The sequence below is a fragment of the Amphiura filiformis genome, chromosome 15, assembly GCF_039555335.1.
Source record: "Amphiura filiformis chromosome 15, Afil_fr2py, whole genome shotgun sequence".
NCBI classification, from domain to species: domain Eukaryota; kingdom Metazoa; phylum Echinodermata; class Ophiuroidea; order Amphilepidida; family Amphiuridae; genus Amphiura; species Amphiura filiformis.
Window position 1 is genome coordinate 43589411 of NC_092642.1, and position 140350 is coordinate 43729760.

General features: G+C 36.8%; 1 protein-coding gene across 1 annotated transcript; it reads right to left on the reverse strand.

Annotated features, from left to right (window-relative positions):
- Nucleotides 1–7570: 7570 nt before the first annotated feature.
- LOC140171691 (sacsin-like) lies at nt 7571–76544 on the reverse strand. Its single transcript, XM_072194985.1, has 12 exons — nt 76348–76544; nt 67078–67229; nt 57255–57597; nt 56254–56634; nt 37338–37490; nt 35684–35944; nt 34435–34740; nt 32876–32960; nt 29176–29300; nt 27708–27796; nt 24048–24306; nt 7571–21501 (listed from the first exon to the last, which is right to left on the reverse strand). The coding sequence occupies exons 1-12, from the start codon at nt 76361–76363 to the stop codon at nt 8513–8515; spliced, it is 15159 nt and encodes a 5052-aa protein (XP_072051086.1). The 5' UTR covers nt 76364–76544; the 3' UTR covers nt 7571–8512.
- Between the last annotated feature and the right edge of the window lie 63806 nt (nt 76545–140350).

The window sequence follows — 140350 nt, forward strand, 5'->3', positions numbered from 1 at the left end:
ATGTGTGGAAATTGTTGTGTTGACAATTTAGTGAAAATGCTAATAAGTTGGTTGGGTTTATTTTCTAGATTGTTATACTGAAAAAGTGCCCAAGATTGGTTAAATTGGTCAGTTTTGGTCATAATTTCTCAAAAAAAACACCTAATTTGTCAAAAAATTGTGATTTTGCTGAGTAAATTTTATTTATCCAGGTAAAGGCTGCCTTTAGTGTAAATGCTGGGATTTTTTTCTAAATTGTATTATGAAAAGGCATCCAAAATTGTGTATAATTTCTCAAATAAGTACACAATAATTTAAACAAAGTTGGGTGCTTTTCTGACCGACCACATTGTATTTATGCTAATGATGGACAGAGGTGGTTTGGTCACTAAAGGACAAGGCAGCTAGTATTTTTGTGGAGGGGTGCCAGATGCTGAACGGGAGGAATACCATTTGAGGTGGTTCTTCAACATTTTATTTTAAATGTGACCATTAATCATAGACCGTGTTGAAAAAAACTTTGTTATTTATGTATGCACATTTGTGACCGTACACCACGAATGAGCCGTAAATGTCCTCAATTGTATTCTGAGTTACAGTGTAAAATGGCCATGAAGGTCGTATTCATAGGTACCTCAATTTGGTGCTACGTGTACCTCATTTGATGAGATACACGTAGCACCAAATTGAAATACCTATGAATATGACCTTCATGCCCATTTTACACTGTAACCATAGAATACAATTGAGGACATTTACGGCTCATTCGTGGTGTACGGTCACATTTATAATTATCTATTTAAAGCCTAGCACATTGTGTAATTTTTTTTCCAAGTAATTGTATTAAAATTGATCAAAATCAATAGTAAAAAAAATAAATAAAAAAATCTGACCTTATTTTCATTGTTAATGTGTAAAATGTTTAGATGTGAATTCCATTCTGCTTCACCCTGACACAATTTGCAATAGCTGCCATATAGATATTTGACAATTTCTGTATTCTATACTGCGCACAAATAGTACGGTATTTGAACCCTTAAACAATCGCCATTTCTTAAAGACACAAACTAAATTGCAAAATGAAAGTAGCTGATAGACAAAGAATTTTGTTCTGCATACTTTAATACCTTATTTGGCACAGTGCGACTTTATTTCACATACACATTTGACATGTTTGAATGACAAAAGTAGTTTCAAATGTGACAAATTTGGGCATTTCCTCCTTCCAGGTAATTTCCGCTGCCTTTGTTATGGCTTCTACAGCCTGACAGACGAACGCTCACTGCAATGTGTTCAATATCTGCATGCTTTGAGGGAAAAGTCAATGTAAATTTTTGTCAATTTTGAAATGACCTTTTTTTATTTAAAAGAAAAATCGCTATTAGTTGGTGGAAGTAAAGTTGTATAGTACTGAATGAGGTATCAAAATATGCAGAAAAAATTCTCCATCTATTCTATCGACTACCGTATTCATTCCAATAAGCGCCCATGCCCCAATAAGCGCCCACCCAGGGTTTTTCAATTTGCTTGAAGGCGGGTACTATCAATGTTGAAGTGACGGATAGACGTCGATACAGTGAAATAGCTGGAGGACTAGATTTCTACATCAGAAAAGCTACTAGAACATTCTCAGGACCCATTTATAACATACATAAATTTGTCTCTAATAAACGCGCCTAACAAAAAAATTAGGTAAACCAGGTAAAAAATAAGCGCCCACCCAAAATGACTTTGTTAAGCGCCCTGGGCGCTTATTAGAATGAATACGGTACTTTATTTTGAAATATCAGTTTTAGCGGGGCTAGTTTTTAAAGAAATGGCTTTTGTTTTTTAAAAGTGTTCAGATATTTTTTGTGTGCAGTATATATTATACACATCCTACACCTGACAGCTATTTGCCTTCTAGCACTAATCACTCAATGTTTTGCTATACAGTATAGAAAGGTGTTACTATATACGTGCCATCAAAAGGTATGCTATTTATACTAAATGTGTGGGCATGGAAGTTCAAATAAAGGCAAGGTACAAGGTAAAGGTTACATTGTGTTAATAGCTTCGAATTTCAAATTGTATCAGGTGGACTTTAAACTTCCAACTTTTGTCAAAAAATAATAGATTAGATAACAATAAATGTTGCATGAGAAAAAAAAATAGCACCAACATTTACATTGTTCTTTGATGTTGAGGCAATTTCAGATTTAGTTCAAATCAATGATCCGAGTCAAGGAAAACCAGTACTTAAAGACCCATTCAGTGATCCCAGCGCAAGTGTAAAAAATTAAAATTGTTTATAAATTGCTTAAAGTGAAGGATAAGTCATTCAAATTGTCATTTGGTATTTTTGAAATGACAAATTTGGCAAAAAACAAAGAAAACAGCGGTACTGACGAAGTTGAAGCCCCATTCAAATACATGCAGCTAATTTAGATACTGTCAGTATCTAAATTACAGATTCGTGTAAAATGTCTTATTTTGTCTTAAATACACGGCTTTCGGCTGAACCACTCGCAGACTATGTTAGCACATCTATGACAATGACAAAGGTACCAAAATCTGAAATTTGAAGATTTTTACGATCGTCCGGATGAGCAAATCACTGAATGGGCCTTTAATTCAGGTTGAAAGCATCACATCATTTACATGTGAAAGTGAATGGAAGTGTGTGTGGGTAGGCCTGTGATAATTAAGTATAATTTTTTCATACAAAGAACTCTTGATGAAAGACAAAAGACATGTTAATTTTTAATTTTGCTACTTTTATTTTTCCAACATTGTGTAAATCAATCAAATACCAAATATCAGACTAGCAGATAATTTCTGACTGTCAACAAATAACAAATTAACAATGATAACCATTAAGGTATTTTACTTTTTTTTTGCTTAAAGCCATAATGTAAGATCTTATAATATGAAATTGGTGGGTTTTTTTCAAACCTGATTTTTTTGCATATTTGTAATGTTAATACACATCCCAACTTGCACCTAAATGGAATCGGCCAAATTTATTGTCTTTGTAGGTCAACAGAGCAAAGTTCGACATATTATCATAATTTAAAAATTATGATAATATATCCTCCCATAGAACTGTGTGTTAAATGGCCAAATAACAGTGGGGTTTCTTTCACTTTACCTTATTTCAACCTAAAAACCTCTTCCAGTCAGTTATTACTAATATTATTTCAACATTTTGAATAAACAATAACAAAATCAAAATTGATGGAAATCGTACATTAAGGCTTTAAAAAGCAATGACAATGGCTAATTCCCTTTGATTTTTGTATATTATACTAGCTATATTATGCATGGGAACTGTAATTTGACCTAATTAAGATTTATGAAAACAAAATATCACCAGGGTGATAATTTTCTTTATTTTTATACAACCAAGTACAACTTCACAACTTGATGTGATGACATCTTAATACCTTTATAAAAAAAACACAATTGTAACTAAATAGTTTCATTCTCTCGGTCGGGGCTGTTCCATCTATTGCACTTACCCACTTTTCATGTCTGTCAAAGGGGACACCCTCACAAAATCCTATTGGTTTGTACAGGGGCTTTCAGTTCAAGTCAATTTCCTCAGCACAGAAAATACCAATTTTTCTTATCTTTGATAATTATTTTAAACTTGATTTCGCTGATAAGAAATCAAACCTTTGGAATTGTTTCATCAAGAGGTATTTATTTTATGGCATGTTTTGTGATTTCCCTCATTGAGTGCAATGATAAATAAGTGTCCCCTTTGTATCTGAGGGGGTGAGATAGAACAGCCAAATATCGGCAAAAGCAACCAATGGGAAGAGGCGATCTATCGCAAGTGACTGTCATGCCGACCGACAGAATCTACATTATATACGGCTCTATCATTTTAAATCATATATGCACAAACTATCACAACTATAGTCATTCTCCTTAGGCCTTTTGTTGAGCAATTCTAGTGCATATAAATTTATATATATTTTTTTTTGAGAAATTCTAAAAACAAATCAATATTTTTCAACATGTTTTTTTTCTCATACCATACTTTTTGTTTACTATCACTACAAAATCAATAAATCCTATATATATCAATCTATAATTTCCTACAATTATCATATCTAACATACTCTGCACTGATTTGACAAAAAATATTTCAGATACTATGTTACCATTATAAATTACAAACTATTAAAAAACACATTTTGTATTTTGGCTTTGTAAGCTAAAAAAAAAACATGTTTTTTTTTGCCTTGCATTTAAAAAACACTTCAAAAGTAACAACATAATCCCCGGGATATAATCTACATGGATTACTAACACTACAGTATCATTTTAAATCATTCCAATACACATAACTATTAGTATTACTACGAGTACAAATCATTCTTTCTTACAATAAAATCACTTGAGTTGATAAATAGAAAGTAAATGTTATTATCAGGCAGCGCTAAAACTAAATTGGGGCTCAAAATTTAAATTACGGGGTTTTTTTTTTTCAAAAGTAATCCCAAAAATTTATATCAAGTATTTTTTTACGACTGTTATCAGGAGACTTAAAGCGGGTTAGAGCGGAGCATGATCCAGTTGTATTTACACTCAAATTATTGAGACATATAAAACAGACACACAAGGTATGGTATGGGTTCTATATAAAGAAGATCCCAAGGGTTGATATAAAGGTGTGTCATTTTGGCCTCTCTCATCTTCTCTAGCCTCATGTACAGTGGCGTAGCCAGGTTTTCGGAACCGGGGGCACAATTGTAAATGTACCGATGGAAATATTTTTTGCTGACGGAAGTTGTGAATTGTTGACCCCAATTTTGTTTGACCAGTGCGGTCCTCGAAAATCAAAAAAGTGGGGGGGGGGGGGTAAGTGAAAATTTTTCCAAAAACGTTTTTACGTTTATATATCAATATGCTAACGTAAAACAGCCAAAAACGAAGAGTCGTATCCAAGATTTGATGTATTTGAGCAACATGTTCTGTGTTCTTCATCATGTACACACAAAATTGTCTATTGTTGACCCCCAATTTTTTAAACAAAGGTCTGTCGTCTACCGACGGCCTAAGATGAACCAACAGCAATGATGAGCGGCGGGGCACCGGCCCCCCTGCCCCCCACTGGCTACGCCACTGCTCATGTACATGTTTCTTGGAATGTGGAAAATGCCCAACATTTTCGCTTTGATATATTATTAACCTTAAATTTCGAACAACAAGACCTATGGAAATATAAATGGTATTATCAGCTTCCTTGACGTGTTCCTATAGGATCAATGTATTAATATTAAGTAGTACACTGCAGTTTTTTACTTTAATGATTAAAACTACATGTTGAAACATTTGGCTTCTGCCATTCCACTCGCCTTAACAAAGATACCACTCAGTTTCATTAAAGAAACCTGAAACGGGTGAGAAAAACCTGAAAAAGCATGTAAACACAGGCCAAAAAGCCTCAAAATGGGCTGGAAATAAAAATGCGGGAGTTTGGACTCACAAAAAACCTGAAAAGTGGCACCTCTGTATTAAGAAATAACTGCCATATGTTCACTCATAAAACATACTAGAATTGTTTACTTATGAAGTTTCAGAAATTCCCCATTATTGATATCACTCTAATCATGTTATTACATAAATTTCATATACAGTTTCACTCATGCAACACACACATATTTTTAGATTTCCAAAAATCCCCACATGTGGTGTTATCATTCTAATTAATAAAGGTTCATTCATGCAACCCACAAATGACATATTCTTAGTCTTAGGTTTCAAAAATTTGCCATATCTGTTGATATCATTCTAATTACATCTGAATGCACTAATTTGATGTGACATTCAAATGACAGTTATTTTTCTTTTCATTTTGAAAAATTCCCATGTTAAAATATTATTTACAATAAGACTGCACTTTGTCTCATGCAACATACAGGTGGCTGTTAATTTGAGTTGGCAAAATTCCCCCACAATGTTTAGATATCTCCATAGCTACCATAAAGCATTGAGCATACATAATATAATCAATAATTACCTACACAATCAATTATATACACTGCTATACCATTTCAATGAAATTATTTTATTTAGCGGGGAATTCCCCATGTTCCATGTATTGCATGAATTTACAATTTGCCTTTTCCAGACAAACACCTGTTGACAGTAATCCATGAGATAATTCCCCCATGCTTATTATGGAATTTTGTATATACAGTCATTTAGTGTGCAACTTCATCACTTTTAAATTTGACATTTAAATATATTAACTTAATTTTTACTTCTACAAAATCCTTCTCAAACTCAGTACTGCAAACTACATTGCCTGGCTTATATTTAGCCATTTCCAATAGTAATACAACAACATACATTATTGAAACTTCTCAAATGCATCAGAGAAATACAATAATAAAAGAAATTATAATATTGGTTTTAATTACCGGTTGAATGCAACAGTTTGACATTAAAAGAAGTTTACAAAATTTGTATGTGGCAAAATGCTTCACAAATGCATTACTCCAAACTATTGTAAACCAATTTAACCTGTACGAGTGGATGTTCATACGTAGTGGCAGATAAAATGAATTACACTACACTATTTTTCGCTCACTTGGAACGTTTTCACTGATTTGACATCATCATATGACGTCATCAGTGACAGTGAGGAATATCCCAATTTCATCACAGCATCACAATCTGCTGAAGACACTAGTCGAAATAGTGAAAACGTTCCAGGTGAGCGAAAAATAGTGAAGTGTCAAAGTTAAATCATTAGTCAAATTAACCTGGCTCATAGCTATTTACAAATAGTAATACATGTACATCATTGAAACTTCTCATAGGTATATAGGCCTATGCATCAGAGAATACGTATTAATAACAAATCACTTATGACCTTCTTGCATTCAATTATTATATTTTACAACTTTTTGCATATCCATATCACATGATTAACTTTTTACACATGCCATCCTTGCACAATCAATGAATGAATACTAACATTTTTTTCTTCTTTTTATCTAGTTTATACTTGAAAACTAACATAAAATACTCATAATTTAATAATCCACTTAGTATCTCTAAACTAAACTATTACCACATAATTTTTACAGTAGCAATTTTGTATTGTAGCATATTTACAAAGCTTACCCAGTAACAAGGGGAACTCACCGGGTTGCATTACCTAGTTGAAAGAACTACATGTATATTGATGAAGACAAAACAGTTAAATTCATTCCATATGGAATGAATTGAACTCATTTGTCTACATCAACAGTTCTTTCAGCTTATACTTTTTTCATACTATACATGTACATACTTTTTAGCATGGCTTGAGCATTTTTTCAGCCTGGTCCCTTCAGAACCCAAGTGTGTCTCCTCATGGAACAACCATTTTAACAACAAATGTTCAAGCCAGTCAAAATTAGATGTGTTTAATACAGAATAAGCTGATTATAAGATATTAGGCCAAAAAAAAAAGGTTTGTCTCAAAGCTTGCGCGCGCGTTTGTAAAATCCCACGATTTGACAAAAAACAAATCGGAAATTTTTTAATTTAAAAAAAAAAAAATGTTTATAGTTTTTCCAGAAAAATCGGCGAAAATCAGACTTTTTTTCTCAAAATACCATTAAAAAAAGTCGGGAATAAATTTTTTTTTTAAATCGCATTTCGCATTTGTTTTTAAATTTCTCGTGAGCTTTGAGACAAACGTTTTTTTTTTTTGGCCTTATTATTATAATATCAACATTAGTGCCATCCATTACACTGACTTACATTGTAAAAGATTATACTTGAGCATGTTCTTCATAACACCATAAGCAAGGATTTTTTTCTAGTTACATAGACAAAATCCTGCTTAACCCCAACCACTCTGAATGCTACAAAACCCTATAGGATGGGGTCCTCCCCTTCAGTGGGTGGTACAACACATAGGGCACCTGAACTACCCCCCCCCCCTCCCAAAGGGTGTTAGGTTTAATTATGATGTTGTTATCCATGATAGCGAAACAGGGCCCCATTTGTAATTTTATAATTCACGGTTATTAGCTCTTAGTCATACCTTGCAAATGAGTACTGGAATGATATCATTTTCTTTGTAGATTTGCATTTATAATAAAACTACACAAATGCAAGTGTCATATATAGCAACTAACCATCTAAAGATTTCTCATTATATAATATATACATAGTACAAAACATTTCCAGGGCACCAACATTCAAAAAAGAAAGACCACCTTTGAAAATTATTTCATTAAATTTCCTTTAAGAACTGTGCACAATTGGGAATTGTGACTGGATTGGTCTAAATGTATTAGATACATCCAAGAAAGCTACAATATTTGAAGGCACCAACTTTCACCTTTTAAAGAAAGACCACTGAGGAAAATTGATTCATAAAATTATGAACCTTTTGCACAATCAAGAATTGTGACCAGATTGGGCTTTCACTCTTTTGGCATTAGCTTTCACCTTTTAAAGGTCAAGAAGGAAAATTGTTCCACTGAATTCCTTTAACATTGAGTTTCTAGTTTGCAAATGCCATTTTGTGATCAGGAAATTAATAAACATGAATCCCTATAATGTCACAGACTATAGTCATTATTTTCTTTGCTTCTCTAAGAGCAGCCTTGACTGAGAAAGCAGTATATAGTTCTTGGCTTGTTTTTGAAGTACGACTATCTGGGTAGCGTGACCTGTTGAAGTGGCACTGCATGCGGATAATACGAGACACAGACTCATCTAGCTCATTACCTTTGTCTTGTGCAATAGTTGGATGTCCAACCACGTCCCGAACCAATAGACGCAAGTCGTTGGTTCTCAGATTAGGTTCTCCATTCTGACTGTATCTTGCAGCAATGAGAGCTTTTTCTACAACTTGTTGAATCATAAATGCTGCCCAAGCCAGATTTGTGACTTGTTGGTTGTCAATTGTTTGGAGATCTTCTTCAGCTTGCTGGTACCAGAGACGTCCGTTCCTTGGATCAGGTCTTTCTCGGCTGTATGTAGGTGGTACAAAGGAGTCTTGGCTACTTTCAGATCTGTTCCTTCTGTAGTATTGTTCTTGATATCTTCTTGCCTCTTCTCCTTCTCTATTGATATCTTCATCCCAGCGGCGATATTGCTGTGCATATGACATGGTCACGCCAGTACATTGTATTTCAGCTGTTAAAAACTGGAAAGCTGCATTTGCTAGGTCTTGCTGCTCCATGTTCTTATCCGGATGCCACTGCCTATATAACCGCCGCACCATTTCTCGTCTTTCCCTTTCAGGTAGTGTTGCAGCTACCTGTATAAAGTTCCTTATAGAATTCTGTGCCTCCTGTACATTCTTTTGGAGACCTCCATCTGCTTCAGGGGGGAAAGCTCTGCCAGGAACATCTGCAGATGCTACTAGAGCAGATTGAGCAGGTAGTTGTGGACGACGAAATTTGTACAGGAGAGCTACACTGACTATGATTGGTATGTTGGTGCCAATATCTATCTTGTACCTTCGTCGCAAGTCCTGTGCCTCATTTCCATCAGGAGACTCCAATGGCAGTCTCTCTAGTATTTCAACAAAAATCAGTTCATCACCACCATCATCAAGTTGACTTTCTTGTGCTGCAACTGCTAGTGTTTCTGCTAATGGATCAAGACTGACATCTTCTTCCAAAGCTCGTCTGTACGCTGCCGGCTCTCCAGGTCGGAATAGATTGTTCATATTGTCCACTAGCAAGTGCCGGATGTCCATAGGAACAATAAGCCCAGGGCGTGCCATATCAGGTTGAATAGCACCGCATGTAGCATCATCATATTCAGGGATTCCATAGACATCTGTGAGCATTTGGTTCATTCCATCCACATTAGCACAATCCAATACTCCTGATAATTGCAGGATGTGCTCAAGTACTTGCTCACAACATTTGTTCATCATTTCTGCTATTCTTTGCAATACATGTGAAAGTGAATGGATATGATCCCCGTGTTCTAGATACAGACAAAACCTATTATGCTCTTCCTGTTCCATGAGAAACGCTGGCTGCAAAGTCTTCCTTACCATGATCTTCTTTCCAGTTGCATCAAAAAATCCCATCTGCAAGTTGGAAAAGCATTTGAAGCTTAAGTTTTGCTGAAGTCTGGCAATCTTCTGCCTCAGTCCATCATTTAGTACCACACCATTATTCTGATGCTGCACTAGTCGCTGCATAATTCGCTGCATTTCTACTGAAGTAATCAATTTCTTCACATGCTGTAAATATTGACAGTCATCTTCTGCTTCACACTCTTGGTTGGTATCAAATGGTTTCTCGCACATCTCATTCTTCAAGTTTTGTGGTCTAAGTTCTTCTGGAAGCAGCTCAATTAGTTTAGATTCATTCTCTACTGCGAATCCACACTGCTTTAATGGAACAATGAACTTGATGTCAGTTGAAGTCAACTCCAAAGTTGCTATGTCATCCGTGTTGGCATAGTACAAGTCAGTTGAAAGCATCAAGAAATTGTTTGGTGTAGGCAGGTATAACTCTGTTACTGAATGTTGAACTGGAGCAGGTGTATGTTGCAACACTTCAAACAAAAGAAGCACTGCAGCATGTGCCGTCTTTCTTTCTGGAGGAGACATTGCATTTGCAATACATTCTTGATGTACATCTCGAAGGATGTGTGCTATTTGATCAAAGGTGGCTTTATCAGTTGCTCCAAGAAGTGTGAACAAAAGGTCATATGGCCCAAATATTCGCGGTGTTTCATACATGTAAGGTTCCAGGTTTTGTTTCACATGATCATCTATCTTCTTGACCATCTGGCTCGCCTTTATAAGTACATGACCTTGATCAACCAGGCAGATAGGTGTATTTATCAGCCGCCGTTTGATCTCCCCACTGCTATCCTCAAGGTGGTTACTTAAGAATGTGTACACTTTCTCCATGACTGCTTGGAATTTTTCTCTTATCTTTGAAGGTACAATGTCTTCCTCACTGATACAATTTCTTTCTGCCATTTTGTCACAAATGTTTTGGGTATGAGACAAAACTTTGTCTAGGGTTGCTGACATAACAATGCCCAAGCATTCACGTGGTTTGATGATCAGCTTCTTCAGATGTTTGTCCTGAATTTCAAATTTAAATCTTGGAATAGCCCAATGTGGTAAAAGCTTGGCTACAGACCACACTAGATCCCTGTGAGCTATTGATACTGATCCATGATATGCAATGAATTTTGTAGTGTCACCAGGAGGTTCATAGATCTGTTGGAGTTTCTCATCAACAGGTACAGACGGGATGAACTTGATATGAGCAATACTAGCTAAGAAATCCTCATGTTTGAGAACATCATTTGCCCCATCCTCTAAGTTGAGTTCTTTACAGAGTACCCTTGATTTGGAGGCAAGGATGGAAACCTCTTTATCTGTCAAATGTCCCACGGATGTTGCTTGCTCTATTTCACGTGCAAATCCTGCAAACAGAGCTTGTGTTACCTTGGTGTGCAATCCTACTTGACAGAGGAAATTTTGCCATTTGAGATCCTTACTAAATTCTGGTGGTAGGAGCCTGTGCTGTAGTGTTTTACTATCTCTCATGGCATGAAATACATGGTTGCTTGAATCAAAGAAGTGATTAGCGCAGTGAAAATGTCCTTGGTCATTTTGGATGAAAGCAGTTGTTCTGACGGCATCCAGAAGTCTATGCTTCAAACTATCATCAGTAACATGCAGCAAAATCCTGTCTCTGATATGTAGAATATACTTCAGCTTCCTAGCTTTGTTCAGGATATGAAAGTTTGGGAGAACATACTGGATATATATTTCTGCTGTACTGATGTGAGTTATTTTCAATGTTTCATACAGCAGATACAGTTCCTTATGCTCTTTCAGGAAGAGACACATGGAAGCTGTCATCCATAAAATCTGTTGGCAATCTGGCAGATTACGTATAGGTATGTGACAATGGTTGTGGTTACTGATACTGACCAGTTTCTTATCTGTGGTAGCAAATATTGGAAGTCCCTTCAGCATCTGGATTTCTTCTTTTGTGAATTTGGTGCATCCTTGAAAATACTTCAAGAGAATTGCTGCATCATCCTCTGAAAGCTTCCACTGTGTCAGTTTAGCCTGTTCCATGTAGTGAAAGACTCTAAGAACCTGTGTTTGGTTTGTTGGTACAACTAGAACTGATTCAAGTAAGTCTGTCATCCTTGGTTGATAAACCATGTGCATTCCGTATGTAGTACTTTGATTCATCATTATTTTCTCCACGTTTACCTCGGGGCATTTGGCTTTCCTTAGAACTTCCACGATTTTTTTTCGATTTTCAGTGTCGCTAAATTTATCAAGAAACAGGATGGTTTTAGCTAGGCATGGTGGGACTAGAGTACCCTGACATGTGGGAATGATTGGCCAATCTCTCAAAACTTCCAGGCATTCTTTAGGTCCATCTTCCCCTTCAATTGACAGGATAAATTGCCATAGACATCTGACCCATTGTTCCTCTGGATGACCATCAGTCCCTGGTGTCCACTGAATGTGCCGATTGATACCTTTCCAAGCTTTTGGAAGATGAGTACCAATGTGTGTTGAGAGTTCATACATATTGAAATTTTTCAAAAGACCACTTTTGAAAACTTGGTCTCTGAACTCCTCCTCACAGGCATTGCAATCTTGTGAAATACCACATTTGTCACCTTGCTCTCTTCCCTTTTCCCTTTGTTTGGCCTCTTGCAAGTCAATCCAATGTTGCAAGTCAAAAACAAGATCCTTGTGTATGAACAAGCTTGGCAGATTAGGAAGGACATCTAAGTGTTTGGTCAAGTAGGCTCCAGTGGTTGAAGTGAAGACGTCAAGGCTACAGTCATTTGTCAAGCATAGTGGAATGCCTTTCAGTGCACTTACACTTTCTGTATCCTGAAGGCAATACTTCAGCACAGTGTGGCAATTGTTTGGATTTTGAAAAGCAGAATCCTCTACCTTGCAAGGTACAGGGAATTTTGATGTACCGGCAAGTCCACCAATATGTTGCAGAACAGGTTGTGAGGACACAAAAGCAGCCTTTACATCTGCATTCTGAAATGCATAGCATACTCGTGTTGAGGATGACAACAATTTGAATCCTGTTGCAAGAAGAAATGCTCTTAAGGTAGTACAATCTTCCTGATGACTTCTGTGGAGTACCCCATAAGTGGTAGATGATACAGCCAAGTTGTCAAAGAAAGCTCCACTAGAGGATGAAGTTGGATGATACCACTCAACACTCCTGTTGTTTCCATCTGCTCGTTTCACAGGAAGGACTTCCATGTTGTTTCGTGCAATGTATTTCAGAGTTTCTTTTTCCAGAAGAGGCCATTCCTTCTCATCAGAACTTGTATTCATTGGAAACAGCCTATCATAGTCACGCTGATATGAGTCATGCTTGTCTTGGAAATCATCTACTTCAGGATCTAGTAGTATCTTCCCAGCTCTTTCTATGAGGTATGCATAAGCAGGTGCAATCACATGCATAACCAAGAGCCGATTCCACTTGTGTATCAAGCCTCCAGCATTTGCATCACTGTATTCCTCCCCTTTCACCAAGTGTCGTCTAGAAGCATCTAAAAGAAAACACCCATTCACATGGATTGGTAACCCTGTGTAAATCTGAAGTGGTAGGAAACAGAAGGCTTTGTATCTTTTGTTTGTTGGGTCGCTTGATATGTGACTTTGCCTGGCAGAATGTTGACTGGGTTGCTGTACTTGCATCAATGCTGCTGCTCCTCCTCGTGGTAGATGTGTCTTTGTTCTCATGCGGTTATCCACCTCAAAGTTGGCATAGTTATGAAGCCCAATTGTCTGTGACACTAGCCAATTCTCTTTCTTTTCACGATTATCTTTGATTTCCATCCTATAGACTTTATGCAATGGAGGGATCTCTGTAACAAGTCTGTTTTTGTGAGTCTGCAAATGCTCTGATAACTCTTTCCGCATTGCCTCTTCTTCTCTATCAATGGATACCTCAATGGTATATCCTGGACAAAATTTTCCTGTGATTCTATCTATCTTTGAGAAAGAAATCTTCTTGATATGATTCAAGAAAAGAAGTGACTCCCCTGCAACTGCCTCAAAGGCTTTCAGTAGCTCCTCTGCTTTGCTGTTAGTGTATGACTTTGTTGATATTGCAGACTCTCCTGCCATTTTGCTTGATCTGAGTGGAAATCTAAACATGGTTGCTCCTTGTAGTTGGAACTTATCACCTAGATAGCCTGACATCATATCTGGAAACTTTGCATTGCAACCATCTGCACCGTCTACTGTGTACAACATGCCTGGGTGTTCTCTTGTTGCTCCAGGAACATACTTAATATGTGGATCAAAGATACAGAGATGTTCATTGTTAGTTACAAATGTTGGGCAATCTGTCAGATGATATGTTGCATTGAAACCAATACCAAAGCGTCCAGTAGTAGTGGCATCTGTTAACTTTCCTCCAACCCCAACTTTTTGAATACCTTCCAGATCTTCAGGTGAGAATACACTATTGTTATACACACATAGTGCAGGTAGTGTATGGATGTCTGTCCAAGAGTTTCCAACAAGTCTGGTTGAACAGTGCTGTCGTGGGTCATACACAAAATGAAGTTCTGTAGCTCCAGCATCATCAGCATTTTGTAGCAGTTCTTTGAATACATCTGGAATGTGATCATATTGTTGGAGAATACCTTTCAAGCGACTTGTCAGTTCTTCTGATTGTCCAAATGGGCTTTGAAATCCACTTTGTGTTGAACAGTTTTCTAGTTTAAGTTGCCTACACGTCTTGATTCCAAGCTTCTCCACTTGGTCCCTTATGATATCTTTGTGCGTGTAAGTAAGCTCTTCATCTTCTTTTTCCCAAGGAATGTCATTGTATGTGACCTCTGATGTTTGTTTCAGCATACCATTCCTATCAGGAATCCAGATTTCACTTTGATAATCATCAATGCTAGGTTCTTCTACCAAAGCTGATAGGACATCTTTCACAACAGATATGTCATTGGCTGAAAGTTGTCTGTCTTCATGTTCTTCCTTTAGTGATCTAAGAACCTTGATGAAGTCTCTGATGCCAAACGATTCACGTAACCCACATGCTTGAAAGAGGTCACTGAAGGGGTATAGCTCACGGGGAAGTGTGAACAGGTATTTTCCACTTTGGCGTTGATGTCTCAATGCTATTTGGTCACACTTCAGGAATCTGTTGTCCACAAGAACAAAGGGTAAGTCCTTCAGTTCATCAACATACTCTTCAGCATTGTAGCAAGATGTCTTAGTTGCACATAAGATCGCGTTGAGAAAGCTGTATATGCTCTTACAGATTTTTGTTGTTTCTTGTCCCACCTTTTCCAGAGGCATATCAATTACAAAGCGCAGTTGTTTGGTCACATCTTCTACATGTACATCCTTCTGTTGAATGCCCAGAAATATCAGTATTCTGTCTGTGAGTGCATCTTTCCCCAGACAATCCTCATCCAGCACTGGTTGTATAGAGCCTATGATGTGAACATGTTTAGCTTCAAAGAGCTTTGATGCTGGTAAGTGGGCAGATTCACATGGATACCAGTCTAGTGGATAATCTGCTGGTTTGCCGAGTACTGGAAGAAATGGAGCATTACACAATCGTGCCTTCAAGTCACCAGATGGTAGGTCTTTCTTCTCAAGTTTGCTATCCATACATTGTAACAATACTATGGTCCTCTTAACCACTTCTTCTTTTGCCAGGTACAAGCAATTTTCTTGAAGTTTTTCTGCTACATCACAGATGTCTTTCCATGATAGGTCATCTGTGGCCATACCTAGCTGTTCCAAAGAAAGAAGACGTTCTTCTCGTTGATACTCATCACCAAAGGGAAATCTTTCATCATCTTGATCAAACAAGCAGCCAATAGGTTTTCCAGGGTGAACCAATTCTCCAGGCTTGACAAGATCATCTCCACTTGAAGATACTGGAATGCAATCACATCCCTTGAGGTCCTCATCATATTGAGTTTGTTTTTCTGTTCCAACGCGAAGATCAAGAAGATGTAATATGATTTTGCAGCAATGCTTTGGCTGAATGGTGATGTCCTGACTGTTGTTCATGGCGGGAAAGAAAACGTCTGTCAGAAATCTTGACAAATCATATGTATTCTTCTGAATGATATTGTTGGCATCAACTTTACACATGCTCTTCTTGACACTTTCTTCAATTTGTACCCATTTCTTTTTAGGAGCATATTTTCCATTGAGTATGGTTATGACAGCATCATGAACATCCTGCTTGATCAAAGAATCCTCCACAAAAAAGCAATCATGTATTCCAACCCATTTGTTGCCATTGAAGATAACCTTTGGAGGTTGCTGAGCATCAACAAGTTGCTTGTAAAATGCTTCCACAACAGGATGGAAATCACTCTCTACCACATCCCACTGTGGCCAAAGTGTCTGAAACTGCCGTGCATCAAGGAAGTCTTCATCTTGAAGTTTTTGCAAGTCCTGCAGCAGATTAACTAGTGCTTTTGTCAGCACCTCTTCCATGAGATAGACATTCCACCTGGTCTCAAATTCCCCATCTTTCTTTACACCAGCAGCAGATGAAGCCTTACTCCAAAGATGACGGCGATTTGGTTGCAGAAGGAAGTTCCCATTGATGTGAAATGGTAGCCCTGTTGAGACAGTAAGAGGAAGATAAGTGAAAGCACTACCCAGAGTCTGGCTGTAGTGGTTGCTAATCAAAGAGATAGGCATGCGGCTACCTATTCCAGTGCCAGTTTCCAGCTGTACTGCCACCCCACCACATGGCAAGATCCCAGCTTTTCTACCTTCAGGTGAAGTTGCCATTTTTAGGGCATTGCCAGTTGTCATACATGAGCTTACCACAAAGAATGTGTCCTTTTTACCTGTCCGTTTCGCTGTTTGAAATTTTTCTCTTACCTTCAGCACATATGTTGACTCTGGAACAGAAAGAGTGTCATTCTTCAGTCTTTCTGCTGTTTTTCGAAGTATTTGTCTCTGTACAACCGAGTCCTCTTCATTTTCAATGTAGCGTCCAGGCAGGGTCTTCTCACAAGTCACACATATGTCAAGAAGTGTTTCATACTCATCCGTTGGAGTCCTATCTGCCTTCAATGTTTGCACCTGAACATGTGTCACATTCTGTGTAAACAATAGCAGTGATGATGCTGATTCTTTGAGTGATTTTACCATCTTGTCCATCTGATCTTTCGAATCGTAGACGGCCTCAGAAAGATACTCATGAGAGGTGCTTTTTGCTTCTTTTTGTGTTCTCAAGGGAAGACGAAACAGTGTGTTGTCATATCCCTGTGTTGATGGTGATAGATCACAACCAAAAATGCCCTGAAATGGCTTGAACTGATTCGGGTACGTCCTGAGTGTAGCGAGATGTCTTTCCTTTGTGATGTTGAGTTTAACGCCTGGCCTACCAGGTACCACACGATCGCCAAGGTGATTGGTTCGAGGATCAAAAATCATGAAGAATGGACCACTTACAAAGCTTGGTACATCTGTAATGTGATAAACTGATGTGAATCCAAGCCCAAATCGCCCTATTTTCTCCAAGTGCTCTTTCTTGCTTGCAGCTGCTATACTGCATATGTTGGCAACATCTTTGTCTGTGAATACAGCATTGTTGTATACCCATAACGCTGGTCCATGGCACATTTCCATTCCTTCATTCAGTAGTTTGCTTTTACAATCCTTGTTTTCCCTCCAATCAATCAAGAATCTGACTTCAGTAGCACCAGCATCATCTGCATTCTGTATGAGCTCTTTGAAGATGTCCAGTCCTTCTTTGTACATCTCCAGGTTACGTTTGATGGCATTGACAGTACTCTGGTGAGGACCTTCTACCTCATACCCCAAATCAACCGCTTCTAAAGGTGCAACAAGATGACTTATTGGATGCAACCCTAGTCGTTTTGCAGTGGCATTAGGAACCATCTCATGTACAATAAATTTGCCACAATCATCTTGGTTGTATTCTTGTAGGAGACGTTCTTCATCTGCCACATCAACATACATACACTCTGAAGAATTGACCATCTTCAATCTGATCCCTTCCTTTCTTTGTAGCTCCCTACATGGAACGAGTACATCAGTAATGGGCGCATCAGGAGTGGCAAAGGCTGCAATACTACTCAAGATATCACAGACCAACCGTAGGTCATTCCCCTTCTCAATCTCATCAATCCCCTCATCAACCTCATCAATATTCATGCTATTGCACAGATATTTCTCCTGAATACACCTTAGTACTTCACACAAAGCATCTTTGTCAAACTGCTCCAGAACACCCAGCATCCTGTACAGTCTTTTGAATTGGTGTAGAGTTGGTGGGATCACATACAGGTAAGGAACTAGATTAACACTCATGTTACCTTTGTTAAAAGCAACCTTGTCTGTAGTTGTAAATCCAGTGCCATGCCACACAAGTGATGTAGTGGCTGTGAAGATCTTCCTATTTTCAAGATGTTTCTCTGGTGCTTGATTTAGGAAGCCATAGATGTCTTCAACAATTCTTGTCATTTCCTGGTGATTTGCATCGACCACATGTTGCAAATGTTTTGCCACATCTTTCACAGTGTTGTATTTGTCTGCATTCAGGACATCACTCCAACTGAAGTACCTTGCAAATGTTCCTGTAACTTGTTCTACTTTGACAAGAGGTTTCACAGAACCAAGCAAATTGGAATGCTTAAGTAGGGCAACATCTTCTGGACGATGAAGTATGTTAGAAGACCCTTTCCATGCAAGAGATGTTGGATATAAATTAGGTCTGACTGCTTCACATGGAACCCAACAACGGTCTTGTAGGAATTTACCAAGCTCTTTCTTAATGTTGTTGCGAGATACTTTAACATCGAGCAACTGTGAGTTTTCTGTAATATGGGTTAGCAAAGCTGTTGCCACTTCTGTATCACAAGATTCTGGTAACAAGACTGCAATCTCAAGGATCTCTTGAGCTGTTACTGAAGATTCTTCTCTCAATCCAACTCTCTTTAAAAGGGTGAGCAATGTATCTTCTGCATAGTCACTGACTGGGAATACATTTCGGCCTTTGAAAAGGCTCTTCATGTGCTTATTATCAGGGGGAAATAGTTCTGCAGGACTCTTCAAACCTGAACTTGTGGGTACAAAGCTGATGGTCCGAATGAATTCATTATATTCCCGATATTGAAGCAGCCAGCCCATGATGTCTTGACTTTCTTCAGAGCTGTAGAAGTTTTGGTTGATGTCTTTCAGGATTTCTTTGGTTAAGTCTACTTTGGAAATCCTGTCTGCACCAAGGCTGATTGCAAGGATATCACAGTCGTCATCCTTCTCAACCAAATACTGTCTTCTCAAACGCTTTGCAGGGATATCATAGAATCTAGCTGGCACCATAGTTTTGCACTGGGAAACAGCTACATATGTAGCACAAGTGCTATGAAAAATGGGCAGTTGAGAAAGATTCTTCTTGAAATTGCCTGGAAGTACACCTTGTGAGAATAGGTGACGAATATCATCTCTGAGACTGTTAGAACAATTGTCAAGATTGGTGATGGCAAGTTGACTCCACCAAGCTTCAAGAACTGTAGCAACTCCATTTGCATCAGGTGGTAAGATTACTTTGTCAATATATGGATGTTGTGTGATGAAATTTGGCAGGTTGCCTCGGATCACAACTATACCTAGACTCTCAAGATATTTTCCCACTGACTCTGAGATTGCGAGGTCTTGGCCAGAAGAAGACATCACTTTGCTGTATATCAGAGTGTGTTTCTTCAGTTTTGCCAAACGCATGTTTCTATCACATTTCTCCAATGGAACAAGTGGAAAGTTAAGGAGCTTAGTTATCATGTTGGGTGCTTGACTAAGTTGACTTGCTATCCACTTCCAGAAAGTTTCCAGCCAAATAACATCAGGTTGCTGTTGAGCACCTGCAGTACCTCCAGGAATCCAATTGATGATAGCATCTTGCCCTTGCATCCAATCTCTTGGTAGTGCCTCTGCAAGCACTTTGGGGACTTCATCATGAGTAAGACGTTTCAGTTGGGTGTTATTCTGGGCATCCTTCAGGATTTCAGGCAGATTATCTGCTGCAAATCTATGTGCCATGTTGGGAAAGATATTTCTTGGAATCTGTGCTGTTGAGATGTAGACAGTTGGTGCATTAGCATTGGAGAAGTTAGTAAAGCTTCCATCCGACAGTGGCAGCAGTTGGATATTTTCCAGATCTTGCAATTTTCCATCCTTCAGTATGTACTGCAAAATGTGTATCTTCTCCGCACGATTCATCCATTGAAGTGAATCTCCTCTAATTGCCTTTCTGACTACCTCTGGTGTGATACTCTGTGTTCGAATTTCACCCCATTTCAGAGCTTCCATGATGTGATCCGGGATCTTTCCAGCTGGTACATGAAATCCCTTTCGTTCCATAACTCTCTGCACCAATTCATCTTGGTTTCCTTCAATGTACACATCAGATGGCATTAGCCATGATTGGGTACCATTACCAGATGAGAAGAGGACACCCTTTTTCTCCATACTCTGTAAAAACGTTTTCACTCCAACTTTCCAATTGTCTTTTAAAGCCGACACCCTGGGCCATGCTTTGTAAACTACTTCTGCTGATGTCCCATCTCTGATTGCAGTCTCGATCAGTTGAACATATGCTTCAGGGAAAACTTCATTCACCAGGAGTTGGTTCCATTCTGCTGCAGGTACTACTTTTCCAACTTCAGGCCACTCAATTCTTTGACGATCATTTGTAAGGCCAAAGTACCCATGCACATGAATAGGTAAGCCTGACAGGGTATCCTGGTTGACTGGCAATGGTAGGAAGCAAAATAGACGACACATAGTCTGCTCTCTACTGTCATCAGTATCATAAGATACTCCTATCCAAGGTGAAAGATTCAACTCCCTATCATGCATCAACTCTTGAAGTTCTGGAGACACTCCATCTACCTTTAATGTGTTTACACTCAAGTACCTGCTAGTGTCCACTCTTTTTTCATCTGTCATTGTGATGTTCATATTGGATGACATGCTGACAGTACTTTTCAGATTGAAAGCTGCTTCTAGAAATGCCTCTCGTTTTGACTGAAGTGAAGGATGATCACCCTCAGTCCCTAGAGATTCTGATGCTGCAATACGAAACAGCAATGTTTCATCCTCTTCTGCACTGTTCTTTTGATAAAATGAGATTCTCTCTACACTTTTGAGGAACAAAGGGGAAATCTGTGCATCTGCTTTGAATGACTCAAACAACATGTGGACTTTTCTGTCATCCCACTGTGTATTACAAAGTTGGGATTTGGTGTTTTCATTTCTCAGTGGAAAACGAAAAATGGTGCCTTCAAAGTTCTCTTTTTCAAGGTTTTTTCTGGAACAATTGAACAAAGGATTAATGTAAGGCCTCATTTGGTCAGTGAATTTGTCATAAGTGTTGAGGTTAAGTAGAAAGCTTAAACCTGCTCTTCCTTCATATGTTCTATGCTTTGAAGGGTCAGTATGTACATCATCTATGAAGTGCTTTGCGTGTGGATCTAGAAATCCAATCTGGTCTCCGCTTAAGACACTGGGGACATCTGGAAAGAAAAACAAAAGGAAACATACATAATCAGAAATATCTTGGGAAGATTGTTTAAGTTTGACCTTGCAGGTGCCTGTATGTGGTGTCCGGCTGGAAATGGAATGGATCATTTAACTTCATAGGATAAAATAAAAGTGAAGCGCATTTAAAGTATTATTCAGATTTCCTTATACAAATTAAGCGTACATGCTAGCCGTCCAGCGCGTATTATTTTGCAGAAGGTCCAATGCACACGCTGGACGTCGCGCACATATACACAATGGTTTTAAAGCTGTCAAAGGAACCTTGGAAAAGAGTATAATAGTTAATGAACTATGTATCGTCCAACTAAACCTTAAACACAAAGGCAAAGATATTTCAGGCACCTTCTCGCGATTCTGTACACAAATTCAGAGTGTTGTATTAAACAAGTCAACCTTGGGTCGAATCACCAGTCATGTCAACGGAAACAGCACATTAGGTCTGAAGGGTCTTTGAGTCAAAAAAAGGATTAGGTTAATGGGTCGCATTACATAATTGTTGATAGACAACACTTTCGACACATGGGCGGACACACATGATGGCATAAGGTCTGTTCCTTTGGATGACCAAATAAAAAAAACTATAAAAAAAACCCAAAAAAGTGGCTGTAACTATCCAATCAAAAACAGAGCATTTTCCTTCAACAGAATGAGGCAGACTTGTAGTACCCGTACTCGTACCCGTACCCGTACTCGAGTCCCAATTTCCGTACCCGTACCCATGGCTCCGGACCCGTACCCGTACTCATGCCCTATTTTGGCTTCGGACCCGTACCCGTACCCGTACTCATGGACTGGGACCTGTACCCGTACCCGTACTCATGGACTGGGACCCGTACCCGTACCCCCGGGACCCGTACCCGTACCCATGGCCTGGGACCCGTACCCGTACCCGTACTCATGGCCCGGGACCCGTACCCGTGCCCGTGGACACGGGTACCATGGGTACGGGTACCATACCATACAGTGCCTGCCTACATGCATGTAAGAAAGTGAGAGTAGATCTACTCTCACTTCTCACAAGCCTGTTATATATAACTCCACTAATGCACTGAGTCCTCTGATCATAGACATAATCACAATAATAGGTTACATGGATGGGGTTGGGTGGGGAGTAACACATGCATTGATCCAGATAGCAAGTACCCTAATTTAAAATTGTAGCCTGGCCCAGGGCCCTGAAAGAGGTAAATCTAGTCCTGGCTACACAAAATACACATGTATGCTACACACAGGGTAGATACTAGATACCTACATTGTCATGATTGTGACAGCCTCCAGCCTATGCACACTCATGCCACTCATACATGTAGCATTCACACTCTGACTGATACAGAAACAAAATAGCAAACTGGAACTAAAACATTTCAAGAAATTGTTGTTTGTGGTGAATTTCAAGTTATCATGTTTTGATATCATTATTATAGCATTATTTTATTCATCATTTTAATATTCCCCATCCAAATACACTCCCCTAGCACAAGTGCACACATAAAACTACATTTTCCCACCACATGTACTTGGGCAGTGTGTGCATTTGAGTCAAATGATACAGAGTTCCTTTGCCATACCATGTTTACAGATATTTATGATTTATTGGAACTTATAGGCAAACTATTAATAATTATCCAGATGTGCATAATTAATGATAATAATTATATTAAGCCAATGGATAATCTGGTGGATGTGTGCTGGGATGTGTGGATGTGCATGAAAGGCTTCACTAAATTTGACATCCAGTTGATGTTTTGAGGTGAATGCTATATCACTGCTAAATGTATGTTGAAATTAGTATTGTACAGTCTGTGTGTCAATACACAGACATAGTTTACATGATTTTTGCATCCCAAAATATTTAAGCTAGATTCACTAAGACCATCACCAATCTCTTTTTGTACTTCCACAAAACCAGTTCTACAATTTTCTGTAAATGGAAGTACTTCTTAGCAAATAGAAATGTCTCAGCAACTCATGGCACACACAACAAATTAAAATGTTGTATAAATATGGTTATGACGAAATTAATTTCTCTAATTCTGTTGGTGCGAAATGTAGTTTAATTCATTTGTTTTGTTGTGGTATAAATGACATCAAAGTGTGTATTTACAGCAAGGTATAATAGCCAATAAATTAATGTCAATAATCAATAACAATAGCTTTGTTTATACCCATGTACCCATAATGGGACTCATACAAGTATTCTAGTCCCAATATCTGCACCCGTACCCATGGCCCGTACCCGTACCCATACTGGGACCCGTACCCGTACCCGTACTCGAGTCCCAATTTCCGTACCCGTACTCATGGCTCCGGACCCGTACCCTATTTTGGGTTCGGACCCGTACCCGTACCCGTACTCATGGCTTCGGACCCGTACCCGTACCCATGGCCTGGGACCCGTACCCGTACCCATGGTCTGGGACCCGTACCCGTACTCATGGCTCGGACCCGTACCCGTACCCATGACGGGTCCCAATACTACAAGTCTGGAATGAGGCAATATTCAAAAATCTCAACTCACCTGTAAGATGGTATACAGATATGAAGCCCATGCCAAATTGTCCAATTTTTGTGCGATCATCACGTTTGCCACTCCTCTGTGGGTTTTGGATGTTGTTCCAATCCTGTTCTTGAAATATAGCATCATTGTAGACGAATATGCTAGGACCATTGAAATCACGTAGCGACTCTGACCACATCTTTTCAGTGGGATATTGTGTTTTGTCATAAAGAAAGATGACCTCTTTGGCCCCAGCGTCATCGGCATTTTGTAGTTGCTCCTGTAGGAACAAGTTTAAAAACAAGAGCACCAATGTGTATTAGCCTCGCCTGAATTGAGTATTCACAGAAATGCTTCATTTGCTCTGCAAAGAGATCCTCACATTTTCTCATGCCACTGATATTCCAGCAACTAAAGAATTTAATTTTATACCGGTATTAAAGAAATCCTCCAGGAACCTGTGGCTAAAAGATGTTTTTAGCACGTTCTCCTCACAGTGGCGGCGCCAGGAAATTTTTTCGGGGGGGGGGGCATTAGGGGGGAATAGTGAATTTCAGGGGGCAAAATCAACAAATTTTAGCATAAAATTACCGCAAAAAGTGGAAATTTTTGTAATTTTGGCTTTTTTGGGGGGGGGGGGCTGGAGGGGCAAGAGTTTTGACTGGGGGGCATTTGCCCCCCATGCCCCCCGTGGCGCCGCCTCACGGTTATTTCCACCAAATTTCAGTCAAATTAGAGTAATTTACAATTTGACCTAGAGATGACCTTTGGTGTGTTTTTGTAACATGTTCTCCCACACCTTCAAATTTATTTCCAGCAAGTATTTGCCAAATCAGAACCATTTCCAGAAATTTCACAATTCTTTTTATATGACCCTGGATGACATTTATATTTTCCTTAACACTCCACTTTGCCCTTCCTGTAAGGTTGTGTTCTCACTACAGACATGGGGTCTCGTAACTCGGTCCACATTGATTTCGCGTTCTCACTAGCACCAAAATGCTGATGTAGGATCTACACCACTTACCCGGATGTTATAATATCAAGCGCTTCAATGCATGACCATGACGTCACAAATTCTGTTCCAATGCATGTTTTGAGCCGAACTCACAGCACAAATCAAACTTTACTATAGACTATCAATTTGGAAAGATCATGTTTTATTTCCAGGCCCCTGATATATTCCTTCATTCTATGGATATGTTATTTTGTGATACATGTATATGCATGTATTTGGAAAGATCTGAAATAAACAGCTTTAAAAACTGTTATTTTAAATATAGGCCTATACGTGTAAAATGAGAGAAATACATCGGGTTGTTATTTCTGATTTTGGTCAAGCACGCCGATTCACACGCAACGCAACACAACCTCTCAGTCTAGCAAAATGTATACCTCAAAAACGAATATTACACCTGAATATCCTTTTGTATTATACTGTAAAGCCCAATGTCGTTTTGTTTAATTCTGAAACTGGATAAAATCTGTATCTTGCCGCGATGCCGTTGTTTTCACACTGCACGAGAAGCATGCTGCATGCTCATCAAACTACGGCAAGCATCTAGAATGAACGAACGTCCGTGTATATATCCACTTTCCCCTCAACTTTTACGCATAAATAATTACATGAAATAAAGCATGTATAAATTTGTTCTATAACCAGCAGACTTTTTAAGTTGAAAATGCATGTTTAAATTTTATCATGGAAAATTATATAATGTAGACATGTATATTGTATAGGCCTATAGTACAACGACAGCCATCAAGGTTGTGCATACAACATTTCCGGTATAAGTGGATCGAGTCCACTTGTAAACGCGTTCTCACTATGCTGTTTGATACCACGTCCTAGGTACGAGACTACCTCAATGAGGTGGTCTCGATGCTACATCCTGGATGTAGGATCGAAACCACGTACTTATTTTTGCGTTCTCACTATGCCCGGGCACTATGCTTGGAAGTGGACTCGAAGTAGGATCGAGTCACGTCCTGGTATCAAACAGGCATAGTAGGAATGTGCCCTAAGTATTTTGCCCAACCTTGGTAATGATTTATTAATTCCAGGAGTAAAATTTGAGTCTTAGTATTTATGCATATTGATCTCATTTGACCCCCAAGATGACCCTTGACCTCATGATCCTTCAGATCACTATAGGCCTGGGTGCTTAATCTCGCCGATTAACTATGCGGCGTGCCGGAACCCAAGCCGCAGACCTCACGCCGATCGCCTATGCTGAGAAATAAAATACTGTTAAGATATGCACTAACAAAATGTGTGTCTGCCCGATGAAAAGCCATGTTCAGTCACCCGTTCATCAGCTTGATCGATCGGCCCAACTACTACATTTCTCGCAACCGGCTTATAACACTTGACAACAATACCCTTACAAATTAGTGTCCTTGAGTGTGTTGATTCTTTGCCGGATTATATCGACTGATCCACTAATTGCTCACGGTGAGTAAACTCAAGTAAGTACTACAATAAACATTAATATAAAGGTTTTGAGTAATGAATGGCAAACTGCAGAGCAAGAAGATGGCAAGATGTTATAACTTGTTGCCCATAACTGCTCATGAATTCGCAACCAGGGATATGGCCACACTATATTAATTCATCGGCGTGCTGCGGCTTGAATCTGCAAGCAGCAGGAGTGCCATCAAAATGCTCCGAGCCGACGCAGAGGTAATCCGCGAGATTAAGCACCGGAGCCTAAGTCCTCAACCAATTGATTATTGCTACCAAGCTTGAGTTCAGTAGTCTTGATACTTTTGAAATAGCATCTATTTTATGAAATTTTATCAAATTAGGTTGATCATTCTTGTAATTATTTCGTTTAAGCCAGTCCTAACCCTAATACTAACTCTAATTTCATGGTAATTTCAAATTAGCACATATTCATATATACACATACAGACAGAAATAGTGATTTACCCTTGACCTCAAGATCCTTCAGGTCACATAAGTGCACCCACGGATCATTGCTACCAAGTTTGAGTTCAGTAGTATTGATACTTTTGGAATGGCATCTATTTTATGAAACTTTAGGGCATATTCCTGGGCACATATTAATACATACTTATACAGACAGAAATAGTGATTATTGCATCATAGTCTCATTTGAAAAATGTTCAGGCAAGACAAAAAGTACCAAATTATCACTTGCTTTGGGAGTATATGTTAATCAAGGAAAACTATCGTAATCCTGGTGTCCCAATTCCATGCAGTTTTACACATAAGAGTAACATAGGTTTTGAAATGCACATCAGTGTACTTTGATCTTGCATGGGAATTGAAAATGTGTCCATCACTCAATTGGAAAGATTTTAACACTTGGTGTCAGAGTGATCTGAGCAATGGGCAGAAACGATTCAGCTGCATTTAAATTTTTGGCTTTCTCATAATATTGCCAGTGGTGGTTTTCATGCCAAGATGATCGTCTTAATTAAGACTTTAAATACGAGCTGATCCATTTCAGCATGTTGAATTTTGGGCAAGAGTGGGTTGCATATTGAAGTCCATTTTATGATGCATTTGTATTAAAAGTCCACTGTTTGGTGGTTGCACAAAAACATTTTCTCACTAGAATTACCCCCTTCCCTTAATTCCCTCCACCCCCAAAAAAATCCTGGTTAGTTAACCTTCCAACTTGACCAGGAGTCATGTGACTGCAGAATACATACCTGTAGCACCTGAGGCCCCTCATGGTAAACACCAAGAATATTTTTCAAGAAGTCGAGAAGCGGTGGCACATTTTGTCTGAATTCTTTGACTGTAAAATAAGGAAAAGGTGAAAAATTAAAAGTTTTTCCCTTGAGAACTCGACAAAGTCCATTTTTCAAAAGAAAATATGAAGTGTTTGATTGTGACTTAACATATCATTATCCATGTGTGGGGTACTGGGGGTATTGTCAACATTTAGTACTGGAAATGATGTCAGAGTAACATAGAGGGTGCTATTCTGATTAAAGCAACACCCACCTCATTAATATTCAGATATGCTAATTAGCAACACCCCTCATTAATACTAGTATTCATGAATATACACGAGCTAGCTTGTGAATATACATGAGATTTTGATAAAAGTGGTCAATAAAATACCACATGAACGTTTGTACAGGATCTGGGCAAACTTTCCTGAAATCGGGTTACCTATAACAGGCATCTCTGAATCCAAATCTTTAGTGATGTTAACCTACCAGTGAGTGAAGCATATCAAAACCTTTCTATGTGAAAAGTAACATGTTTTTTACCCAAAATAATATTCACTACACAATGAAAAGCAATAGTGACCTTGATGAACGCGAGCTGTGTGGAGTCATGCTGAAATATGAGATCGTATAGTCTCACGCAAAGTCTACGCTTGGTCGTATTTCACGTAATCTGAATTATGCTGTGCCATATAGGCTGTGACTAAGACTGGCAGACCCAGCGAGTTATCGAAGGGACTAGAATTGACTTCTGATTAGGGGTACCCATAGTTTTTTGTATCTTGGTGAGACTAAATTCAGGTCTATCATAACCATTTTTAGATGACCATTAGGGAAAATGTCTATACAGTCGATTAACCCGAAAACATTTTTTTAATAACGTGGGCGCTATTTCAGTAGAGTGACTGTTGGAACAGGGCAGGTTTGACAGGAAAACCCAGAAAAACTTGATCTCACGCAGGGAAAGAAACAAAATGAGTGAAAAGATGGAATAAATAAAAAATTCAGGCGGGTTTATGGAAGCACCTACAGCTTCAAAAAAATAATTTTAGGGTTAAAGAATATCTCAAGGTAATATAAACGTGGGTATAGAATTCTGAGTTCACTAGTTCGAAATTGACGGCGATTTAAAGAAAAAATTTGGTCATTTTAGCCAGTTTTCTGTTGCGCTTTTGAATGGCCAAGTCTGCCGTGAATTCACTGATTCTGAAATATTACTAAAGGTTTTGATATGGGCTCCTCTCTACAATATGCTTTTAAAAAAGATAGAACCCAAGATCTTTTTAAAAGCACATAAGCGTCGCAATTTTGTCAACACAAATTGTAGTATACACTGGCAAAAATAATTGGTGCTTTTTGAATACCTATAGGCTGGGCATTGATAATGTTCTTGCAATAATTTATGCCAGAATAACAATTTCAAGAAATTAATCTAACCTACCAAAACGGAGACCAGTATGTTTGTCTGTGGCATGTTGCTCTTCTGTTTTCATGGCAGCACTTTGCTTTTGCCTTCCCTGTTCATGAATAGCACTGTTTGGTACATGGTCGTCATTTAGGTCCATTCTGTGCCGACAAAAATAAAACACAAAACTTTTCTTTAGAAAGTTTTTCTTTCTTTTTCACACAGATGATCCATTTAGGCCTCATGTCACATGGGAGGGAAAATGGTAAATCACACATATTTAGCAGCATTTCTCCTTTATCACAATTTTGCAGAATTCTGCAGCCTGTTTTAACAGATTTTGTCATTATTTTAGGAAATCTGGCTGTTTTTGTGTGATCTCCCATTTTCTCCCATGACATTGGGCCTCCATTTTAAGTTCATCACATTTTGCTATGCTATCATAGGACCAGTAAGAAGCGGTCAGCAGTTTAGTGTTAAAATCTGGAAAATCATAATAGTTCCAATTTATGCAAAGGTGGATATGGACATAGACTTTGTTTATTTTATAAAGGTCGCGCCTATATGCGCTGCACAGTAGAAAGATTGAATTGAGCTTTTTCGCCAGCCCATAGGGCTGGTACCTAATTCTGAGATGGGGTTTGTGTATACTAAAGATTAGCTAAGATTATAGCCTTCTTCTATTGGTATGAATTATTTTTTTTTGCTTCTCGTGGTGGAAATGTTTTTGATGTCTGCTAATTCGATTTGCAAGGAAAAGAAAGTATGTTTTGCCGTTTCAACGAACAAAACGATTGAGTATTGCCAAAGTTATGTTTGAATTAATTATGACTTATAAAAGTTATCATAGGTTAGGCCTACACATATAAACATAAACTTGTTCAGCAATCAGCATATCAAAAAAATGACATGGTCAAAGCGGGGGAATGATCACGAGGTCATATCAGTGGACTATTATTAAGCATAGCATGATGTTTGGTTGCCTGTGAGTGCATAATTGATATGTTGATAACAGATCTAATAATGTTGTAGAATCAAAATCTTCATTATATGGACCACATTGAAGTCAAAGTAATTATCTATCCTATCCTGTATCGTTTTATGGATAAAATTGACTCAAAATGTTATTGATGATATTATTGCTATCTTTAACATCAGTTTTGTCTTTTCAACGGGAAAAATCCGATTGAAAATAAAGTTTTTAGGGCTAGCTATAATATTGAACAATATATCCCATATTTTGACATGCACTTATAGAAAATAAATAAATTATTGTCTTACTTTATAAATTATAAATACTGTAAAATGACACATAACTAAAGTGAGGCCAATTTCTATCTTTTTTATTTGATTCATAAAATTACATTCAACAAAATGATTGAAGACTGAGAAAACACACAATGCAGACTATTACAGAATGGAGTAGGTAAGATGCCATGTCCATAGCTTTGCAGGAGTTTCGGACTAACAATCAACACATTCAAAAAATACAGTTTAAAAGTGAAGATTGTAGTGAATGATCAGTCCTTTATCATGTGCTTGCCACTATCTACTTTATAGTAAACTATACATTGCAAAATAATATAAAATTATTTTAAAATAAAATGTGCATGTAAGTTGAGTTAACATATCGAATTAACTAACAACTGCAGTGTATTTCTTGATTTTAATAATAAGCATGGGTAAAAAGCAGTAAAGACAAAAATACAGAACAATTTGGAGTAATGAATTAAAGAGATGACAGGAGTTATAGGAGTTAATGTTTTTTGCTGTTTCAGTGTGCATGTTCACCATTGATGGTTTGGTGAACTGTCATGTAACATGGATGTAAGCGTGATCCTAAACAAGAAGAGTCTTTCAAAAAGACACAGTTCACGAATCAGGTGTATAGAAATTTGTTCTTCCATTTTCATATCTAACCTGCTCTGCACTGATCTTACAATAAATTTGTGATTTGAGGCATAATGACTCCTACATCCTCTGGCTATATAACTCTCCATCCAGCAAGAAACTCATTATCACTATCATAGGCTTATTGAAATTCAATTAATATACCATGCAGATAATAACCTTGGCCCAATAATTATTTGGGATCCAATTAAGATAAGCAAACATTACTGGGTAGATAACAGGAATTAAGTTTTGTCAGTTGGAAGGAATTGAGTAAATCGCCTGTATCAAAATAGCAGTGTATTTTTCATATGCAGTAATATGCTCAGCCTTATCACAAAATAAACAATAGCATTGACCTTACCCACCAATCAGTAAAGCCTATTATAATCATGTGATGGCTCAATCCAATAGTAAACATGCTAAGAAAAAAGGCGAAAAAATAGTCCTGGCTGCCATTGTCTCAATACAAGATAAGATGTGCTAAAAAGTCCTTGTCATGTGGGGCCGGATTAGATATAAAACCTGGGTATGAGGCAGGAATTATTTCCTAGCCTCATAATCACAAGGTTGATGGGCTACAATAGTTATTCAAGACACAGTGTATGTAAGGGATAAACTGTGCATATGAGATATGGGTTCAAGTGGGGGAAATGTTCACTGCCGTGAACAAAAATGCCTTTCACGGTGACCCAAACTATTTACAAGACCTCTTCTGCATTGAGGCTGGCCTTCCCTTTTAAAGGGATTTTTTATATATTCTAGTGACCCCCAGTTGGAACTATTAATGGGCACAGTGGTTTGTCGAGGTCATTTGGTGAAATAGAAAAAGTGGACCGATAGTTATACATGCTTGTTAAAGGGTGTCTCTGGCAAACAAAACATTATGCCTTATATGTTAGAAAATTGATTATCAAGCATGAATCACATTGTTTTAAAAACAAACTCATATTGACCATAAAAACGAATTAATACAGCCGTCTGTCAACACGCGATATTCAAAATTCTCGGGCGCCGAATTTGTCGAGTGCAATGACATAATACAATGAAGGCTAGACCCGGCTGACAACAATTGCGCACAAATAGCCACGACGTCATTGCAGATTGCACTTGACAATTTTGGAGCGAAAATTTTGAATATCCCGTGTTGAGAGCTGGGTGTTTTTATTCGTTTTTATGGTCAGTATGAGTTTGTTTTAAATAAAACCATGTGATTTGTACTTATAAATTATTTTACTAACATATAAGGCATAATGTTGTGATTACTGGTGACATCCTTTAATCAACTATCAAAACAGACCCTAAATGGTGCCAACTGATGGTAACATGTTTGCTACCATAAATGTAAATATTTATATCCTAAATCATGTAATCACTTCCCTGTATAGAGTAATATCACATTTTCAATTATTGATTACCAAAAAAGACCCTAAACAAAATGGTAAAATGCACCCATATTGGCAAAAATGTTGATGTCACAGTATGCTCAAAATCTGACCCTTTTTATTGATGTTATTAAAGCCATATTGCAACATTTCTATAAAAAAAGATTTGTTTTTCTTTTCCATAAAATGTTAGCTTTTACTGTCAGATATGTCCCCTTTTAATTTACATTACAAACGTGTAAAAACCAGAATTAAAAAAAAAATATTTAGGGCATCCTCCTCAGCAAATGTTACAACATGGCTCTAACTCGTGATTCGCAGCACTTATATTTGAGTTCCACCTGATGCAAACTGTCAAGATTTAAGGGTGGGATTTTTAAAAATGCAGCAGTCTTATAATTAAAAGCAAACAGGCAGAGACTTAGTGTGTCAGTTAAAAGAGGCCTATATGGCCTACTTACTTGGTTGGTTGTTCTACTTTACACCCTTGTTCAATCTTTGTAGCGGAAGATGAGTCAGTTTCTGAACTGAGCTTCTCTTGAATATCTACATGAATGACAACAAATATTTTACTAGCTAGCTTAAAAGCTTCTTCAGTGATCCCAGCAAAAGTGTAAAAAATAAGAATTGTGAAGGATAAGTCATTAAAATTTGTATTTTTGTATTCTTTAATTTGGGAGGAATATTAATGGTGAATAAAAAAGGATTAAAGGCAATTTACATTATCATAAAAACCGAATTACGGGATTAGTTTGTGAAAAATTAATGAACACATGTAAAACCGCACAGCCATTGACAGCTACATTACATCAATCCCCGGGCCATCAATGTTTACTGTAGCAAGCCCCAATTGTCCATGGCATGGCACTCACCATGATTGAACATGTTTAATATTAAAGGTTATTGTCCATCATGTACACATACCAATAGAAGGACAAAGATATAGATGAATCCAACAAGCCAAGTGATGGGCAGAATTTAGTCAGCCATTACTGGGTCCCCGGCGCACCAAACAGGTGTTGTGACTGCCAGGCCCGTACGCAGGATTTCATTTGGGGGGGTGCTGATTTTGAAAAAGTGGACCTTTTTTTCCAAATTTTGTGAAAAGTGGACTTTCTTCCTAAAATTTGGAGCTTTTTTTGTCCAAAAAGCGTAAAACCCTGATTTTTGGATCGCTACGCTCGCAAATTCTGATATTTTCGGACTTTTTGTATATTTTTCCAGATTTGGGGGGGGGGGGGTGCGTCGCACCCCCCGCACCCCCCCCTGCGTACGGGCCTGGTGACTGCCCAATTGGGTGGATTAAAGCTGCTTAAAAATCAATGTTATATTGTATTGTGTTGTAAACTTTCATCATTCTTTTGTCTACGTGTAACACGGGTGATGGAATGCAGTTTAAAATTCCCGACAAGGACGCATCATTTTATATTTCTGGTGGAATAGACTCAGCGGGGACCCAGCTATGGCTGCCACTGAGGTGTAGGAATGCGTGAAATTGGATTCGTCTATAGACCTATTCGCTGTCGAAATGACGTAATAATCGGATTAACTACCATAGCAATGAATGAATAGCCTACAATTTTTAACTATATCCCCTGCACTACAACGTTCATGCGGTACCTATGCATTGAACCATATCATTCTGATCACTTGCACCTGTAAGATAAGTATCTTTGAAAAGAGCAGAATTGTATTCAATCTATGATTGCAGACATATACAGGTGATGAGTGCAGCCTGCTTGTAGTGCAAGGCGATATAGTCAAAATTGTATTCATCCATTGCTATGGTAGTTACTCCGATTTATTACGTCACTTCAACAGCGAATAGGCCATTAAATGCTTGCCTGTGCACATTATGATTAGGGTTGTAGCTAGAGAATTTTTAGTGCCGGGTAGTATTTGAATAAATTTTTGTGGTGGGCTCTAAATCTGAGTGCCGGGCTCTGCTGCCCACCACCGCCCACCATAGCTACATCCCTGATTATGATGATTCTGCATTTACACAAGGATATAAATTTACCTTCTTCCTTCACAGGCCTCATGACTTCCTGGTAAGCCTCACCCTCTATCTGTACACCCAGAATTTTGTTGTTTATGAGCCAGTCAGCTTTCTTCGTGACAGCATCCCGTAATCTGTTCACGGCTCCCTCAGGTATCTGTAATATAAGAATCACACTTCCGCTCCCCTGTCCAAGGAGGTTTATCTGATGTGGTTTCATGCCAAGATTCTTAGCCACTCTGACGATAAAAGCTTTCACCTCTTTGTTTTTGGTATGCTTGACATGACCTTCTATTCGAAATTCTACCCTCTTTGTCGTTCCAACAGCTGAAAAAACAAACAAAATTCATCAGGAGTTGCAGATTGGATCCTCGAATCAACCCAAACCCCACCAATATGCCCAACAGGACAGTTTTCCTGACACCAATTTGAGTGAAAAATGAGAGCATTTCAAAAGTGGCAAAAATTACATTAAGACTAATTTAGGCTTTTCTCTCGAAAAAATGCTAATTCACAGCGAATAAGTGTTGATCTGTCATGAGCTGTAGCATCTATTCACCCCACATGAACTGTGGGTAAGTTTTTAGCTTAAGTGTGTTTTGAAATATAGCTTTTACTTGTATATGGCAGCACTATGCTAAATTAGCGGGTCATAAAGTTTGTTTGGTTTAAATAAGGCGGAAAAAAATAAGACTCATAACACTGTGTATTGATATAGACTGACATGCATGCAGTTGGGGGCAATGCTTACGCTAATTGTGAGTAGCGTAATGCGTGACTAGCGCATGCACGCTTATGTGAATTTACGCGAGCGTGAGTTGGGACTTTATTGACTCACGCAGTATAATAATTTCCGCCTTATATAAGCCGAACAAACTTTAGCACATGGCAGCGATTAATTTTTGTGATGTATTCATTTGAATTTTAACTTTCAAGTTTTGTTGAAAACAAGCCCCAATTACATACCATTTGTACCATTATACATTAGAAAATGTATAGGGCTACAGAGGACCAATAAGACAAACTCAGAATGAATTTTGGGAATCTTATTACCGGTATTTCAACATTTGGCACATTTCAATACTCGCTACATTAAATTTGGTTGACAAAGGGGAGGGGGGGGCTGATGCACCCTTAAGGCAACCTTGGCTAAACTTGATGGCATATTTGGGTTTTTGCTACATATTACCATTGTCGCTCTCCCTCCCCCATATGTAACAGCCACAAAATAACACCATTCAAGTGAAAATTACATAAACTAATTACTTACGTTGTTTATTTTTTGTAATGAACAGTGTTATCGGTTGGTCCTCCCTATTATTGGCATATTCACTGACATCCTCCTGCACATCTTTTGCATATCTCTTCACCTCTTCCAATGACACACCCTTTTCAACATAATGTAGCACCATTTGTAAGAAGAACAAATTATCTGGATGCAACAAGTTCATACTCTCCAACAGCTTTACAAAACCTTCTCCTGATTGCACTTGTTTGATTTTATCCTCTTTGATCCCAAACCCTTCCACATCTAAAATGAGAAACAATGGAAGCAGGATTCAGACTTCAAGCAAGCAAATCACCATCATGGTGTTTGTGTGGTCAAGATCACTACGGGCAGGGGAAACTCTGAACAGATGGATTCAGATTAGGTTCATATGCACAAAGCAAGGTACACCAGGTCTAAACTATGGAGATTAGTCCTACGGAGAAATAATTTTTTTCTACATTATGTAGATGCTGTCAAGATAATTAGCGTAATATTATATGACTACAGTTTAACTTTTGGACTTTGCTAACAGTAAAGGAAGAAAAGAAGAGAGTAAAAGGGTCCCTCCCTAAGTCTAATCTCCATAGTTATACCAGGTCTAATATTAGACCTGGTCTAACTTGCTTTGTGCAAACAAATCTCAGTCCAGACTTAGCACTTTGGTCTGGGGTGGACATTTTATAAATGAATTTAGAAGAGCAGCAACGACACCGCTTGCATTAGATTCCAGATGTTAAATCTACATCATATGCAAAATTTTGGTGGTAAAGAATTGAGGTGCGGGCGCTATAACCTCCATTTTGGTAACAAAAATGCAATTAAAAAAAATATTAATTCTTCAATGAGTCTTTACACTGGTCATGAACTCATGAACATATCTTACACCAAGGATCACCCGAAATGGGCCATATTTTTGAAATGCACCCACAGCATGGGAAAATTATATTTTTGGTGTCTCATTTGTTGGTCTTTGTGTGTTGCCAGCTGCAGGGTCCTTTGCAGGGGCCCACTAGGCACAGTGTCATCGCCCCGATATCTTCATGGCAGAAATCGCCATGGTAGATTGAATCCACCGCCACACATGGCCATTATACATATCGACCTGTTTAATAGTTTTGAGTCGCATAATAGACCGAAGGACATCTGACTAAGGCTACTGACAATAGCCCCGATTAGCTCGGTGACCGACTTCGCTGTGTGTCAGTCAAGCATGGTATGCCATAAGTCATATTCTTTTAGACAACCTTCACGATTGGCCTATACACTACGCTATATAATTCGGCACATATAAATCAGAATTATTGCGGAATTATTGTCAGTTTTTGACTCAAGACGCAAGCTACTGTCTCAAAGCGCCAAGCTAACGACTATCATATCTGTTCAAAATATATATTCATGTGCAAGGAACCACATCTGGTTTCTTTATACGAAATCATTTACGGGAGATATTCATCATTTTCTACACCGGTATCCAAAGATTTTCTTCTCATATCAAACTCGTGCATAGCAAATTCATGTGTATCGATCCCGGGTATTTATTTTAGTATCTCTGCTGACAAAGTAATTATTAGCCAGGCGATGTCGGTGTGCTAGGGGCCCCACACACAACACACTTCCAAATCGGGCCTGCAGATATTGCAACCAAGAAACGTACCTTGTTCTGTAATTCTTTTAAAGGCTTTTAAAGTGTCTGTCGACATTTGGTCCAGCTTTAATTTGATGGCATTGTATGGCATGTTGGGAATATTGGCCAGTTTCAATTTGCCACTTCTCCTCTTTGTTTTCCCTTTTGGTGTTCTTGAGTCATCTGGAGACAGAAAAAATACAAATACACAAACCTTGAAAACAGCTGCAATTTCATTTTGATTTGGTTATATGCATTTGGTGAGGATGATGACCAAAGGTGATAACATTATTGTGTTGCATGTACACACAACACAAAAAGAAAGTCCTCACTTTATATAACCTGTCATAAATCGCTTCCCCCCCCCCTCTCGGGCTGCCAAAAATCGCTTGCCCCCCCCCCCTTCTCGGCCCGGCAAAAAATCTTTGCTGCCCCCCCCTTACACATGCCAAAATTTTGGGATCCCAATTTTCAAACCTTAAATGGTCTAGATAAATGTTGCGAGCGCAGCGAGCAGGAAAATGTGCATATTAAAGTGTTTCCGTACTGTTTTCCTAAGCCTTTATTATAGCGTTTTATTTAAAAGGCGCACTCAATGAATGTGTGCCAAATATCGCTTGCCCCCCCCCTCTTGGCTGACCAAAAATTGCTTTCCCCCCCCCCTTTCGGCTCGCCAAAAATTCCTTGCCCCCCCCCCCCCCAATTTTACCCTCCCCCAGGGCTCATAATTATTACAGCCCCTTATGTTTGGATGATTTGATTGACAAAATCATGTGCAGCATCTTGTTAGCTCTTATTTGATACCACATTTGCTACCAAAAGCTCAAATTGACAAAGATTGATACCAGTATATGAAATTTGGGGCATTTGCCCGGTGTCGTCACTTAACATTCAAAGGCGTAACACATGATCGTTCCCTAAGTCAAAAATACCCCCCTATTTTGCGCGGTTTCAAGAACATTTTCGTCATTTTTTACCCCTATTGTACATGAAAACGGGTACAAATTAGCCTTAAAAAATACCCCTATTTTTTGCATTTCAAGTACACTTTTACAAAAGTACCCCTTTTTTAACATTTCAAGAACACACACAAAAACACTTGTTCTGATTCATTGTCTTTTCTGAGGAGAACTCTGTTGTCCTTTTAATATATAAATGAGGAAAATAACAGAAATATATATACAAATACATCCAATAGGATGCATCATGTGATTTCAACATTATCATGATTCACAAAAATATACCCTATTTTTTAATTTCGAGTACACCGTGGTCAAAAACAACCCTATTTTTTTAAACATCGCGAACATTAAATGTTCATGAACATAGTTTAAAAAATAACCCCTTTTTTCGCTAAATTGGGAACGATCATGCGTACACATAGTCAATGTTAAGCGACGACACCGGGGGCATTTGTAAAAGTTGCAAAGGAGCATGCAGAGCTGTAGAGGTGAATCGTAGAGCATGACCATGACATACCCTGAAATGACTGACATGTATCTCATCTTGCCCGCATATTAAAAGGGCCAGGTGGTGGCCGCATTACATTCTCTAAATTCAGTAAATTTTCATCGTCAACCGTGTAATTGAATGGGATTATTTTGAAATTTTAAATCGCTTGAAATATCACAAACAAATAGGCCTATGTTGATAAATAATATAAATACAAGCTAAAACCGTTGGGGTTCGATAATGAACCCCACAAAACTAACCGAGTACATTGGAAAATGCCATACGGCGCGGTGTTTTCACAAGTTGCCGGCTCGATCATGTCATCCGCCGCCTGAAAAGGGCATTTCGTGATCCAGAGCCTCATCCCCCCACTTTTCTCAAAAGAAGTTGAGATTTTTATATCACTGGAAACCTTTGGCTACATGTTTATGTACAAACTATTTCTTCCAGATTAATTCGTTTAGCAAAGATATCGTTAAATTTGAATTTCGTTGTGGTATACCAGAACAAAATTACAACGCATTGTCTATGGAGCAGTGTAATACACATAATATCATGCATAACTCATGAGCATAAAATCGGAATCAACTGAAATTTTGGGAATAGGTTTTTTTGTGGGTATCTAATGAAAAATGACATAAATAGAGGATGCTAGGATCACGAAATACTCCTTTAATAAGTAACCCAGCAAACACAAAAATGTGTTTAAAATGTTATAAACATGTTATAAACATGTTAACACGTTTTGGTGTTGGTCAAAACGTTTTAATAACATTTAAATGTCGGGTTACACAGAACAAAAGGTCATGGAAACATTTTAAAAACATTTTATATGAAAAGAAACCACTACAACATTTTAAAAATGTTGTAAAAATGTTATTGCAAAACAATTTTTTGCCAACATTATTGCAAAACATTTTGTTAACAATTACTAACATTATGTTAGAATGTTTTGCATCAAGTTTTCAAAAATGTTTTCTGAATATTATTAAAACATTTTATACCCTTTATATAGGCGGTTCCCGAACCACAAGTTTTTTCTGCTTTCGCGACAGCCTGCTTCAGCGATTGGTAAGTAAACAAATAGGGATAGTGGTCCCAAATAGGCCATCCGAAGATATGGGCAGTGAACACCATGCATAGTAAATGACCTGATTACCCTGATATAACCTTTGACCTCCGGTTGATTTTTTCATGTTCTCCTCATATCAAGGATGATTTGCACCAAGTTTAAGCCCAATTGGATTTATATTTGACCCCATTTGACCTTTGCCATTGTATAACACCAGGTTGACTTTTTTCATAGTCCCCTCATAGCAAGGATGATGTACACCAAGTTTAAGCTCAATCAAACACATTTGAACATTTCACCTCATTTGATCTTTGACCTCAGGGGACCTGAGGTTGACTTTTTCATATTCCCCTCATATCAAGGATACTTTGCACCAAGTTTAAGCCCATTCGGACCCATTTTAACATTTGCCCTTTGACCTTGACTGACCTAAGATTAACTTTCTCACATTCTCCTCATGATATCAAGGACTCTTTGCACCAAGTTTCAGCCCAATCGGGCCCATTTTAACATTTAACCTTTGACCTTGGGTGACCTGAGGTTGACTTTTTCATGTTCCGCTCACATCAAGAATACTTTGCACCAAATTTCAGCCCTATCGTGCCCATTTTATCATTTGGGTGACCAGAGGTTGATCTTTTCAGGTTCCCCTCATATCAAGGATTTTTGCACCAAATTTAAGCAAACTCGGGGCCCATTTTCACATTTGACCTTTGGTGACCTGAGGTTGACTTTTTCATGTTTCCATCATGATCATATCTAGGATACTTTGCACAAAGTTTCAGCCCAATTGGGCCCATTTTAACATTAGACCTCGGGCTACCCGAGGTTGACTTTTTCACATTCCCTTCATATCAAGAATTCTTTGCACCAAGTTGAAGCCCAATCATGCCCATTTTAACATTTGACCTTGACCTCGGGTGACCTGAGGTTGACTTTTTCATGTTCCCGTCATATCAAGAATACTTTGCACCACGTTTCAGCCCAATTATGCCCATTTTAACATTTGACCTTTGACCTTGGGTGACCAGAGTTTGACCTTTTCATATCAAGAATTATTTGCACAAAGTTCAAGCCCAATCAGGCCTATTTCAATATTTGACCTTTGACCTTAGGTGACCTGAGGTTAACTTTTTCATGTTCCCCATAACAAGAATACTTCACACCAGGTTCCAACCCAATTGGGCCCATTTTACTTTTTCATATTTCCCTTATATTAAGGATACTTTGCACCAAGTTTCAGCCTAATTGTGCCCATTTTAACATTTGACCATGGGTGACCTGAGGTCAGCTTTTTTTGTTCCCCTCATATCAAGGATGATTTGCACCAAGTTTAAGCCCAATTGGGCAAATTTAAACATGTTACCTCATTTAACTTTTGAGCTTGGGTGACCTCAGGTTGACTTTTTCAAGTTCCCCTCATATCAAGTATGCTTTGCACCAAGCTTAAACCCAGTCGGGCAAAGTTTAACATTTGACCCCTTTGACCTCAGATTGATTTTTTCATGATTCACTCATATGAAGGGCTATTTGTACCAGTTTTAATCCCAAAGGGATATATTTCAAAATTTGACCTCTCCTCATGATTACAGTCATCTGCCTTACCCCCATGCATCCCTGCTGGACTGGCCATGCTGGCCTCCCACACTTTCCCCCAAGATTTTCTGTTAGCCAAGATGTTATTGATTCCAAAAATCAACTTTGGTATAACTGCATATAACATTGTTGCCATGATCTCTCTCTTTATTTTTTTTAAAAGCGAAATTACAATTGTATAAATTTTATTGTTACAGTCTGTATATTCAGGTGCAAGCCTGACAATATGTTTATGAGAGATCGAATATAACAGGATATATTCATGGTTTTCTATCCAGGTGGAGATGTAGGCATTCTGTAAATATCAACAGAATATAACACCACCATATGCTGCACACACTAGATAGCACAACAACAACTTATGGGCCTTTCTCAATGTGGATCTCAATTAATGGACTAGATAATTTTCCTAAATGTTTATCAATCAATCAATACAAAGGAACAATATATCACAAGTATACAAGTATCAGGTTAAAGTCCCATTCATCAATAGGATTTTTACTATATTAGCTGAATTTATACTACATGGCGATAGTGATTGGTTTGCCAATGGGCTATTCCAGATAAAACATGCACCCCCCCTATAGAGGGCAACGGAAATCCAGATTTTTTGGTGGTCTTTGGGGCTCGGAATTCCAGCCTATTCTACTTATGCTGTTCCAAATTCCAGCCTATTTTGCCTATGCTTGGCATAAAATTTCCAGATTTTTCCACCGTTTTGTTAGTCTGAAGGCATAGAGGGTTTTGGAATTCCAGGTTTATTGTGTTTATCCTTGGTTGGATTTCCAGACTTTTTTGCCTCTGGTCAACAAAATTTCCAGATTTTTCCACCATTTTGTTAGTCTGAAGGCATAGAGGGTTTTGGAATTCCAGGTTTATTGTGTTTATCCTTGGTTGGATTTCCAGACTTTTTTGCCTCTGGTCAACAAAATAATCCACATTTTTGTCCATTGAGGTGCTGGAATTCCAGATCGTTTTATTAATAATTTGTCGAGATTTCCAGCCTTTTGTGCAATCAGGAATTCCATTCTCTTCCAGTTCAATGCAATTTGTCATTATGTATACGCATATGTATGTTGGGGGTGGTTTCTCCCATCCCCCACAAGTTGGTGGTGGGTACTAGTAATAATCATCATGATTGACAGCCCAAGTGATGACCATGACAACCAACTTTCTTGTTGAGTAAGCCCTAATTATTAATAGGAAAGAAAAAGAGCAAGGTACATCAACTTGACGGGAAACAAGTCGCAGGGTGGCGAATCAGACCCCTCCACCTCCTCAGTTGACAGATATGTTGTGACAAAATTTACAATTTGCATCTCCCTTTTGGTCTATTTTAGACCAAAATTAACCCTACTTTGGCCCATTTAGTATTAAAATGCCAAATTGCCGCGCTATGCGCGCAACTCGATAAAGCCATTCAGTGGCGTAGCCAGGGGCAGGGGGGACAGCTGCCCCCCCCTTTGAAAAGTCTTACCCCCCACCTGTGGGATGGGGTGGCCGCCCGACATTTAAGACTTTTTGTGTTTCTGACCAAATTGACATTATATTTTGCCATATTAACCTAAAAGTGCCAATTTTTACAAGGCTTGGCGTGAATTTATTCCATTTTTGTACCATATTTCACCAGTTTAGCTTCAATATGCCAAAAGTTTTCGCAGCGCTTCACGCGCATTTGTAACTGATTAACTGATTTTGTCGCCAAAAGGTGCCCCCTTAAAATTTGTCTTGCCCCCCCCCACTGAAAAAGTACTGGCTACGCCACTGAAGCCATTCGAGTGACAATCATGTTGCCTTGCCCACAGGACCATCTAAAGATAAATCCGGCCATATACCAGGTCATGATATGATAATTCACATTTCAGGCTATTCCAGTTGAAAGACATACACCCTGTATGGAATACATTACTTTAGTCTCTCACACAGGGGGTGTAGATTTCAAATGAAGTCACCCCCCCCCCCCCCGCCCAAAAAACGGTTGCCCTGAAAATAAGCTGTTTCTTTACTCAATGAAAGTTTAAACAGCTTAAAGCAAGTGCACTACCTTAATGAAAACAAGTTCACAGAAAGCAAGCGCGCTTGGCGAGGGTTTTATTTTCGCTGATTTCGCAAATGGAGTTCCATCCACGAAATTAACACCTCGCGAATATATATAATAATGTATTGCAAGTATAGGACAAGACATAGCATCGCAAAAATAACAATTGCAAAAATGTCTCTGTAATTCCAAATCGCGAAAATAACTGTACGCGAAATTTACCACTTATAAACAGTAATTACCAGGAGCAGAGAAACTTTCTGGTTGGAGTGATGAGGTTCAACAAAAGTCAATACTATTACGTAATTGTTTGTTCATGGTACATTGCACACACAGATAGTGCACACACACACGGATTGGTCATAAACCTCGCTTCCATCCATGCAGTACAAAATGTAGCCCTGTGTTATCTGTTTACAAATTTACTCTGTGCTTTTAGAATATTTTAGGATAGCAGATTTGGGTGCTACCGTAGCTGAGTGAAAATATTATTCTGTGTATTAAAGACAAATCAACCCATCGTTGCTTGGGGTTTTAATAACAGGTTTAATTTCAGGGATTGATTGATTTTCAATGATGGATACAAATTTTAAGTTTAGCATCAGTTTTTGTTATTAAATATTTAGTTAAATTTGATAAAATGTTGCAAAATTAATAAATTAAAAAAATAACTAATAGTATCAAAGGCTACGAAAAAACCCTTCTCTATGGGCCCAACCGACCCGGAATTTGTGTTTTTGAGAATTAAAAAAACACGTTTATTTTGCTTAAATCATAGAAAATATGTTTGTGAAAAATTCACCAGTGATATTTTAGTGTAGCCTCTCTCTGGAAAAAAAACCACCCAACCCTACTTGAAGTTGAAAGGTCCGCCCGTATAATAGGGTAGGTTTTTAGTCTTTTTTGTCGCCAAAATACTTTTAGATTAATAAATAACATGACACCAAAAACAGAAATTTTGACAATAATAGTTTTTTTCTGATCATGTAAATTTTGACCAAAGTATCAGCATATGATATAGCGAGATTACACATAAATATAAAATTTGAAAGAGGGACTCTAAATATACATTTAAAAATCCAAAAGCATAAATCAAGAAGTGCATATTATTATTATTATTATTACAAATAATTTATATTTAAATGATGTTCCTCGCCTAAAAAATCCGGACATTGAGTTTTTTTTACATGTTTTGCATTTGGAAAATGTTCCATTACAAACCAAATGTCAGACGAATTCATCTCTATGGATTGTCTGACTCTGAGTTGATAACATACTAGCTAATTCTTTGAATGGAACAAACTGCAATCAAAATACATGTGAAGATGAGCTCATCTTCTCTGATGTTAATGTAAAATAGGCTTGTTCGGATTTTTTAGGTGGGCAATGTATATGAAATAAATAAATATCACATCATTCATCTGTTTCCCAATTTCAAAACAAGTTATATTTTAGAAGGAAAACAAAACATACATAGGCCTACAAGAAAAAACAAATCACATTTTGACCACAAATCACCTTTTTTTTTAAAACCCTTTCCATACCAAACATCACATTCTTGACCAAAATCAAATTATTGACCAAAAATCACATTTTAGACCAAAAACTAAGTTCTTGACCCAAATCACGTTTTTAAAATAAAAAATCACATTTTAAGCCAAAATAGCACAATGTAAACCAAAAATCACAGCAAAAGGGGAAATGATTTTGTAAAATTTTGCACAATACCGGAGTTAACGTGTTACTCAATCAAATTGAGTAAAATTGATCATGCTAGAAGGGTTGTGCCCTAGCTTTTTACCATCCAAAAGAGATTTTACTCAAGATTGAGTATTTTTAAGAGTGTACAATTGTGTTAATTTATTTTAATCGGTTTTTTTATAATAAATGATGAATGATGAGTGATTTTTACTTTCAAGTGATGCAAATAAGACTAGGCCTACTCAACTGGTTAAAAATTCTATATATTTGTCATGTCACTATAAATGATAATTGATATAGGTCCCAAATTATTTTAGTTAATTAACACTAAGATTGCATATGTACACAGGCTTACTATGCACAATGCACATAATCAATTCACTGAATTTAGTCACAATAATTTGCTGGTTTGAGAAATTGGTTATTTTTGCTGACAAGGTTGCTTAATTCTACACCCTTGGTATTTGAATTATGATAAATTATGGGATATTTTATATGCTGGTACTTGTGAAAAATATTATGGAGACTGGAACATATACACAAAATAATATTTATAGAACTAAATATAAATTATTGATCAAGTTTCAGCTTGTATGGATTTTGGTGATTTTGACCTTAAAATTTCAGAATTCTGACCCATGACTATTTGACGCATATTAAACCCATAAACATTTAAACTCTTGGGTGTGAAAAAAAAATCACCTGGACTGTTGATCTTGTGCCATGTCGGATTGTCGGCCATGATTTTTGCCAAATTCTAAAAGCATGATTTCAGTGCCTCTGTTTGAAAAAAAAATTGATAATTGACTTATAAAGTGCCATTTCATAAGAAACCCCTTTTATTTGACACTTTCACAATGCATGTATAAAAAGGTAACTATGTACTTGTGTTAATTTTGCTCCTAAATTGGTAATTTTGGACTTTGTTATTTTATTCAGTTCCAATGACCGTCAGAATGGGACACTTTGAAAATTCATAATTCGAAAAGTTTTTGTCCGATTTTCATACTTCTGTTGATGAGTTCTATCCAGAAAATAATATGAAATTTTGATGGTCGTCCTATAGTAATACCTGTGGGTTGCATTGTAGTAATGTAGGCCTATGCTACAAGTCACTCACATCTTCTATTTCAGATATTTCAAAACATGTACTAGCAGTGGCGTAGGGGTTGGTACAATTTGTGACCCTACTATTTAATATTTTTAAATTAAAATTACCTACTGAATTCGTTGCGAAAATTTCACAAATTGTACCGACCCTGATTAATTAGCATATTAGGCCAAGTAAAAAATAAAACATGTTTCACGTCCGGGTTTTCGAAAAAAAGGAGGAAGAGGGGGCTTTTTATTTTCTATTTTTTAGCACAAAATTGGTGTAAATACCCATACTTAGAGCTGTTTTAGCGTATACAATAAATAATGCCTGGAAAAAGGAGGAGGCCCTTTTTTATTTGTTGTTCTGAGAGTTACACCCCTTCTAATGATCACAAAACCTTCCTAAAATGTTTCTTGTATCTTAACAAGGCTATAGAAAGCATCCCAGCTTCCTAGACATAATTTTTGAAAAGTTATAACTGAATTTCAAAAATAAAAATATATTTGAGGAAACCTCAAAAAAGGAAGCGGGAGGGGACGTGAAACATGTTTATTTTTTTTTATTTGGCCTTATAAATTTGATGAGGAATTTAAATATTTATATGCCATTGGGTTTTGTGTAGGGGATGGAGGAAATAAACTTTGATTGATAATGTCATTAAAATATTAAGATACCTTGCATCTCGTTTCTACTAGGCTTTATTTACTTTAACTCATTAAAATTATCATTAAAGTTTTGCTTAAAAGCCTACAATGTTCTTTATAGGGCATCTAAAATTCTCCTGCATGCTGAGTGAACATAAAAAGGTTGAATAACACATGGAGATTAAAAAAAAACGTAAGTAAACAAAATCAAACTAAACTGGTAATTTGCACAACTTTAACCACAGAGCAGTACAACGTGTAACAGAACAAGATCTTGTTCATGGTTGTTTGTTTAACCATGGATAAAGATAATTATGCTCTTCAAACACATTAAAGGTTCCATGACTTGGCAAACAAAGTTATACACACTTGAGTTTATGCACAAATCAATTGTAGTCCCGGCCAGGGACCTACCCGGGGATGTAATTTTGGAAACGGTTGCAAACATGTTACAGTCCCGGCTTAGTCCCGCAGGGCGGGGCACTATTTCTGTGTACATCCCGGGGTACATCCCCGGCCAAGTCCCCGCCCCTAGCCCCGGGCACCATGTTCAAGTCCCCGAGAGTGTTTCCCCACATACGACCCGCACAGTTGTGAGTACTCTTCTATTACGTCCCCAGGTACACTCCGGGTAGACCCCGCCTGTTTGAGAGGCATTACATCCCCGTACACTCCCCACTACATCCCGCACTGCGGGACACATTGAGCTGTTACATCCCGCCAAGTCCTGCTCGGACCCATGATTGCCAGGCCCTGGGGGCCGGGACTACAATTGATTTGTGCATTATAATACAGTCACTCCAGGCTGTTTTGGATGGGGGGGGGGGTCTGCTTGATCAGCAGAAGAGATATTTCTCCCATCTTCTGGTATTACAGTAAAGCTATCATTTGCTGCATATTTTGCTCAAATTTGCACTTGTAATTGGGATTGTAATTGCCCAATGCTATCTGAAATACCATGCCAAAGTAAAATTTAGAGTTTTTATAATAAAACTGGGATCCCCCAAAGCTCCACAGTTAAGCGGCTAAGTCGTTTTTTTACTTTTTACCACATTATTTTCGCTTAGTTAAAACTGAGACTATTGGTTTACTAGTCTCAGGTTAAAATGATCAGAAGACCCCTTGACAGATAAAGTGTTACTAGTAGTAGTAATATTTATGTAATCATAGTAATTTTTGACAAAAAAGAAGAACAAAATTAAAATTTTACCAAAATCATACATTATTCTTTTATCATCAATCTCCAAAATAGGAAAGATAAGTGGTCTATCGTAAAACCAAATTTATCGAACGTAATCAAAACAATAAAATAATTATTTGGCCAAAACAACAACAACAAACAAACACTTGATTGTCCCTGCCCCTTTGAGGGATTCTGATTTTCGCCAGCTATAAAGAGCTTGCTATCTAATTCAGAGATCGCTTTGTTTGCTAAAGAGATTACGGGGTACTAGCATTGGTTTGAATTACTTAGCGGAACTTTTTATGGTGAAAATATAATGTAAGACCTGTTATTCGATTTGTAAGAAAAAGAAAGTATGTTTTGCCGTTTCAACAAAGGAAAACGAGTGAGAATTTCAAAAGTTATGGTTTGAAGGAAATATAACATTAAAAGTTATATGCCAGGCCTATAATAGTTTCCACAGCATATCAACGAAAGAAAATGATAGTATCCTTGTTATCAGGCGTTCTTAGATTTACATTTGCAGACCTCCTGGAGATCAGCACAGCATGAGAACCTTTATGGACGTAATTTCACGTAAAAGTCAAAGTAAAACTATCCTATATCCTGTATCGTTTTATGGATAATAAAAATTCCCTTTAAAAGGGAAGGCCAGCCTCAATGCAGAAGAGGTCTTGTAAATAGTTTGGGTCACCGTGAAAGGCATTTTTTAGGATCACGCTTACATCCACGTTACGTTACATGACAGTTCACCAAACCATCAATGGTGAGAACATGCACACTGAAACAGCAAAAAGCTTTAACTCCTATAACTCCTGTCAACTCTTTAATTCATTACTCCAAATTTGTCTGTATTTTTGTCTTTACTGCTTTTTTACCCATGCTTATTATTAAAATCAAGAAATACACTGCAGTTGTTAGTTAATTCGCTATGTAAACTCAACTTACATGCACATTTTATTTTAAAATGATTTTATATTATTTAAGAATGTATAGTTTACTATAAAGTAGATAGTGGCAAGCACATGATAAAAAGACTGATCATTCACTACAATCTTCACTTTTAAACTGTATTTTTTGAATGTGTTGATTGTTAGTCCGAAACTCCTGCAAAGCTATGGACATGGCATCTTACCTACTCCATTCTGTAATAGTCTGCATTGTGTGTTTTCTCAGTCTTCAATCATTTTGTTGAATGTAATTTTATGAATCAAATAAAAAGATAGAAAGTGGCCTCACTTTAGTTATGTGTCATTTTACAGTATTTATAATTTATAAAGACAATAATTTATTTATTTTCTATAAGTGCATGCCAAAATATGGGATATATTGTTCAATATTATAGCTAACCCCTAAAAACTTTATTTTCCTTCGGATTTTTCCCGTTGAAAAGACAAAACTAATGTTAAAGATAGCAATAATATCATCAATAACATTTTGAGTCAATTTTATCCATAAAACGATACAGGATAGGATAGATAATTACTTTGACTTCAATGTGGTCCATATAATGAAGATTTTGATTCTACAACATTATTAGATCTGTTATCAACATCAATTATGCACTCACAGGCAACCAAACATCATGCTATGCTCAGTAGTCCACTGATATGACCTTGTTCCAGTGATCATTCCCCGCTAATTACTAATTGTTGACCATGTCATTTTTTTGATATGCTGATTGTTGAACAAGTTTATGTTTATATGTGTAGGCCTAACCTATGATAACTTTTTAAGTCATAATTAATTCAAACATAACTTTGGCAATACTCAATCATTTTCGTTCGTTGAAACGGCAAAACATAATTTCTTTTCCTTGCAAATCGAATTAGCAGACATCAAAAACATTTCCACCACAAGAAGTAAAAAAAATAATTCATACCAATAGAAGAAGGCTATAATCTTAGCTAATCTTTAGTGTACACAAATCCCATCTCAGAATTAGATACCAGCCCTATGGGCTGGCGAAAACACAGATATTGGAACACATGATAAAAATGACTTAAAATGTCATTTTGAAATAATTGATATCTTAAACATCAGTTTTGTCTTTTCAACAGGAAAAATTCGATGTAATTTCAGGGCCTATTTTTGATATGGGTACAATTCATATACATGTAGGCCTATTGAACAATATCAGTCTTTGTACATTTTATAATGTGCTATGTATAAATTGCGAATTAATATATAAATTGATATAAAACTAATGTGCATGTATAAGGCAAGTAAGATGGCAGTTTTTAGCCAATTAACTAAAAACTGCAGTGTATTTCTTTATATTAATAATGAGCTAAGGGTAGCCTAAAAGGCAGAAAAGACAAAAAGACAGAACAATTTGGAGTAATTAATTAAAGAGTTGACAGGAAGTTATAGGAGTTAATGTTTGGTTTTTCTGTGTGCATGTTCTTATCATTGATGCCGGACATTTATGGTTTGGTGCAGGCGGCGAATGGCATGATAGAGCCGGCAGCTTGTGAAACCGCCTCACCGTATGGCATTTTCCAAATACTCGGTCATTATCGAACCCCATGGTTTTAGCTTGTATTTATATTATTTATTAACATATAGGCCTATTTGTTTGTGAAATTTCAAGCGTTTTAAATTTTCAAAATAATCCCATTATTGGTGGGCTGTCATGGAACATGATGGATCATAAAAAGAGTGATCCTAAAATGCCTTCCACCCAAACTAATTACAAGACCTCTTCTGCATTGAAGCTGGCTTCCCCTTTTAAAGGGATTTTTTATCTTCTTCTTTTATTTCTTGCATAAAAGTGGAAAATTAAAGTTAACATATTGGCAATATAATTTGCTTCCTCCTCTTAATGATCAATTTTGCATTGTAGAAAAAAATAAAAATAAAAAAGTTCTCCTCTTTTTAAAGTTTTTTCTGTCAGTGTAGTTTTTAGCTGTGGGCCTACTACTTTATTCATGTCGTATTTTATTCATACATGTCGTATGTATACGGACGTTGAAACTTTAAAAAGTAACAGTCCCCAACGAATTTAGATGAGCTCTTTAATGTCCACTCCCCAATCAGGGAATTCCCTTTAACAAAGGAGCACCTCACGTAGTTCAAGGTACTGCAGCAATTAGGCACCATAGGCGCGACAAGGTCGCACTCGTTCTACTTGCTGTGGCTTCATGTATTTATCATGTAGCCTATTATAAATATATCTATTTCATTCAAATACAGGTATGTATTTAATATAAAAACAACATTTGAGGCTTTAGGTATTTTAGTCTCGGCTCAAACCAAAGTAAGAAAGTTTGAATTCTTATGTACCGTAAACGTTCGCCTAATGGCGCACATGGGCTCCTTTTCCTTGGGGTAAATTTCATGTACGAAGAGAGAGCTACCTCCTCTAAAATCACAACAAGAATTATGGGTATGCGCATGCCCTTATTTGCTGGTGGGATTTTTGTAGGAGGGCACTTTAAGTTTGTGTCTAAAATACCAGTTATATCAAAGGGGCCCATAAGCGCCATTAGGCGAACGTTCTCTGACGGTATATCCATTGACAATACAACAATATTCGAGTTGTAAAGTAGGGAAAAAGATCTAGGCCTCAAGAAAGAAAGAACAGGAATAAATAAAGAATAATTAAGGACATAAAGAAAGAATTTTGCCCTAATGAATTTTTAGAAAGAGCTGAAGCAAGAAACTGAGTTTCACAATACAATCCTTTTATAGTTCAAATGTGTGCTGCCGACAGAGTATCGTCCCTTTGTGTGGTTCAGTTCATGGACTTAAAGACCCGATTTAACAAGAATGTTAAAATTATGTTACGCCAATCAAACATTTTTTAGGCCTAATATAGAAACTAGTAGGCCTACATACCACATATTGTTATTGAAACCCACACACAATAGTATAGACATATGCGGGGACATATGATATCCCTATTATCATTGATTAAATATTTTGAGCTCAAAATGTAGAAATATACATTTTGAGCTCATGCATCTTATAATAATAGCTATACATGTAACAGGGCAAGGAAAGAAATAGACAGGTGTCAATTATAAAAACCTTGAATATATTTACATAAACAAAGTCAAGTAAAACGCAAGTGTGGACAACTCAGCTTGGTCGTGTTTACTCAAGAAAACTCAAGAAACTTGCCAATTTTAGAAAAGAAGTTGCATTGCGTTCGAAACACTAGCATTTGTGAGTCAAGTGCAGTAAAAACATGCAAGTTTCCCAATCCAAAACTTGCAAGTTCTTAAACTTGCATTTTGATTTTTACTAGGGTTAGTGGGGTCAATTTGTGGTCTGAAAGTGCAGTCGTGAACTTATTTTCCTTTCAAATAATAATCCTCACTCAGACATCAGTATGATACGAGTGGTTATTTGTTTTGTTTTATCGAACAAATGAGCACATGACACAGACAAGGTATTATTAATTGCACCATTCGATCCATGCAACATGTATACCTAGATTTGGAAGATGTGCACTTTATTATTACTTTATTCATGTCGTATTTTATTCATACATGTCGTATGTATACGGACGTTGAAACTTTAAAAAGTAACAGTCCCCAACGAATTTAGATGAGCTCTTTAATGTCCACTCCCCAATCAGGGAATTCCCTTTTAACAAAGGAGCACCTACGTAGTTCAAGGTACTGCAGCAATTAGGCACCATAGGCGCGACAAGGTTGCACTCGTTCTACTTGCTGTGGCTTCATGTATTTATCATGTAGCCTATTATAAATATATCTATTTCATTCAAATACAGGTATGTATTTAATATAAAAACAACATTTGAGGCTTTAGGTATTTTAGTCTCAGCTCAAACCAAAGTAAGAAAGTTTGAATTCTTATGTACAGTAACGCGTTAAGCCTAATGGCGCACATGGGCTCCTTTGCCTTGGGGTAAATTTCATGTACGAAGAGACCTCCTCTAAAATCACAACAAGAATTAAGGGTATGCGCATGCCCTTATTTGCTGGTGGGATTTTTGTAGGAGGGCACTTTAAGTTTGTGTCTAAAATACCAGTTATATCAAAGGGCCCATTAAGCGCCATTAGGCGAACGTTCTACGGTATATCCATTGACAATACAACAATATTCGAGTTGTAAAGTAGGGAAAAAAGATCTAGGCCTCAAGAAAGAAAGAACAGGAATAAATAAAGAATAATTAAGGACATAAAGAAAGAATTTTGCCCTGATGAATTTTTAGAAAGAGCTGAAGCAAGAAACTGAATTTCACAATACAATCCTTTTATAGTTCAAATGTGTGCTGCCGACAGAGTATCGTCCCTTTGTGTGGTTCAGTTCATGGACTTAAAGACCCGATTTAACAAGAATGTTAAAATTATGTTACGCCAATCAAACATTTTTTAGGCCTAATATAGAAACTAGTAGGCCTACATACCACATATTGTTATTGAAACCCGTAAGGAGAACAGCAACCCTTCACAAAAGATATGCTTAATTTTAGTGGTTACCTAGGATACCAACACCAGTGACATGCTAAAGGGACAGGGGGATGTGCCCTTCCCCTTTTTTGTCAAAAAAGTTCGGGAAATAATGCACCCAATCGGGAAACTGGGGAATTAGTTATTAAATTTTAAAACAGTCAGAGAATCGAGACCCTGAACCAGACTTTGAAAACCTCGTGACGTTACTGCCAAACACACGCCTTGGTGGTGGGCCTATATTATACATGTAAAACATCATAGATGACTTGGAATAAATGCAGATAAAGCAAATATAATGAAACCTTTAGAACAATAAACACCTATACAAGCCTAACATAACTCTAAAAACCCTAACATGGAATTCCAGACTTTTTGGTAGTCAATTGAAAAATTCCAACTTATTTGTGTAATTTTAGATACCCTCTATAGAGGCGATGGAATTCAGATTTTTTTGTTAAGTCAATTGAAAATTCCAACTTTTTTTTGATAATTTTTAAAAACCCTCTATACCCCTCCATGGAATTCCAGACTTTTTGCTAGTCAATTGAAAAAATTCCAACTTTTTATTTGAGTATTTTTAGAAACCCTCTATAGAGGGCGATGGAATTCCAGATTTTTTTTGGTAAGTCAATTGAAAATTCCAACTTTTTTTGACAATTTTAAAAACCCTCTATACCCTCCATGGATTTCCAGATTTTACATACACTAAACAGGGCCGGAAATCCAGTTTTTTTCCTCAAGTATGCTTTGGAATTCCAGACATTTTAGAAAAAAACAATTTGCCCTCTATAGGGGGGGTGCATGTTTTATCTGGAATAGCCCAATGAGATGGAACTCCTTTTGTTGCATTGTGGAAAGTGAGCTACTTTATGGTAAATGGAGCACAGTGTCAACACAATGGGTTATATTACAAATATTTTTTTCCTGCACTTAATACTCCGTTGGTGAGCAACAGGCGATTGGTATTTCACCGAACGCAAGAAAAGGAGTCCTATCTGATTGGCTAGAAATCGATCGCTAGATCGTTCAGTGGTGAAGTACAAACTCAAAATGTAGAGATGTATTCAATTCTATTTAATTCAATATTCTATTATTGACGCAGATAAAGTTGCATAGTGTCTCGATATGTACATTGTATTATAGACTTGAGATTTAATATTCTATACAGCATGTGGGTCTGATTTCAATTCTCAAACAGTTGAATATATCATATTTTTAATGTATGAAAAATCGTTATGTATAAAATGCAGTAAAATATATCCACAGCAATCAGCAATCGCTGTGTGTGTATTGAAAACAAAACCTGGGTTTTACCTGACAACAAATTGAATATTGTAGTGAAAAGCAGATTTCATGGATGAACAAAATTCCTCTTTAACCCAATATTTGTGGAAGAAGGGCCCAACTCCATGGCGTTGGGCCTTTCTTCCATGGGTACTGAGAATGCGCAAATCGTAAAAGCATGTAGAATAGAAACTCTGTGGTATTTCATATCGTGTAAATGGTATGCTTAGCCTGAGTCGCTCGGCCTACATGTATCTCGAACAAAATCGCTATGCGTAGCTGATGAAAAACGAGAGGATTGGCGCCGTACTAACACGGCCATTTTTGACACAAAGATATAGGGATGATGACGCTGTGTGGAGCTAACTGCGCTTGGCGGTGTAATTACAGAGATATATGCTTCGCTGCAGGGCATATTTCTAGTTTCCACTTGTACAAAAATAATTATTTACCTGGTGATGACACTGTGTAGGGGCAATTTGTCGCAGGCAATTGAGCTTGGTCATGCCTAGAATTCCAGAAGATATTTGCAACCTTTAAAAATGCACCATATTTCATAATTATACTGGTATCAATCTTTGTTAATTTAGAGGTTTTGGTAGCAAACGCGGTATCAAATTGGAGCTAACAAGATGCTGCACATGACCATGTCAATCATGTACGTTGTCATAATATTGGGTCATGTAAGTGAGGAGTTTCTTTTTGTGTTGTGTTCACATATTTTATGGCTCTCCATGGACAACCCAAATCACTACTGTCATCATCATCTTCATCATTGTCATTAACATCATCATCACCGTCTTCATCATCATCACTATATAACCAACAATATCCCCACCATCATCGTCATAATCACTATAACCATGCTAACAATAATTATTATCTCAACATCTTCCCCCAAGACACCCCTTTTATTTTTAAAGATATACACAAACCGTTTTAGACCCTTAACCCAGCAAACACAATTTTTCTTAAACATATTCGCAAAAGGTTAGAAAAAGTTGCCAGAAACTGTTAAATGTTGAATTATTTTAAAGTATAAAACATTTTAATAACATTTAAATCAATTTTAAAGATGCTGCAAACATTTGAACATAATGTTACTTTAAGTGTTGACTAAATATTTTTGAACATTTACAAAAAAATATTTTAAATAACATTTTGATATTTTAAAAATGTTGTTGTGGTGCTTTTTCATACAAAATGTTTTCATGACCTTTATAACCCAACATGTTATTTAATAATGTTAGGAATGTTATTAAAACATTTTGAACAAGATGAATAAAGGTTTTAAAAACATTTTTATGAATCCAGGCAATCTAGCTATTTTTTTTTTTTTTACTCGAAAACTTGAAACTAATTTTATTTTTCTTCACTGGGCAAATAATCATCACCATGTTTGTTTACATGAACAAAGCTTTTTTGGTTAGAAAAGATATTATTAGCGTACAAACCTGTTCTGGTCTGCTCCGTTAGATGACAATTTTGATCAATTCCATTACCATCTCCACTCCTCTGAGATTTCTGAGGTAGTTGGTCATCTTCACCATCAGAACGTTTTCGTTTATGTGAGTTTCCAATTTTATCTGCAACATCTTCTCGTCCAATTGCCTTGAATTCTTTTTTCAACACCTTTCGAAAGTCAGTGGTCTGGGGTTGTCTTTGTTTCCACTGTGTCAGCATTTTAAATATGACATTATTAATTCCTCTGTTCTTTTCATCTATACACAGGCACTCAATTTCTTTACTTGTGAAACCCAACCGCGTTGCTAGTTGCTCCCAATCTTTCCCCAGTTGGTTGGCCAAATCACGAAAATCAATTTCTGTGAAGGAAGCTGCAGAAATGCAATTTCAGTACATTGTACACACACAGACAATTCTAAATCATATCAGCTAGGATCTATTTTGAAACCAGCTCTTTTTTTAACTTGTCTCAGATATCAAACACTGCCAATATTTATCAATGGGCCTATACTTCTCAAATTCATGCACATATTTATGTGCCAAATTTGGCTACGTACTGTAAAACATAAGTTGAGATGGGGTAGTCCATGTTACACAAAATATGTTTGACACTTATCCTCTCACATGAAATGAAATCCATGTAACAATCGACTCACCTAGTCAGTGGTGGCACAAAGGGGCACATTTTCCTTCCAAACTTTGATGGGTCCCCAGTCAAAATAAATCATAGCAGGTATTAGATATAGCAAACTGTCCACGGTAGAGATTGGACCCAATTAAGACAAATTAATAAGTGTAAATTTGTGTGTATTTTTGATAATGTATAATATGTCGCCCTGCATTAATTTGGGCATCTTGTCCAGATTTTGTCCTGGGTTTTTGTTCCTCTTTCTATTCTTGCATTGCTTATATTTTGTATTTTGCATTTCCTGAATAAAGATTGATATAACGCAGGGTTAAACTGCTATAGCAGAATGTAATAAATCTTCACCTTTGCCCAAATTGGTAGCATCTTCCAATGATCCAGGAGAATGGCATAGGTTTGGTCTATCGTTGTTTCCTCTTCCAGAAGCAGGTGGTGGTGAAGTTGACAGATCTGGTGCTGTTCCATTGCTATGCACACCTCCCTCTGTCATTCCCCCTTTTAACTGTGCACCAGGTGGCGACACTTGCACATGATTAGCTCCTTGATTTTGTTGTGCAGCAGCGGCTAAGCTTTCCTCACTGGGGTCTGATATGAGCAGTGGAATGGTGTCCCCATCAGTGCATAGCGACTTGGGAGTACATGATGAATCCATCTCCAAATCTGAGTATTCTTCAACACTACAGAGAGGCTACGGATTGACAAAAAGAAGTTGGAATAAAATCAGAAAAAATGTCAAACCTCGTTTTTTTTTCCAAATAAATGTGGAAAAAGGGTCCATAATAATTTACTCTTTCAGCGTGTTTATACTGAGCGTACGGCTTTTTGACCCGCTATTTTCCGGGCACAAAATACCGATCATAATCCGGCCACCGTTACCCAGCTTGTTTCTACTGAGACCAGAAAGCTGTGTCTCGCACGATGCACAGCATTTTTTCCCCCGTAAACCGGAAGTACGGAAAACAGATTTGACGGTTGTATCATCCTAAATTTAAATATCTACGCATGGCAGCTCATGGCATATGACCTACAATCACAATTGAGTGTTTTCGTAAAATCCAAATTGCATTAATTTACCACTGAGTGGATCTACTAGTAATTGGCTATTATGATAATTAATTTACAGCCAAAATATAACCAACTCATTAGGGCCTATTAAACTATAAAGTAGGCCTAGACTAAGTAAAGTCATATCCATTTTACTCTACCAAGTTCATGCGAGTCACACATGTGGCCAGTGTATAATATCAGAAAGAAGGAACCTACTACATTATAGGCCTAGACTGTACAAGACTGTACACCAGACTGTACGAGTAGAATATAAATCGCGTTATTTTTGCAACACGCATGACCTCGACCCGGCAACCGATCACACGGCTCGTTTCTACTGCGCGGATTACACGCTTTGATTCGGCATGATCCACCTCAAGAGGTGGATCACGAAAGGCGAGCACATGACCCGGCATGACACGGCAACCGATTACCCAGATCGTTTCCACTGGGCTTGTTACCCGGTATGACCCGGCACGGCACAGCATGGCACGGAATTTGGCCCTCAGTAGAAACACGCAGTTTGATATCTTTGGTATTGTATTTCCAGAAAAAAAATGAAAAGAGTCAATTAAAAGTGGATGTGAAAGATTGGTGAGGGGATATTAATGGTCATAGGATCTTGCTTTCAATTTTTTTATTTTGAGCCAGCCCTGTGTTAGTTAGTTGGTATGACAATAAATATCAACATTCACTTTTACATATATTTCAGTATTGGGTCATTACTATTGCATGAGGGAATGTGAGTCCACCAAGTATTAATTTTTTTAAAGTTATACATATACTATTATGTTTAGTACTAAAAATGCATGCATGCAGTCATGAATAAAAGTTTAAGATAATTTTCACCTTCTTGCCATGCTGGGTTGCCATTACCTTACTGAAAACTTGTTTTACTCAATAATAACTCCCAAAGACATACGTAAAATCAATCTCAAGAAGGAAGGGGTATCTGCATGCTATGTGTTGTGTAGACTTGCATCAAGTCTTTTTTTCATGACTGATTCAACTACTAGAGTACCTGCAGCTGTGAGGGCACTGAAGCTGTACGTGAGAGCACCACCAGCATCAGATAGTGATGCTGTTGGACCCCCAATGACCCCATATTACCTTGGCTTGATCCCCTTTGTCCTTTGACCCTTAATTTTATTTGAGAAATTTAGAAATTATTTTCAGCTATGAATGCTGGGAAGACATTGAAGTTCTCGCAGAGAGTGGTGAAATCTTCGTGTTCCTGTCATATTGAGAATTCGTTATACCACGTTTAAGCCCTCGTATCAAGGATTCCACCCACCAAGTCTGTGCCCGATCGGACAAAGTTTGAAATTTGAACCCCTCCGTAATGACCTTTGACCTCGGTTGACCTCAATGTTATTTTGCGCATATATTCCCCTTGTAGCAAGAATTCCACCCACCAAGTTGGAGCCCGATCGGACAAAGTTTGAAATTTAACCCCTCCATAATGACCTTTGACCTCGGTTAACCTCAATTTCATTTCGGGCATATATTCCCCTCGCATCAAGGATTCCACCCACCAAGTTTGAGCCCGATCGGACAAAGTTTGAAATTTGACCCTCCGTAATGACCTTTGACCTCGGTTGACCTCAATTTTATTTTGGGCATATATTCCCTCGTATCAAGGATTCCACCCACCAAATTTGAGCCCGATTGGACAAAGTTTGAAATTTGACCCCTCCGTAATGACCTTTGACCTCTGTTGACCTCAATTTTATTTCGGGCATATATTCACCTTGTATCAAGGATTCCACCCACCAAGTTTGGGCCCGATCGGACAAAGTTTGAAATTTTGACCTTTGACCTTGACCTTTAAAACTACCCCATAAACGTGGAATGCCCGATACCTATCTATATCCGAAATATCGGAACGATGCGGCGAAACGCATAGCCGGACAGACAGAGCTCATTATTTTATTAGTACTAAGTGCACCTGTGGCTGTGAGAGCCCCGATGCTGTGAGAGAACTCATTGGGGTATGGGCGCTTATTGGGGTATGGGCACTTTTGGGGTGTGGGCACTTATTGGCGTATGGGCGCTTATAGAATTCATTTCCAGCAAGTTTGGGCCCGATCGGACAAAGTTTGAAATTTGGAAAAAGGGTCCATAATAATTTACTCTTTCAGCGTGTTTATACTGAGCGTACGGCTTTTTGACCCGCTATTTTCCGGGCACAAAATACCGATCATAATCCGGCCACCGTTACCCAGCTTGTTTCTACTGAGACCAGAAAGCCGTGTCTCGCACGATGCACAGCATTTTTTTCCCCCGTAAACCGGAAGTACGGAAAACAGATTTGACGGTTGTATCATCCTAAATTTAAATATCTACGCATGGCAGCTCATGGCATATGACCTACAATCACAATTGAGTGTTTTCGTAAAATCCAAATTGCATTAATTTACCACTGAGTGGATCTACTAGTAATTGGCTATTATGATAATTAATTTACAGCCAAAATATAACCAACTCATTAGGGCCTATTAAACTATAAAGAAGTAGGCCTAGACTAAGTAAAGTCATATCCATTTTACTTTACCAAGTTCATGCGAGTCACACATGTGGCCAGTGTATATAATATCAGAAAGAAGGAACCTACTACATTATAGGCCTAGACTGTACAAGACTGTACACCAGACTGTACGAGTAGAATATAAATCGCGTTATTTTTGCAACACGCATGACCTCGACCCGGCAACCGATCACACGGCTCGTTTCTACTGCGCGGATTACACGCTTTGACCCGGCATGATCCACCTCAAGAGGTGGATCACGAAAGGCGAGCACATGACCCGGCATGACACGGCAACCGATTACCCAGATCGTTTCTACTGGGCTTGTTACCCGGTATGACCCGGCACGGCACGGCACGGAATTTGGCCCTCAGTAGAAACACGCAGTTTGATATCTTTGGTCTTGTATTTCCAGAAAAAAAATGAAAAGAGTCAATTAAAAGTGGATGTGAAAGATTGGTGAGGGGATATTAATGGTCATAGGATCTTGCTTTCAATTTTTTTATTTTGAGCCAGCCCTGTGTTAGTTAGTTGGTATGACAATAAATATCAACATTCACTTTTACATATATTTCAGTATTGGGTCATTACTATTGCATGAGGGAATGTGAGTCCACCAAGTATTAATTTTTTTAAAGTTATACATATACTATTATGTTTAGTACTAAAAATGCATGCATGCAGTCATGAATAAAAGTTTAAGATAATTTTCACCTTCTTGCCATGCTGGGTTGCCATTACCTTACTGAAAACTTGTTTTACTCAATAATAACTCCCAAAGACATACGTAAAATCAATCTCAAGAAGGAAGGGGTATCTGCATGCTATGTGTTGTGTAGACTTGCATCAAGTCTTTTTTTTTTTTTTTTTTCAACTACTAGAGTACCTGCAGCTGTGAGGGCACTGAAGCTGTACGTGAGAGCACCACCAGCATCAGATAGTGATGCTGTTGGACCCCCAATGACCCCATATTACCTTGGCTTGATCCCTTTGTCCTTTGACCCTTAATTTTATTTGAGACATCCGTTTGAAATTTAGAAATTATTTTCAGCTATGAATGCTGGGAAGACATTGAAGTTCTCGCAGAGAGTGGTGAAATCTTCGTGTTCCTGTCATATTGAGAATTCGTTATACCACGTTTAAGCCCTCGTATCAAGGATTCCACCCACCAAGTCTGTGCCCGATCGGACAAAGTTTGAAATTTGAACCCCTCCGTAATGACCTTTGACCTCGGTTGACCTCAATGTTATTTTGCGCATATATTCCCCTTGTAGCAAGAATTCCACCCACCAAGTTGGAGCCCGATCGGACAAAGTTTGAAATTTAACCCCTCCATAATGACCTTTGACCTCGGTTAACCTCAATTTCATTTCGGGCATATATTCCCCTCGCATCAAGGATTCCACCCACCAAGTTTGAGCCCGATCGGACAAAGTTTGAAATTTGACCCCTCCGTAATGACCTTTGACCTCGGTTGACCTCAATTTTATTTTGGGCATATATTCCCCTCGTATCAAGGATTCCACCCACCAAATTTGAGCCCGATTGGACAAAGTTTGAAATTTGACCCCTCCGTAATGACCTTTGACCTCTGTTGACCTCAATTTTATTTCGGGCATATATTCACCTTGTATCAAGGATTCCACCCACCAAGTTTGGGCCCGATCGGACAAAGTTTGAAATTTTGACCTTTGACCTTGACCTTTAAAACTACCCCATAAACGTGGAATGCCCGATACCTATCTATATCCGAAATATCGGAACGATGCGGCGAAACGCATAGCCGGACAGACAGACAGAGCTCATTATTTTATTAGTACTAAGTGCACCTGTGGCTGTGAGAGCCCCGATGCTGTGAGAGAACTCATTGGGGTATGGGCGCTTATTGGGGTATGGGCACTTATTGGGGTGTGGGCACTTATTGGCGTATGGGCGCTTATAGAATTCATTTCCAGCAAGTTTGGGCCCGATCGGACAAAGTTTGAAATTTGGAAAAAGGGTCCATAATAATTTACTCTTTCAGCGTGTTTATACTGAGCGTACGGCTTTTTGACCCGCTATTTTCCGGGCACAAAATACCGATCATAATCCGGCCACCGTTACCCAGCTTGTTTCTACTGAGACCAGAAAGCCGTGTCTCGCACGATGCACAGCATTTTTTCCCCCGTAAACCGGAAGTACGGAAAACAGATTTGACGGTTGTATCATCCTAAATTTAAATATCTACGCATGGCAGCTCATGGCATATGACCTACAATCACAATTGAGTGTTTTCGTAAAATCCAAATTGCATTAATTTACCACTGAGTGGATCTACTAGTAATTGGCTATTATGATAATTAATTTACAGCCAAAATATAACCAACTCATTAGGGCCTATTAAACTATAAAGAAGTAGGCCTAGACTAAGTAAAGTCATATCCATTTTACTTTACCAAGTTCATGCGAGTCACACATGTGGCCAGTGTATATAATATCAGAAAGAAGGAACCTACTACATTATAGGCCTAGACTGTACAAGACTGTACACCAGACTGTACGAGTAGAATATAAATCGCGTTATTTTTGCAACACGCATGACCTCGACCCGGCAACCGATCACACAGCTCGTTTCTACTGCGCGGATTACACGCTTTGACCCGCCATGATCCACCTCAAGAGGTGGATCACGAAAGGCGAGCACATGACCCGGCATGACACGGCAACCGATTACCCAGATCGTTTCTACTGGGCTTGTTACCCGGTATGACCCGGCACGGCACGGCACGGAATTTGGCCCTCAGTAGAAACACGCAGTTTGATATCTTTGGTATTGTATTTCCAGAAAAAAAATGAAAAGAGTCAATTAAAAGTGGATGTGAAAGATTGGTGAGGGGATATTAATGGTCATAGGATCTTGCTTTCAATTTTTTTATTTTGAGCCAGCCCTGTGTTAGTTAGTTGGTATGACAATAAATATCAACATTCACTTTTACATATATTTCAGTATTGGGTCATTACTATTGCATGAGGGGAATGTGAGTCCACCAAGTATTAATTTTTTTTAAAGTTATACATATTATACTATTATGTTTAGTACTAAAAATGCATGCATGCAGTCATGAATAAAAGTTTAAGATAATTTTCACCTTCTTGCCATGCTGGGTTGCCATTACCTTACTGAAAACTTGTTTTACTCAATAATAACTCCCAAAGACATACGTAAAATCAATCTCAAGAAGGAAGGGGTATCTGCATGCTATGTGTTGTGTAGACTTGCATCAAGTCTTTTTTTCATGACTGATTCAACTACTAGAGTACCTGCAGCTGTGAGGGCACTGAAGCTGTACGTGAGAGCACCACCAGCATCAGATAGTGATGCTGTTGGACCCCCAATGACCCCATATTACCTTGGCTTGATCCCCTTTGTCCTTTGACCCTTAATTTTATTTGAGACATCCGTTTGAAATTTAGAAATTATTTTCAGCTATGAATGCTGGGTAGACATTGAAGTTCTCGCAGAGAGTGGTGAAATCTTCGTGTTCCTGTCATATTGAGAATTCGTTATACCACGTTTAAGCCCTCGTATCAAGGATTCCACCCACCAAGTCTGTGCCCGATCAGACAAAGTTTGAAATTTGAACCCCTCCGTAATGACCTTTGACCTCGGTTGACCTCAATGTTATTTTGCGCATATATTCCCCTTGTAGCAAGAATTCCACCCACCAAGTTGGAGCCCGATCGGACAAAGTTTGAAATTTAACCCCTCCATAATGACCTTTGACCTCGGTTAACCTCAATTTCATTTCGGGCATATATTCCCCTCGCATCAAGGATTCCACCCACCAAGTTTGAGCCCGATCGGACAAAGTTTGAAATTTGACCCCTCCGTAATGACCTTTGACCTCGGTTGACCTCAATTTTATTTTGGGCATATATTCCCCTCGTATCAAGGATTCCACCCACCAAATTTGAGCCCGATTGGACAAAGTTTGAAATTTGACCCCTCCGTAATGACCTTTGACCTCTGTTGACCTCAATTTTATTTCGGGCATATATTCACCTTGTATCAAGGATTCCACCCACCAAGTTTGGGCCCGATCGGACAAAGTTTGAAATTTTGACCTTTGACCTTGACCTCCGATGACCTTTAAAACTACCCCATAAACGTGGAATGCCCGATACCTATCTATATCCGAAATATCGGAACGATGCGGCGAAACACATAGCCGGACAGACAGACAGAGCTCATTATTTTATTAGTACTAAGTGCACCTGTGGCTGTGAGAGCCCCGATGCTGTGAGAGAACTCATTGGGGTATGGGCGCTTATTGGGGTATGGGCACTTATTGGGGTGTGGGCACTTATTGGCGTATGGGCGCTTATAGAATTCATTTCCAGCAAGTTTGGGCCCGATCGGACAAAGTTTGAAATTTGGAAAAAGGGTCCATAATAATTTACTCTTTCAGCGTGTTTATACTGAGCGTACGGCTTTTTTTGACCCGCTATTTTCCGGGCACAAAATACCGATCATAATCCGGCCACCGTTACCCAGCTTGTTTCTACTGAGACCAGAAAGCCGTGTCTCGCACGATGCACAGCATTTTTTCCCCCGTAAACCGGAAGTACGGAAAACAGATTTGACGGTTGTATCATCCTAAATTTAAATATCTACGCATGGCAGCTCATGAAAAGTTGCAGTTTACAGCATGGTTACAATGCCAGCACTGTAAACACGTAAAGCCCGCCATTATCTTCGCGCTTACTTCAAATCAATACAAATAACTGCAACTTTTAAATTGGGGTATTTTTCTTTCAAAACACTGCTGTATTGTCAATATTGAACAAAATTGGACAAATGGGGTATCAAAATGCGCATAATAAATTATCCTTCTTTTTATGTTGAAATATTGTGAAAATAATTATTAATTCTGAATCTATAGGCATATATATAACAGCTGAGTTACTTTTTGTGCAGACTTTATATCTGTATGATGATGTAAGATATTCCAAGAATAGTACACTTAGCTCGCTACTCGAGGGGCGTCATGGTTTGCGAATGGGGCTGGTTCAATATTTGATCTAATTGGTACCCTATAGTATACACTAATTAGAACCCTCGTGTGGTTGTTCTAACTGAACACCTGTCCAACTGCATGCAAACCAGGTTCTTACTGATTCTAATTGTAATAATTTTTTGTATTAAGGCGAATACCCTGATTTTCATCAGTACCCATCTTCTTTTTTTTGTTGCAAATTTATGAAGTATATAAATATGTTCATCATCTCATGTCCTGAACTTAAAAAATATCTCTACATACAAAGTGGTTTTAAACCATTTTAGAAAATCATTTTAGCCCTATATATTTTTTTTTTTGTTTACTGTATCCTGGTAACTGAGATGTGTTTCATAACAAACCATAATTTATTCTATTGAACATGTCCAAGTAGAATACATGAATAGAATACATTAAATCCTTTGTTATACTATCTATAGAAATGTACTCGCTGATTATAACACTGAATAAATTAAATAGGCCTAATCTCTTCCACATAGACAATTTAATACTACACCATGTATGTATCTTCTATAATATGTTGTTAGGAAAAGAGATTAAAAAAGGCTATAAGGTCATCAAAAGTCAGGTTATAGGTCAATTGGTTCAGGTCAAATTCAGGCATCAATTTTGAATACATGTGATAGTCTGTGATATCATACATGTCATAATGAGGCATCAATTTTGATATTTTGTCTGTTTATTACTGGATATATAATGGAAATGTGTGAGGTGGATATACTAATACCTTGGGATGTAAATGGTGAGTACAATTTAGATTGCCTAGTTGAGATGGATTGGGCAAATAAATATAAAATAGTTACCAAAATCACAAAAATGAAGCTTACGGAAAACTACCTAATATGGTGGTATAGGTGACAAAAAATACAATCTTTTTCAACATTGCTGTAGTGTGGTTGTGGTAACCTGTTACCTATGGCTTAATCAAGTTTCAGTGACATAGTGTCGCAAGTTCAAAATACAAAATATAGCTCAACATTGAAAATAGAAGCATTTTAACCGGTTCGTTTTTTGATAGTTGTGAAGTCATAAAAGAAATCAGGGACCACTTATTCCCATTTTACATATCAACATTATTTCCCTAATGTGTTAGCAACACATATCCAAAATTTTAACGAAATCTGTTGATAGTAAGCTTTCCAAAATAAAGTGAATTTAAAACATCAGTGATGTACCACTTTTTGGCTTATACCATTAGAAACATGTATGCGTCATTGATACTGATGCCACCAATTGAACGAGAAGATTTGCCCCTTCATTTTGCATACCACTTTGTCCAATTTCTTTTTCTCATTTCTTCACAAAATGCAAAAAAATGCAAAAAAAATGCAATGGGTGTATGTAGTACCCCCTTAAAAGATGTTCAAATCCCACATTCAAAACTCAAAACATGGTATACAGTATGTAAGCTAACCAATGATAAATACCCCCCCCTCTTTTTATCACGGTTTACTATACATGTAGCTTAAACACAGTTCATGACATTTAAATTTACTATACATGTAGCTTAAACACAGTTCATGACATTTAAATTACCTTGGGTATATCCACACTGGCTGGCCGTACATCAGGAAGGCACTTTGTTTCTTCTACGGACATATGTGCATTCTCTGCTGTTGGAAGTGTGGTATTCTTAGAAATGTCACCATTACTGGAAGTCACGGACATGTCCACTGGTCTCAAGAAATCTGAAATACAAGAAAAATATACAAGTGGGCAGTTCCGTAATTATCCAAATGGTCAAAATTTGAAACATGGTTTTATCTCATATCTCAGTAATTAGACATTGTAGATAGTATAAACTATTCTTGTTCTGAATCCCAACGAATAGATTAACAATTTGCTGCCAATTTCAAGAAAATTTTATTTTTTACCCTGTACAAATGTGAAAATTGACCTCTGTTGCGGACGTTCACTCCCAAAACTGCCACCTTTAACCACCATGTTTAAGTCTTCTTTTGGCTTCAAACAAATAAAGTTTGCATATTTTGAAAGTTGACAACTGACTTTGTCTGCATGAGGTGTCTTGATTTTGAAATATTTCACAGCGTACATCCGCAACGCAAAAAATATGTACATCCGCAACGGAGAACATTGAGAAATTTTGACCAAAAGATAAAGACTCTGATTTTTTTCTTTGCTGGTTTTCTTCAGCTTTAATTTGTCCCTCTTGCAAACAAAACTGTATCAGTTTCCATCAAAGATCTGTACAGTATTTTGACTGAACACAACTAAGGGGCTGTGCAATAATTATGAGCCGGGGGGGTGTAAAGTTTCCAAACGACTCGCCAAAAATTGCTTGCCCCCCTTCTCGGCCCACCGAAAATCGCTTGCCCCCCTCTTGAACATGCCAAATTGCATAGATTCAAACCAAATAATTGTTTTCACAATATTTCAACATAGAGAGAAGGATGATTTATTTACACGCATTTTGATACCCCATTCGTCAAATGTCGTTCAATATTAACAACACAGTAGTGCTTTTACAGAATTATGCCAAATTTTTGGGATCCCAAATTGCAAACCTTAAATGGTCTAGATGTATGTTTCATGCAACATGCATATTTAAGCGTTTCCGTACTGTTTTCCTAAGCTTTTTTAAAGCGTTTTATTAAAAAGGCGCCCCATGAATGAGTGCCAAAACTCGCTTGTCCACTCCCCCCTTCTCGGCTTGCCGGAAAATTACTTGCCTCCCCTTTCGGCTCGCCAAAAATTTCTTGCCCCCCCCCCCCAATTTTACCCCCCCCAGGGCTCATAATTATTGCACAGCCCCTAACTCAAAAAGTTCACTTTTCTGTGAATAGGCCCTATGTCCACAACGGAGGTGTTTTTGTGACCTGTCATGTCAAGCTAAGGGAGTGTTCATAAATACTCTGGTGGGGGGGCTGGAAAATATGTAGGGGGTCAAAAAATTTTAGGAGTTCTGAATAGGGGGTTAAAAAGTTTTGGGTGTATGAACAGGGGGGGTTAAAATTTTTTCGGCACGTAGAGGGGGGGTGTAAAAATTTCCGCGCGCAGAACAAAAGTACATTTGATCCAATGTTAAAAATTGTCATCTATAACTTAATCTTGAGGTTTGTATCAGTTCTTTCTGGTCAGCTCTCTAAATCACTAAAAGCTGCAATATTTTTGCTCTTCTTTAGTGCTGACAATTATAGGCGGAGGAGGCTTTGAGAACCGGGGTACACGTCCTCCCCTCTATTTTTTTTCCATGGGGGGACATCCCCTAAAAATCCTTAAAGAAGAAACATAAAGCAATAATTGCCATGTGCAACTTTTTTTAGCACATCGAAAAGCACCATGTTTTGGGCCCAAATAGGGTAAAATTGCAAAATTTTGCGCTATGCGACCTGGCCCATCAATTTAAGAGCAAAACACACCATTTCGGCAGTGGTGTAGACTGTAGACAGGGGGCGGAAGGGCCTCTGACGAAAAATAAAAGTGCCCCTCTGACAAAAAATGAAAGAAAAAATCTGGAGGGCAAAGAAATGGAGCAAGGAGATCGACCCTTTTCCATATAAATTCAACCCGATCATGGGCCAAAATAAGCTAAAATAGTGTAAAATACAAAATGTTTGCACGCTCGCTGTGTGCCCACATTGTCACAATAAAGGCATTTTCATCCCATCATGGGCGAAATACACAATTTTTGCACGCGTTTTGTCCCAATAAAGCCTTTTTTTAAAGCTCTCTAAAAAACAAAACCGGTATATGTATTTGCAACTGCAATTTATTTTCTCGTCTGTGTCCCCGAAATTTTATTCACCCCCCGACCAAGAAAACTGGCTACGCCCCTGTATTTTGAGCTAAAATAGTCTTGTTTTTGCGCGCTTCGCCGCAACAAAAAGTCCCAGTAAACATAGGCGTAGATCTCAGGGGATGGCACATTCAATCATCCCCAATGTTGATGCTTGACCAGCTTGTATGTGTGTTTCTGACCAAATTAAGCTCATATTTGGCCATTTTAGCCCCCAAAGTACAAATTTTTGCACGCTTCGCGCGTATGTAATCCACTTTTACATCAAATTTTATTCGTTTAGCTTCCAAATGGCAAAAATTTTAGCGTGCTTCTAAAAACATTTCCACAATTCCACATCAATGACATGGGTACAATTTCATTGCACTTGAATACAAATTTTAGTATCATTAATGCCATTTGAATGGTAGTAGAATTGAATTAGTAGAATGGTACATTATTATGGGGGGGGTCAAAATAGTTTTGAACCTATATGAGGGGGGGTCAACAAAGTTTTAGGTCCATTAAGAGGGGGGTCAAAAAAGTTTTGGGTTCGCCAAGAGGGGGGGTTAAAAAAATTTTCGGCATGAAAAAAAAAAATTTTCCAGCCCCCCCCCCACCAAAGTATTTCTGAACACTCCCTAACTAGCAACTGAGAATGAGATTGGAATTTAATTTTCATATTTTATACTTCCATCAGAGATATACAAGTGTTCAAAATCCAAAAGTTCTGGGTCCTCAAAGGCTCTGACATGTACAACTTACAGAACTTACAGGTACAGACTAAATTAACATTTGTTTAATGGATTTGATAATGAACTTTCCACAAAATGTTTCAAGAACAATTCCCATGAACTTGTTTGATAATGACCTGCATGCAGAAACACTAGTATGGCTGGCTGAGTGTACCATTGTAGGAGGGTGTAAAAATATACAACAAAGTCATGATGTTAATATTCTCAAATATATACGCTATGGTGTGAATATAAGCATTTAAATAATTTAACAATAAAAAACCTGAAAAATAAACTGCTGGATAAATATGGGTGCCACAGCTTTGGAGCTAAGGCAATATGGCGCATTACTTTGCAGTTGGTAATTATGGGTAAATTAGGCCTATAGGCCCTACTAAGAATTTCATTGTTTACATAGGCCTACTCACAAGAAATATATATATATATGTATATATCTTTTTAAAACATGAATTCATTTTGTATATATTTGTTGTAGTTTACTTAAGATATTTTACTGTTCAGCGCATTGGTTGGATATGTTCTTGTATGTAATGCGCTTTATAAAAGTGTTTTATTATTATTAATATTATTATCATTATTATATGGTAAATTAAGTTTTGGTATTATCACATCATGAGCAATAGTAAAACCTGTATTGTCCGTTAATTTCTCTCCAATATGTAGAACCAAATACTAATAATTATAATATCTGATTAATTATGGTGTCAAATGTGTGTTGCAATAGTACGTATGTACATGACGTTGAAACAATCATGATTAAAAAACACCAATTATTTTAAATACAGTAATCGCGAATGACTCAATAAATTGTATTTCTTTGATAAATATTAGTGAAGATGATCTTTCACCCCCTGTCGTTAATTACTCTACATAGCGCCCTCTGTTGATTATAATCGCCAAATTCCAGCCTCTGAGTTTTGAGACCAGAATCTTGATGCCGATGAAATCAAGGAATAATTACGATGACGTCATCAATTTCTATCGGGGTTTACTGCTAAATGGGTGATTCTCTGAAAAGGGTAACTTTTAAGTCCCGCGACTTTCGGCGCTCATAAAAGTTTTAAAAGCTTTTGTATGTATAAAAATAGTTAAGAACATCCAAGTGGGGAAAAATTATTTCTTGGAGTCAAAAAAATCTTCAATATCTGACGACCCCCCTGAAAACCCCCATGTCCCGATGTCACGCACCGAATTTTAGTGATTTTGTAGTATTTTTGTGAACAAGGTTAGGAAGTGAAAATTACCACTGACTAGGGTAAATATCATGTCTAAGATGCTTAAAACCACTTCTAAAGTCAATTTTATGGAATAATTCAAAAATTTGTGTCAAAAAATTGCTGTCCCTTGGTTTTGCATCATTGCCGTCACATTGGCATCAAAACGGCTGGAGGTGAAGTCCAAATATCAGAGGTCAATAATTTGATCCTGTACGCTGCCTTTTACAGACGACGAAAACATCAACCCGGAATAGGTGCACATTGGCACTCTTTTCCTGCCAATTTTGAGGGTATCTTCAAGTATACATGCGCGTACCTTTATTCAACATCATCTCCAAACGTTTCTGATCAATTTGATATAAGTCTTATTGTTGAATTTTTCCGGAAAATAATGATGGATGAATATGTTCCACAAGCTGTTGTGGTGATATGTAACACGTGGGTAAGCTTAACCCTGCTATTAATCGTAAGCAATGTCTGAACCATCATCTCCGCTACATCAGTTGGCGTCACAATTTGCCGTGGCGGAGATGATTCTCTATAGGAATTCGTGTAGAAATATCATCTCCGTCACATCACCATCATCTCCATCACATCACCGGATCTTGAGATACAGCGAATTCCAGTTTAGTTTATCAGAAAATGCTTACCAATTCTAAACCTTTTCATCTGTATGAATTTCATTTACAAGTGGTGTGAAAACATTACTGAAATCAAATTTCTGTGACGGAGATGATTCTCTATAGGAATTTGTGTAGAAATATCATCTCCGCCACATCACTATCATCTCCATCACAGCATTGTCATCTCCATCACAATTGTTGTTGACCTTTATTTAACCTTTGACCCAGACAACATGGAATTTACTATTTGGAAATGTAATTGATATTGTATGTGTTTACTATGTCAATATAAATTTATTTAGTTATTTCAAGCAAAATTATGAATATACTTAAGGGATCCAAAATGAGCGTTTATTGCGTTTCGACAGTATTTTTTGTGGGACATGAGAGCACCTCAGACCTATCGAATTGCATTCTGAATACGAAGCATGTCTTTCTGATATCAAATAATTTTCATTTTGTTAAATCACAATATAATACAAATTTTATGACAAATTATAAAAATTTGATATTTTTCAAATTTTTGATATATAACAGTCCTCGAAGTAAATTATATAAATCTAATGATATATTCTTAAAGTGTATGTAGCAGGAGGAAAAGCCGACGGTCAATTGAAAATTTTGACTTTTCATATTGAAGATATGGATTTTTTTCCCAAAAGACCTAATTTTTTTTGGTGTTTTGGGAAAAAAATCCATATCTTCAATACGAAAGGTCAAAATTTTCAATTGATCGTCGGCTTTTCATCCCACCTACATACACTTTAAGTATAAATCATCAGATTTATAAAGTTTAATTCAAGTACTGTTAAATATCAAAAATATCACTTTTTAATGATTTGCCATAAAATGTGTATCAAATTGCGAATTTCAAAAAATCTAAATTATTTGATATCAGAATGACATTCTTCGTATTCAGAATGCAATTCGATATGTCTGATGTGCTCTAATGTCCCAAAATAAATACTGTCCAAACGTTCATACCCCAACCCTTAAGTTTCTATTAAAAAAATACTAACAGACATGACATTTTCCATACAGCCTGCCTCTCATTGTCCCAACTAAATGACGAAAGTACAAAATCATATTTTTTTAAATGAAAAATGCAAACATGAATCAAGCAACTTACAAGTTATGCATAAAACTCATAATTAAGAGTTTTAACAATTTTTTGTCCTTTTTGGCCTAAATGTGACGGAGATGATGCTCACCTGGCACAACCTGCAGATTACGCCCTCTATAATATAGAGGGCGCCCCTAAAGATTGCGCCAAATATTGTTTTCATGCACTAGAGACTTACATCCTTACAGATATGTAAAGGAAACATTTTTATAATCATTTTCAAATTCATATTTGCCTATCTTCCAATAGTACACCTTTTCAGAGAAATACCCAAATACGTTATAGTATGATAAAGCAAGATGATGCTGACGTCACTGTAACTCTTTATAGTCGTGAAAAATCGCGTAGCAAATTTGGCATGGAAAAGTGTCATACATTATTTTTAACATCTCAGCAGATGCGCTGCTTTGTCGCCGAAGTCGCCAACAGAGGGCAGTATTTAATTAGTATTAATAGAATGATACTGCCCTCTGTTTATCATTTTAGCGATCGACAGAGGGGGGAAATAGGCAATTTTTAATGACAGTGGGGGTATAACAGTAATTTATACATTAAAAATACACATTTGACTCCATTATTTTTATTTTTATTAGAATTTTAATGAGTTTTGTTTAACATAATTCAGAGAAATTGACGGATAATGCAGGTTTACCTATAGCTCTTGATCACATCATTAGTCATTACTCATTACCAGTACCATAGTTTGTAATATCATCATTACAATTAGAAACATCATCAGTATAAACACAATTTGGATTATTTTCATTATCTGATGGGCTCCCGAATGTCATCACTTATTTGGTTCAAAAGTACTAACACTATTTGTGTAGGCCTATAAGCGCTCAGCCTCATGCAGAAGTTGGTTTAGCAGATGACACAAAGTTTTCAATAATTATGTTAACACGCAAAAAATCACTGCCCCCCTATCAATTTGTAAGCAAAGTCATATCCCAGCAAACGCAAAACGTTTTCGATATCATTCGCAAAAGGTTATAAAAGGTTGTCAGAAAACTTTTAAATGTCGGGTTATATAAAGGGTACATTAATGGTATAAAATGTGTTCATAACATTAAAAACATTTATTGGTAATTTACTGCACAGCAAATACAAATGTTTTACAGAAAACATTTAAATGTTGGGTTATATAAATGGTATAAAAACGTTTTTAATAACATTCTAAAAACATTTTTGAAAACTTGGTGCAAATCATTCTAAACAGAATGTTATTTTGGTGTTGATGTTATTAAAACGTTTTTACCTAAACCAAAACCCAAAATATAACTTATTTAAAACGTTTTAAAAACGTTTTTGTGTTTGCTGTGATACAATATAGGACAATTATAGGTCATTGCATTTCATGATTTACAAGCGCACCATGACAAAACAGGCGAGTAACTTTTTGCACAAAGAGAACTGGCCATTGCTCATTGAAATGAAGCTAGTAGTAGTAGGCCTATATCTATATAAATAAAAGGAAGTCGCTAAATCTTGTGCACGAATAGACTCAGAGATGATTTCACTTTCAGCTCTGATTTATTCGTACATTGATCGGGTACATATTGCCATTAAACCATCTGAGGTTCATTTTTGCAAAAATTGATGGTAACTAAGAGAATAACATAATAAACTGTCGTGTTGCTATGCAAAATCGCATGCAGTGGCATTGTGGGTAATAAGGACAGTGTGAACCGCGTAATAATATTTCCATTAAAAAACATACGCAGAGCAACATTGCCCTGTTTTCTGCCAACTGCGAGGTGGCCAAGAAATGATTCAGGCTATCTAGATGCACAACATCGCGTACTTTAAGAATGATCTTACGAGCTTTTCGCCTCTACGCAGAGCTACGCACCCCATTTTCCGCCACTGCACCGAAGTTGGCAGCCAAGAGATTAAGGCTACGTCGCGTGAATTTTATTATTTATTCTAGGCCTATAATGAATCGTCGTTTAGTTTTACAGCCACATTCATACGGGAGATTGAGGAATATACGGGGAACGCATTGCACTTTATTTGGTTGAAAACGGTCAAGACCAAGAATTGGCCTCAAAATCAGTGAAAATATGGTTAAAACCGGGGTTTTTCCCGGGATTTTTTGTTGTCAAAACTCAGTGGTAGCGCGTACCGTAACTAACTGGCAGCAGGGGGTTGGCGTTAGTACGTCGGCGTACTGAGCAATGTGACGCGCACGTACGGGGTGCATAATATGCACAGACCAACTTTCCGTGCCAGAGGAATAGAAAAGAAAAGAAAGGAAGACAAAACTGAAAAGGTAGGCCTATGGATGGGTCGGGTTGAGGATACGAGAGGAAAGAAGGAAGCTAAAAATGAAAGAATAAAAAAAAAAAATAAATAAATAAATAAACAAAATAAAATAAAATAAAACTAACTAACTAACTAACTAACTAACTAACTAACTAACTAACTAACTAACTAACTAACTAACTAACTAACTAACTAACTAACTAACTAACTAACTAACTAACTAACTAACTAACTAACTAACTAACTAACTAACTAACTAACTAACTAACTAATGTAAAAAACTAAAATAATGAGAACAGAATTAAATAGATAAAAAATAAATAGATTTATAAAATAATGCATGGGAACGGGGCTCAATAAATGAATAACATGGAAACGGAAATCACGAGCTAAGCAGCATGGGAACAAAATAGACCTATGCAAAAGAAACTGAAGAGAAAGAAAGGAGCTAAATGAATAGAAAAAAAAAAGAAGACAAAAAAAGGTAGGCCTACGGGTAGGCCTATTATACAGGTTATGATTACAGTAACTAAATGAAACGGGAGCAAACTAAAGAGGGAAAGAAAGAAACTAATCAGGAAAATAAAGGAAAAAAGAAGTTAAAATTATAAACTAATCTCGAAAAATAAGAAAAATAAATAACAACTGAAGGAAACGGGAAATCACAAGCTAAGCAGCTGATAAAAATGAAGCTATAAAGGGAAACGTATAAGAAAGAATAGATTTAGAAAATAATGGGAATGGGGTTAGGCCTAGATAGATAAATAACATGGAAACGGAAAATCACAAGCTAAATAGCATTTTGTTTTAATGGAAACAAACTAGGCCCGTGCAGAATAAACTGAAAAGAAAATGGAAATGCAAGAAGGGACAGGTTTAGAAAAATAAAATTTACCTTTCAATGATTCTACCTTTTCAGTAATTCCTCCTGTTTTAGTGATCGCTCCCATTTACTCATCTAGCGGGGACCCGCGCGAAGCGCGGGTATCCCGCTAGTGGACAATATAACTATAACTTAGTGTGCTCTGTGTGCCAACCCCCCTCCCAGTTTTACCCTACCCCGGGCAATTATTGCAATAATACTTACCACATTTCCTTTCCATTTTGAAGGAAGCGCAAATTCATACCGATGCAAAATCTCATCTGTCATAATACATGATATTATAAATGCCGAACTAATCAACCAATGAAGCTATAGGAGAGAACCTCAGTCCCTTTCGCGTACTTCGTCCATAATGCTGCCAAAAATGGGAAAATACAGCGGGAAAATACAGCCACGAAGTGTGGCGTCGTTGCAGCAGTGTTTCCCCGGGAGTGTTTCTAGTAGCTATAATTTATTTTATGCAGATGTGCAAATTTACAGTAATTATGAAAGCATTCTTATCGTTTTTATATGCAAGTTCCCTTTTCACCTCCCAACGCTTATATATGTGACATGACACAATAAGTCGCAAATAAGCAGGATTGGGCTATTCCAGATGTATTCCGCACCCCCCCTATGGAAGACATTTAAAAAAATACAATTCCAGCTGGAATTGAGATGTGTCCAGAATTCCAGCAGTCATTTTTAACACAGATTCCGGCTGGAGGGTATGGAAGACATTGAGATTAGGTGAAATTCCGGCTGCTAAAATTAACAAAAAACAAGAGTGGGGATTGTGAAAGGCCATGATGTGCCTATGGAAGACATTCATATTTCTTAATATTCCGGCTGGAAAATGGTAAAAAATGCTCAAATTGGGCTATTCCAGTTGAATTCCGCACCCCCCTATGGAAGACATTTGAAAAAAGTGCAATTCCGGTTGGAATATGGGAGAAGCTCAAATTCCAGCTGGCAATTTAAGCATAGATTCCAGCAGGAGGTATGGACATTTGGTACAATTCCGGCTGGTCTAAATTACGCATAAAGCAGATAACAAATCAATAAATATATGAGAAGTCTATAAAGACCCTATGGAAGACATTGACATTTTGTAGATTCCGGCTGGAAGATGGACAAAATAGCTCTAATTCCAGCAGCTCCTAATTTCTAGTACCGATGACCCTATGGAAGACATTGGCATTTATGTGATTTCCGGCAGGAATGGGAAAAAATGCTCCCATTCCAGATGGACCCTATGGAAGACATTTGCCTTACTTTCAAATCCGGCTGGAAAATGGGAAAAATTCTCAAATTCCAGTTGTACCCTATGGAAGACATTCGACTTCCCTTCAAATCCAGCTGGAAAATGGGAAAAATGCTCAAATTCCAGCTGGACCCTATGGAAGACATTCGCCTTCCCTTCAAATCCGGCTGGAAAATTGGGAAATTGTTTATATTTAGAACACCAGCATGATCAAACCTATGTAAGGCTTAAAGGGGTGTGTCATAACAGCACTTTTGGGAATTGTAATAGTGCAGTACGACATCAACACAATGGAAGGCAAAACACCTTTCTTGTTTTATTTGTTAACAATTAGGTCATATTTTGCTTGAGTAATTCATTTATTTTGGGTTTTATCATAAGTACATATTTAAGCAAGAAACTGACAGAAAATTAGGTATCAGAATTTTATATCTTCTGTAACTCAAGTACTATTATACCTCTAGCTCTGTCTCAGCCTGGAAAAATAACTTGTAGGTCTTCTACTCATGAACCACCAACAGTTGCAGGAGCATAGCATTTATGGTAATAAAAATTCCCTTTAAAAGGGAAGGCCAGCCTCAAGGCAGAAGAGGTCTTGTAAATAGTTTGGGTCCCCGTGAAAGGCATTTTTAGGATCACGCTTATATCCATGTTACATGACAGTTCACCAAACCATCAATGGTGAGAACATGCACACTGAAACAGCAAAAAACATTAACTCCTATAACTCCTGTCAACTCTTTAATTCATTACTCCAAATTGTTCTGTATTTTTATCTTTACTGCTTTTTACCCATGCTTATTATTAAAATCAAGAAATACACTGCAGTTGTTAGTTAATTCGCTATGTAAACCTAACTTACATGCACATTTTATTTTAAAATGATTTTATATTATTTCGCAATGTATAGTTTGCTATAAAGTAGATAGTGGGTGGCAAGCACATGATAAAGGACTGATCATTCACTACAATCTTCACTTTTAAACTGTATTTTTTGAATGTGTTGATTGTTAGTCCGAAACTCCTGCAATTAAGCTATGGACATGGCATCTTACCTACCCCATTCTGTAATAGTCTGCATTGTGTGTTTTCTCAGTCTTCAATCATTTTGTTGAATGTAATTTTATGAATCAAATAAAAAAGATAGAAAGTGGCCTCACTTTAGTTATGTGTCATTTTACAGTATTTATAATTTATTTATTTTCTATAAGTGCATGTCAAAATATGGGATATATTGTTCAATATTATAGCTAGCCCCTAAAAACTTTATTTTCCATCGGATTTTCCCATTGAAAAGACAAAACTGATGTTAAAGATAGCAATAATATCATCAATAACATTTTGAGTCAATTTTATCCATAAAACGATACAGGATAGGATAGATAATTACTTTGACTTCAATGTGGTCCATATAATGAAGATTTGGATTCTACAACATTATTAGATCTGTTATCAACATATCAATTATGCACTCACAGGCAACCAAACATCATGCTAAGCTCAGTAGTCCACTGATATGACCTCATTCCAGTGATCATTCCCCGCTAATTACTAATTGTTGACCACAGTGATTGTTGACCATGTCATATTTTTGATATGCTGATTGCGGAACAAGTTTATGTTTATATGTGTAGGCCTAACCTATGATAACTTTTTAAGTCATAATTAATTCAAACATAACTTTGGCAATACTCAATCGTTTTTGTTCGTTGAAACGGCAAAACATACTTTCTTTTCCTTGCAAATCGAATTAGCAGACATCAAAAAATTTCCACCACAAGAAGTAAAAAAAAATTCATACCAATAGAAGAAGGCTATAATCTTAGCTAATCTTTAGTGTACACACATCCCATCTCAGATTAGATACCAGCCCTATGGGCTGGCGAAAACTGAGCACAGTAAAAATCAAGCTCGGGCTCTGTCCTCGATGTCAGTTGGCCTACCATCGCTAGACTATTTTCTCAGGGGGTGTACAGAGATATTGGGCTATTCCATTTGAATTCAACACACCCCCTGTGGAAGATTTTGGAATTCCAACCAAAATTCATCCATTTGAACTGTTCCAGATCCAACCATTTTTATCTAAAATTGTAGAAAAGGTGTGGAAGATTTTGGAATTCCAACCAAATTAAACGGTTTAGGCAATTCCAAATCCAACCAGAATTTGTGGAAAAGGTGGAGGAAAATTCAGAATTCCAAGCACATTTAACAGTCGAGCCATTCCAAATCCAGTAATTTTTTCAAAATGTACCTGAGAGGTGTGGAAAATTTTGGAATTTAACACAGTCGTGCCATTCCAAATCCAACCATTTTCCCAATGTACATCAAAAGGTGTGAAAGATTCAAATTTGACTATGGCCAAACATAGCCCAACTGGGAAAGTATATTGTACATCATACACAGTTACCTTAGGGGCTGTGCAATTATTATGTAAAATTTACAAACGGCGTGCCAAAAAGATCCCCCTTCTCGGCCTGCTAAAAATCCCCACCTTTGCACAAGCCAATTTTTTTAGATCTCAATTTGCAAACATTAAATGGTCTATGAATGTGTGCCCAAAATTGCTTTACCCCCCCCCCCTGCCAAAAAGTGCTTCCCCTTTCAACTAGCCAAAAATTCTTGTCCACCCAATTTTCCCTCCCCAGGACTAAATTGCACTACCTCTAGGTCTGTGATTGAGAATCTGTGATTAATACTAGCTACAGCATTTTATAGAATTTTTGCAACAAGCTATACATAGGTCATCTCAGGACAAAATGTTCCCCACCCAGATCTGATTGACATCTAGAACCTGAGACACAGCCTCATTTCTCATGACATAGTTCAAAATTTTTCAACTGAAATCTAATACAATATTAAACCCCAAATTACTGAGAATGAGATACAGGCAAGGGCAGATCATAATTAAATCTGACAGGTAACAAGTTTATTCTTAGTGGTTTACACACACATTCCACACAGTAAAAGTAAATCCCTGTTCATGGTCAAATGTGCTGAATGATATTCAGTATAAATATTGTGTTTTGAATGTTCATGAAATCACAGATCCTGGAAATGGAATCAAAATAATCAGTAATGTGCAAAATTGAGCCTGGGAAATTGAGCAAAATGATATTATTTTAGATTGAAACTGGCTTAATAATATCCAGCCAATACAGCATTACAGTACAGTACAGTATTAACATTTTCTATGCCAATTAAACAACAAGTTTACCACCATTATTTCACTTTTTCACTTTTCTATATTTTTTCCTCGAACAAAACTAAACTTAAACATGTTAAATGACAGCCCATATTTGGTAACAAGTAAATTTCTCTGTATGAAATATGTCTGCTCTATTTTGAAATTTGCTGTGAGAAATTTTCTGCTCTTGTTTGTTTCATGCAATTAATTTTACAGAATTTGTTGTTTTGTTTTACACCGATGCATAAAAATAAAATCTCTACCCAACTCTGTATAGGTATAGGCCTATAGGTTTTCTCAGTTAATTTAACACATTTTTCGTTATATTTAATATCCTGTTAAGTTTGAATTCGTCCATAAAATTTGGAAGTGTCTATTTGTAAACTTAAATTTCGTCTTTGGTCAAATGAATTCATATTTTGATCAAAAAGATTCATACAATGTTCATTTTTTAAAGCCCATTGAATTTGTCTCACCTGTTGCATGGACAGTACTTGCACAAATATAATTAGTCTTTGTTCATTAATTTACATGCTTTGATCAAAACAAATTTGTCCTCCATATATGTTATAATAATGCATTGTGGGCCTTCAATTTTTGGATTGCAGCTTAGATTTGAACCACTGGTCTTGAGTTCTCACCTTACAATATACAATAAACGGAATTTATATAGCGCCTTAGCATAAGTATGAACAAAGCGCTTTACAATGATCTTAAAAGTACAACTTACACTACATCTTAGGCTACAGTAAAATGTACAACTTAATTAAAAATAAAAAACTTAGTTTGGAAACAAATAGGTTTTCAGATTAGATTTAAAAGTGGCCAGACTATGTGAAGTATGAAGTTTTACAGGTAATTTGTTCCAGAGAGCTGGCACAGAATTGCAGAAGGCATTATTCCCATATGATGTGTGAGTTCTTTTACATTCAAGCAGACTGCCATCAGCATGTGATCGTAGGAACATACCACCAGAAAAAGTGTGAGATTTTAGGAGATTTTGTATGTACAGTGGTGTTGTTTCATGTCTACTTTTATAAGCGAATGTGAGTAGTTTGTAGGTAATACGCTCATTTACTGGAAGCCAGTGAAGCTCTTTCAAAAGAGGAGTGGTGTGTTCCATACGGTTTGCCTTGAAAACAAGTCTGGCAGCTCTGTTTTGTATTTTTTGTAGTTTTTGTGTGTTTTTTACAGTTGTTCCATATAATAAAGAGTTACAATAATCAATTCGAGAAATAACAAGTGAAGTGAGCGGACAGCATGGTTGCAAGTATCTTTATCAATATAACAGCGAATGCGTCCTATATTACGAAGATGATAATTTAAAGAGCGAGAGACAGCAGATATTTGAGATGACATAGACATGGTTGAATCAAAAAGAACTCCAAGGTTGCGCACAGAATCAGATGGTTTGATAATTGTTCCACATACGTTAAGAGTTGGTTCATATATATATTTCAAATTATATACAGAGCTAGCAACAAAGAATTCGGTTTTATCTTCATTCAGTTTAAGCTTATTTACATTCATCCAATTCTTGATTTCAGCAATACATGATTCCAATTTGAAAAGTGCAGTTACACTATCTCCAGGTATGCGGGGATTAAATTCTGTATATATTTGTGTATCATCTGCATATATATGTGATAGTTCAATCTGTGTTTCTGGATAATTTTTCCAAGTGGTTATGTGTAGTAGCTAAACATCCCAGGACCTACCACTGATCCCTGGGGTAGGCCAAATTCCATTGTTTGAGTTTTAGAAAAATCACCACCTATACCAACTTGGCTATTGCGTCCTTTGAGGTAGGATAGTATCCAGGATCGCACGGCTCCATTAATGCCAAGAGATTTTTCAAATCTATCATTCAAAATATCAAAATCAATAGTGTCAAAAGCTGCACTTAGATCTAATAATACAAGATAAACAGCTTTTTTGTTGTCCAGTGCACATAAAATATCATTTTTCACTTTCAGAAGAGCAGTTTCTGTTCCATGATTAGGCTTGTAAGCAGATTGGTAAGGCTCCAGCAAACAATTCGTAGACATATGGGAAAACATCTGTGACATAACACATTTTTCCATAATTTTTTAAAAACATTTAATATTGGAGACAGGCCTATAATTTTTAAGTTCATTAGGATCCAGGGTGCTTTCTTTATGATAGGGGTGACAATAGCTTGTTTCAAGGAGTTAGGAAAAGTGCCAGACTTTAGTGATATGTTAATAACTGTAAGGTGGGAATGATTGATGACATGCATTGCTTGAGTAGCCAGGTTGGAATAACGTCAAGAGAACAATTCTTATTTGGTAACTTGCATATAATTTTTCTGACGATTTCTTCCTCTACCAAATTAAATTCTTGCATTGACTGTATTTGATTGAGTTCTTGAACTTCTGTATGTATTTGGATGTTATTACCATTTTTGTCCAGATTATTTCGGATTTTGACAATCTTGTTTTGAAGAAGTCGGCAAACGAATCGCTAAGTTCTTTGTATGAGTCACATGATGGTAGAACTTTGGCACCCTTATTGAGAAGTTTATTTATAATTTGAAAAACCTGTTTGTTGTCAGCGGCTGCTAGTTGTTCATTATAATAAGATTTCTTGGCTTTACTGATATAGATCCGAACAGACTTGTCTATTAAATTCATCTGACCAAAAAGCAGTTATCACAATAATATGGCAGCGAGACAAAGCCATACAAGCACGTTTGAAATATATAATGATATAAAAACGAGAAAGAAAAAAATAAAGGGAAAAAATAATAATAATGAAAAAAAGAAAACAAAATAAAAGAAATAAAGAAATATGAAATATATAGAAAGGAAAGCAGAAAGAATGAAAGAAAGAAAGACAGAAAGAAAAAGAAAATATGTAGGCCTACTTCTACATGCTTTAGGCTATTTTAGCATGTGTCTAGTGTCTTCATGGGTGTTACCATATTATAGGAGAGGGGGGGCTTGGGAGTTATGATCAGGCAGATTGTTTTTGCTGCCATTGGCGGCAATGTTTTTTTTTGGCCGCCGAAGTGGCGAAGTTGTCTTTTTTTTTTCATTTTTAATATAGAATTTCTTAGTTAATGTAACACATTTTTTCGTTATATTTAATATCCTGTTAAGTTTGAAGTCCATAAATATAGAAAAATCCTCTTCAAAATCTAAATTTTTTGTTTTTCAGCTTAAAAACATAAAAAACATATTTTGATCCAATGGCCTCCATCCCATTCCCTAAAGCCTTCCTTTCTTCCTGAATCCATGACTCAAGACTGGTACTTTGCTTCTACAATCTGTGCTCATGCAAGGTGTGTGATTTGATTGTAACATATGATGTATTCTTCCTCTACTCCCTACTACAGAAAAAAATACAGAACTATTTTTTTTTAAATAAAAGAAATATTATCCTGTTATGCCACATGAAACATAGCTAAATCCTAATCCTAAGTAGCGATTAAAGTCAAATTTTAATATTTAGCCAGTTTAGGGATCTGGAATGAGCGTTTTGAGCGTTTCGACAGTATTTTTGTGGGACATGAGAGCACATCAGACATATCGAATTGCATTCTGAATACGAAGAATGTCTTTCTGATATCAAATAATTTTCATTTTTGAAATTCACGATATAATACAAATTTGATGACAAATTATTAAAATTTGATATTTTTCACATTTTTGATAACAGTCCTCAAAGTAAATTTTATAATTCTAATGATATATTCTTAAAGTGTATGTAGCTGGGAGGAAAAGCAGACGATCAATTGAAAATTTTGACCTTTCATATTGAAGATACGGATTTTTTTCCCAAAAAGACTTAATTCTTTTTGGTGTTTTGGGGAAAAATTCATATCTTCAATACGAAAGGTCAAAATTTTCAATTGATCGTCAGCTTTTCATCCCACTTACATACACTTTAAGTATAAATCATCAGCTTTATAAAATTTACTTCGAGTACTGTTAAATATCAAAAATATCAATTTTTAATCATTTGCCATAAAATGTGTATTACATCGCTAATTTCAAAAAATCAAAATTATTTGATATCATCAGGACATTCTCTGTATTCAGAATGCAAATTTTCGATATGTCTGATGTGCTCTAATGTCCCAAAATAAATACTATCCAAACATTCATACCCCATCCCTTAAGGTTTTTGTTGTGGAAATGGACATTGACACATACAAGTACTGGCATTAGATAGGGGTTAGGCCTACTGTTTAACATTTTAAAAAGGCACGAGGTAACTTATTATTAGGGCTAATTTAGTATTATTTTCTTTATTTTGAAACAAGTGGTCACAGCCCAATATCAACAGTACATTTTGGAACTGCGGATTTAATTTTATTGCAATTATGGTTGATTTTATACATTGATAATAATGCAGGGGTGTTCTAAGCCCGGTAAGAAAATAGCAAATGAATGTAATTAAAATGTCAAACAGAGAAAATGTCAAATAAAAATAAAATAATTAAACATTTAGGCCTACATGTAGCAATTCTCAATTTTGGATGCAAGTGGGAAACAGTAGGGGAGATTGGGGTTAGTTGGAACGCGGGGTAAGTTGAAACATTGTAATTTTTTTTGACACAAAAAATTAATTTGGTAAAATACTGGCACCTAGTAATAGGTATTAGTAAGGGTCATCCACCAAATTAGCAACAGCACTGATGCCCCACCAGTGTTGGCTTGGGAAAGGAATATCTGTTTTTTGACTTACTGACTAATTTGTATACCCCTCAGAAAAGATGCGTTATCTCCATGTTGTTTGAAGATTCAGGGGATTGTTTTTTGAGTAACATAAGCACTAATAGTAAGTCCCAGAATAATGTTAAATAAAAGTTTTATTGTATTTCTTATTTTGTGTAATGAACTTTGAAATGTGAAAATAGGCATCGGGGTTAGTTGAAACTTTTGAGATGGGGTTAGTTGACACGTGAAAATGGCATAGAAAAATATGGTTAAAAATTTGACTTTTTAAAAATTTGTAACATGTTTACCATTTCTTCAATATTGCTTTAATATGGTTAAAAAGCAATAATACAAGCAAAAAGTGCACACAGAAAGTACATTTTATAATATTTTAGGCTTCTCATATTTTGGTCCATGGTGACACTCGTCACCTTGTGTCCAAAGTATTGACCCGCACTCCCACATATTTATTTATTCATTTTTTCACAGTTGATTGTATGTTAAAGGGTGCCTTCAAGGGAAGTATAACCCTAACAACACAATAATAACTATTTTTACATTTTTACAAGCCGTGTTTCAACTAACCCCACCCTATGTTTCAACTTACCCCAGGGGTGGGGTTAGTTGAAACACTTTTTTTCATATTTTCAAATTGGATTATATGAATAATCATAAGCAGGTCCAATAAAGTTTAAGGCTGTATTTGTAGCATGTATGTATATGTTTATACTGATATGGTTAGTGTTTCTTGAAATTAATCGGTTTGTGTTAAAAAGACGATTCTGTGAAAAATGTTTCAACTAACCCCAATCTCCCCTACACTCAAAATCAATTGTTGAAGGCCTTTATCATTTCATTGCTACACCAAAATTGTGCTGCAAGGCATAAAACAATAAGAGGACTAGATGGCACAGTTGTGTTTGACCAAACACGAATATCTATGCCTGTGTTTCCCACCCTAACCCCCTTAACCCACCATGACACTCTTAATCCATCATGACACCCCATATTCTAAAAGGGCTATCAGTATAGGCCTACCAACGAAAAAAATTAAAATAAATTAATTAATTAAAAATCAAATAATACCCCTTTAATTGCATTTGCTGTGTAAACGCTTGAGGGCGCTCCTCCTTAAATAATGCAACAAACATGTTCCATACAAAAAAAAAATCCAAAAAAAAAAATCCAAAAATCTGAATACCCCTTTAATCCCAAAATGGAGTATCCCTTTAATGGCTGTCCCATCACCCTAACACCCACTGACACCCCATATTCTAAAAGGGCTATCAGTATACCAACAATTAAAATTAATTAATTAAAAATCAAATAATAGCCCTTTAATTGCATTTGCTGTGTAAACGATTGAGGGCGCTCCTCCTTAAATAATGCAACAAACATGTTCCATACAAAAAAATCAAAAAAAATCAAAAATCTGAATACCCTTTAATCCCAAAATGGAGTATCCCTTTAATGGCTGTTCCATCACCCTAACACCCACTGACACCCCATATTCTAAAAGGGTTATCAGTATACCAACAAAAAAAATTAAAATTAATTAATTAATTAAAAATCAAATAATAGCCCTTTAATTGCATTTGCTGTGTAAACGCTTGAGGGCGCTCCTCCTTAAATAATGCAACAAACATGTTCCATACTAACAAAAAATCAAAAAAAAAAATCAAAAAATCTGAATACCCCTTTAATCCCAAAACGGAGTGTCCCTTTAATGGCTGTTCCATCATCCTATACTGAAAACCTATCTGTGTACCAAATCTGAGCCCTGTAGCTACTTTATTTGCTGAGAAACGGCCGGCCCTTTGTTTTAACATTTGGGCCTCTGGGCCCCTAGCCTTAAAAATCTGGGGCCATAATTGGTAAAATGCATATCTACAAGTTCGGGCCCATACGTGTGCCACATATGAGCCCCAGTGCCCTTGTAGTTTCACAGCTAACCTTGTCAAACTGTTGCCCCTTTTTTTTAAACATTTGGGGCCCTGGGGCCCATAATATATGACATATGGGGCTCATGTATACATGTAAATATTGAGTACTCCTGGGGCTATCAGTGCACCAACTCAGGGCCCTGAGGCTGCTTTTATTTGATGAGAAACGGCATGCTTTGTATTTTTACATTTGGGCCCCTGGGGCCCGTGACCTTGACCTATGGGGCCGAAATGGGCAAAAGGCACATCTATGGGGTAGGGCCACTATGTGTGCCAAATATGAGCCCTGGGGCCCTTGTAGTTTTGGAGATAGCCCTGTCAATATGAAGCGTGAGAAGGAGGAGAAGAAGGAGAAGAAGGAGAACTAGATGGCACAGTTGTGTTTGACCAAACACAAATATCTATGCCTGTGTTTCCCACCCTAACCCCCTTAACCCACCATGACACTCTTAATCCATCATGACACCCCATATTCTAAAAGGGCTATCAGTATACCAACGAAAAAAATTAAAATAAATTAATAAATTAGAAATCAAATAATACCCCTTTAATTGCATTTGCTGTGTAAACGCTTGAGGGCGCTCCTCCTTAAATAATGCAACAAACATGTTCCATACAAAAAAAATCAAAAAAAAAATCAAAAAATCTGAATACCCCTTTAATCCCAAAACGGAGTGTCCCTTTAATGGCTGTTCCATCACCCTAACACCCCCTGACACCCCATATTCTGAAAGGGCTATCAGTATACCAACGAAAAAAATTAAAATTAATTAATTAATTAAAAATCAAATAATAGCCCTTTAATTGCATTTGCTGTGTAAACGCTTGAGGGCGCTCCTCCTTAAATAATGCAACAAACATGTTCCATACAAAAAAAAATCAAAAAAAAAAAATCAAAAATCTGAATACCCCTTTAATCCCAAAACGGAGTGTCCCTTTAATGGCTGTTCCATCACCCTAACACCCCCTCGCCCCTTAACCTACCATGACACCTTTAATCCACCCTGGCACCCCGTAATATGTTTGATTCTAAAAGGACTACTAGTATCAATATAGTGACTAAAATATTAAATTGAAAATCAAGAAATACCCCTTTAATTGCATTTGCTGTGTAAACGCTTGAGGGCGCTCCTCCTTAAATAATGCAACAAACATGTTCCATACAAAAAAATCACATGAAAAAAAATCTGAATAGCCCTTTAATCCCAAAACGGAGTGTCCCTTTAAGGGCTGTTCCATTTAATTTACATACTCCCTTGGGAATAGCTTTATAACAATACCTATATACATAAGAATTAATTGGACACATGCTAATCAGCTATAGTCATACCCTGATTTTATTATCCTTGGCAATAGCACAATGAGCACAAGGCTAACATCCTATATATACCTTTTACGTAGAGATGGTGACATTCCTAGATACATTTAGACATTTGGGGCCCTGGGGCCCATAGTAAATGACCTATGGAGCTCATGCATATTAGTGAATGTCTTATGCCTAAGGGCTATCAGTGTACAAACTCAGGGCCCTGAGGCTGTTTTAATTGAAGAGAAACTGCATGTTTTGTATTTTAACATTTGGGCCCCTGGGGCCCATGACCTTTGACCTATGGGGCCAAAATGGGCAAAAGGCACATCTATGGGGTAGGGCCATTAAGTGTGCCAAATATGAGCCCTGGGGCCCTTGTAGTTTTGGAGATAGCCCTGTTAATGTGAAGGGTCAGAAGGAGAAGGAGAAGAAGAAGAAGGACTAGATGGCACAGTTGTGTTTGACCAAACACGAATATCTATGCCTGTGTTTCCCACCCTAACCCCCTTAACCCACCATGACACTCTTAATCCATCATGATACCCCATATTCTAAAAGGGCTATCAGTATACCAACGAAAAAAATTAAAATAAATAAATTAAAAATCAAATAATACCCCTTTAATTGCATTTGCTATGTAAATGCTTGAGGGCGCTCCTCCTTAAATATTGCACCAAACATGTTCCATACCAAAAACAATAAATAAATAAAAAATCAAAAAAATCTGAATACCCCTTTAATCCCAAAACGGAGTGTCCCTTTAATGGCTGTTCCATCACCCTAACACCCCTTAACCTACCATGACACCTTTAATCCACCCTGACACCCCGTAATGTTTGATTGTAGCTGCTTTATTTACTGAGTAACGGCCGGCCCTATGTTTTAGGATTTGGGGCCCTGGGGCCCATATTATGTGACATATGGGCTCTTATATTCATATAACAATATAATGCTAAAGATCAATTAGTGTACCAAATCTGAGGGCTGTAGCTACTTTATTTGCTGAGAAACGGCCGGCCCTTTGTTGTAACATTTGGGCCTCTGCAGCCCCTAGCCTTAAAAATTTGGGGCCAAAATTGGCAAAATGCATATCTACAAGTTCGGGCCCATACGTGTGCCACATTATGAGCCCTAGTGCCCTTGTAGTTTTACAGCTAACCTTGTTAAACTGTTGCCCCTTATTTTAACATTTGGGGCCCGGGGCCCATAATATATGACATTTGGGGCTCATGTATACATGTAAATATAGAGTACTCCTGGGGCTATCAGTGCACCAACTTAGGGCCCTAAGGCTGCTTTATTTGACGAGAAACGACATGCTTTGCATTTTTACATTTGGGCCCCTGGGGCCTGTGACCTTTGACCTATGGGGCCGAAATGGGCAAAAGGCACATCTACGGGGTAGGGCCACTATGTGTGCCAAATATGAGCCCTGGGGCCCTTGTAGTTTTGGAGATAGCCCTGTCAATATGAAGCGTGAGAAGGAGGAGAAGAAGTTGAAGGAAAAGGAGAAGACTACAGAGCATAAGCAGAACTAGATGGCACAGTTGTGTTTGACCAAACACGAATATCTATGCCTGTGTTTCCCACCCTAACCCCCTTAACCCACCATGACACTCTTAATCCATCATGACACAACATGTTCTAAAAGGGCTATCAGTATACCAACGAAAAAAATTGAAATAAATAAATTAATTAAAAATCAAATAATAGCCCTTTAATTGCATTTGCTGTGTAAACGCTTGAGGGCGCTCCTCCTTAAATAATGCAACAAACACGTTCCATACAAAAAAAAATCAAAAAAAAAAATCAAAAAATCTGAATACCCCTTTAATCCCAAAACGGAGTGTCCCTTTAATGGCTGTTCCATCACCCTAACACCCACTGACACCCCATATTCTAAAAGGGCTATCAGTATACCAAAAAAAAATATAATTAATTAATTAATTAAAAAAAATCAAATAATAGCCCTTTAATTGCATTTGCTGTGTAAACGCTTGAGGGCGCTCCTCCTTAAATAATGCAACAAACATGTTCCATACAAAAAAAAAAAAAAAAAAAAAAAAAAAAATCACAAAATCTGAATACCCTTTAATCCCAAAACGGAGTGTCCTTTAATGGCTGTTCCATCACCCTACACTGAAAACCTATCTGTGTACCAAATCTGAGCCCTGTAGCTACTTTTATTTGCTGAGAAACGGCCGGCCCTTTGTTTTAACATTTGTGCCTCTGGGCCCCTAGCCTTAAAAATCTGGGGCCATAATTGGTAAAAGCATATCTACAAGTTCAGGCCCATACGTGTGCCACATATGAGCCCTAGTGCCCTTGTAGTTTCACAGCTAACCTTGTCAAACTGTTGCCCCTTTTTTAACATTTGGGGCCCTGGGGCCCATAATATATGACATATGGGGCTCATGTATACATGTAAATATAGAGTACTCCTGGGGCTATCAGTGCACCAACTCAGGGCCCTGATGCTGCTTTATTTGATGAGAAACGGCATGCTTTGTATTTTTACATTTGGGCCCCTGGGGCCCATGACCTTTGACCTATGGGGCCAAAATGGGCAAAAGGCACATCTATGGGGTAGGGCCATTAAGTGTGCCAAATATGAGCCATGGGGCCCTTGTAGTTTTGGAGATAGTCCTGTTAATATGAAGCGTGAGAAGAAGGAGAAGGAGAAGGAAAACTAGATGGCACAGTTGTGTTTGACCAAACACGAATATCTATGCCTGTGTTTCCCACCCCAACCCCTTTAACCCACCATGACACTCTTAATCCATCATGACACCCCATGTTCTAAAAGGGCTATCAGTATACCAACGAAAATAATTGAAATAAATAAATATATTAAAAATCAAATAATACCCCTTTAATTGCATTTGCTGTGTAAACGCTTGAGGGCGCTCCTCCTTAAATAATGCAACAAACATGTTCCATACAAAAAAAAAATTTAAAAAAAAAAAATCAAAAAATCTGAATACCCTTTAATCCCAAAACGGAGTGTCCTTTAATGGCTGTTCCATCACCCTAACACCCACTGACACCCCATATTCCAAAAGGGCTATCAGTATACCAAAAAAAAAATTAAAATTAATTAATTAATTAAAAATCAAATAATAGCCCTTTAATCGCATTTGCTGTGTAAACGCTTGAGGGCGCTCCTCCTTAAATAATGCAACAAACACGTTCCATACAAAAAAAAGTAAAAAAAAAAAAATCAAAAAATCTGAATACCCCTTTAATCCCAAAACGGAGTGTCCTTTAATGGCTGTTCCATCACCCTAACACCCACTGACACCCCATATTCTAAAAGGGCTATCAGTATACCAAAACAAAAATTATAATTAATAAATTAATTAAAAATCAAATAATAGCCCTTTAATTGCATTTGCTGTGTAAACGCTTGAGGGCGCTCATCCTTAAATAATGCAACAAACATGTTCCATACAAAAAAAATCCAAAAAAAAAAAAAAAAATCCAAAAATCTGAATACCCCTTTAATCCCAAAACGGAGTGTCCCTTTAATGGCTGTTCCATCACCCTACACTGAAAACCTATCTGTGTACCAAATCTGAGCCCTGTAGCTACTTTATTTGCTGAGAAACGGCCGGCCCTTTGTTTTAACATTTGTGCCTCTGGGCCCCTCGCCTTAAAAAATCTGGGGCCATAATTGGTAAAATGCATATCTACAAGTTCGGGCCCATACGTATGCCACATATGAGCCCTAGTGCCCTTGTAGTTTCACAGCTAACCTTGTCAAACTGTTGCCCCTTTTTTTTAACATTTGGGGCCCTGGGGCCCATAATATATGACATATGGGGCTCATGTATACATATAAATATAGAGTACTCCTGGGGCTATCAGTGCACCAACTTAGGGCCCTGAGGCTGCTTTATTTGATGAGAAACGGCATGCTTTGTATTTTTACATTTGGGCCCCTGGGGCCCGTGACCTTGACCTATGGGGCCAAAATGGGCAAAAGGCACATCTATGGAGTAGGGCCATTAAGTGTGCCAAATATGAGCCATGGGGCCCTTGTAGTTTTGGAGATAGTCCTGTTAATATGAAGCGTGAGAAGAAGGAGAAGGAGAAGGAGAAGGAAAACTAGATGGCACTGTTGTGTTTGAGCAAACACGAATATATATGCCTGTGATTCCCACCCTAACCCCAAATGATCTTGACATGACCTTGACCATTATTGGCACTCGATGGTGATATCATCCACCAAGTTTGGTGACAATCCAACAATCTATACTCGGATGACCTTGACATGACCTTGACCAATATTGGCGGTCGACAGTGATCTCATTCACCAAGTTTGGTTACAATCTAACAATCTTTACTCTGATGACCTTGACATGACCTTGACCATTTTTGGCATTCGATTATGATCCCATGCACCAAGTTTGGTGGGAGTCCAATAATCTTTACTCTGATGACCTTGACATGACCTTGACCATTTTGGCATTCGATGGTGATCCCATGCACCAAGTTTGGTGCCAATCCAATAATCTATACTCGGATGACCTTGATATGACCTTGACCATTTTCGGCACTCGATGGTGATCTCATGAACCAAGTTTGATGACAATCCAACAATATTTGCTCTGATGACCTTGAGATGACCTTGACCATAATTGGCACTCGATGGTGATCTCATCCACCAAGTTTGATGATAATCCAACAAACTATACTCCGATGACCTTGACATGACCTTGACCCTTTTCGGCATTCGATTGTGGTCACATCCACCAAATATGATGACAATCCAACAATATATACTTAGATGACCTTGACATGACCTTGACCCCTAAAAGGCACATCTTTGGGGTGGGGCCATTAAGTGTGCCAAGTATGAGCCCTGGGGCCCTTGTAGTTTTGGAGCTAGCCCTGTTAATATGAAGCGTGAGAAGGAGAAGAAGAACTAGATGGCACTGTTGTGTTTGAGCAAACACAAATATATATGCCTGTGATTCCAACCCTAACCCCCCTGACCTTGACATGACCTTGACCATTTTTGGCACTCGATGGTGATCCCATCCACCAAGTTTGATGACAATCCAACAATCTATACTAGGATGACCTTGACATGACCTTGACCTTTTTCAGCACTAAGGGATAATCCCATCCACCAAGTTTGGTGGCAATCTAACCTACTATACTCGGATGACCTTGACATGACCTTGACCATTTTCGGCATTCGATGGTGATCCCATTCACCAAGTTTTATGGCAATCCAACAATCTATACTCGGATGACCTTGACATGACCTTGACCATTATTGGCACTCGATGGTGATCTCATCCACCAAGTTTGATGATAATCCAACAAACTATACTTGGATGACCTTGGGGCCCATGACCTTCGACTTTTGGGGACAAAAGGGGCAAAAGGCACATCTATGGGGCAGGGCCATTATGTGTGCCAACTATGAGCCCGAGGGCCCCTGTAGTTTTGGAGATAGCCCTGTCAATATGAAGCGTGAGGAGGAAAAGGAGAAGAAGGAGAAGACGGAGAAGACTAAAGAGCATAAGGAGAATATATATGCCCTGTTACACAGGCATATATAAGGAGAAGAAGAAGAAGGAGAAGACTAAAGAGCATAAGGAGAATATATATGCCCTGCTACACAGGCATATATAAGGAGAAGACTAAAGAGCATAAGCAGAATATCTATGCCCTGTTGCACAGGCATAGATAATATCTATGCCCTGTTCCACAGGCATAGATAAGGAGAAGACTAAAGAGCATAAGCAGAATATCTATGCCCTGTTGCACAGGCATAGATAAATATAACTTAAAATATGTTTGAGAAGGGGATATTCTTGTCAAGCATATTTCAATAATTGTAATATCACATTTAGTTCAATCTGATATCATTATCAAATAATTGGTAGATAACTACAATTTAATACAACACTGGCAATTTTTTTAAAATCTCGCAAGAAAAACAACAAACGGTTTTGTCAATTTGTAATATTAAAAACTATAAAGTTACAACAATTTTTTTTTTAAAATTCAGTATTCAAGCATGTTACAAATTATAATAAAATTATTTGATTACTATCATGTACTAGTATGTGTGTCCATAGACCTGTATCTGAGTATGTCTGGTACATACTTGGTACATGAATATTTTGCTTGTACATGTTCATATAAACATAATCTCAAACTTCAATCTCAAACTTTCTCATAGATCAGGACACAGTTCTTTGACCACAGAATGTTTGAACATTCATAAAATGACCTTTGAATGTATTGAGCACAAAAACTCATACTCTGCAATTTGGGGTCAAATTTGAGCTCCAATTGGTTACATTTGGCATTGAGAGTGTTGGGTCCCCGGGGTTGGGTCATTGTGATCATTAAAAATAAACACAGAACATGCATGGAACAACATTTGCCAGGAAAGACCTTGGTGCCAAGACATTCATATGTCCTTGCATATTTTAAACTGTATATACCATGTACTGGTATAGGCTACTGGGCAGACAGAATTTGGAAGTAAAAACATTTATTTATAAACCAAGGAAGAATGAACTTTCGTGGATATTTTAGATTTGGTTTAAAATTTCATCTGATACTTTTATGTACGGTTTTAAACTATTTCAATAAAGCAGAATAGCCTAAAAGTTCAGAATAATTAAAATGTAAGCACACAAATAATGTCAAATCTATCAAAGTAAAAAATATTGACATGCATGAACTTTTTAAGCCTATATATTATTAACTTGTCCATTTGAACCCCAGGATTTGAACACAGACTGCAGAAGACAAGTAACTTTATTTAATTTAGTAAACAACAGGAATTGAAAACTTATTACTGGTAGGCCCTATTACAATATAAAGCCAGAAATGAAATTAGGGTTTTCTGTGATAAATAATTTGGTAAAACACATGGCTTCATTTACTTCACAACCATAGCTCTTGCACAGGTCGGGGGGGGCACAAGTTTCATAGTGTACATATATACACATATGCGCGATCGGAGATTTCAACGGTGCATCAATGTTAAAACAACATTGAAATTCAATTTCAAAGTTGAAACAACGTACATTGATTCCACATAACATCAACATGTGCCTGCATTTTCCATTAATCCACTCTGCAGCTTTTATGCATGAATATTAATGATCTGATTTGCATATTTTGCGTACATTTTCATTAATCCACTCTGCAGTTTAATTGCAAAGGCCGATGAACTTCAAAGGGGGTGTCACTCCCACTTCGGAGGTGACGCGTATGTAGGGCTGTTTAGACCCCACTTTTCAACGTCGCTGTCACCCAAAGACCCCATATTGTTTTTTGAACACATGCTCTGTCACCCAAAGACCTCTTATTTTTCAATTTGAACAGCAACTTTCATTTATCACTGATATTTTTTACTTATTTTGAAAAAAAACCAAAGCTACATGCCTGGGCTACATGAAGCCATTTTGAGCTAGAAATTCAATGTGCAAGGTTTCTGTGTGACATACTGTTTCAGCTTTCACCCAAAGACTCCATTTTTAAAGGTCATGTTCTCACCCAACGACCCCATATTTTTTACATTTTGCTCTCACCGAATGCCCAAAATCAAGCTCTCACCAATTGACCCCATATTTTTTCTCTCATTGAATGCCCCTTACTGTGAAAGTGCCTACAACTACATGTATATCCATTTCAATTGAATGTCTTGAGCAGATAAACTGTTTAGTTAGGCCAAAAAAAAAAAAGGTTTGTCTCTGGACCTTTTGGCAAAAAAAGCTATGTGCTATGCTTTTTTTTTTTTTTTTTTTTTGAAAAACAGGCTATGTCCTATGCGGTGTTTTTTTTTTTTTTTGTAACAAGAACAGCGCCCCAAATAACATGGCATACACAAACGTAGTTCTTACTCCCGGTTTAACTATTCTAACCGTCACCTCCTAAAACCCCTAACCTAAACCCTGACCCTAACCTATACTAAAAAATATGCTAAATAATTCAAGTTCCCGTTCAAGTTCTGAAAAATTTCGATCACACGACGTGACAATGTAAATGTTGTGAGTAGTGCCAATAAATTGGTGCAAAATTCAGCACCACAAATGTTGATGTGCGCCGCTATTTTGTCCTACATTTAAACATTACCGTAAGTAAGGAGTACAAAAAGTCGACATTTATGTGTTGAGGAAACTCCAAAATTTACTCGGCATGGTATGAAAATTAGTTAAATGGTGATCTTTTCTCTGGAATACCGATATGAAATCGCTTATCGAGCAGCAAAATATCTGCACATGGGGAATTCCCAGTGACGTGTTCTAGATCTACAAGTAGAGTCGATTGTCCCGCTATTTCGTTCGCAGAGCCGTTACTTGCATACTGTTTCAAGAGATCGGTTAGACTTCTCCGTAGTCCACTTGCCAATTGTGCACTACTCTGGCTATTACATTTAAGCTTAAAACTCTGATTTAATTAATGAGTGCACAATTGATAGATTTTCACAACTGATCTTTTCAGTCACCGTACGCCCTCTGTTTGTTAGCTTCCCAAGTGGACTACTGACTTTGCCTTGAGAGTTAGGCCAATTTCTGGCCTAACTAAAATTGGTGATGATGTAATGCATCTTTAAAAATGAATCTGGCTTGTGATTGGTCGCCCAGACCTCGTTATTGTTTAAATCCTCCCGACGCGTACTGGTACCATTATAACTATACATGGTACACAACTATCTAGGGAATGCGGCGCTTTTGTGCTGGTGGATGAACGTATGCATCTAGCGCGTATTGTACCACCATGCTTAGTCTTGTGGTTAGATTTTATTGATAAACAAGTATGATTGACAGTGTGTGAGTCGCGGGGTAAAGTTCTGCTTAAAAGTGAAAGTCCATAGTCGATAATAAACTGGCAGATTCTAAAATTAGAATTGTTCAGTATTGAAGTGTCATTATAATCACAGTTATAATTATGCCATTATGATACCGGTATGTTGCATTCAATAATATAAGCCTACGTAGGGCCTATACTTTACTTTTACTGTCACAAATATAATTATATAGCCTAAACTTTTTCATAACCATTTTATACTAGTATTTTGATGTAGGCCTACTAAATATCAGTATAATTTCGAGTTCCACTGAATGCGTTCATCATGATTAATAACATTTTTATTTATCAAAAATCGACTATGGCATAGTCTAGAGATCGGTATTCAGAGCGAACATGTCATACAGTTCTTAGAGTATTTATTTTTGACATTTTGTCAGAAATGATCGCCAATTGATTGTGCCGAAAATGTAATTTTTTCTTGAAAACTACGATGTTTTTATCATTCAAAAAAAAAAAAAAGCACTAGAGCGTAGCGCTACGCGCTAAATCTCATTTTAAAAGCTATGCGCGCGGGGTCCTGAGACAAACCTTTTTTTTTTTTTGGCCTTACACATAGCAAAATATTAAATTAAACAGCACTAAAAACTAAAGTATAAAAAACTAGTGGCAAATCTAAATTGATGAACTCAGTTGGAACAACAAGCTGGAGAGGTATATTCATCTCAGCTCAGAGCAAAAAAAAAAACTTCAATGAAAAGGCAAGTTCACTACCATAAAACTTTATATATAGCTAAAAACTGGTTTCAAATTGACCTATATCTCCAATTTCTTGAAATAAATGATGAATGGTGGATTTTGTTCTCAACTTTTGATATAAAAATATTTGATCATGTAGTGTTGAATTTCGATTTTCATATTTCAGCAAGTTCCATGCTTTTTGTTTTTTGCCCGTTTTTTTACATTTAATTAAATCTAAATAGCAACAATGAATATAGAAATCAGTAGAAATCAATTCAGAAGAAATGGGCATATTTGTTAAGTTTGAAATTCACATGTTAATATAAAACTGACTATTTTTATATTTATATTAAGAAAAATAATAAGGTCTAAAATCAGTGAAATCAGTATCAGTATTTAATATCATTTTTGTACTGGTTTAAAACCAGTAAAAAACATGTTGCAAGCTTATGACTATGAGACACAAGGCTGAAATGATAGCCAGTTGAAAATCCTAGAGTGAATGAGAATTATATGTGCTGTAGGATAAATAAAGCAGATTCTGTAGAAGACACAAAACTCCAATACTTGCAATAGAGGACCCACTGGTCAAGGTTATAGACTATATCAGACATGGTCTATGGGGTTATGTAATAGTGTATCTCGGTTTACACCTCACCTTGTTCACTGGTCTTTTCTATTTATAAATTATGAAGTGTAAATTTATGTGGCATAATATATTTTTGCAAATTTCTGTTCTTGAAACCAAAAGACTTCTTCAATCATTACATATAGACTGTAGAAATACAGTCTATGCTTCAGAGTGCAAGCATAAAACTTGTTGAAAATTACACTGAACAAAAGGAACAAAAACATGTTTTGGGGTTTGTTTTGTTTTTGCTAATCAATTAACTTACTATGCATTCATTTATATTTTATGATTTAATTTGTATTTTTATTTTTAAAACATGCACCACATACTGCGCGCTGATCAATGGTCTGCGACAGGATGTGTTTTTGTTATTATGTGTTACCATGCCAGTGAAATTTTAGTATAAAAAATCCCAAGAAGCTAGCTAAATCACAAAGAAAAAAAAAACTAAGTGATTATTAAATAACTATCAAAATCCCTGCTAAATCCAATAAATCTGAACATAGACTCTATTTCTATACAGACAGTCTATGATCTGAATGGGAGCAAAAGACAGACATTCTATGATCTGAATGGGAGCAAAAGGGGGGGGGGCACTCCCACTTTGGAGGTGACACCGTATAGGGTGTCACCTAAAACTCTGCATTTAAGCACATGCTCTCACACCCCCGGTTCACACCCAAAGACCTCTTTTTCAATTTGTTTAGCAACTTTCATTAATCACTGATTTTGTTACTTATTTTGAAATAAAAAGCCACCATGTTCAAGACATTCTTATGCATTACCCCCAACAGTCTATATGTTCTGGGACTATTTTGGGTCTCATTCAAAATTCTCATTTTTAAAAAGGTCATGTTCTCACCCAAATCTCCCCCTAAACCATCCATCTCTCACCCAATGACCCCATATTTTTTACATTTTGCTCAGGCTCAATTTTGCTCAATTTTTGGCAGGCCGAGGGGGGGGGGGCAAGCATTTATTGCACAGCCCCTTAATACTGCAACACCAAGCCATTTCATTTTGAAGTAACCCCCAGGTCAAAATCATAATCAGGGTCCATTCAGATGAGTCTAAATCAAACTATAGTAATTCCAGCAGGTAAATTGTATCAATTCCGACTGTAAATTTCAGCCCTTAATTTTTGAAAATCCAAATTGTACAAATTCCGGTTTTGTCTTCCATAGGGGTTTTGCTAGGGTTGAATTCCGGCTGTCCATTTTGGATGTGTCTAAATTGTTGTATCAAAATTCCAGCAGGTAAATCAAAAAATTGTACCAATTCCAGCTATGTCTTCCATACAGCTTTTGCTGAGGGTGAAATCTGGCTGTCCATTTCACCCCCTACTTTTGGATGTGTAAACTGAAAAAGGTCCAGCTGGAACCCTATGGAAGACATTTACATTTACTTGAATTCCGGCTGGCCATATTACCACAATTCCGGCAGGGTCTTCCATGGGGTTTTCCTGACATGTGAATTCCGGCTGTCAATTTAGCCCCGAATTCCGGAAGTGTCTTCCATAGGGGGGGTGCGGAATACATCTGGAATAGCCCATTGTAAATGTGATTTTCTTTAAATAACCTATAAATTAAAAACGCTGAAACATATTGCATGATTGGGGAATCCCCTGCTTCCTGTGTGCAGAGTCATTGCGACATAACACCATAAATGGAAATGTAGGAAATGAATCCGGGGGGGGAAACTTCAATATGAAATGGATATAGGCCTAGGTGTAGGGCTGGCACTTTCGCACTAAGGGGCATTCGGTGAGAGCAAAATGTTAAAAATATGGGGTCATTGGGTGAGAGCATGATTTTTGGCATTCGGTGAGAGCAAAATGTAAAAAATATGGGGTCATTGGGTGAGAACATGACCTTTTTTTATTTTGTTATCTTTGGGTGAGAGCTGAAACAGCCCCACAAAAACCTCGAAAATCGAATTTCTAGTTCTAAATGGCATCAAATTTAATTGTTTTTTCAAAATAAGTAACAAAATCAGTGATAAATGAAAGTTGCTGTTCAAATTAAACTTGTAAGGGTCTTTGGGTGACAGATCAAATGGAAAAATAGGGGGTCTTTGGGTGACAGAGCATGTGTTCGTTAAAAAAATATGGGGTCTTTGGATGACAGCGATGCTGAAAAAGGGGGTCTTAACAGCTCTACATACGCGTCACCTCCAAAGTTGGAGTGCCCCCCCGGGAAATGAATACGGTAATTTAATTTCCAATTGCTAATTGTCATCCTATCTTTGTATTAAACAAGGTACCCGGGCCCGGAGGCGTTATTTCTTTCTGCAACCATGGGCCGCAATGCGATAACACGTAGTAAATACATGTAATTGTAGGCCTATGAGGCTATATATAACACGAGTTTATTACCATTATTATTTCCTCTTACTTAATAAAATAAAAAGAAATCGATCGAATTAAAATTCTACAAAGGTTTACCTGGGGTTCGAACCCGACAACCTATGTATCCATATACTAATAGTCTAATGCCTACACGACTGTGCTATGATTCGTTGTGCCAGAAAGGTGTTTGTTTATGATACTTATTGATTACGGAATAAAGTGCATATACACACAATATACTATTACTAGTATATTAGTACTAATAAATACGAATATAATCCTAACCCTAACCCTAAACCCTAAACCCTAACCCTAAACCCTAAACCCTAACCCTAACTCTAACCCTAACCCTAACCCTAACCCTAACCCTAACCCTAACCCTAACCCTAACCATAAGACCCTAACCCTAACCCCTAACCCTGACAATAATGAACCTTGCCTCGGAATATGCGGTTAGTAATATATTGCGGCTCATTATGGTTGCAGAAAGAAATTATCAGCGGCCCGGAGCCAAGGTATCCTCAGCGACCTCAGCACTTTGTGTGTGTTTGAAACACACACTGACCATTTTTTTTTGGTAGTGAGCTTTAGCAAAAATTGCATAGCTCAATTCATAGCGAGCGTGTTCAAAGAATTCAAATATCACAGATATACTTTTGTAGGTCCTGTGGTTCTTGAGTTATGTTGTAAAGAGGGCTGAAACAACAGCACTTTTATAAAATGTACTTAACTCATTAACAACAATAAATTAAGCAAGTTTTCAAAGTATATGATTTGTAGAATGAACTTTTGCAAAACACAAAGTGTTATTTTTCAATAACATATTGATTCAGATAGTGAAAATCAACAATACCGGCCTCGTAGGCCTATACCTTTAAAGCGCCATGAAAACTTTTGTTTGTATGAAACATAAACATGATAAACGATGCATGATGATGGAGATGATTTGATTATGAAGTACTTAATTATCCCTGCAAAGCACAACCCCAGGGCACAAACCATACCTCTTACGTAGGCTCCCCTCTCCCCCACCTATATAGCCCCCCGAGGCTTCTCCCCCACCCCTCGATATCTCCTCTCTCCTATCCACTATTCACTCCACTCTCGAGCTCTCCTTTTCCCCTCCCCACTTCCAATGCTCTCTCCCGTCTGTTCTCCCTCCCCTTACCTCCCCACACTCTTTCCCCCTCTCTCTTCTCATTTCTTTCGAGTAATAAGTAACTTGAATAAAAGTAAATTAGCCTATATTGGAAGTCATTTCTATCGATTCTCCTGCATGCGATATGCACATGGATCGATAGTGTATAGAATGTAGTGTATATAGTGTATAATCACTCAGTGTCTATTCTTTTGTTGTAATCTCGGTGGAAATATTTTGATGGTCTATATTTTTTCACAGTGAACTAAATCACGCTTTGTTTGACTTCTCTCCACGTGAATAATGCACTGTGAAATTTGAAAACTTCTTTTGTATACTTTGATCAAGGTACTGTACTTCAGACCTGATTTCCTACCCACACGATTATGTAACAAACTGAAATGAAAACCGAAACGGCTTTCTATAAGTTTTAAGTTTCTAACAAAGGGTACAAAGGTATTGGTAATGATGTCAGTCAAGAGCTTAGGCAGGATAATAGGAAACCACGTGATCAAAACAAAAACCAATACTTATTATTTGAAAGGACCGATTGTTTAGAATTCAGGCTGTGTGAGGATCTAGCAGGGGATCTCGTTGCCATGAAAATGGAGTAGTTCTGAACGTTTTGACCGTGACAGAGTCGTGGTATATGATGTGCATTAAGGTTCTTTTACATTTGCTGTTTTTGTATAGTGCATCCATAATGTTGTATACCCCTGGGTTGTATAAATAATACAGTAGAGAAACAGCAGCAATGTTCCATGACCAAGTCATTATGGCTCAAAAGTGTTTTTGACTTGCCTGAAGGATGCTGAACAATTTGGCTTGGGATGCCGGATGCCCTCTTCAACATGTTCAAAGTTCTAGCAATTTTGGTTGGGTCAATTAAAGCAATAATGTGTGATTTGCATAAAGAATAGATTCCTATTTAAATGTTTGTTTTCACTGATCACATTATCCCCTTTTAATTTAGATGCACTATACTCGCCAATCGTATTACATGTAATACTGCACGGAGCATCGCACTCGACGTGTGTACACATAAGCTGGCATCCACGGGATATGTTAGCAAGCACTCGATCAGTGAACACTGAATAAAACCGGGTTTCCCCGGTTTTAACATAAAAAATTACATTTTACTGTTATTAAAGCACTTCAGGCTTAGTCTTTTACGTGGTATTTTAGACTAAGTACACCACTGGACATTATTATGCAAAAAGTAGAAATCCGAGTAAAATTGAGGGCGCCGCTGTGAAGCAAATCACACATTATTGCTTTAAGGTTAAACAGGTCAAAATAAAAAAATATCCCAATCCTGTTGAAAATTATGTAAGGAATCCAAAAATGTATATATACATTGGGTCGACTTAAGCTTGGAAGTGACGTAGGTATGTATCAAGTAAGAGCATATACATGCATGTGAACCCACACCGTACCCATGCCACAACAGAATTTCTATATTAAGAAAAAAAGAGAATACAATGGTGGTTTGTTGGCATGCTTGCAGCACAACCACGATAAAGCACCAATGTCACAACCAAGGTGAACCCAGGTGAACCAAAGAATAGTTTGCTCTATCTGCAAAGTTTATTTACAACATTATAGACAGAAATGTGTCAACAGTCAATGCACTTTTGGCTAGGGCCAATCTACTAATATGGTTAAGGGGTAGGGTATGAACGTTTGGACAGTATTTATTGTGGGACATTAGCGCACATCAGACATATCAAATTGCATTCTGAATACGAAGAATGCCCTTCTGATATTAAATAATTTGGTTTTTTGAAATTCGCAATGTAAAAATTGAAATTTTTGATATTGAACAGTACTCAAAGTAACCTTCATAAATCTGATGATTTATACTTAAAGTGTATGTAGGCCCTAGGTAGGATGAAAAGCCGACGATCAATTGAAAATTTTGACCTTTCGTATTGAAGATATGGATTTTTTCCCAAAACGCCAAAAAAAATTAGGTCTTTTTTGGGAAAAAATCCATATCTTCAATATTAAAGGTCAAAATTTTCAATTGATCGTCGGCTTTTCCTCCCAGCTACATACACTTTAAGAATATGTCATTAGATTTATAAAATTTACTTCGAGGACTGTTATATATTAAAAATGTGAAAAATATCAAATTTTAATAATTTGTGACCCGGCAGCACAAACGAGCCGTAAATTCCCTAAATTGTATTCTGAGTTATGGTGTAAAATGTGTACGAAGGTCGTATTCATCGGTCACTTAAGCTGGCGCGACATCTGTCTTATTTGGATAGTCACAACACCAATCAATAATCCTATTATTGAAGTGGATAATAAGCTTATGGCTATAGAACTTTTAATAGCTCTGGTCTTTGTTTGCTTTTGCTAAATCCTTTTCAAGTGGTGGGTTATTTGTATAGGTATGCATAACCAACAATTAACAATGAGAGAACCTTCTTAAACCTCGTTGACTTGGGGATGATTTGAAATGACCGCCAATTATGACTGTTTGATATTTATTGCCAGCAATGTGGAAAAAGAGACACACATAGAAACCAAAAAGCTATAATTTTGTTGAAGGAGCAAAGTTTAACTAACCATAACTCCGCTTCTGGATATCGTTTGAAGTCAAATGATATACCATTTTAAGTTTATGATGTTTATTTTTAAACACGAAATAAAACAAAATTGACCGGGGAGGATTTTACGGCTCATTCGCCGTGGACGGTCACATTTGTCATAAAATTTGTATTATATCGTGAATTTCAAAAAATTAAAATTATTTGATATCAGAAAGACATTCTTCGTATTCAAAATGCAATTCGATGTGCTCTCATGTCCCACAAAAAATACTGTCAAAACGCTCATTCCAGATCCCTTAAGATTGTCCAATTTCAACAGATTAGAGTATTTTTTGACTTTTGACCCGTTAGACCTTAATTGACCCCTACATACGATAACCAGAACTTTGAAGAGGGCAGTTTTGTTCAGTACCCTTCAGGCAAGTCAAAAACACTTTCAAACCTTTGTTACAATGATCTGGTCACCAAACATTACCACTGTTGCCCTGTACTACATCATTCTATATTTTTGAATGTATTGCCCTTCTATTCACTATAAATACTATAGCAGGCTGCACTATTACGTGTGCAATCATAGATTGAATATGATACCGTTCTTTTTAACATGTTCAAAAATACTGTATCTTACAGGTGCAAATGATTTTTCCGGTTGGAAGCATCGCATCCACGCATTGTAAGGTTGTGTGAGTGAGGCTCTGATCTTCAAGAACGATATTTTTTCATGCAAAGAGTTAACTTTCAATAAAGGACAAAGAGCATGTTAATTTTTAATTTTGCCACGTACTTTTTATTTACCCAACATTGTGTAAATCGGGGATGGATAAATGGCGAGTTAAGTGATGGTAAGTTATGGGCGAGTTACTGTTAGACCAATGGGCGAGTTACTGTTAGACCATTGGGCGAGTTACTGTTAGACCAATGGGCGAGTTACTGTTAGACCATTCAATGGGCGAGTTACTGTTAGACCAATGGGCGAGTTACTGTTAGACCAATGGGCGAGTTACTGTTAGACCAATGGGCGAGTTACTGTTAGACCAATGGGCGAGTTACTGTTAGACCAATGGGCGAGTTACTGTTAGACCATTGGGCGAGTTACGGTTAGATGGTGTGGTGGTGTAGTGCAGGAACAGGGCAGATACTGTAGCTTGGGGTGGGTTAAGGTGTGGTGGGTACTGTACTGGGTAGGGTAGAGTGTGGGAGGTTGGTTAAGGTAATTTTGGGGTCATTCAGGGTCATCTGCGGTCAAATCACTATAGATTGTCCTGGTTTATGAAATTTGGTGGGAACGAATACTGAAGTGAGACAAAAATGTCAAGGTCATTTTGGGACCATCCAAGGTCAAATTGCCATAGATAGTTGTATGTTCATCAAATTTGGTGGGAATGATTACAGAACGAAGACAAGAAATGGCAAGGTCATTTTGGGGTAATTCCGACTATAAAGCATCAGAACTCTATCACAAAAAAATGATAAGTGGTTTTTGTATGTGGGTGCTGGGGGGGGGGGGCAAGATTCACTAAACCCAAATAATTTCTTGTGCTTTTTAGCTTGCTTTTATTATTGAAGACCGAAATTTAAAAAAAGACTAGTCTTCATATGACGTCCTGTCAACCAGACCAAAAATGCTGTACTGCGCAGGTCAGCAACCAATCACGTTGCGCCTTTGACCTGACATCAGACGCAAACTTGTCTTTTTAATTTGGTCTTCAATTATATCAGCAGTCGCCATAGAGGACATGATGAGTTGGTTAAAGATGTTGTTGAGTTTGTAAGTGTGGAAAAAAGTAAAGGTTGAAAATTTGGATCTTGGCCTGTCTAAAGCCATAATGTGTGATTTACATACAGAATAGATTCCTATTTTTAAAAATGTTAGTTTTCAATGATCACATTGTCCTCTTAATTTCGAGCCAAACAAATGAGGCAAAACGAAGAAAATTGTTATTTCATTCAAGTGCCTACAATGTGTGTGTTAGCTTGCCGATCGTCTTATTATCATGAATATTGGCATAGTTTCACGAACAAACAAGACGTAAGACTAATAGCAATATGTACACAGTTTATACATCACTGATTCAATGATTCATTAATGCACGCGATGTGTTTAGCCACCACTCAATCAGTGGACTTTGAAGAAACCCGGAAATCTCCGGTTTTATTACAAAAACTTAAATTTTACTGTAATTAAAGCTCTTCCAGGTTAGTCTAAAGTTTACATGCCGTACACCATTGGGTACTACAATCATGCAAAAAGTAGAAATTCAACAAAATTTAAGGCCGTCGCTGTGGAGCAAATCACACATTATGGCTTTAAAGTGTGTCACACAAATTATGTTCCCACCCATGTATTACTGTATTGAAGCTACAATTTTAACATGTATTTTAAATTGCAAATTTAATTTAATACAAGTTATTTTTTAACTCGCCAAATGGTCTAACCGTAACTCGCCAATTGGTCTAACAGTAACTCGGCCAATGGTCTAACAGTAACTCGCCCATTGGTCTAACAGTAACTCGCCCAATGGTCTAACAGTAACTCGCCCATTGGTCTAACAGTAACTCGCCCATTGGTCTAACAGTAACTCGCCCAATGGTCTAACAGTAACTCGCCCATTGGTCTAACAGTACAGTAACTCGCCCAATGGTCTAACAGTAACTCGCCCAATGGTCTAACAGTAACTCGCCCAATGGTCTAACAGTAACTCGCCCAATGGTCTAACAGTAACTCGCCCAATGGTCTAACAGTAACTCGCCCTTAACTTACCGCCACATAACCATTCCCTGTAAATCAATCAATCAATACCAAATAACATAACAGACTAGCTGATGTTTAAGTTAACATTTGTCTTGATGTAACAGTTATACATTTTGTAAAACATCTCGAAACTAATTTGTACATTACAAGCACTGTCATTTTAAATTAGTTCTGTAAACACAAACTATCACTAACATCCGTTCTTTCTTACAATAAACTAACGCCCTTTAGTTTGTTTCCCTTCAAAAGCATTTTGTTTTTATTAAAAAAATCCAGAAAACACGAATATTTTCAAGCAAAATATTAATGAAAACATTTTTTAAAGATATTTTTCTTATCATACATTTTGTTTACAAGCAACACAAAATCAGCAATTCCTACAAGAAAAATTAAAAAATCAATCCTGCCGTTTTCATATCCAACCTATGCACTGATTTGATAATAAATACTTGTGATACAATGTTACCATCAATTACAAAAATAAAAAACACGTTTTGTATTTTTATTTTCAGGCCACTTACTGCAAGCAAACATGTTTGTAAGATATAAGCCATTTCAAAACTTAACAGTGTAATCTACACTGATGCATTACTTAGAGTACTATTATAAATCATTTTATATACATAACTATTACTACAAGTACAAATCGTTCTTTCTTACAATAAAATCACATGAGTTGTTCCCTCTTCTAAGTAAATTAATATAAAGTATAATTATCAGGCTTAAGGTGGGTTAGAGAAGAGCATGACCTAGCGGTGTTTGCACTCAAATATTGAGACAAATAAAACTACAAGAGCTATGGCCTGGGCGCTGGTATGGGTTCTGTACAGGAGATCACAAAGCTTCAGTGGCGTACCGTGGCCGCCCCAACCCCGGGGGGCTGAAGAAGAAACAATTTTGCCGCCCCTTCCTTAACAGCCCGAAAAGGTTGACCCAATTTTTTTCACGGTCGTTTGAAAAAGTGAAGAGCAAAAAATAAAAAAAATAAAAGGAATTTAGGTGCTAGCGCCCTAAAAGCAACCTTTTTTCAAAATTTGTTATGCTTTTTCAATTTTTTGCGCCCTTTTTCTTTGCTTATTTGTTTTGCCGCCCCTTCGTTTTTGCCGCCCCTGTTTTTGCCGCCCCTTCTTCTTCCGCCGCCCCTTCGTTTTTGCCTCCCCTTACTTTGACCCCGGGGGCTGGCGCCCCAAAGGCCCCCCCGATATAAGGGGTGTCACTTTTGGCCCCATCTGCATGATTTTTCTAGGGGGGGGGGACACCCAACATTTTCATTTTGATATATTATTAGCTGTAACTCAAGAACCACAAGACCTATGGAAATATAAGTGCTATTACTGACTTCTTTGACTCATTTCCTGAAGAAGTACAATACAGTGTTTTAGTTTTTAAAAAAAAAATTTAAAAAAAAAGCGCAGTGATTTATAGTGCGCTACGCACAGGCACAACGCCTATAGACGTTGATCCACAAGCCTCAACACACTTTACAGGTTGTCGCTGACCACTATGGCCCCACATCATTCCATAAACCATTAAACAACCATTCAGGGACTTTGCTGCTTCAAGAGCGCACACCCTTGACATTCCACAAGTAACCATCGCAACCAGGATCAGCTCCCCGAGTTTCGTACGGGTTACAATGAGACAAATTAGCAGTGAGTTCCTTGTCCAGGGGAATGCTAGAGAGCGTACTAGGCACCGTCAGGGTTCGAACCCGCAACCTCTCGCACCATAGTCGAACGCCTTAACGATTGAGCTAACTTGACTGTTAAATGGCTAAAACTGGACAAATTTGGCTCCTGCCATCCCACTTGTCTTAAGGGATCTGGAATGAGCGTTTTGAGCATTTCGACAGTATTTTTGTGGGACATGAGAACACATCAGACATATCGTATTGCATTCTGAATACGAAGAATGTCTTTCTGATATCAAATAATTTTCATTTTTTGAAATTCACGGTATAATACAAATTTTATGACAAATTATTAAAATTTGATATTTTCACATTTTGATATATAACAGTCCTCGAAGTAAATTTTATAAATCTAATGATATATTCTTAAAGTGTATGTAGCTGGGAGGAAAAGCCGACGATCAATTGAAAATTGTGACCTCTCATATTGAAGATATGGATTTTTTTACCAAAAAGACCTAATTTTTTTTAATGTTTTGGGAAAACAAATTCATATCTTCAAAACGAAAGGTCAAAATTTTCAATTGATCCTCGGCTTTTCATCCCACCTACATACACTTTAAGTATAAATCATCAGATTTATAAAGTTTACTTCGAGTACTGTTAATATCAAAAATAAAATTTTTTAATCATTTGCTATAAAATGTGTATAACATTGCGAATTTCAAAAAAATCAAAATTATTTGATATTAGAAGGACATTCTTCGTATTCAGAATGCAATTCGATATGTCTGATGTGCTCTAATGTACTACAATAAATACTGTCCAAACGTTCATACCCCATCCCTTAAGATAGGCATGTTCATTAAAATTGTTTAATTTAATCATTTCGGCTAAAAAATTTCAATGTTAAGAGCAAAGGTATGTCACCTGAATTGTCCTAAATTTTGTGTCCCAGCATTATCAATGGCTTCCTATGTCTTTTAAATATGTGTGTACATATTTTATGGCTAAATTGTTAAGCATGATGTGCCATTTTACAAAAATGCATTAATGTTTCATGAAATGTGGCTGTCACTATATGATGGTAACATGTGGCTATCACTACATGATATTAGACACATGGTTTGTACTAAGGTTTTTTTTTGGGGGGGGGGGTCAAAATCAACATTTAAATTGTTTCATTTTCCTATTGGATTACACAGTTAATGAAGCCTGGATCTTGGGTCACTTGTCTCTTGGCCCGCCCTCATGACCATACCTACTTTAGCAATGCCGTTGCCATCTGTTCACTGAAATTGTTTATTTATTAAGTTTGAGAAATTCCCCATGTTGATATCACTCTAATCAAGCTAATTACATTAATTTGCTATACAGATTCACTCATGCAACACAAATGACTTTATATTTTTAGATTTCAAAAATTCCCCACATTATCAATTCAAATTAAGCTACATTTGCTATTATATTACATATTTTTAGGTTTCAAAAATTTGCAACATCTGTTAAATTGATATCATTCTTATTACCAACATTTGCTATACAGATGCACTAATATGATGTGACATGTAAAATGCAGGTTATTTTTGATTTGAGAAATTTCCCATATTAATATCACTACACTTTGAAAGTGTTAGCAACATACAGCTGGCTGTTAAATTTAGTTTTGCAAAATTCCCCGCAATGTTGAAATCACTTCCATAGCTACTCTAATAAAGAACTTTGGGAATAGGACTCGCTAAATATTTTAACCGGCGAGGTAGGTACCAGGGAATAATCACACGGCTTGGTAGATGCGTCTTGGTTCACTCGTCTCGACTAGTCCCTCAGATTGGTATTCGGTTCATCGTCTCTTCATCATAGGCCTGAGTAGGGGCGCTAAAATAAAGTTCTTCATAGAACCATGCAGAGGTTCAACCAGGGACTTATTTAGGCTTTTAGAATCAGCCAAGCACGAGTATTATCACACAAACATGAAGACAATCAAAACCCAATTTACTGTTAATTAAGTTATATTTATTACTTACTACATCTTCATTCGGTATGAAACTTTATATTAACTAACACGTGAACTAGGAGTAGAACAAACTCCATTATCAAGTAATAATTAGCGAGAATTGTACTCGCTCTAAACTAAGAAGTTGTGTTCAAATCTTGACGCACACGGAGAGTTTATGGAGAGATGTTAACCATCTGAGTGAATGCCACAGACTACAATTAAACATCCGTTTGCCTCGTCCACAAGAACTTCTTTTACAAAAGACTATTGTGACGTTTAACGATAGTCTAATCGAAATGATACGAGAGAGTGATCTCACTCGAGGTGAATGACACCATAGTTTTGAATAAATAAATAAATTAAAATAGAAGGCACGGGCTATAAAATAATATATCGCCACAACATACGCCCTCCCTAGAAGTTTTGGCGCCTGACAAAAGTAAATTTATTGAACACCAAATTTGTTCTACTTTCCAGTTCATAATTGAATTGCAAATTTCATTTATGTTTATACAATCATTGACTGTCTCTGATACAATTCAGGACATTTTTATAATTCATTGATTATTAAACAAAATTTTATAGGTATATCCATGCGATATAAATCCTCTTATCCTCGTCAGTGTATCCTCGTTATTGTTTCCTTGTTACGAAATGTAATTCATCGATGCATCGTCGTATCAGCATCTGTGGAACTCCTGATACCGAATTGACCCGAAAATTTACATGTTAAAGGCCTAATTTTCAGGTAATTTCGGTTTCACGGAAAAAGTCAAGACTACATTGTATTTACATTACACAAACATTCCCTTACATACCCTTTCACATACTTAGGCAAAACTCTTCTCCGGGGTTCCAAAATGATTACATCGAGATGGGAATATTTCTTTCGAGGATTTTCTCTGACTGATTTCCTTCAATATCGCAATATATTGTAACACGCACAAGTACATATCGCGAAATACAATAATATACCTTACTTTAATTGAATCAAAATAAAATGATGGTGGCATCAACATTACAATTCTACATTTCTTAATTTCTTAAATGTTTCATTACTTAATTACCTACAAACAATTTGTTCCAATATTGTACAAATCCACTACATACGCGCCAACCAAATATACATTCGGGTTCATTGTCCTTATAATTCAAAATACATTATTTTCTGATAATCCAATTCCACACAACTACAAATAGTACAATTGTGACAAACTTTCAAATTACAATTCAAAATCACTTCAACATAACTTTCTACATTTATCACATGTCAAATATATTTGTTTTCATTTTGACGTCCTTTGACTTTTATATTAGTCATTCATAAATTTGTAAATGCACAAAATATAAGTATTCTTTGATAATTACAAATCACATAATAATTATAATATGCCTAATTTCACATTTTTAAGACATTATATTTTTCATACAGCCTTTTGATCGAGTTGTTTACAACTGATCTAACAATGATACTACTTCCATAGTCTGGCCTTTACAGTTTACCAGTAATTTTGACAGGGTTGGTCTTCAGAGACTCAAGAGCAGCTGCGTTCAAGTTTGTCTCTGGTTCCCAAGTGTTTCTTGATTTTGGAAAATCCCGCCACTTTATGAGATATTCTAGACGCCCATTTCTATAGCGTCCTCTGATAATATGCTCAATCACATATTCAGGAGTTTTATCCTGAACTGGTGGCAGACCTGGAATGATTGGAACCTTTGTTTTCTCAGATTCTTGTGTGGCCAAAAGAGGAAGAAAAGAGTCCTCAGGACAATCGTCCGGAACAAGTCCTGGAATTGGATCTCTTTGTTCTAAATCTGCTGGTTCAGTATCATTGCTTGGTCGGACATACCTTTCATATGCAAATTTCATACGATTGACGTGAATTGGTGTAGTAATCAATTTGTTGTTTTCTAGATTACGTACACGGAAATTGACTGGACCTGTTTGTTCAACAAGCAGGTAAGGACCCGACCAGAATTTCTGAAGTTTGCGTGAAAGTCCTTGCTGCAATGCAGGAATATATACCCATACTGAGTCTCCAACTTGATAAGGAACTTCCGTTGCACTCTCATCAAAACGTTCTTTCATCTTGTTTTGATTTTGCTCTGCGTGACGTTGTGAGATCTTCCTCGCAATTTCTAATTGAGAGATTAGATGATGAATGTGCTCTCTGAGATTCTGTTCTGCATAATTGCAGTCTGACGTGAGCGTTACATCTAAAGGAAGTCTCGCTTCTCTACCATACAAAAGAAAGAACGGACTGAATCCAACGGAGTTTTCAGCAGGAGTTGTACGGTACGCAAACTGTATGGCTGTGATATATTGATCCCAATCAGTATGGAATTCATTTACATAGTGTGAAATGGTGTCTAAAATTACAGCATTGTACCGCTCTTGTATCGCGTTGCATTGTGGGTGATAACTTGAGGTATTCAATTTCTGCGTTCGCATGATTCGACACACTTCCAAAACGATCTTGCTCAGAAAATTTGTTCCTCTATCGCTTAATAACGTTTCTGGACAACCGTGGACACATATGACATTATCGAAAAATGCTCTTGCTATTGTTGAAGCATTTGTTACTTTCAAAGGTACCAAAATGGGCCACCTGGTGCAGTGATCCGTAAAGCAAAGAACATAACGGTTGCCAGAGGTTGTAATTCTCGCGATTCCAAATACAGCGCGCCACCTACGATCACGCCTGGCTGATCTACTTCGCGCAGAGCATCATGGGTAAAAGTCGACATCCATGACGCGTCGACGATGAACCATCGACCAAGGAAACGGAAACGAGTGTTGCTATCGATTAAGGCTGGTTCAAAGTGTATATTCGAAGGCGAATATTCGGCTTCGAATACTTTTTGGTCGTCAAAATATATGCGGCTTCGAATATAAAACTATGAACCGGAGAAAGATATATTTCTACAATTCACAGCGTTGCCCGACTGTTAACAAGTATTGCCCGTTGACCTAGGTAAGCAAAAATTAGAGAATTTCTTTAACGTAGTCAATACAATAATAGGTTAACTCAATATTGAACTACTGTCATGATTTAATGTCTGTAAAATAAAAATGAATAAATTAATTAATAAGTTAATAAAGAAATAAATAAGTCAATAAATAAGTCAATAAGTGACCATGCGTTTTAAGTGGAGATGTAACATTTTGGGGTTCATAATATAGGCCTACCCGGGGAGGCCTACAGCCTATGTAGTTAAATTTGGTGTCAAACTAAAGCTTGTGATGAGACCAATACAGTAAGCACTGAATAAATGTTGTAAAAATTATTAACATCAGTAAATAATTGGTATATAATTAGCATAATTTGCGGGATGGAGGATGATCAGGAGGAGCAAATTGAATATAAGTGACCCCCAGTGGTCATATAATGCAAGAGGGCCATTTCCTTTTTCACATTTTGTTTACAATTCACTTTAAACTGCATACTTTAACACCATACAATCATATTCCAGGTAATTTAATTTGCTTTGAGAAGCAATTTTGCATATTTTATTTTCTGTAATTATCAAACACATGGCTAATTGTTATCTAATCAAGTATAACATTATAATTATAATTATAGGCCTATAAATAGTAATGCGTTGAGTTTTTAAAAAGTAATATCCGCCTTTTTTTCTTTCTTTTTGAAATGACATATATACTCGTTACAAAAACAAATCAGCATGGAAAACATTTGTTTCGTCAGAGGCAGATATTTGGTCTATTCAGTGTCATAAAGCTACAAATAGACGATCTTTTAAATTCATGTTTAAATGGCTTTTTCTTTTTCAACCTATTGAACCTGACAATGTCCCAACTTATACCTAATGTGAATCGAGCCATTTAACATGTGCTTGTAGGACAACGATTTTGAATTAAACATATTAATTGTGATATTTTAATTCCCTAGAACACCACAGTTAAGCGTCAAGTCCAAAATTGTAAGTGGGTTTTCTTTTATTTTACCTCATTATTTCGTTAAAATTACTCGAAAACCCTCCTAAGAGTTGTTACTGATATACATTTCATAATTTTGGGCAAAGACTAGCCAAATAGTTGACCGAAATCGTATATTTGCACCAATATTTGACTGAAATCGTATATTAGCATTACCGCCCCTTCGTGACTTTATTGCAAGCCAAAATGCTGCTAAATGTGAAACGAGATTACTTGAAATATATATTTCAAGAGTTGAACAAGTTTCAACTCTACGAATATATTTCTGAAATATGTCTATCTGATTGGTTGATGGTCAAGAGGATTACGGCATCCTCAAAGTCTCTTGCTGTAATTCTCTAATCGATATTTATTATAGGACCGATGTTTTGAAATCCATACAACCGTGTCAAATGAAATAGTCTCGGATCATAATTTGTGCACGATACAACGTTGATACTTCAGATTTCGGAATTTTATTTAAAATAGGCATAAATCACCTTGAACAAGTTGAATGCTGGCAAAAGCAGATAAAATAACTATGGGTTGAATTTACATTAATCAGTGTCCTGGGCCAGGATATTAAACATGTAGGACTCCTTCGCACTCTAAAACAATACTTCACCAAATGTCCTTGCTTTCATTTTCTCATTTAATTTATTTTTATTTTTATTAATTTCTTTATTCACTCCCTTTGTGGTCAATCCGGTATTGCCAAATATTTCTCGTCCATTACCGGTGTTAATCTATTTATTTATTAAAATGCACCATCTATTAAATTCCTGTACAATAGTCCTAGCGTATTTTGATAACAAAGTTGTTTTTATTTTTGATTGGAATTTGGGGTTCCATAGATTTACAAGGGGTCAGTTTTTACACGATTTCATATATAAAATATGTTTGGGCATGGCGGAATTAATATATGATTAAAAATAGACATACTCTTAGGCCCCCTTTTTCAATGTTTGTACATTATTAATATTAATATTAATGTACAAAATGCAAACGAATGTATGTATATATATTTGATTGTTTTGTAAACATTAATTTTGATGTTTACTCATATGTCTGGAAAGTCAGGGAAAAAAAGGAGTATCGATATTTCCTGGGAAAGTGGATCAGATGAGCAGTGAGTAAAAACATTCGCTCTAAATGTTTACTTAATTTTTATTTTTTTATGAATTTATTAGGCCTACTGGTAAAGTGCAGAAAAAAACTCCAAACGCACTCTAGGATTTTTCATCAGCAGCAGTAGAAATTTCTCTTGCATAGATTTTCGGGTGATCTCGCTTGGATTTAGCAAACAATGAACCGTTCACTTGTACATTTGTAGGTTATGTTTGTAAGCCTAAATATCATATTATTTGCATAAAACATAACTTGCCATCACTACAGCATTGGAATGCTATTGCCTGCCAGGCATTTTCCTTATTCTGGACGTCTTTATATAGTCCCTTACTTTTATGTCATATAAAATGGGTACGCTTGTACCGCACTAATAACGATTTCTTTCAGTTCGTTATCAGCCATTTTGGAACTATCCAGGCGTATTTTGCACAACTGTGCAGGTTAATTTTCATTGGGGATTTTTGAAATCATCGTTCATCGAACGATATTCAGATGACCTCGAGCCTTTCATATAAATCAATAGTATCTCGCTATCAGTTGCGCGATATTTAATCCGACTCAACTCGGCGTGTCATCATATTTTATTCGTTGCCGTATATATTTTGACGTCACAAAAAGTATTCGACAACGAATATTCGCCTTCGAATATTAACTATGAACCGACCCTTACTCAACCACTTTTGTTTATTTACGTTGATAATGATCAGCTGTTGATTCAACCCTCCGACGATTTTTTTTTTTTTTTTCTGCTCCTTTTTAAAGTCAATTTCGACAGTCATGATTTAGGCCTACCTCTGTGAATGTTCAGAGTGTTAGGCCTATTCCCACACAAAATAATGGGCATCAATTAAACCCTTATTTTCAAACTTTTCCGAACTTTCCGAGGCGCTTGGGAAAATACTTTAGGCTCTTGTTTACAAGAAAAGAAAACACTTTCAGGTCTTTAAGCTTTGTTGTAAATAGGCCTATAATAGACTTGATTTAAAAAAATATGATTGGGGATAGGCCTACTTAGACCCTCATGCATATATCCTTTAAAAAAACCAACTTTTGAACCTTGTTTGTTTTAAGTAAACGGTAGCCTAATTCTCAATATTTAGAATAACGAAAATTCAATACATATTTTAACAGCATGAACAGCGTAAAGCATTTTTTTTTTTAATACGATTAAAACGTTTTCGAATTTCAAATGTACTCTATTCCTATTCAACCATCTACGGTTAAAACTCGATGTCAAAAATGTTGATGTCTCTGATCGACCATCTAAGCCTATAAACCCGATGTCAATTTTCGAGTTTGGGTAGGCCTATTCGCCACTTGCACGGTTCCGCCATTATGCACTATGTGCGGGGAGAGCCTCGAACTGGCAGCATACATGAATGGGAATTGAACCAGTCATATAACATTCTGTGTAAGGTTACGTAATTCTTCCTTTCATGTATGCTGCCAGTTCGAGGCTCTCCCCGCATATAGTGCATAATGGCGGAACCGTGCAAGTGGCGAATAATAGCAAATGCTTTTGATGCTAGACAATTTCAAATAGGAAATTTAATCTAAAACACAAATTCGTGCCTTTTTTATTTCTTGTTTGGATAACTTTTCCCATAATTAGGATAAAAGCTTTTGGTTTTCATAAATGTTTTGAACGCTTGTCTTATTTTTATTTTTATTATTTTTTTCCTAGGCCTATAGATGTTTTACATTTATAACCTTTTTACAAACTTTAATAAATATGAATTAATTGTTTTAAAGCATTTTTCGTGTGACATTTTGAAACGCTCTTTGTAGCATGATGTAGGCCTACTGTATGATCACGAAAGGTCGTAAATTTAGAAGCCATTTCCTTCTATAGCCCTATAAACAAAACACTTTGGCCCCAATGTATAATGTCGGGAGAAAATATATACTTGCACTAAACAAAATTAATAAACCTGTTAATTTTTAAAATAAACTCTCGTGGTGCAATTCTGACAACAAAATTACATAGGCTTATGAACCGGGGGCTGGGGGCCTAACCTAAACAATGCGTCCATCCCCAGATTTGACCTCTTTACTTTAGGCCGTGTAAAATTAATATTTTGGTTCTCGTCCCCCCTCCTCAATTTCTGGGATTTGTCAGATTTTTTTTTTTTTTTTTTTTTTAGATTTTCAATTTTTTAGACTTTGGAATGATTTATGAAATCTTCATACATATAAATAAGTTTATTAGAGAACAAGCATCACTTCCAAGTCTTTTGTGGTACTCTAGGGGTTTATCCCTCAGAATCTCACATTTGAAAAAAAAAAAAGGGCCTCATCGTTTCCTCGCGCACTGTTGGAGAAGACCGAAAACTACTGACAATGCTAATTTTACATTGAAAAAAAAAAAAAAAAAAAAAAAAAACACCTCCCTCCCTCATCAATTCATGAAAATCCTCTGGACGAGAACCAAAACATTAATTTTATACGGCCTTAGGTTGAGCCATCCATGGGCCTGATCCATTATTTAATATGCAAGAAATGTCGATCCTCCGAATTTAAACCTTTTCAATTTGGCCAAAGTCCCGGTCCCCGCACTCCGTGCATCCATGGGTATTCATGCTCGTCGAAAATTTCGCGAAATAGGGGGTGTTTTCAGATGAAGAAATGCGATTCGCGAAACACACAAAAAAGGGTGTTTTTTCAAACAACGTGTTCGCGAAATTGAAAAAAGGGTATTTTCATGGAGCAGCCTACGCGTTCTGTCAGAAAAGGGTATGTTAGAAATATCGTTCGCGTTTTAGCGAAAATAGGGTATTGTCGAAGGGCAAATAATTCGCGAAATCGCTAAAAAAGGGGTGTTTTTCCCTAAAAACTTCGCGAAATGAGATGCAAAAGGGGTGTTTTAAAGTTCACCGACAAGCATGAATACCCGCGGATGCACGGAGTGCGGGGACCGGGGCCAAAGTCCACAATGCCGTAAAGGTTGGGCTGCCAAAGTCCACAATGCCGTAAAGGTTGGGCTACACTACAGTTCAGTTCTTTTCACAGTGTTGACTTATAATTTCACGAGAAAGAAAAAGAAAATGGGAAAGATTTTAATCTTTCTCATTTTCTTTTTCTTTAAAAAAAAAACCATGTATAGGCCTAGGCCTAGGTGTTTAAATTGTGCAACTGAATATTTGATTTTTCAATGTTGTGCCGACCGATAATATGTCTAAAAAGAAACTCATTCCAACCAACGTGTGCTATTTGGGAGTAGGCCTAGGCCTACATTTAAGAAGAGATGAAATAAAGATGGTATGACATGCAAGAAAGCAGAAGTAAAAATAAAATATGAAAAAGAAACATGAATTAATATTAAAATCGGGCATGACAATTGTCAAATTTAAACCTTAATTGTGACACGATCTGGTTCATGGGGGCCAAAGGAGGCATTTTTGAAAATTGTGTTACTGTAATTATTATACATTACACGTACAATAGGCTATCATTTTAAACTGAAAACACCAAAGGTCTATCTAGCTTACTTGGTTCTAAAGTTAAGAAGTTGTTTCATGCATATTTTCTTGATATGCCTTAAAATAATGATCTTTTAAAATTAATGTAGGCCTACTCTTTTGCAGTTTGAAACTTTCTTCATCTTTATTATAATGCTAGAACTCTATGAGGCATTGTTGAACTTAGGCATTAAAGTCTCAAATTGAAATATTAACAAAAAATAAATGTTATTTTTATGCGGTAGGCTATGCCTACAAAGTGTTTTTATTGTTATCGTAATTTTTTTAATGTTTGATAGTAGCCTAATAATTAAAAATACAAATTTAGGCTAAAATAAAATAAGGACAAATCAAACAATTACAATAATAACAAAAACGGCAAACCAATGTGATGCATGTTTATAATCTTTTAAAAATTTACTTGAATTTCTTTGCTGTAGCCCTATCCCGCGCGGCGGGCCGCTATGCGCCTTCGTGAAAAAAAAACCCCATTTTTAGAAAATGTAGGCCGATTACAAAAACGCAACACCTATTAGTATGGATGTTCTTAAGTATGCTGGTGTTATATTATTATCGTATTGAACAAACAATAAATTCAGAAAGAATTAAAACAATTTATTCTAATAACCAAAATAAAACCTATGCGTTTTCCATTAAAAAAGGACAGGCATATGCCTACTTTGCATTGACTAGGCTCGCGCGTATCGGGCTGAAAAGCATCGTAAAACAAAAAAGGGCGGTTTTAGAAAATGTATAACAAAAAGGAAACACCTAGTATCAACATCAAGTTTGCGGGTTTTAGAAAAGGACATCTGTGAATATCAAACTGCAATATTTCACTTCAACACAGAAAATCTCAAAAAAAATTTCAAAAAGTGCTATAAAACATTGTGTTTTTAGAGTAATAATCACAAACATGGTCAGCTATGGTTGATGAAAAAGGATGTCGACCCCAGATACGGGAAATGCCAATTTTCACTGCCGTCGTTGGTGGCGCGCTGTATTTGGAATCGCGTCAATTGGTAAAGGTCCTAAAATATCAACACTAACGCGTTGGAAAGCACCTGGTACTTTCATGATTTGCATTGGGGCGATAACTTTGTGCCTATGCGTTTTGCGTTGAGAACAGGATATGCAAGATCTAACCCAGTTATCTACATCACGATACATCCCTTTCCAGAAGTACCGCTGACGAATTTTGCTGTAAGTTCTTTGAAATCCAAAATGTGCAGCTAACATGTGATCATGGCAGTTGTTCAGAACTGTATCAACAAAAGTAATTGGAACATACAACTGATAAGTATTCCTTTCTGGCATGTGCCTCTTTGCTGGAGTATGCCAAATGTGATATAATAATCCTTCATTGACATAATATTGATCAGCCTGCAACAACAGATTTCTAGCTTTAAGAGCATCATCTGGCAATTGATCGTGCTCTAGAAAATTCAACATAGAACTAGCAAAAGTATCGGTCAGCAGTGCATCTTTAAAACCTTGTAAATTGATTTCAGCTGGAAGAGTCGGTACATCTTTGTTTTCCACCTTTTGTCATTCCCAACACGTTTACCATATTGATAACGTATATTTTTGACAACATTCACTTCAGGTTTTGTGTCACTTCTAACATCACTATCTACATTGTCATCAGGCAGCTCAGACAAGACGTCCTCCGAAATCTTGTCTAAGTCTGAACTTATCCATACATTGTTTAATTCTTCAGAATTTTGTGAATCAGACTTACAATGGTTACAATCGACACAAGTGTTTAGAGAGTCATAGTTTAACCTACTAAGTGCATCAGCGTTACCATTATTGCGTCCCCTGACATGTACTACATCAAATGTATATGCTTGAAGTTTAATTGCCCACCTAGCTAAATGACCAATTGTTTGTTTCTTGCTGAAAAGCCATTTCAGAGCACAATGATCTGTGACTACTGTAAATTTTACACCATGTTGTAGATATGGGGCATATTTTTGACTCCTTCAACAACTGCCAAGGCCTCTAATTCTGTGGTCGTGTAATTCTTCTCACCTTTGTGCAAAGCTCTACCACCATAAGATATGACTCGTTCTTTTCCATCTTGATTTTGAGCCAAAATGAATCCTAACCCTACGCCACTGGCATCGGTTTGTAAAATGAATTCCGTGCCATCAAATCTAGGATAGGCCAAAATTGGTGGTTCCTGCAACTTTTGTTTGAGTGTTTCAAAAGCAGTTTTGCACTTTTCATCCCAAACGAAGTGCACTTCTTTTCTTGTTAAATTGGTGAGGGGTTCTGCAATCTTACAAAAATCTTTGATGTATTTTCTGTAGTACCCTACAAAACCCAAAAATGACCTGACCTCAGAGACCTTGGTAGGTGGGGATACTCCTTTACAATTTTGACTTTGTCAGGATCTGTCGCAACACCATTTTCACTCACTATATGACCTAAGTATTTCACTTCTTTCTGACCAAATGAACATTTCTTTGGCTGTAGTTTTAGACCAGCTTGACGAAAACGGTCAAACACTTGTTTTAGATGACATAAATGCTCAGAAAATGAATTACTGAAAATGATGACGTCATCCAGATAACATAGAACAAACTGCCAGTTAAGACCTCTCAAAACTTCTTGCATAGCGCGTTGAAATGTCGCAGGAGCATTATGAAGGCCAAATGGCATTCTTTGGAATTCAAATAGACCATCTTGTGTCACAAAAGCGGTGAGAGGTTTTGAACTCTCTTCTAAGCCTATTTGCCAATAACCTGAAGCAAGGTCTAAGGTTGAGAAGTATTTGGGTTTGGCAGCGCCTAAGCTATCTAGTGCGTCGTTAATGTTTGGCAAAGGAAAATTGTCACGTGGACAAATATCATTCAATTTCTTGAAATTTATCGCAAATCTATAAGAACCTGGAGAACCAGCCTTGGGTACCATACATACAGGAAAACACCATGGACTAGTTGACTCTTTAATAATTCCTTGATCTAACATTTCATTGACTTGTTTCTTGATTTCCGATTGAATATGTGGAGTATATCTATATGGTCGAGATCTAATTGGTGGATGTCCATTTGTTTTTATTTCATGTTTTACACCAGAATAATCTCCATGCGGACCTCCTTCCACTTTAAATATATCAATGTATTCGTTGAACAAATTAGTAATTTCTGACATTTCTGAAGATGACAAATGTTCAGTGTTTACAGATACTTTAGAAAGTACTTCTTGAAGCCTAGGATCCTCATCCTTACTATCAATTGGTGATGAGTGAATTTCATTGACAAATTCTTCCTTCAAGTTAGGAAATGGAACTATTTTCTCAGATTCAATCAGTGTAAAAGTGCCTAATTTAGTCCTAGGATACAATATGATTGGTTCATCCGTTGTATTCATTACAACTAAATGAGCACATTGATCAATTACACTTGACACCGTATTGGCAACTAAAATTCCCAGGGCAGTAACACGCCTACCACCTTGACAGAGACCAATGGTTTGTACTGGTAGCCTATTGTTGATCTTTGCACAAACTAAAGACTGAGTGTGAGGAGGAATTTCTTGTTTCTCTAGCACTCTAATCTGACTACGCTTTTTGAGCTTCAACTTACTATCACCACAATCAATAATGGCACAATGTTTCTTCAAAAACTTCTTGCCTAAAATGATGCAAGAACTAAGATTGCGTGCAATATTCAAAGGCACCGGAAAAAGTACACCATTGACAGATATGACCAAAACAATAAATCCTGTTACCTCTAAATCACTACCATTTGCTACTCGAGCAGATTTAATACGAGGTTTTTGTATCATATGATGAACAGAATGCAGATTTGAATACAACCAATCATGGTTTATTAGATTAATTGAAGCACCTGTGTCAACCAAACATTCAACTGGATTACAATTTATGGAAGCCGAAATGGTATTTGAATCAGACAAATTAATTTCAACAAATAAATCGGAATTGTTCATATCACTCTGTCCATAAGGTGGTAAAGGGCTATGTCCTCCCTTTTGTCACAATTGGCAAATGCATGTTCATTCTTACGACTATACTCACTCCCACCTGCATGTTTTTGAACATGCTTGTTTCTCTTACGATCCCTCGCAGATGGGTACATTAGTTTAAAGGTTTACCGTCAATTCCTTGTTTTGCATAACATTTTCTCCACCCATGGCCTATACGTCCACATCTATAACATGTTATGTTTCGTTTGGTAGACCTATTGATGGGCACATGATCTTGACTTGAGTTTGCAAAGGAAACCTTTTTACTATCTTTGTCACTTTCTAACTTCCCAAGTCTAGTACTTATATTAGAAACCATGTTTGCTACAGAATCCAATGTTACATTTACTTCATCCACTGAATTACTAGAGTTTTCTACAGTTTTAGTACTAGATGTGTCACTTTCAGCGGTTTGCTGCACTGCGATACCTAATCGTGCCGCGTCTAAGGCATTACGGAATGTCTTAGGTTCTTTGGAAAACACAAATCCACGCAAAGGAGGCAATAGACCTCTGACAATAAATTGACATTTGCTCGGAATCTGTTTTACCAACTTGTCTGCACCAGCGCATAACATCTGACGCGTATACGTCCAAAGTTTCATTGGTGAGTTGTTTAAGCGACAGCAATTTTGATTCAATTCCCCAACGCCACGAATCACCCTCAAAATTCTCCTTAAGAAGAGCCTTAATCTTATCAACCGTGTCCTTATCGCTTTCGGGTATTGACTCAAGAAAGACGCTAGCATTGCCTTCAATTTTAATTGTCAGAGCCAATGCTGCTTTTGGCGCAGTATAATCTCGAAGTGCAGCATAATTTGAAAATTTGGTAATAAAAGAATCTAAATCATCTTCAGGATCTCCTGAATATTTGATTTTAAATCGTACATGTCGTATTTAGTAGCCATGTTTAAATCAAAATCTAATATTTCATCATCAGAACTACTATCAGATGTATTAGAAATTTCTTCAGAGCTATCATTCAACTTTTCTTGTAATTTAATTTCATCATCACCAGAAGCCATGGATGCTTACAAAAATTAAATCCATCACAATATTTGTCATCAAAATAAGTTGATAAATTGACTCGCTTTAATAAAGCAAAATTATTTGGAATATTTTCAAAGTCAACTTATTAATTCACATCAAGTTTTTCAAATAACCTATATACAAGTTTCCCACTATCTATTTACATACCATTAATTCATTGACCAAATAATTCATATTAGCAATCATAGTACATACTACAAACATGATGACCATCAATGAACCCGGTTGACTGACAAAGAAAGCCAATTCAATTGAATGAATATACTGTGCGCGAATTTTAAATACATGCCACGCCACAGTTTATGACGGCTGAATGAACAATCAAACACAATACAAAGCCAAGCTTATAAGGACTGACCAAAGAAAGCAAGCTTCAATTCAATGAATACAATTGTACACTCCATTGATTACACATTAAAGCAAACCCGTCACATACACAGCTGGTATCGATTGGCAGCCAACGCCCATGTCTAGCGCAAAATTACTCAACTCGCCAAATTTTGAAATGAAATAGGCCTACTACGTGCCTAGACTATAGATAAAACATACAATATATGTTGATGCCACCAAAACAAAACTTACCACCATCATATTAACTTACCAAAATAAAATTTGAAACAAAAATGGTAAGGGTAGCCCGTAGCATCACTCAGAAACTCCGCTGACGTCTTCGGCCGTCGATGAACAAGATGTATTAATATATTGGGTAAAAATTGTCTCTTGTAAGTGTGATCTTTAAAATAACATTGATATAAAAATATCAAAACGCCTTGGCTTTCTCCACCATTTCTAATCAAGAACTTTGGGAATAGGACTCGCTAAATATTTTAACCGGCGAGGTAGGTACCAGGGAATAATCACACGGCTTGGTAGATGCGTCTTGGTTCACTCGTCTCGACTAGTCCCTCAGATTGGTATTCAGTTCATCGTCTCTTCATCATAGGCCTGAGTAGGGGCGCTAAAATAAAGTTCTTCATAGAACCAGAGGTTCAACCAGGGACTTATTTAGGCTTTTAGAATCAGCCAAGCACGAGTATTATCACACAAACATGAAGACAATCAAAACCCAATTTACTGTTAATTAAGTTATACTTATTACTTACTACATCTTCTTCATTCGGTATGAAACTTTATATTAACTAACACGTGAACTAGGAGTAGAACAAACTCCATTATCAAGTAATAATTAGCGAGAATTGTACTCGCTCTAAACTAAGAAGTTGTGTTCAAATCTTGACGCACACGGAGAGTTTATGGAGAGATGTTAACCATCTGAGTGAATGCCACAGACTACAATTAAACATCCGTTTGCCTCGTCCACAAGAACTTCTTTTACAAAAGACTATTGTGACGTTTAACGATAGTCTAATCGAAATGATACGAGAGAGTGATCTCACTCGAGGTGAATGACACCATAGTTTTGAATAAATAAATAAATTAAAATAGAAGGCACGGGCTATAAAATAATATATCGCCACAACACTACCATTGCAAAGCTTTGAGCCTACACAATCAATAATTATCTACACAATCAATTATTACTCCCAGTTATTACTGAGAACTCTATATAATTAATTAAGCCTGGTGGGGCACTCGACTTTGGAAGTGAGGGGATGTGCGGACAGCAGTTTGAAACTAAAGGTCTTTCGGTGAGAGCCCAGACACCAAAAAGAGGGGTCTTTTGGTGAGAAGGCCACCCAAAAGGGGGTCTTTTGGTGAGACTGGGGAAAAGTTATATTTTGACCCAAACTTTTCCAAAATTCATTAAAATTTGAAATTGTTTAAAAAATGTAATTAAAATTTGAATTTTTTTGACAAATTTGAAGGAAAATAATGAAAAAATTGGGTCATTTGGTGAAAAATTTGTATTCTTGAAAAGAGGGGGTCTTTTGGTGACAGAAAAACAATAAGGGGGTCATTGGGTGAGAGGGAGTTCAGTAAAACAAAAAGGGAGTTGAAAAGTGGTGGTCAATGTGGCCGCACATCCCCGTCACCCATTTTTAGTGAATGTCCCCCCCCCCCCGGGTAATTAAGTTTGTCAAGCTTAATAATAAATTTAATGCGATCAAGCAAAATGAGTCGATCAAAATCAAAATTCAGTTTTCAATCTTAATACATAAGCTATTCTCCGAGCTTAATTTTGCTGAAAACCCCATCATAATTAGACTTATGGTTCCAGAGTTATGGCCATTTTAGTGTTGCTCAGAACATTAAAATACAAAGGAAGTTGAAATACTATTATTGGTTATATCTCAAAATCAATATTGCCAACATCCCGACTCATTTTGCTTGATTGCATCACTTATTCTGTGACAAGTATACACTTCTATCCATTTCACTTAGTTACATTGAAATGGCTTTATTTAGTGAGAAATTCCCCATGTTCCATGTATTGCATGAATTTACAATTTGCCCTTTCCAGAAAAACACATGTTGACAGTGTTCCATGGGAAAATCCCATATATATCATATAATAATAATCATATAACTTCAATTTGAAATCCAGTCATCACTTTTAAATTGGACAAAATTCTTCAAACGGTCAGTACTGCAAACTACAATTCTAAACTAGAGCAACTGTGCCCTTTGCAAGGGCACGAGGTAAGTTAGGCGGATGATTGTGACGATCTGATCAAGCAGCAATACTGTGCTGGATAAGATTAATTTTAATAAGACTGTTTCAGTAATTGCCATTTTAATAAACATTAATTGTGGAAAGCTGCCATTTTGAAAACTTGACCTTTGACCTATGTATGGATGGCCCCTTAATGACCTTAAATGAATTTAAAAATATTTTGAACATGTTTAGAATGTTGTAAGGATCATTGCATTTAAATTTCAACTCAATTCAGTATCGAGTTACGTAATGTTACTATGTCAACGGGATCACGCGCTAGAGTAATGAACCACGATCGAAATGATCACCACATAAAGTATATGGCACTCGAAGGCATACCAAAGTAGCGTGATCCGGTAACCAAGAGAATTACGTAACCACTTCGATGCTGAATTGGAGCATTTAATAAAACTTGACATTTGACCCCTTTATGACCTTAAATGAATTTAAAAATATTTGTAAAATGTTTGGAATGTTGCAAGAATCATTGCATTTAAATTTCAGCTCAATTGGAGCATTTTGAAAATCTTGACCTTTGACCCCTTCATGACCTGAAATGAATTTTAAAATATTTTAAAAATGTTTAGAATGTCATAAGGATCATTGCATATAAATTTCAGCTCAATTGGAGTTTTTACGGTTGAAATGACCTTTTTGACCCCTGTGACCCCTTGGATGACCTCTGACGTTAAACAACCCATAAATTTTGTTGCCAGCTACCCAATACTGCTTGTGACCGAGTTTGGTCGAAATCCGATCAAGGATGTGGAAGTAGTAGCAAATTGTGAGAAAGAAATGGCAAGAAATAAATAAGTTAGGCTGCCCGCCTAACTTAACTATTTAGTAATACAACAACATACATCATTGAAACTTCTCAAATGTATCAGAAATATAAAATAATGAAAGAAATTATGATATGTATTTTTAATGTGGAATGCAATAATTTGACATTTAAAGGTTACAAAAATTTACCTGCCTTAAGCTAGCTATTTACAAATAGTAATAATACAACATAAATCATTGAAACATCTCAAAGGTATATCAGAGAAACACAATAATAAACTAGAGCAACTGTGCCCTTTGCAAGGGCACGAGGTAAGTTAGGCGGATGATTGTGACGATCTGATCAAGCAGCAATACTGTGCTGGGTGCTGGATAGTATTGATTTTAATAAGACTGTTTCATTAATTGCCGTTTTAATATACCTTGATCGGGGAAAGCTGGCATTTTGAAAACTTGACCTTTGACCTCTGTGACCCCCTTAATGACTTTAAATGAATTTTGAAATATTTAAAACATGTAAAGAATGTCATAAGGATCATTGCATTTAAATTTCAGCTCAATTGAAGCATTTTGAAAACTTGACCTTTGACCCCTTTATTGCCCCTTAATGAGCTTAAATGAATTTTAAAATATTTTTAACATGTTTAGAATGTCATGAGGATCATTGCATTTAAATTTCAGCTCAATTGGAGCATTTTGAAAACTTGACCTTTGACCCCTTTATTGCCCCTTAAGGTTACGGAGGGTGAAAATTCCACTCAACTTGTCTTTTGTTTTTTAATTTTTATTTATGAAGTATATGTATATATTAAACATCTCAGAGATGTAGATTGAAAAAATTGTATCAACAAAGTATTTTTTAAATTATTTTTGTGTATCAATATTTGCTCTAGATATCCCACAGCACTAATTCTTTTTTAAAGACAGTTCTTGTTTTAAGGGGACACAACACTAAATCCTTCCGCATTTGGTGTAACTCATGGAAGAAAGAGAAGGTGTGAGGGGCTATCATTTTCTTTGGAAGGGGGAATCCCAAATATACATGGGGGGCCCGTGGGTTAAATTTTAAAAGGTATGCCAACATTTCCTGTCATCCTCCCCTGGCCCTGCTCTCGGCCAGCCTAACTTTGCCAATGTGGAAACTTTAAATGGCCTAGATATTATGATGCAGATTTGAATGTTTCTGTAGCGTTTCCTAAGCCTTATAAAGATGCACTGTAAATGTTTGCCAAAAACTGCTCCCCTCCCCATTCTACCCTCCCCAGGACTCATAATTATTATGCACCTAGTTACTTTATTGTATTTTCACATGTATTTCAATGGGACATTTATTTAGTGATGTGCCCCTTATAGTGATTATTATTCCAGTGCATGAACTGGCAACCCTATCATTTTCATTTGATTGCTAAAATCACTGAAGCATATGCACAGTGGAGCATGAGTATTCAACCAGCACTATACTAGACAAAATCAATAAAATAAGTACTATCACCTTGGCCCTGGCAACACTAACTAGCATTGTAAACAAGTTAGCACATGGTTTGAACATGATAATAGATAGTGTGGAAGTTTTGGCAGAAATTTGTCAATTTCTGCAAGTTTTGTGAAAATCAATTGATACTTCCCATGCAGTAAGGATTATCAGTAGTAATACAGGAGCACTGCACCTGGAATATTATGGGATTGTGAATTGATACTGTGAAATAGCAGAAAATGTGAGTACTTGAAACTAAATGTGTGGATATCTCAGAACTCCATTTTGGACCATTTGGCCTGATATGCTGAGATGAAATAATTATTTTTAATGTTTCCCGTAGCTGATTCATAAAATTTTGATATGCATGTGTTAGCTGATACTTCAAAGAAATAATGTAGGGAATAATTGTGTCAATATATTGGCACACTAAATTAATATTGTTGTTGCAAAAAAGACGACATTTACCCCATCATTTTCATTGACATTCTGTGAACATGTAAGCTTACTGTTTTAAATCAGGAGGACCTATCGAAAGAATAAATAGGTACATTATTTCATTGGTTTGTTTGTAACACATATGCTAAATCGCAATGAAATCGGACCCTCTCCCCATATTTTCCTGGCCTCTTTCCCAAAAAACCTCATGCTCATGAAATTGAACACAAATTGAAACACTTACAAAGTACATTTGTGTATGAGCTATGACGTTAAAAGTATTACAATAATAATCATTAGAGTGTCAACTTTAAGATGAAGTATGATTTTTAGGCCTGCCATGTTTATTTTTTGAAAAACAAAATATTTTAGGTGGCTACGTGCAGCCAATTTGCCTACACAAGAGTTCAAAATCCTGTATAACCTTAATGAGCTTAAATGAATTTTAAAATATTTTTAACATGTTTAGAATGTCATGAGGATCATTGCATTTAAATTTCAGCTCAATTGGAGCATTTTGAAAACTTGACCTTTGACCCCTTTATTACCCCTTAATGAGCTTTAATGAATTTTAAAATATTTTTGACATGTTTAGAATGTCATGAGGATCATTGCATTTAAATTTCAGCTCAATTGGAGCATTTTGGAACACTTGACCTTTGACCCCTTTATGACCTTAAATAAATTTGAAACTATTTTAAACATGTTTAGAATGTCATTAGGATCATAGCATTTAAATTTCAGCTCAATCGGAGCATTTTCGATTAAAATGACCTTTTTTGACCCCTGTGACCCCTTGGATGACCTCTGATGTTAAACAACCCATAACTTTTGTAGCCAGCTACCCAATACTGCTTGTGACTGAGTTTGGTCGAAATCCGATCAAGGATGTGGAAGCAGTAGCAAATTGTGAGAAGAAAGAAGAAGAAAGAAAGAAATGCAAAGAAAGAAATAAGTTAGGCTGCCCGCCTAACTTAAAGAAATAGTATATTTTTTTAATTCAACAGTTGAATGCAAAAAAGGGTGTGAATCAGTATTAATAACAAATCACTTATGACCTTCTTGCATTCAATTATTATATTTTACAACTTTTTGCATATCCATATCACATGATTAACTTTTTACACATGCCATCCTTGCACAATCAATGAATGAATACTAACATTTTTTTCTTCTTTTATCTAGTTTATACTTAAAAACTAACATAAAATGCACATAATTTAGTAATCCACTAGTATCTCTTAAAGCTATTACAACATAATTTTTACAGTAGCAATTTTGTATTGTAGCATATTTACAAAGCTTACCCAGTAACAAAGGGAACTCACCAGGTTACATTAACTAAGCTGAAAGAACTATTGATGGAGACAAATGAGTTCAATTCATTCCATGTGGAATTAATTGAACTTGTTTGTCTACATCAATATGGAATGAATTGAACTCATTTGTCTACATCAATAGTTCTTTCAGTCATTGGGTGAGAGGGAGTTCGGTAAAACAAAAAGGGGGTCATTGCGTGAGAGGGAGTTGAAAAGTGGTGGTCAATGTGGCCGCACATCCCCGTCACCCATTTTTAGTGAGTGCCCCCCCTCCCCGGGAATTAAGTTAAGCATAATAATATTAATAATGCGATCAAGCAAAATGAGTCTGATGTCGATCAAAATCAAAATTCAGTTTTCAATCTCAATACATAAGCTATTCTCCAAGCTTAATTTTGCTGAAAACCCCATCATAATTAGACTTATGGTTCCAGAGTTATGGTCATTTTAGTGTTGCTCAGAACATTAAAATACAAAGGAAGTTGAAATACTATTATTGGTTATATCGCAAAATCAATATTGCCGACATCCGACTCATTTTGCTTGATTGCATCACTTATTCTGTTACAAGTATACACATTTCACTTAGTAACATAACATTGATATGGCTTTATTTAGTGAGAAATTCAGTGGTGTGTGCAGCACATTGAAAGTGGAGGGGGGCAGGTTGTTCAGTTCCCCCGAATGGAGTCTGATTAGGAGCAAATTTTGATGTTTTTAACGTTTTTCCCCCCCGAATGACCAACAAAAGTGGGGGAATGGCCCCCTGCCCCCCTTTGCGCACACCACTGGAGAAATTCCCCATGTTCCATGTGTTGCATGAATTTACAATTTGCCTTTTCCAGACAAACACCTGTTGACAGTGTTCCATGGGAAAATCCCACATATATCATATAATGTACAACTTCCATTTCAAATCCAGTCATCACTTTTAAATTGGACATTTAAAAAAGTCAAGTCAAGTCAATCTTTAGTTGTACAAAATTCTTCAAACTGTCAGTACTGCAAACTACAATTCTAAACTATTTAGTAATACAACAACATACATGTACATGCATTGAAACTTCTAAAATGTATAAGAAATACAAAATAATGAAAGAAATTATGATATGTATTTTTAATTCATCTTTGGAATGCAATAATTTGACATTTAAAGAAGTTTACAAAAATTTGTACTTTGTACACAATCCTTCACAAATGCATTTCTCCAAACTATTGTAAACCAAATTAATTAACATGCCTTAGCTAGCTATTTACAAATAGTAATAATACAACATAAATCATTGAAACATCTCAAAGGTATATGTATCAGAGAAACACAATAATAAAAGAAATAGTATATTTTTTAATTCAACAGTTGAATGCAAAAAAGGGTGTGAATCAGTATTAATAACAAATCACTTATGACCTTCTTGCATTCAATTATTATATTTTACAACTTTTGCATATCCATATCACATGATTAACTTTTTACACATGCCATCCTTGCACAATCAATGAATGAATACTAACATTTTTTTTCTTTTTTTATCTAGTTTATACTTAAAAACTAACATAAAATGCACATAATTTAGTAATCCACTAGTATCTCTTAAAGCTATTACAACATAATTTTTACAGCGGCAATTTTGTATTGTAGCATATTTACAAAGCTTACCCAGTAACAAAGGGAACTCACCAGGTTACATTAACTAGCTGAAAGAACTATATTGATGGAGACAAATGAGTTCAATACATTCCATGTGGAATTAATTGAACTTGTTTGTCTACATCAATATGGAATTAATTGAAATCATTTGTCTACATCAATATTTCTTCCAGCTTATACTTTTTTCATACTATATACATGTATGTACACACATTTTAGCATGGCTTGAGCATTTTTTTAGCCCCGTCCCATCAGGACCCAAGTGTGTCTCCTCATGGAGCAACCATTTTAACAACATGGTCTATGAAGGCAATAACTTTACTCGCAAGTCAAAAATGTTCAAGCCAGTCAAAATTAGACGTGTTTAATACAGAATAAGCTGATTATAAGATGTTATTATTATAATTTCGACATGAGTAATGTCATTACACTGATATGTAAAATATTTACTTGAGCATGTTCTTGGCATATATATGATAAGCAAAGATTTTTTTCCTAGTTAAAAATTGACATAATCCTGTTAAACCCTAACTACCCTGAATCCTAACAAAACACTACAGGATGGGTGCCTCCGGGGCACTCCAACTCAGGTGACGCGTATGTAGGGCTGTTAAGACCCCCTTTTTCAGCATCGCTGTAACCCAAAGACCCCATATTTTTTACGAACACATGCTCTGTCACCCGAAGACCCCATATTTTTCCATATGATCTGTCACCCAAAGACCCTCACAAGTTCAATTTGAACAGCAACTTTCATTTATCACTGATTTTGTTACTTATTTTGAAAAAACAACGCTGTATATGCGCATGTTGTCACTTTGTAGTTCAGAGTGGACAAACTGTAAAGCTAAATTGCAAAACAAAGTAGTTGATAGATGGAGAATTTTGTTCTGCATACTTTGATATCTCAAGCTATATGCATCTGAATGGCAAATGTGACAAATTTGGGCATTTCCTCCTTCAAGGCGATTTCCACTGCCTTTGTTTTGGCTTCATTACAGCCTGACAGACGAACACTCACTGCACTGTATGAGGGAATAGCCAATGTAAATTTTTGTCATTTTTGAAAAGACCTTTTTATTAAATAATATGTAGAAATATGCAGAAATGCTTTTGTTTTAAGTGTTCAGATACTTTTTGTGTGCAGTATATATCGTACACATCCTACATCTGGCAGCTATTTGTCTTCTTTTACTAACCGCTCAATGTTTTGGTACAGAAAGGTGTGATTATACATGCTATCAAAAGGTGTGCTATTTACACTAAATGTGTGGGCATGGAAGTTCAAATAAATGCAAGGTACAAAGTAAAGGGTACATTGTGTTTATAGCTTCAAATTTCAAATTGTATCAGGTGGACTTCCAACTTTTGTCAAAAATAATAGATAACAACAAATGTTGCATGAGGGAAAAGCCATCACCAAATCTATGACATTGTTCTTAACAAATCAACATTGTGTAACATAGTAACACAGTGATGTTAAGGGGGTACTACACCCCTGTGGTATATTTGTGACTATTTTTGCATTTTTCTCAAAAAATAATAACACACTGGTAACAAAAGTTACGTATATTATTGGGGCATAGAAAGACAGGCGGTTCAATATATATGATAGGAAACGAGGTACATCCGAGTGGTACCTTATTTCTTATCATAAATAACAAACCGCTTGTCTTGGGTCACTAAAATTCCAGTGAAGTACAGTGGCAACTCGTTAACACGAACCCTCTTAAGGTTAGCCGAGAGTTTTTCATGCGCTTGATTTCAGAGGGGCGTAAGTTCATAACAGAAACAGCCATGCAGAAAATGAACAAGCGTACCGGGACGTAGGCCTACTTACAATAGAATATCGATCCACGGTCAAGACATGAAAACGCTATGAAACTTGGCTTAGCTCGTGCCCGGAGCTCGGATGCCGGGGTGGCACAAGCCGTTTTCGGCAATTTTCACAAGGATTTTATAAATTTTAAAATTGATTGGGGGCATTTTGAATTTATAGCTTTGATATCTTTGATGAAATCAATGCTGCTATTCCCCTGATTACAATGTAAGGGTAGGCAACAACAACAATATCAAAAAGCAATTATTTGTAAATCGAATTTGGGATGAAAATCAACAAGACAGACTTAGCAGGCCTACAAATTTCTGAATTATATAAAGTGAAAAACAATCAATCACGATTCACTGCACTCAGCGAATCAATCAAATAAAACTAAAAAGAAAGGAGCAAGAAAGAATAAAGAAATAGTGAAAAAGAAAGAAAGAGAGAAAGAAAATGAACGAAAAAGAAAGAAAGAAAGAAATGAAAAAAAAAGAAATGAAAAAAGAAAGACAGAAAGAAAAGAGGAAAGAAAGGAAGTAAAAATGAGAAAAGAGAAAAAAAGAAGAAAATACAGCCACACGGAGACTCGAACCCACAAAAATAGTTCATATTAGATTCCCAGTCCAACGCTCTATCCACTGGGCCATAGCTCAGCTTACGCAATTGACTGTTCTCAAAGCGGATGATATTACTGTAATTGGATGCAATTACATATGATTACAATCGCGTCCGCATTATGGCTCTTAGAATAAACACGCGTGTCGGCGCTGAAATTTTGAACGAACTGATGGAGGAAAACCTCGTTTTTTGCAAAACTAGCTTCAATTTGGAGTGAAAATCAAATGGAATAGCAATTGGCAGAATGTTGAGAAATAATGTAGGTATTCAGATGTCTAAATTAACGACTCGTAATCAAGATATCGATAATTTCACAAACCAGCTTTTTCTCAAGCAAATTCTCCAAAATTTTCCCCCAAAACGGGCTTTTAAAATTTAATCGGTACTGTATTTGGTTCTTCCCCATGGCAACATTATTTCTTTGATCGATTTGTAATACAATACGAAAAAGAAGAAAACAATCGCTTTCGGTGTGAATTTATACGGAGCGCACATTTGAAAAAAACCTCATGGAACGTGTTTTTGATCTTGTGTACATGGTGGGTAAAAATGCTTTAAACGAAGGATTTTCAAATTTATTCTAATAATTTGTATATAACACACACAAAAATGTTAAGCTACATCCAATGCACCAACATTTCACTCGCTGCGATATTTGATTACTGAGAAAACTCTGTTTTAGAGAACAACTTTATACGTCTTTTATACGTTTTTTATACGTCTCTTTGTGTAACCTTAACATGAAGTTCTTGATAACAAGAAGTATGTTTTACATTCCCAAGCATACATTTCACATGTTATTAGAACTGGATAACAAGAACTCCTGATAACAAGAAGTCAAATTTGAATTCTGCACAACTTCATGTTAATGAGTTTCCACTGTAATGGGATTCCTTGCCCCTATAATATACATAACTTTTGTTACCACTGTGTTATTAGTTTTTGAGAAAATGCAAAAATATACACAAATTTATCGAGGGGTGTAGTACCCCCTTAAGATAATTTCAGATTCTTCAAAATTTATATAAAGTATTTTTAGGCCTGTTATCAGGAGGCGTACAGCAAGTTGTAGGGGAGCATGACCCCGTTGTATTTACACTCAAATATTGAGACATAAAGTGGACACACAAGGTATGGTATGGGTTCTATAAAGAAGATCCCATGGTTTGATGATATTATTAATACTAATAGCTTCCTTGATTTGTTCCTATAAGATCAACATATAAATTTGAGAATAAAGATATTGTTTTAGCCACTGTCATGCATTTATCTCCACATACATGTATAACACAGGCGACATCATTATTTTAAGTAAAACAACGAGGGGAAGTGGAGTTATTTTATGCCAAAAATAATGATGTCGTGTGTTATACGAGATGATAGATGCACGACAGTGGCTAAAAACAATACATTTATTCTCATTCTTAAACACTTCAATTCAAATAAAAATATTAATCATACGAGGGGTGGTCAAAAAGTTCGTAGAACTCGGTATGCTACTTTGTCGCACGCTATTGAATTTGGTCTCATTTGAAAGCTTGTTCCTTCAAAACATTACTGCAAAGATATTAGATTTTTGCATCACTGTATGTGGGCAGGACACTCTTCAGAGGAAGCCTACCTCCATGAATTCGGAGGTACTACCAGAAGTGAATACAGGGTCATTATAGAAATATCTCCGAACGGCGGTAAAAACTCAAATGAAATTTAACAATGTATAGTTGCTGTAAATGGTAATGAAGTCCTTGATATTCAACACCAACGAAATGGTTCTTAGAGTTCAAGAATGGAATGAGCGTCCTTGAAGATCATCCTAGGTCCAAAAAACTTGCTGACGCCACCACTAACGATATACGTGCTGGTACAGTGGCATTGATAAAGGATAAAGAGCCAAAAAAGAAAGATGAGATAGCCACAAAATATGGCAACTCTGTTGAATGTGTTTTCAACATTAATCCATTAATATTGGGTATTCCAGGGTGTCTTCTAGATGGAGTCCCAGAATCTTAATGTTCAAATTTGATACCAATTGACATATTCAGGTCCACACCTTCTATACACTTAGAATGAGGACCGAGACAAGTTTAATCTATATGTGGCTAAAGGTGATAAAACACACATTAATCACTGGAATTACGAGAGCATTTAGTGGAAGCATCTGGATCTCCCACCCCTAAGAAGATCATCACTCGGTCACCATAGTGCAAGGTCTTCATCGCTGTCTCTGAGATCCAGGGAGAGTCTTCATGACAGATCATTTGCCAAATGAAAGTACAATCATAGGCATATCATACAATTTTGATAGCAAAATTGAGGCAAGCCATCATGTGAAGAAGGTTGATGGTAGGAATGTGACTGTTCTCGGATTGTGTCCTGTACGCTATTCTTAGTTTGTCAAGCTGCCATTCACGACAGAGGGGTCAGTTAACTAAAGTAACCACATTGCGGTTCAGGCATGGCCTCCAGTTAGTGAAACCTATTTTAGAATTTTAAGTCCTAGCTTCATAATATCAGATTTGCTGGTGATCAATGCTGGTGAGCCTTCACTGAAGAGTGGCTCAAGGAGCTACCGGAAGACTTCCATTTTGTTGACATAGAAGATTTCAAGAAAAATTGCGACGGGTGCATTAAGGTTTGTAGTGACCATGCTCAAGAGTGAGATAGAAAGGATTTGGCTAGTACTCTTTAAAGTACCTTGTTCTACGAACTTATTGACCGCCCCTCGTATAAGTATATATATCAAATTTTAATCAAATTAAATCCTACATTTTGCACAGAATTACCAAGGGCTTAGAATCGATCAGTCCTATAGTTGCTAAGCACCTCCAATCAAATAGTGCTTTCGAGTTCGACTTGCACATGCTTTAACTTGTAATATCATGTCATATTACATGGCTAAGAACCAATAAGATTGCAAGAACTTGCTCATACGTTTAAGAATATTAAGAAGTACACTGTAGTTTATTTAGTTAAATGGTGAAAACTAGAAAATTATATTACAATATAAGCAATGTGTATGTCTGAAATATCTGCCATCTGTTCACTCATGCAACATACAAAATTGTTGACTTATGAAGTTTCAGAAATTCCCCATTTTTGATATCACTCTAATCATGCTATTTACATAAATTTGCTATACAGGTTCACTCATGCAACACACATATACATGACTTATTTTTAGATTTCAAAAAATCCCCACATGTATGTATGTGTTGATATCATTCTAAATTACATTTGCAATACAGGTTCACTCATACAATACATAAACCCGCAAATGACACATTCTTAGGTTTCAAAAATTTGCCATTATCTGTTGATATCATTCAATTTGCTATACAGATGCACTGATTTGATGTGACATGCAAATGACAGTTATTTTTCTTTTCATTTTGAAAAATTCCCATGTTAAAATATTTACAATAAGACTACACTTTGTCTCAAGCAACATACAGGTGGCTGTTAATTTTAGTTTGGCAAAATTCCCCCTGCACAATGTTTAAATATCTCCATAGCTACCATAAAGCATTGAGCATACATAATCAATAATTACCTACACAATCAATTATATACACTGCTATACCATTTCACCTAGTAACAACATTGAAATGATTTTATTTAGCAGGGAATTCCCCATGTTTTGCATGAATTTACAATTTGTCTTTTCTAGACAAAAACCTGTTGACAGTACACTATGAGATAATTCCCTTATGCTTATTATGGATTTTTATTTAATATACAGTCATTAAGTGTACAGCTTCATTATATACCGTAAAACGGGGTGAATCGGGACAGTTTGGGCATGGCTTTAATTGTATTTTTTTCTTTGTAGCTTCAATTGCCACAGTCATTGGTACATTTTATGTCCACACATGAGATCTACATACTGGTAATGTTAGATTGAGTGGATTTCAAGTGCTTTACCTCTTTTTTTTAAAAAGTGATTGTCCCGATTCACCCGAGTTTGGGGTGAATCGGGACAGCAGAGTAAATAGTATTTGATGAAGGTTTGAATTAGTTTTTGTACCCTTTATCCCCACAAATGAGGTGAATTGGGACATTAAACAAGTATTTAAATACTTCTCTAATAATTTAGAACAATTTAACAACAATTGATGTCATGTTTACTGCCATAACTTGGATGTTCTTTGGTACCCTCAACTGGACTGTACTTGTTACGGTAAAAAAGTAATAAAACTTTTGACCTTCACATTTCATGTTAAAACTTAAGTTTTCATTGTTCTTTTCTTATCACTACTTACATAAGGTAATACTACAGTGTTTCTTACCAAATAAATACTGCATTTCTCCCTAGACATTTAAAAAAAATACCGATAATCATGTGTCATTTTTAAAGGAAAAAATAACGAGCGAGCTGTGACTTTCAGTCTAAAATGGACAACTTGCACATATTGCAGACAACTGTTAAATGTTCTTGCTACTTGTATGTGATTTTCCATCAATAACAATTATCATGTACCGTACATACAGCCTAAAGCAAAACAACCTTTGGCCAAACACATTATGGGCAATTTAGCAATACCATACTGGTACCAACTTGCAACCAGTGCCATTAAAAACAACTCACGAATGATTTCTATCAGTCCAACAAATTGAACATTGGCAAACATTTTCCAACTCTAACAGCAATATTCAAAGCATAATTAACTCAATAATTACTGGAACTTCAGGATAAGACTAACAACATTATAGTTCGAATGGTTGTCCTCCAAAACTTTTTTGGGTTTTAAGGGTGGGTGGCTTTCAAATTTGTTTTTCTAATTTTCTAATTCTAAGTCAAATTATAGAGCTACCCAATGACCTGTGCCCAATGAAGGTACAAATAGGTCTGTTTTACCAATACATATCTTAATACAAGTTATACCATTAAAGATACAAACAAATTAATAACAATATTTTAAAAACAAAGTACGTATTTATTTAAAACCTGAAAATCTTTTCAAAATATTATTTCTGGA

Coding starts and splice junctions, on each gene's coding strand:
- LOC140171691 (XM_072194985.1), bottom strand. Junction 57,598..67,077: donor CCAGTGTGGATATACCCAAG/GTAATTTAAATG, acceptor GTCAATCCGTAG/CCTCTCTGTAGTGTTGAAGA. Junction 29,301..32,875: donor AAAGTAGAACAACCAACCAA/GTAAGTAGGCCA, acceptor TTGTCGGCACAG/AATGGACCTAAATGACGACC.